General features: G+C 43.0%; 2 protein-coding genes across 2 annotated transcripts; both read right to left on the reverse strand.

The window, feature by feature from the left end:
* Positions 1–32,553: 32,553 nt before the first annotated feature.
* On the reverse strand, positions 32,554–34,428 carry LOC116356909 (histidine-rich glycoprotein-like). Its single transcript, XM_031803668.1, has 3 exons — positions 34,423–34,428; positions 33,542–33,548; positions 32,554–33,374 (listed from the first exon to the last, which is right to left on the reverse strand). Exons 1-3 carry the CDS (start codon positions 34,426–34,428, stop codon positions 32,554–32,556), a joined length of 834 nt encoding a protein of 277 aa, XP_031659528.1.
* Positions 34,429–42,900: 8,472 nt separating this feature from the next.
* On the reverse strand, positions 42,901–115,468 carry LOC109869862 (neurotensin receptor type 1-like). Its single transcript, XM_020460145.2, has 4 exons — positions 114,669–115,468; positions 67,957–68,158; positions 48,756–48,837; positions 42,901–45,086 (listed from the first exon to the last, which is right to left on the reverse strand). The coding sequence occupies exons 1-4, from the start codon at positions 115,359–115,361 to the stop codon at positions 44,837–44,839; spliced, it is 1,227 nt and encodes a 408-aa protein (XP_020315734.1). The 5' UTR covers positions 115,362–115,468; the 3' UTR covers positions 42,901–44,836.
* Positions 115,469–144,179: the final 28,711 nt, after the last annotated feature.

Below are 144,179 nucleotides of genomic sequence, written 5' to 3' on the forward strand. Positions count from 1 at the left end.
AATGAGAAAGACTAGTTCTGGTGGAGCTATTGTGACCAGGAGGGTGTCTCTCTATTTCTCTCAATTCAATTCAATTCAATTCAAGGGCTTTATTGGGAATCATGTTAACATTGCCAGAGCAAGTGAGGTAGATAATATACAAAAGTGAGATAAACAATACAAATGAACAGTAAACATTACACTCACAGGAGTTCCAAAAGAATAAAGACATTTCAAATATCTTTCATATTATACTGTATCTACACACAGTGTTGTAACGATGTGCAAATAGTTAAAAGTACAAAAGAGAAAATAAATAAATATGGGTTGTATTTACAATGGTGTTTGTTCTTCACTGGTTGCCCTTTTCTTGTGGCAACAGGTCACAAATTCTCTCTCTCTCTCTCTCATATGTTAACAGTGCCAAAGCAAGTGAAGTAGATAATATAGAAAAGTGAAATAAACAATACAAATGAACACTCCTAATATTTTCCTTGAGCTGGAAAAGGTCAGAATACTCTCTGAGGTACAGCAGCACTCTGTCTTGATATAGAAACAAATCAATCGCAGACAATACGGTGGAGCATGACAGGGCTCACAATCACAGACAATACGGTGGAGCATGACTGGGCTCACAATCACAGACAATACGGTGGAGCATGACTGGGCTCACAAGCACTTTGGGATGTAGTAGTTGAGGTAATAGAACAGTGTTTTATGGTCTCGGGTTGTAATGAGGTAATAGAACAGTGTTTTATGGTCTCGGGTTGTAATGAGGTAATAGGGTTGTAATGAGGCAATAGAACAATATTTTATGGTCTCGGGTTGTAATGAGGTAATAGAACAACCTTTTATGGTCCTGGGTTGTAATGAGGTAATAGAACAATATTTTATGGTCCTGGGTTGTAATGAGGTAATAGGGTTGTAATGAGGTAATAGAACAATATTTTATGGTCCCGGGTTGTAATGAGGTAATAGAGGTAATAGAACAACCTTTTATGGTCCTGGGTTGTATTGTCACATGCGTCAAAACATTATTCCACTCCCTTAGACATCTAAACCAGCTATGATAAAACATCAGAGCAAATCCCGGAATTGCACAACACACTTTCACGTAATAGTATATGAACTGCTAAGTCAAAGAATATCTAAAAAAACATATCCTAAACCTCCTTCCCAGATGTTTCCGGTGAGGATATAGCGTGCAGTGAGTCAGCCCAGAACATCATGGTCTGAAGACACAGTGTTTGTTTGCTTAGGTGTTAACAGCAGTTGTCACAACAAGGTAACCAGAGTGACATGCCTTATGCTGTGTGGGGACACTGTCTCTTCCTCTGTCTCTTCAAGGCCTTACGTTGTTGGTTGGGGACTGAAATGTACAGCTAGCTGGGCCCTGGTTTAGTCCTGTCATCTCATATCTGTGCAACACACTGCCTGTCTCTCCGTGGCACTTCCTGCTTCGCCCTACAGTACCAGAGGAGTACACTGTTGCTCCTCAAGGACTCTGTGAGCTTAGTGTACCTGACTCCAGCTTCTCTCAGAGAGTTGTGTCTCAGCCAGAAGGACACACATAAGGCCAGCAGTTCAGAACATAAAACAAACACAGGCTACAGGCCTAATCCTGTGTCAGTACCTTCGATCACGCCAGGCTTGGTTTCTTAATACTGGGCTGGGTGGTACACCATCCCTCCTGAGTGCATAGCGCTGTGCCACTGTGTGTCCTTGACTTTTACATACATTCCACCATGGTCTCCAACAGCTAATATTGTCCAGTTACACCGGAGGGAGAACATATACAAGTACTGATTACTACATATGTAGTCGCGTGAGAGAGAGCTAATGATTTGACAGATAATATTCATTTAATTATAGAGGTGGTCCACAGTGAGGTTACTGTATAATTATCATCGCTCTGAAGATGTTGTTTTCCCAAAAGTGAGGTCCAGAGCAATACGAAGAAACAGAGTGGTTTATCAATCAATCAATCAATCAATCAATTAATCAATCACATACATATATTTTTTATATTTTTCATAAAGCCCTTTGTTAGCAGTTTTCACAAAGTGTTTAACAGATACCCAGCCTGAAACTCCAACAAGCACTCAATGGATAGGCCTCACGTGGCCTGATTTAGACTGGCCAGAGTAGTAACATATCTTTTGGGAACGCCTTACTGTATATTTATTTTTATTTCACCTTTATTTACCCAGGTAGCCTAGTTAAGAACACCTTTATTTACCCAGGTAGCCTAGTTAAGAACACCTTTATTTACCCAGGTAGCCTAGTTAAGAACACCTTTATTTACCCAGGTAGCCTAGTTGAGAACACCTTTATTTACCCAGGTAGCCTAGTTAAGAACACCTTTATTTACCCAGGTAGCCTAGTTAAGAACACCTTTATTTACCCAGGTAGCCTAGTTAAGAACACCTTTATTTACCCAGGTAGCCTAGTTGAGAACACCTTTATTTACCCAGGTAGCCTAGTTGAGAACACCTTTATTTACCCAGGTAGCCTAGTTGAGAACACCTTTATTTACCCAGGTAGCCTAGTTGAGAACACCTTTATTTACCCAGGTAGCCTAGTTGAGAACACCTTTATTTACCCAGGTAGCCTAGTTGAGAACACCTTTATTTACCCAGGTAGCCTAGTTGAGAACACCTTTATTTACCCAGGTAGCCTAGTTGAGAACACCTTTATTTACCCAGGTAGCCTAGTTGAGAACACCTTTATTTACCCAGGTAGCCTAGTTGAGAACACCTTTATTTACCCAGGTAGCCTAGTTGAGAACACCTTTATTTACCCAGGTAGCCTAGTTGAGAACACCTTTATTTACCCAGGTAGCCTAGTTGAGAACACCTTTATTTACCCAGGTAGCCTAGTTGAGAACACCTTTATTTACCCAGGTAGCCTAGTTGAGAACATCTTTATTTACCCAGGTAGCCTAGTTGAGAACACCTTTATTTACCCAGGTAGCCTAGTTGAGAACACCTTTATTTAACCAGGTAGCCTAGTTGAGAACAAGTTCTCATTTACAACTGCGACCTGTCAAAGATAAAGCATAGCAGTGTGAACAGACAGCAACACAGAGTTACACGTAAACAAATTCAAATGTATTTTATTGTAATGTAATTTTAATGAACAGAGATGAGGTAATCATTTTAAAAAAAGCGAGTTCATGTATCATGTCTACTCCCGCTCCTCTTCTCTGGCGCTCGTCGTTGCCAGGTTACTTATTATGACGCACACCTGTCACCATCGTTACGCCCACCTGCGCCTCACGAGACTCACCTGGACTCCATCACTTCTATGATTACCTCCCACATATCTGTCTCTCCCTTTGTTTCAGACCCCAGGCAGTATTAAGTTGTGTGTCTCATGTCCAGATGCTACTGTTGTTTTGGGCCATGTATTTTTTGCATGATTAAATTCACCCCCCTGTACTTTGCTTCCCGACTCCCAGCGTCTGTGTTACACCATGCAACCTTATTATGGGACTTATGAAGCACATTTTTACTCCTGTACTTATTTGGGCCATAAGAAAGGGATTGAATACTTATCCAGGTGTGGATAGCGCTAAGAGACTTAGCCAGAAAGACTCACAGCTGTCATCACTGCCAAAAGGTATTTCTAAAAAGTATTGACTCACGGGTGGGAATACTTACTGTATGTGAAGATTTTTCTGTTTTAGATTTTCAATCAATTTTGAAAAACATTTCTAAAAACATATTTTTACTTTGTCATTAAGGGTTTGTTTGTAGATGGGTGAGAAAGCTACTCCATCTTGAATTCAGGCTGCAACACAACAACATGTACTATAAGTGAAGGGGTATGAATCCTTTCTGAAAGCACTAAATATAAAACAATGAAGAAGGTGACATGTCTAGCAGCCCATGGGCCTGTTAAGATGTATTTTTGTTTTACAAATTTTTTTGGTGTGCAATTTCTCTGTCATACTAATCTATAATGAACCTTTGGCTGTTCAGTGGGCAACGTCCAGTCCCCCTTACGGTCACGTTCTGACCTTAGTTCTTGTGTGTTTTCCTTGTTTTAGTGTTGGTCAGGACGTGAGCATTCTATGTTGTGTGTCTAGTTTGTCTGTTTCTATGCTTGGCCTGATATGGTTCTCAATCAGAGGCAGGTGTTGGTCATTATCTCTGATTGCGAACCATATTTAGGTAGCCTGTTTTGTGTTGGGTTTTGTGGGTGGTTGTTTCCTGTCTTTGTGTTTTCTGCACCAGTTAGGACGGTTTTGCCACGTTTATTGTTTTGTATTCTGTTCATGTGAAGTTTCTCCTATTAAAGAACCATGAACTTTAACTACGTTGCATTTTGGTCCTCCTCTCCTTCCCAGGAAGAAAGCCGTTACACTTACTAACATGGGCCGGCCCGGTGTTCACACAAACTCACATTCAAAGTCAAACACAGAATCAAAAAGACCTGCTCTGTCATCTGTAAGACTGCCAACATCATGGATCGGAAAAAAAACTGAAAGGGTGACTATAAATGTCGAAGTTGTATATTGTCACCTCACTCAAAGCTTCCTATGTACAACTTTTACTCCACTACATTCGTAAAGAATATAATGTACTTTTTACTCCATACATTTTCCCTGACACCCAAAAAGTACTTCTTACATTTTGACAGGAAAATGCTCTAAGTCAGATACACTTATCACCAGAACATCCCTACTGCTTCTGATTTGGCGGACTCACCAAACACAAATGCTTCGTTTGCAAATTAATGTCAGAGTGTGGTCGTGTGCCCCTGGCTATCTGTAAATAAATAAATAAGCAATACATTCTGTTGTCTGGTATGCACAATATAAGGAATTTGAAATTATTAAGACTTTTACTTTTGATACTTTAGTACATTTTAGCAATTCCATTTACTTTATATACCTAAGTATATTTAAAACCAAATACTTCTAGAGTTTTGCTCAAGTAGTATTTTACTGGGTGACTTTCACTTTTACTTGAATAATTGTCAAAAAAAAAGCATCTATACTTTTACTACAGTATGACTTTTGACTCCTACTAAAGAGCGAGGTTTAAACCTCTAAATATTACACGGGACGAGACCCGAAAGAACAAGTGCACAATTACACGGAGCACGAAAGCCAAAACAACAACGTACAGGTACTCAAAGACCAGTGGACATGGGAACAATAACCGACAAGGATAATGGGGAACAATAACCGACAAGGATAATGGGGAACAATAACCGATGAGGATAATGTGGAACAATAACCGACAAGGATAATGGGGAGCAATACCCGACAAGGATAATGGGGAACACAGGACACATTATCCCCTCTGTACTAACAGTTGAAGTCGGACGTTTACATACACTTAGGTTGGAGTCATAAAACTCGTTTTTTAACCACTCCACAAATTTCTTGTTAACAAACTATAGTTTTGGCAAGTCGGTTAGGACATCTACTTGGTGCATGACACAAGTCATTTTTTCCAAAAAATGTTTACAGACAGATTATTTCACTTATAATTCCCTGTATCACAATTCCAGTGGGTCTGAAGTTAAGTTGACTGTGCCTTTAAACAGCTTGGAAAATTCCAGAAAATGATGCCTTGGCTTTAGACGCTTCTGATAGGCTAATTGACATAATTTGAGTCAATTGGAGGTGTGTACCTGTGGATGTATTTCAAGGCCTACCTTCCAACTCAGGGCCTCTTTGCTTGACATCATGAGAAAATGAAAATAAATCAGCCAAGACCTCAGAAAATTGTTTTTAGACCTCCACAAGTCTGGTTCATCCTTGGGAGCAATTTCCAAACGCCTGAAGGTGCCACGTTCATCCGTACAAACAATAGTACTCAAGTATAAACACCATGGGGCCACGCAGCCGTCATACTGCTCAGGAAGGAGACACGTTCTGTCTCCTAGAGATGAATGTACTTTGGTGCAAAAAGTGCAAATCAATCCCAGAACAACAGCAAAGAAACTTGTGAAGATGCTGGAGGAAACAGGTACAAAAGTATCTATAGCCACAGTAAAACGAGTCCTATATCGACATAACCTGAAAGGCCGCTCAGCAAGGAAGAAGCTACTCCTCCAAAAACACCATACAAAAGCCAGACTACCATGTTAGTCTGGAGCCCTGTAATAGTAATGAACACTTAGGGTAGGTGATGATTCAGGGGAACATGTTAGTCTGGAGCCCTGTAATAGTAATGAACACTTAGGGTAGGTGATGATTCAGGGGAACATGTTAGTCTGGAGCCCTGTAATAGTAATGAACACTTGGGGTAGGTGATGATTCAGGGGAACATGTTAGTCTGGAGCCCTGTAATAGTAATGAACACTTAGGGTAGGTGATGATTCAGGGGAACATGTTAGTCTGGAGCCCTGTAATAGTAATGAACACTTAGGGTAGGTGATGATTCAGGGGAACATGTTAGTCTGGAGCCCTATAATAGTAATGAACACTTGGGGTAGGTGATGATTCAGGGGAACATGTTAGTCTGGGGCCCTGTAATAGTAATGAACACTTAGGGTAGGTGATGATTCAGGGGAACATGTTAGTCTGGGGCCCTGTAATAGTAATGAACACTAAGGGTAGGTGATGATTCAGGGGAACATGTTAGTCTAGAGCCTGTAATAGTAATGAACACTTAGGGTAGGTGATGATTCCGGGGAAGACGTGCGACAGGTACTAATTTGCAATATAGCCTAAGTCGTTAGCTTGGCTTTTATAGAGGGCAATAGAAATGGCATATTTTTTATAGTCACTAACTCCACCGTGGCTTGTTGGCTAAAGCCTATGGGGAAATTAATGCTTTTTTTGCACTGATGTAAAGTACTTAATTAAGTAAAAAATACTTTAAAGTACTACTTAAGTGGTTTTTGGGAGTATCTTTACTTTACTATTTATATTTTGGACAACATTTACTTTGACTTAACTACATTCCTCCATTCATTGCTCCATACATTTTACCTGACACCCAAAAGTACTTGTTACATTTTGAATGCTAGGCAGAACATAAAAATAGTCAATTTCACGTGCTTATCAAGAGAACATGCCTGGTCATTCCTACTGCCTCTGATCTGGCAGACTGCCTCAACACAAATGAAAGCTTTGCTTGTAAATGATGTGTGAAGGGTGCCCCCTGGCTATCTGAACATTTGATTAACAAGAAAATGGTGCCGTGTGGTTTATAAGGAATTTTAAATTATTCATACTTTTACTTTTGATACTTAAGTAGATTTAAAACCAAATACTTTTAGACTTTTACTCAAGTAGTATTTTACTGGGTAAATTTCACTTTTACTTGAGTAATTTTTTATTAAGGTATATTTACTTTTACTCAAGTATGACAATTGGGTACTTTTTCCACCACTGTTTTTTGCAAGGTTTTGGGATAAACGCCGAAAATACTGTCTGTGGTAAAACAGGCTTAGGATATCTTATACGTTCTGTTCTATGAGATAATCTTCATCAGCTAATGTCATTTTTTTTTGTGAATTTTGAAGCATTTAAACAAGCACCTAAAGGCTTCATAATTCATAAAGGCCAGACTATCAGTAACATTTCAACTAACTATCGACTAACCCTAACCCTTAACCTTTATTCTAAACCTAAACCTAACCCTAACCCTAACCCTAGCTCTAACCCTAACCCTTAACCTTTATTCTAAACCTAACCCTAGCTCTAACCCTAACCCTTAACCTTTATTCTAAACCTAACCCTAACCCTTAACCTTTATTCTAAACCTAACCCTAACCCTTAACCTTTATTCTAAACCTAACCCTAACCCTTAACCTTTATTCTAAACCTAACCCTAACCCTAACCTTTATTCTAAACCTAACCCTAACGCTAGCTCTAACCATAACCCTTAACCTTTATTCTAAACCTAACCCTAACCGTAACCTTAGCAAGCAGTTGTTTATCAACAGATAGTTTGTCGATAGTATGACCATGTGTAGAGCATCTACTAATGGAAAATCCGGACTATCTAAATTAAGTGTGACCGTATTATCTCATAGAACAAAACCTATGAGATCTCCTAAATCTGTGTTCATCTCAGACCTTATATTCAGCATTCATCCAAAAAAAACATTCTTCCCCATTCATTTCCCTGATAGGAATGGCTGAACGAACCAGAGGATTTTAGGACTACAAGCTGGCGAGCTCTATAACGTATAAGACTTAATCAGACAGGCAGATCGACAGGCAGATCAACAGACAGGCGTACAGGCAGTCGGGCAGACAGACAGACAGACAGACCGACAGACAGGCGTACAGGCAGTCGGGCAGACAGACAGACAGACAGAGATACAGACAGACAGAGATACAGGCAGGCAGACAGACAGACAGACAGGCGTACAGGCAGTCGGGCAAACAGACAGACAGAGATACAGGCAGACAGGCATGCAGGCAGACAGACAAAGATCAAGAAGAAGCACAGAGCAGTGCTAATTTTGTACAAAACATTAGGAATAGCTTTGTAATATTTAATTAAGCTTATCACTGAAAAGCTCCCAATCTCTCCAACAACTCTTGTCAAGTCCACTTAGTACTCAGAGTAAAATATTGAGTTAATCTCCCTTTTACCCTCAAAACAGCCTCAATTCGTCGAGGCATGGATGCTACAAGGGTTCGAAAGTGTTCCACAGGGATGAAGGCACATGTTGACTCCAATGCTTCCCACAGTTGTGTCAAGTTGGCTGGATGTCCTTTGGGTGGTGGACCATTCTTGATACACACAGGAAACTGTTGAGCATGAAAAAACAGCAGCGTTGCAGTTCTTGACACAGTCAAACCGGTGTGCCTGGCACCTACTACCATACCCTGTTCAACGGCACTTCAATATGTTGTCTTGCCCATTCACCCTCTGAATGGAACACATACAAAATCCTTGTCTTAATTGTCTCAAGGCTTAAAAATGCTTCTTTAACTGGTCTTCTCCCCTTCATCTACACTGATTTGAAGTGGATTTAACAGGTGACATAAACATGGGATTATAGCTTTCAGCTGGATTCACCTGGTTAGTCTATGTCAAGGAAAGAGCAGGTGTTCCTAATGTTTTGTACACTCAGTGTAGTGTAGTGGCAAGAGGGATTTTGTGAATCACTTTGTTTTCTACACATTTTCCTTTCTTTCTGTGGCACCAAATGTTTACATATATGCTACTGGGAATGTTACCAGGGCCACGTTCATTCGCAGATATAAATTATGTCAATAGAGCCGACGTTAATCCTTATTCTACATGTCAGAGAGGCATGTTTGTTCTACATAGCATATTTCTATCTGAACGTTCCAAAACGTTGCGTCCTGCTGAATGCACCCCCAGGTTGGTATATTTAGCTAGCTAATAAAGATACCAACCTGGGGGTGCATTCAGCAGGACGCAACGTTTCAGTGTAGATGAAGGGGAGAAGACCAGTAACATAACTGAACAAGTTGTAGCCTAAACAAATGATTAACAGTCCGGTCCTCAAGTAGCCTAGTTTTAGAACGTTCCGCTATAATCTTTATGAATGTAAAATGCGGCCCGCCAATGCACGACAGAAAGAACAAAACGTAGCGCCGGTATTATGGGTCATATCTTTTGAATGGTAATGGCTACAATCAAGAGGTAGACTTGGGTAGTCCCTTGGCTACAGAACCTGGCTATGAAATGCAGATGGGAAAATGCGAGGGTTGAGCGAAACTACAAATTCTAAAACGTTTATTTAATCAATGGATAGAAAAGCATAGCTAGACTGTTGTTTTACTATGACACTTAATACTGCTATTGTTTTCAATTTCATAAAGGATCTTGTGTTTCTTAACCAGCCAAAGGGTATCTAACTAGAAGGCTGGTGGAGATGGGAAAGCAAGAGAGTCACCTGCGTAATGTGTATAATCCGAGTCTGATCCGGGGCTGAGCCTGTCTGCCAACGCTCAGCGCTTGCTTCTGTGCAGCTCACAAACTGATGTAAACTAGGCTGTGTGTTTCAGGTGTTGCGTGTCCTTCCCACTGCTGAACAGAACTGCGCTGTGCATATGTGCTGCTAATATTAATTCAGCTTTCCACTGAAAAGCTCTCAATCTCTCCCCAAAAATTGTGTCCAGTCCATTTAGTACTCAGATTTTAATCATAGAGATAATTTCGTCTCGTTTTAGTCACCTGAAATGAAAAAGAATTTCCATTTAGTTATAGTTTTTTTCTGGATCTATTTAGTCAGTTATAGTCTTGTCAACTGAAAAATAGGTGTTTGACGAATATTGTAGTCACTATTTATGTTGACATAATGAACACTGGCACAGAGGGACAGCAGAGAAGATGCTGAGACAGACAGACAGACAGACAGTACAGGTTGTGGGCTGATGTGGATAAAATGCCAGGGCCGAATCCTTGTCTCAGTCCGCCCCACAGTTTCCCCCTTCATCAATACAGACGTTGGTCCCTTTCATCTCCCCCACACTCGTTCCCTTCCACAGGAAATGTGAAATGTAAAAAAGGTGAATTTATCTTCAGAATACTTTCATTTATCTTTAGATTACTAATCCGTTGCCATTCAGATCCTATCATTTGGAATTTAACACCTTTCAGCTCCCTTGTCGCTAAATAATTTAGAAGCGGAATGTTTATCCCTTCATCAATACTTATTTCTTTGCCAGACTTTCATCTCCCAAACCATTTCCCTTCCACAGGAAATGTGGAAAGCACAAAAGGGAAGACGTTGCCGCGCTCTCCATGTCAGAAATGAATGGAGAACACCACTTACATTTGTGAGCCATAAAGACTCCAATTCAAACAGAATGTTCAGAACCGGAGGATCAGAAACCTTTTGTTTGTACTCTCACAGATTACAGACTTTAGATGGGTGAGGAACGTTGTTACTGTCTGTTGGTTGAAAAGGTTTGTACTCTCACAGATTACAGACTTTAGATGGGTGAGGAACGTTGTTACTGTCTGTTGGTTGAAAAGGTTTGTACTCTCACAGATTACAGACTTTAGATGGGTGAGGAACGTTGTTACTGTCTGTTGGTTGAAAAGGTTTGTACTCTCACAGATTACAGACTTTAGATGGGTGAGGAAAGTTGTTACTGTCTGTTGGTTGAAAAGGTTTGTACTCTCACAGATTACAGACTTTAGATGGGTGAGGAACGTTGTTACTGTCTGTTGGTTGAAAAGGTTTGTACTCTCACAGATTATAGACTTTAGATGGGTGAGGAAGGTTGTTACTGTCTGTTGGTTGAAAAGGTTTGTACTCTCACAGATTACAGACTTTAGATGGGTGAGGAAAGTTGTTACTGTCTGTTGGTTGAAAAGGTTTGTACTCTCACAGATTACAGACTTTAGATGGGTGAGGAACGTTGTTACTGTCTGTTGGTTGAAAAGGTTTGTACTCTCACAGATTACAGACTTTAGATGGGTGAGGAAAGTTGTTACTGTCTGTTGGTTGAAAAGGTTTGTACTCTCACAGATTATAGACTTTAGATGGGTGAGGAACGTTGTTACTGTCGGTTGGTTGAAAAGGTTTGTACTCTCACAGATTATAGACTTTAGATGGGTGAGGAAGGTTGTTACTGTCTGTTGGTTGAAAAGGTTTGTACTCTCACAGATTACAGACTTTAGATGGGTGAGGAACGTTGTTACTGTCTGTTGGTTGAAAAGGTTTGTACTCTCACAGATTACAGACTTTAGATGGGTGAGGAAAGTTGTTACTGTCTGTTGGTTGAAAAGGTTTGTACTCTCACAGATTATAGACTTTAGATGGGTGAGGAACGTTGTTACTGTCTGTTGGTTGAAAAGGTTTGTACTCTCACAGATTACAGACTTTAGATGGGTGAGGAAAGTTGTTACTGTCTGTTGGTTGAAAAGGTTTGTACTCTCACAGATTATATACTTTAGATGGGTGAGGAAGGTTGTTACTGTCTGTTGGTTGAAAAGGTTTGTACTCTCACAGATTACAGACTTTAGATGGGTGAGGAACGTTGTTACTGTCTGTTGGTTGAAAAGGTTTGTACTCTCACAGATTACAGACTTTAGATGGGTGAGGAAGGTTGTTACTGTCTGTTGGTTGAAAAGGTTTGTACTCTCACAGATTACAGACTTTAGATGGGTGAGGAACGTTGTTACTGTCTGTTGGTTGAAAAGGTTTGTACTCTCACAGATTACAGACTTTAGATGGGTGAGGAACGTTGTTACTGTCTGTTGGTTGAAAAGGTTTGTACTCTCACAGATTACAGACTTTAGATGGGTGAGGAACGTTGTTACTGTCTGTTGGTTGAAAAGGTTTGTACTCTCACAGATTATAGACTTTAGATGGGTGAGGAAGGTTGTTACTGTCTGTTGGTTGAAAAGGTTTGTACTCTCACAGATTACAGACTTTAGATGGGTGAGGAAAATTGTTACTGTCTGTTGGTTGAAAAGGTTTGTACTCTCACAGATTACAGACTTTAGATGGGTGAGGAAGGTTGTTACTGTCTGTTGGTTGAAAAGGTTTGTACTCTCACAGATTACAGACTTTAGATGGGTGAGGAACATTGTTACTGTCTGTTGGTTGAAAAGGTTTGTACTCTCACAGATTACAGACTTTAGATGGGTGAGGAACGTTGTTACTGTCTGTTGGTTGAAAAGGTTTGTACTCTCACAGATTATATACTTTAGATGGGTGAGGAAGGTTGTTACTGTCTGTTGGTTGAAAAGGTTTGTACTCTCACAGATTACAGACTTTAGATGGGTGAGGAACGTTGTTACTGTCTGTTGGTTGAAAAGGTTTGTACTCTCACAGATTACAGACTTTAGATGGGTGAGGAAGGTTGTTACTGTCTGTTGGTTGAAAAGGTTTGTACTCTCACAGATTACAGATTTTAGATGGGTGAGGAACGTTGTTACTGTCTGTTGGTTGAAAAGGTTTGTACTCTCACAGATTACAGACTTTAGATGGGTGAGGAACGTTGTTACTGTCTGTTGGTTGAAAAGGTTTGTACTCTCACAGAATACAGACTTTAGATGGGTGAGGAAAGTTGTTACTGTCTGTTGGTTGAAAAGGTTTGTACTCTCACAGATTATAGACTTTAGATGGGTGAGGAACGTTGTTACTGTCTGTTGGTTGAAAAGGTTTGTACTCTCACAGATTATAGACTTTAGATGGGTGAGGAAGGTTGTTACTGTCTGTTGGTTGAAAAGGTTTGTACTCTCACAGATTACAGACTTTAGATGGGTGAGGAACGTTGTTACGGTCTGTTGGTTGAAAAGGTTTGTACTCTCACAGATTACAGACTTTAGATGGGTGAGGAAAGTTGTTACTGTCTGTTGGTTGAAAAGGTTTGTACTCTCACAGATTATAGACTTTAGATGGGTGAGGAACGTTGTTACTGTCTGTTGGTTGAAAAGGTTTGTACTCTCACAGATTATATACTTTAGATGGGTGAGGAAGGTTGTTACTGTCTGTTGGTTGAAAAGGTTTGTACTCTCACAGATTACAGACTTTAGATGGGTGAGGAACGTTGTTACTGTCTGTTGGTTGAAAAGGTTTGTACTCTCACAGATTACAGACTTTAGATGGGTGAGGAACGTTGTTACTGTCTGTTGGTTGAAAAGGTTTGTACTCTCACAGATTACAGACTTTAGATGGGTGAGGAACGTTGTTACTGTCTGTTGGTTGAAAAGGTTTGTACTCTCACAGATTACAGACTTTAGATGGGTGAGGAAAGTTGTTACTGTCTGTTGGTTGAAAAGGTTTGTACTCTCACAGATTATATACTTTAGATGGGTGAGGAAGGTTGTTACTGTCTGTTGGTTGAAAAGGTTTGTACTCTCACAGATTACAGACTTTAGATGGGTGAGGAACGTTGTTACTGTCTGTTGGTTGAAAAGGTTTGTACTCTCACAGATTACAGACTTTAGATGGGTGAGGAAGGTTGTTACTGTCTGTTGGTTGAAAAGGTTTGTACTCTCACAGATTACAGACTTTAGATGGGTGAGGAACGTTGTTACTGTCTGTTGGTTGAAAAGGTTTGTACTCTCACAGATTATAGACTTTAGATGGGTGAGGAAGGTTGTTACTGTCTGTTGGTTGAAAAGGTTTGTACTCTCACAGATTACAGACTTTAGATGGGTGAGGAACGTTGTTACTGTCTGTTGGTTGAAAAGGTTTGTACTCTCACAGATTATAGACTTTAGATGGGTGAGGAAGGTTGTTACTGTCTGTTGGTTGAAAAGGTTTGTACTCTCACAGATTACAGACTTTAGATGGGTGAGGAAAATTGTTACTGTCTGTTGGTTGAAAAGGTTTGTACTCTCACAGATTACAGACTTTAGATGGGTGAGGAAGGTTGTTACTGTCTGTTGGTTGAAAAGGTTTGTACTCTCACAGATTACAGACTTTAGATGGGTGAGGAACATTGTTACTGTCTGTTGGTTGAAAAGGTTTGTACTCTCACAGATTACAGACTTTAGATGGGTGAGGAACGTTGTTACTGTCTGTTGGTTGAAAAGGTTTGTACTCTCACAGATTATATACTTTAGATGGGTGAGGAAGGTTGTTACTGTCTGTTGGTTGAAAAGGTTTGTACTCTCACAGATTACAGAGTTTAGATGGGTGAGGAACGTTGTTACTGTCTGTTGGTTGAAAAGGTTTGTACTCTCACAGATTACAGACTTTAGATGGGTGAGGAAGGTTGTTACTGTCTGTTGGTTGAAAAGGTTTGTACTCTCACAGATTACAGATTTTAGATGGGTGAGGAACGTTGTTACTGTCTGTTGGTTGAAAAGGTTTGTACTCTCACAGATTACAGACTTTAGATGGGTGAGGAACGTTGTTACTGTCTGTTGGTTGAAAAGGTTTGTACTCTCACAGAATACAGACTTTAGATGGGTGAGGAAAGTTGTTACTGTCTGTTGGTTGAAAAGGTTTGTACTCTCACAGATTATAGACTTTAGATGGGTGAGGAACGTTGTTACTGTCTGTTGGTTGAAAAGGTTTGTACTCTCACAGATTATAGACTTTAGATGGGTGAGGAAGGTTGTTACTGTCTGTTGGTTGAAAAGGTTTGTACTCTCACAGATTACAGACTTTAGATGGGTGAGGAACGTTGTTACGGTCTGTTGGTTGAAAAGGTTTGTACTCTCACAGATTACAGACTTTAGATGGGTGAGGAAAGTTGTTACTGTCTGTTGGTTGAAAAGGTTTGTACTCTCACAGATTATAGACTTTAGATGGGTGAGGAACGTTGTTACTGTCTGTTGGTTGAAAAGGTTTGTACTCTCACAGATTATATACTTTAGATGGGTGAGGAAGGTTGTTACTGTCTGTTGGTTGAAAAGGTTTGTACTCTCACAGATTACAGACTTTAGATGGGTGAGGAACGTTGTTACTGTCTGTTGGTTGAAAAGGTTTGTACTCTCACAGATTACAGACTTTAGATGGGTGAGGAAGGTTGTTACTGTCTGTTGGTTGAAAAGGTTTGTACTCTCACAGATTACAGACTTTAGATGGGTGAGGAACGTTGTTACTGTCTGTTGGTTGAAAAGGTTTGTACTCTCACAGATTACAGACTTTAGATGGGTGAGGAACGTTGTTACTGTCTGTTGGTTGAAAAGGTTTGTACTCTCACAGATTACAGACTTTAGATGGGTGAGGAACGTTGTTACTGTCTGTTGGTTGAAAAGGTTTGTACTCTCACAGATTATAGACTTTAGATGGGTGAGGAAGGTTGTTACTGTCTGTTGGTTGAAAAGGTTTGTACTCTCACAGATTACAGACTTTAGATGGGTGAGGAAAATTGTTACTGTCTGTTGGTTGAAAAGGTTTGTACTCTCACAGATTACAGACTTTAGATGGGTGAGGAAGGTTGTTACTGTCTGTTGGTTGAAAAGGTTTGTACTCTCACAGATTACAGACTTTAGATGGGTGAGGAACATTGTTACTGTCTGTTGGTTGAAAAGGTTTGTACTCTCACAGATTACAGACTTTAGATGGGTGAGGAACGTTGTTACTGTCTGTTGGTTGAAAAGGTTTGTACTCTCACAGATTACAGACTTTAGATGGGTGAGGAACGTTGTTACTGTCTGTTGGTTGAAAAGGTTTGTACTCTCACAGATTACAGACTTTAGATGGGTGAGGAAAGTTGTTACTGTCTGTTGGTTGAAAAGGTTTGTACTCTCACAGATTATATACTTTAGATGGGTGAGGAAGGTTGTTACTGTCTGTTGGTTGAAAAGGTTTGTACTCTCACAGATTACAGACTTTAGATGGGTGAGGAACGTTGTTACTGTCTGTTGGTTGAAAAGGTTTGTACTCTCACAGATTACAGACTTTAGATGGGTGAGGAAGGTTGTTACTGTCTGTTGGTTGAAAAGGTTTGTACTCTCACAGATTACAGACTTTAGATGGGTGAGGAACGTTGTTACTGTCTGTTGGTTGAAAAGGTTTGTACTCTCACAGATTACAGACTTTAGATGGGTGAGGAAAATTGTTACTGTCTGTTGGTTGAAAAGGTTTGTACTCTCACAGATTACAGACTTTAGATGGGTGAGGAAGGTTGTTACTGTCTGTTGGTTGAAAAGGTTTGTACTCTCACAGATTACAGACTTTAGATGGGTGAGGAACATTGTTACTGTCTGTTGGTTGAAAAGGTTTGTACTCTCACAGATTACAGACTTTAGATGGGTGAGGAACGTTGTTACTGTCTGTTGGTTGAAAAGGTTTGTACTCTCACAGATTACAGAGTTTAGATGGGTGAGGAACGTTGTTACTGTCTGTTGGTTGAAAAGGTTTGTACTCTCACAGATTACAGACTTTAGATGGGTGAGGAAGGTTGTTACTGTCTGTTGGTTGAAAAGGTTTGTACTCTCACAGATTACAGATTTTAGATGGGTGAGGAACGTTGTTACTGTCTGTTGGTTGAAAAGGTTTGTACTCTCACAGATTACAGACTTTAGATGGGTGAGGAACGTTGTTACTGTCTGTTGGTTGAAAAGGTTTGTACTCTCACAGAATACAGACTTTAGATGGGTGAGGAAAGTTGTTACTGTCTGTTGGTTGAAAAGGTTTGTACTCTCACAGATTATAGACTTTAGATGGGTGAGGAACGTTGTTACTGTCTGTTGGTTGAAAAGGTTTGTACTCTCACAGATTATAGACTTTAGATGGGTGAGGAAGGTTGTTACTGTCTGTTGGTTGAAAAGGTTTGTACTCTCACAGATTACAGACTTTAGATGGGTGAGGAACGTTGTTACGGTCTGTTGGTTGAAAAGGTTTGTACTCTCACAGATTACAGACTTTAGATGGGTGAGGAAAGTTGTTACTGTCTGTTGGTTGAAAAGGTTTGTACTCTCACAGATTATAGACTTTAGATGGGTGAGGAACGTTGTTACTGTCTGTTGGTTGAAAAGGTTTGTACTCTCACAGATTATATACTTTAGATGGGTGAGGAAGGTTGTTACTGTCTGTTGGTTGAAAAGGTTTGTACTCTCACAGATTACAGACTTTAGATGGGTGAGGAACGTTGTTACTGTCTGTTGGTTGAAAAGGTTTGTACTCTCACAGATTACAGACTTTAGATGGGTGAGGAAGGTTGTTACTGTCTGTTGGTTGAAAAGGTTTGTACTCTCACAGATTACAGACTTTAGATGGGTGAGGAACGTTGTTACTGTCTGTTGGTTGAAAAGGTTTGTACTCTCACAGATTACAGACTTTAGATGGGTGAGGAACGTTGTTACTGTCTGTTGGTTGAAAAGGTTTGTACTCTCACAGATTACAGACTTTAGATGGGTGAGGAACGTTGTTACTGTCTGTTGGTTGAAAAGGTTTGTACTCTCACAGATTATAGACTTTAGATGGGTGAGGAAGGTTGTTACTGTCTGTTGGTTGAAAAGGTTTGTACTCTCACAGATTACAGACTTTAGATGGGTGAGGAAAATTGTTACTGTCTGTTGGTTGAAAAGGTTTGTACTCTCACAGATTACAGACTTTAGATGGGTGAGGAAGGTTGTTACTGTCTGTTGGTTGAAAAGGTTTGTACTCTCACAGATTACAGACTTTAGATGGGTGAGGAACATTGTTACTGTCTGTTGGTTGAAAAGGTTTGTACTCTCACAGATTACAGACTTTAGATGGGTGAGGAACGTTGTTACTGTCTGTTGGTTGAAAAGGTTTGTACTCTCACAGATTACAGACTTTAGATGGGTGAGGAACGTTGTTACTGTCTGTTGGTTGAAAAGGTTTGTACTCTCACAGATTACAGACTTTAGATGGGTGAGGAAAGTTGTTACTGTCTGTTGGTTGAAAAGGTTTGTACTCTCACAGATTATATACTTTAGATGGGTGAGGAAGGTTGTTACTGTCTGTTGGTTGAAAAGGTTTGTACTCTCACAGATTACAGACTTTAGATGGGTGAGGAACGTTGTTACTGTCTGTTGGTTGAAAAGGTTTGTACTCTCACAGATTACAGACTTTAGATGGGTGAGGAAGGTTGTTACTGTCTGTTGGTTGAAAAGGTTTGTACTCTCACAGATTACAGACTTTAGATGGGTGAGGAACGTTGTTACTGTCTGTTGGTTGAAAAGGTTTGTACTCTCACAGATTACAGACTTTAGATGGGTGAGGAACGTTGTTACTGTCTGTTGGTTGAAAAGGTTTGTACTCTCACAGATTACAGACTTTAGATGGGTGAGGAACGTTGTTACTGACTGTTGGTTGAAAAGGTTTGTACTCTCACAGATTACAGACTTTAGATGGGTGAGGAACGTTGTTACTGTCTGTTGGTTGAAAAGGTTTGTACTCTCACAGATTATAGACTTTAGATGGGTGAGGAAGGTTGTTACTGTCTGTTGGTTGAAAAGGTAACATCTGCCTCAACACATGTGCCTCTCCATCACAACTAGGTAACCTTCATCACCTCATCCACTATCATTATCTCCATCCCTCTCTTTGGTTCTCTCTGTTCTCTGTGTTCTCTCCATCACAACTAGTTAACCTTCATCACCTCATCCACTATCATTATCTCCATCCCTCTGTTTGGTTCTCTCTGTTCTCTCTGTTCTCTCCATCACATCTAGTTAACTTTCATCACCTCATCCACTATCATTATCTCCATCCCTCTGTTTGGTTCTCTCTGTTCTCTCTGTTCTCTCCATCACATCTAGTTAACTTTCATCACCTCATCCACTATCATTATCTCCATCCCTCTGTTTGGTTCTCTCTGTTTTCTCTGTTCTCTCCATCACATCTAGTTAACTTTCATCACCTCATCCACTATCATTATCTCCATCCCTCTGTTTGGTTCTCTCTGTTCTCTCTGTTTTCTCTGTTCTCTCCATCACAACTAGTTAACCTTCATCACCTCATCCACTATCATTATCTCCATCCCTCTGTTTGGTTCTCTCTGTTCTCTCTGTTTTCTCTGTTCTCTCCATCACAACTAGTTAACCTTCATCACCTCATCCACTATCATTATCTCCATCCCTCTGTTTGGTTCTCTCTGTTCTCTCTGTTCTCTCTGTTCTCTGTTCTCTCTGTTTCTCTTGCTTGCTCTCCCTCGCTCATTTCTGTTGGCTCTCTCTCTGAATCTCAAAAAGGAATCAGGATTATTACATCCATTTACTGAGCAGGTGTTCAGGCCCCGGTAATCGATACACGGGTGCAGTGTTGTGTCCTTCTTCTCCACAGAGAAGAACCCTGTGCCAGCGGGGGAGGCAGGATGGATACACCCTGTGCCAGCGGGGGAGGCAGGAGGATGGATACACCCTGCACCAGCAGGGGAGGCAGGAGGATGGATACACCCTGCACCAGCAGGGGAGGCAGGAGGATGGATACACCCTGCGCCAGCAGGGGAGGCAGGAGGATGGATACACCCTGCACCAGCAGGGGAGGCAGGAGGATGGATACACCCTGCGCCAGCGGGGGAGGCAGGATGGATACACCCTGCGCCAGCGGGGGAGGCAGGATGGATACACCCTGCGCCAGCGGGGGAGGCAGGATGGATACACTCTGCGCCAGTGGGGGAGGCAGGAGGATGGATACACCCTGCGCCAGCGGGGGAGGCAGGAGGATGGATACACCCTGCGCCAGCGCGGGAGGCAGGAGGATGGATACACCCTGCGCCAGAGGGGGAGGCAGGAGGATGGATACACCCTGCGCCAGCGGGGGAGGCAGGATGGATACACCCTGCGCCAGCGGGGGAGGCAGGAGGATGGATACACCCTGCGCCAGCGGGGGAGGCAGGATGGATACACCCTGCGCCAGCGGGGGAGGCAGGATGGATACACCCTGCGCCAGCGGGGGAGGCAGGATGGATACACCCTGTGCCAGCGGGGGAGGCAGGAGGATGGATACACCCTGCGCCAGCGGGGGAGGCAGGAGGATGGATACACCCTGCGCCAGTGGGGGAGGCAGGAGGATGGATACACCCTGCGCCAGCGGGGGAGGCAGGAGGATGGATACACCCTGCGCCAGCGGGGGAGGCAGGATGGATACACCCTGCGCCAGCGGGGGAGGCAGGAGGATGGATACACCCTGCGCCAGCGGGGGAGGCAGGAGGATGGATACACCCTGCGCCAGCGGGGGAGGCAGGAGGATGGATACACCCTGCACCAGCGGGGGAGGCAGGAGGATGGATACACCCTGCGCCAGCAGGGGAGGCAGGAGGATGGATACACCCTGCAGCCAGGGAGTCGTCAATGTACCTTTCCATCGCCTTGGTCTCCGGACCCGACAGGGAATAAAGCTGCCCCCGATGTGGTGTAGTGCCCGGGAGAAGGTCGTTAACGCAGTCATAGGGCCGATGCAGAGGAAGTGATGTGGAACGGGCCTTGTTGAAAACCACCTGGAGGTCATGGTAGTCAGTGGGAATGGCGGAGAGGTCCGAGGCTTTTCCCAAGCCCGCAGGATGATGTCCCAGGGCAGGCTGCTCCGACTTCAGGCAATGAGTGTGGCAGAACGGGCTCCAACCCTTGATAGAACCAACTTCGAGAGGTCCGAGGGAAAAGAAGAGGGCTGCAGCTCAAAGATGAGGGAGCACTGGGAGAGAAATGCCCGACAAGTTCCTGAATCCCCAGCCTAGTGCTACGGAGGAGGTAAGCAGGGGTCTCGGGAAGCCGGGTTGGGCTGGGGAGATGCGCTGATGATAGCGGGGTTACTAAGAGGCTGGCTGGTTACTGTTGTGGCTGCCTAATAGACAATCCAAGGAATTGCTCCGGCAATGTATTGAAAGTGAGGTCATGGCGTTCCTCCAAGGTCTGGAATCCTTCCATAAGATTTTGAAGCAACTCATCGTGTCTTTCAATGGTGGCTCCGTGGGAGGAGCCGGGCGTTACGGAGCTGGTCCGAGTCAGCTGGGTCAGTTATGGCCAGTTTGTACTAACACGACTCAGGATAAGACCCAGATGCAGACACAGGAGGCAGACAGTTTGAATTTCAGATGTTTGTACAAAACAAGGGGCAGGCAAATGGCAGGTCAAGGGCAGGCCGAGGTCAGTAATTCAATGCAGCGTCAATCGGGGACAGAACGGCAGACTCACGGCAGGCAGAATGGTCAGAACCAGGAGGATGAGAAAACAGAAACTATTGGAAAACGGGAAAACACTCTGTTAAGACTTGACAAGACAAGACGAACTGGCAGCAGACCAACAGAAAACGCAGGTATGCAGTTGAAGTCAGAAGTTTACCTTAGCCAGATACATTTAAACTCAGATTGTCACAATTCCTGACATTTAATCCTAGTAAAAATTATGTTTTAGGTTAGTTAGGATCACTACTTTATTTTAAGAATGTGAAATGTCAGAATAATAGTAGAGAGAATGAGTTATTTCAGCTTGTATTTCTTTCATCACATTCCCAGTGGGTCAGAAGTTTACATACACTCAATTAGTATTTGGTAGCATTGCCTTTAAATTGTTTAACTTGGGCCTTCCACAAGCTTCCACAATAATTTGGGTGAATTTTGGCCCATTACTCTTGACAGAGCTGGTGTAACTGAGTCAGGTTTGTAGGCCTCCTTGCTCACACATGCTTTTTCAGTTCTTCCCACACATTTTCTACAGGATTGAAGTCAGGGCTTTGTGATGGCCACTCCAATACCTTGACTTTGTTGTCCTTAATTAAGCCATTTTGCCACAACTTTGGAAGTATGCTTGGGGTCATTGTCCATTTGGAAGACCCATTTGCGACCAAGCTTTCACTTCCTGACTGATGTCTTGCTTCAATGTAGCCACATCATTTTCTCTCCTCATGAAGCCATCTATTTTGTGAATTTCACCAGTCCCTCTTGCAGCAAAGCACCCCAACAACATGATGCTGCCACCCCGGTGCATCACGGTTGGGATGGTGTTCTTCGGCTTGCACGCCTCCCCCTTTGTCCTCCTAATATAACGATGGTCATTATGGCTAAACAGTTCTACTTTTGTTTCATCAGACCAGAGGACATTTCTCCAAAAAGTACGATCGTTGTCCCCATGTGCAGTTGCAAAACGTAGTCTGGCTTTTTTATGGCGGTTTTGGAGCAGTAGCTTCTTCCTTGCTGAGCGGCCTTTCAGGTTATGTCGATATAGGACTCGTCTTACTGTGGAAATAGATACTTTTGTTCCTGTTTCCTCCAGCATCTTCACAAGGTCCTTTGCTGCTGTTCTGTTTGCACTTTTTCCAGCAAAGTACGTTCATCTCTAGGAGACAGAACGCGTCTCCTTCCTGAGCGGTATGACGGCTGCGGGGTCCCATGGTGTTTATACTTGCGTACTATTGTTTGTACAGATGAACGCGGTGCCTTCAGGCATTTGGAAATTGCTCCCAAGGATGAACCAGACTCATGGAGGTCTACAGTTCTAAAGACCTTTCTGAGGTCTTGGCTGATTTCTTTTGATTTTCCCATGATGTCAAGCGAAGAGGCACTGAGTTTGAAGATAGGCCTTGAAATACATCCACAGGTACACCTCCAATTGACTCTAATGATGTCAATTAGCCTATCAGAAGCGTCTAAAGCCATGACATCATTTTCTGGAATCTTCCAATCTGTTTAAAGGCACAGTCAACTTTGTGTATGTAAAACTTCTGACCCACTGGAATTGTGATAGAGTGAATTATAAGTGAAATAATCTGTCTGCAAACAATTGTTGGAAAAATGTATTGTGTCATGCACAAAGTATTACACTGTATATCCTAACCGGCTATAGTTGACTATACAAACTATAGTTTGTTAACAAGAAATTTGTGAAGTGGTTGAAAAACGAGTTTTAATGACTCCAACCTAAGTGTACGTGAACTTCCGACTTTAACTGTTAGTACAGAGGGGATAATGGGGGAAAATGGGAGACACCTGGTGGGGGATGGAGACAATCACAAGACCTGGTGAAACTGATCAGGGTGTGACACACATTTTAAACTTAAAGTAATACGTTTGTGCTATAGTAAATAATTTTCCACTCAAAGTAATCATTCCTTCTTGTGTAGGTGGGGGATGTATAAAGAGATCCATCGCAGCCAACGACAGAATTCATAAACAAGCCCTCGACCCCTCTTCTTCCCATCCCCTCACAAAGGGAATAAATACTGCCTTTCAAGTAATCATTTTTATATTAAAAAAATCTTTATTCATCCAGGTACTCATTGAGATAAAAAAAAAAAAATTCAAGAGAGACCTGGTTAATTCTATGACATGCTTGGAGCGTTCGATTCTGGAGGCGCTGTCTCTTTACTCAGACAGACCAAATGCATGTCCGTATCAGCAGTGTTTGTCAAGGTTTCCTTTGATTAGTGTATGAAGCTCTTTTCAGAGAGGGATGGTGACTCAGACGGTACTCAGAGAAGTGAAGATGTAGTCCTGCGCCCCCTCGCCCTCCTGCGCCCCCTCGCCCTCCTTGCTCCCCCTCGTTCTCCTACTCTCCTTCGCTCTCCTCCTTGTCGCATGGACCCAGCGAGATTTTCACAAACTCATAGCTGTGATCACAGCTCCATCGAAGTCTATATGTTTTATACTATGTGTATAAAGAGGGGCATTAGGCTGTATGAGAGTAATGAGTCATTCATTCAGTCCACCTCCATGCACTGTTATGTGTCCAGCAGCTTACTGAAAGTGCTGTTTATGAGAGTGTTGCTGCTGTCCTGTGTGAGTACTGAAAGTGTTGTTTATGAGAGTGTTGCTGCTGTCCTATGTGAGTACTGAAAGTGCTGTTTATGAGAGTGTTGCTGCTGTCCTGTGTGAGTACTGAAAGTGCTGTTTATGAGAGTGTGCTGCTGTCCTATGTGAGTACTGAAAGTGCTGTTTATGAGAGTGTTGCTGCTGTCCTGTGTGAGTACTGAAAGTGCTGTTTATGAGAGTGTGCTGCCGTCCTATGTGAATTTGCAAGGCGTGGAGAACGTACCTGAGAGAGAGGCGAGTTGTTTACAGGTTCCCAGCTGAATTTTCCATTTAATCTGCTGGCCATGATTTAATCAGGATAAGCCTCCACTACAGGTCTCCTATTCACTCTGACAGGCCCGTCTCTGTCTGGAGTTGGAGTTCTACAACGTTCCTTGAACCAATACTTTACACCCATGCAGATGTCATAGAAAAAAGAGACATGTCACTAGGCTCATTCCAACAACTGCGTACCTACTATTATTCACATAGACAGAGCGTGCAAAAAATGTGTTTTAATTAATAACCCTAGCGTTAATTTGCCAAGGAATGCTGCCCAGAGAGAAGCTGTGTGTGAGAACGTAAATTGAAAATTAACAACGGCGTCCTTAGGTGAAGTGAATACTCCTTTGATATCAGAATCATGATGAATGGGATCTCCAAAACTCCCTTATTTAAAATTCTTCCAATATAATTGATTTCCTCATCGATTTAATGTGTATTTGCTCTAATCATGTATTGAAATGGTATTTCCTCTCTGTTGAAGATGGAAACATTCTCGGTCTCAAATTAGAATTATATCTCTTCAGATTTTTGTTTTATTTTTTTTAACCATTAAATGTAGATTAATTAAATATGGAGTAATTAAATATGGAGTAATTAAATATGGAGTAATTAAATATGGAGTAATTAAATATGGAGTAATTAAATATGGAGTAATTAAATATGGAGTAATTACACATGGAGTAATTACACATGGAGTAATTGATTTTCATGTTACTCGTCATCAGAATGAACTCCTCTGCAGTGATTTGTTATGTAAATAGTTTTTGTTAACAGACAGGACTTTGATCTTTTCCATTCATTCCATTTAAACGTGCTCTTTCTCCGTTCAATTATTGTCTCTTTCATGTCTTATGAATCTGTAACAGATCGCCACGCTGAAAGTCAATATATTTGATGGTGGGGGGGTTGGGCAAGCTGGGTAATGCATTTGGCTCTGTGACTGGTTGATGGGTCCTTGGGGGTCGCTGGTTTGTTGCGTGTTCTTATGTGTTCCAATATACACCTGCATTAGTGTCACATAATGAGCATATGTACAGTATTTATTAATATGTACAGTATTTATTAATATGTACAGTATTTATTAATATGTACAGTATTTATTAATTGTATATTTCATAGAATGTGATTGCCTTCCTTCCATACCCACTCTGTTGCAGCTTCTGATCCTAACTCCATATCAACTTTATTTATCTGATCCTAACTCCATATCAACAGTATTTCTCTGATCCTAACTCTATATCAACTTTATTTATCTGATTCTGACTCCATATCAACTGTTTCTCTTATTCTGACTCCATATCAACAGTATTTCTCTGATCCTAACTCTATATCAACTTTATTTATCTGATTCTGACTCCATATCAACTGTTTCTCTTATTCTGACTCCATATCAACAGTATTTCTCTGATTCTGACTCCATATCAACAGTATTTCTCTGATTCTGACTCCATATCAACAGTACTTCTCTGATTCTGACTCCATATCAACTGTATTTCTCTTATTCTGACTCCATATCAATAGTATTTCTCTGATTCTGACTCCATATCAACAGTATTTCTCTGATTCTGACTCCATATCAACTGTATTTCTCTTATTCTGACTCCATATCAATAGTATTTATCTGATTCTGACTCCATATCAACAGTATTTCTCTGATTCTGACTCCATAACAACTTTGTTTATCTTATTTTGACTCCATATCAACAGTATTTCTCTCGCTCTTTCTCTCAGAGAAGTTTCAGAGTTCTATTTAATTTCAGGGTGAGTGGGAGGGAGCGTGTGGGGAGTGATGATGACAGAGACAAGGGAGATAACGAAGTGTGTTGTGTCAGCTATCAGTGTCATAAGTTATTCTCCCACTGCTTCGCACCGCTCTGCCCTGCCTCAGAGAAAAGAGGATCATCGCAGTGACAATAATCTGACAACTACCCTCTGCCTGAGCTTCCTAATGCACACTACATTCTTCTCTGCTGTGGGGAATGAACTGAGTGAGAGAGAGACAGAGAGAGAGAATGAGAGAGAGAGAGAGAGAGAGAGAGACATGAGACAGAGAGAGAGAGAGAGAGAGAGAGAGAGAGAGAGAGAGAGAGAGAGAGAGAGAGAGAGAGAGAGAGAGAGAGAGAGAGAGAGAGAGAGAGAGAGAGAGAGAGAGAGAGAGAGAGAGAGAGAGAGAGAGAGAGAGAGAGAGAGAGAGAGAGAGAGAGAGAGAGAGAGAGAGAGAGAGAGAGAAAGAAAGGGATGAGTAACATAGAGAAATAGGGAACAGGAAAGAGAGCAGTATGTCTACCTTCATCTACAGTGACGATTCCTCCTCCTTCAGAGGAAGCGTGATTAATGATCTCTGGCTCAATAGTCTGAGGTATCCTATACCCCCCTCCTCTGTTCAGCGCTTCCAGAACTCACCTGTGAATTTAGATCATATATCAGCCAATATTTAAACGTGAGATAGAGAGGGAAACAAGAGCTTATTGTATGACCTCTCCTCTACCATACTATGTCAATCCTCTGGAGAGCACAACACTAACTTGAAATCTCCATATTCGCACGACATTTTGTGCGAATATCCCATTGACTATAATGCCTGATTTATGTGAAAATCTGAGTTAAACACACACAGGATTTGTCCCTAAGTACATTGATTAACAGGCAGTTAAGTTTGAGTACGTACAATCTTGGTACCCCAGAAACAAATCTTGCATGAATTCTGGTGTCACCAGCATTATCTTAGGCAGAATAAAGAACAAGTGGCACGTAGAAGACTGATACCACCTGAGAGAGAGACTAGAGCAGGACCATTCTATTCCCTTCCCGGAGGGCAGGGAGTTTTTTTGTTTCTACATGTTAGTTAATTACCCTCATCTGGTGTCCCGGGTCTGAATTGGTCCCTGATTAGAAGGAGAGGATGAAAATCTGAAGTGTTTTGGCCCTTCAGGATAAGATTTGAACAGCCTTGGACTAGAGTACATAGGCCTACATAGAGTCTGTGTACATTCAAAAAGAATGGATTGGAATGGATTTATCCACGCTTTTGATCAGATTAACAGGTCCTTATACGGTCCCTTAAAAAAATGTAGGAGAGCTGCACACTCTAGGAGCTCAGATGCAAAGATGTAATGTTCAACGTTTCGACAGACAAGCTGTCTTCATCAGGGTATAATGACAGACACTGCGGGATGACTCGTTTATATAGTGTCAAAAGACACACAGGTGTCTGTAATCATGGCCGGGTGTGGCCTGATATCATTGGTTAATTCTCATATATTAAAATAGCATACAAAAACCTAAATGGATAGCGTACGATCATAGATACAATTTGTCTACGTAAGTTTGTCACAATACGTTTCCTGTCACAACACACACAACATCAAGTCCGGTAGCTTAATAATCATCTTCCTCTATAGGCCGAAGGTTTATACAAGGACGGGCTATTTTTTTGATTGATTATCACAATTCAGAAATATCCAGTGAGAAAAAGGACAGAGCAATATCGCAATCGTGTTTTTATAAATGTTAAGTGTATTACAATAGCTTTTTGCTGTTTCTTCGCAGTCGAAAAGAGCCGTCCTATTGATAACAGCCTTCCTATTGATAACAGCCTTCCTACTGAAAACAGCCTTCCTACTGAAAACAGCCTTCCTACTGAAAACAGCCTTCCTACTGAAAACAGCCTTCCTATTGAAAACAGCCTTCCTATTGAAAACAGCCTTCCTACTGAAAACAACCTTCCTACTGAAAACAGCCTTCCTACTGAAAACAGCCTTCCTACTGAAAACAGCCTTCCTACTGAAAACAGCCTTCCTAATGAAATCAGCCTTCCTACTGAAAACAGCCTTCCTACTGAAAACAGCCTTCCTACTGAAAACAGCCTTCCTATTGAAAACAGCCTTCCTACTGAAAACAGCCTTCCTACTGAAAACAGCCTTCCTACTGAAAACAGCCTTCCTACTGAAATCAGCCTTCCTACTGAAAACAGCCTTCCTACTGAAAACAGCCTTCCTATTGAAAACAGCCTTCCTATTGAAAACAGCCTTCCTACTGAAAACAGCCTTCCTATTGAAAACAGCCTTCCTATTGAAAACAGCCTTCCTACTGAAAACAGCCTTCCTACTGAAAACCACATTTGTTCCATTAGTTTTAACTGTCTTGAGTATGTAGACTTGTGCCGTGTGTTTTGTGCGACACCGCGGTAGGAAATCCAATGAAAGAGATAAACGAAGCTGAAGTTCAATCATGGAGAGGTGACACCTTGAAGAAGATTCATTCTCAACTGCTTTCTCTCATCACTTCCTTTGAGTTTCTCTCATCACGATTCTTTCTCATTTTTTGACGTTCCCCTCATTCATTTAGATAAACGTAATCACCTCACGTTTATATATTCCGGATGCACACACACACACAAACACACACACAAACACACACACAAACACACACACACACACACACACACACACACACACACACACACACACACACACACACACACACACACACACACACACACACACACACACACACACACACACACACACACACACACACACACACACACACACACACACACACACACACACACACACACACAGAGGTTGGCTGCTATTGACAGGGTGACAAGGTGCCAACAGTAAGAAATAAGCCTTGTTGAAATAAACATTGTTCAAAAAGCATTTCCACAACAGAACAGAACAATAAGCCAAAGCCAATTGATACAACCTATGAAACACTTATGGACAGCAGGGTGCACTGGCTCAGCTATGGCTCAGCTATGGCTCAGCTATGGCTCAGCTATGGCTCAGCTTTGGCTCAGCACTGGCTCAGCTTTGGCTCAGCACTGGCTCAGCTTTGGCTCAGCACTGGCTCAGCTTTGGCTCAGCACTGGCTCAGCTTTGGCTCAGCTATGGCTCAGCACTGGCTCAGCTATGGCTCAGCTATGGCTCAGCACTGGCTCAGCACTGGCTCAGCACTGTCTCAGCTATGGTTCAGCTATGGCTCAGCACTGTCTCAGCCCGGGTTCAGCACTGTCTCATCTATGGCTCAGCTTTGGCTCAGCTATGGCTCAGTTATGGCTCAGCTTTGGCTCAGCTATGGCTCAGCATTGGCTCAGCTATGGCTCAGCATTGGCTCAGCTATGGCTCAGCTTTGGCTCAGCTATGGCTCAGCTTTGGCTCAGCTATGGCTCAGCTATAGCTCAGCTTTGGCTCAGCTATGGCTCAGCTATGGCTCAGCTATGGCTCAGCACTGTCTCAGCCCGGGTTCAGCACTGTCTCAGCTTTGGCTCAGCTATGGCTCAGCTTTGGCTCAGCTATGGCTCAGCATTGGCTCAGCTATGGCTCAGCATTGGCTCAGCTATGGCTCAGCTTTGGCTCAGCTATGGCTCAGCTATAGCTCAGCTTTGGCTCAGCTATGGCTCAGCTATGGCTCAGCACTGTCTCAGCCCGGGTTCAGCACTGTCTCAGCTTTGGCTCAGCTATGGCTCAGCTATGGCTCAGCTTTGGCTCAGCTATGGCTCAGCATTGGCTCAGCATTGGCTCAGCTATGGCTCAGCTTTGGCTCAGCTATGGCTCAGCTTTGGCTCAGCTTTGGCTCAGCTATGGCTCAGCTATAGCTCAGCTTTGGCTCAGCTATGGCTCAGCTATGGCTCAGCACTGTCTCAGCTATGGCTCAGCACTGTCTCATCTATGGCTCAGCTTTGCCTCAGCTATGGCTCAGTTATGGCTCAGCTTTGGCTCAGCTATGGCTCAGCACTGGCTCAGCACCGATCTGAACGTTAGCAGTCTATCACGTACAGAACCATTAAAACTAAGTGTTATCATATTCCACTTGGTCTCTGTCAACAGGGTCAGGTTGTTATTTTGACCAAAAGGAGGCTCTCCCAGCTGAGTGCTGGAGATCAGTGTTTCAGAGTCTATTCAGTGCATGAAACCAGCAAATGTAACACTTTCAGCCACACTGTGAAAATATCCATCTAAAATGTTTTGGGAACCCAGCTTGTGTAACCAACAACACAACCTCTTTTAAAATGCCTGCTCTGTATTGGATGATAACTTGCTTGGTTGAGTTGTGTTGGAAAGCTTATGAGGCTCCTGTGGTTTTTCCTGTACTGTCTCTTTCTGATTACCATGGGAGTTTTCACAGGTTTAGCACTGTGTCTTCATCATCACACGAGGCACCTGTCAACCACTGGGAGCTAGCTGCCCTATAACTACAAATAATCTCAATTGGCATCGAGGGATTTTGAATTAGAATGAACGCATTAGCATAATGTAAACGTTAGTCAGTGTGAGATGAAAGGAGAAACCCTTTAAACAAACAAGGGGACAGGGAACAATGTTTAGAGACTGGCTGATTATCAGATCAACAATATACAATAATTAATCAGCATAGTGTAAGAGACGGGTTCTATTGTTTGATGAAGTGTTTCGGTGTGTGTGTCGTGTGGAGATTTTTACCTGCTTGATTACGTGACTCATTATTATTCGACTGTATTAATAAAAGCGGTATCTAAGATGCTGCGACAAATAAGTAAGCAGAGACATCGGTTGGTCTGGATAGATGGGTTGCTTGTCTCACCTATCTTCAGACGTCTCCAGGGATATCTGAGCTCTTTTATGTGGCTTTTCACTAAGCCCCCGCCATTAAACCCCCCAGTGGAAGAAAAGAGAAGAAAGTAAGGAATGCCCTCCTTGGCTTGGCAACTTGACTCTTCCAGTCCACTGCCTGGGCATGCCTCTGTTGTTTTGCCAAAGTCTGGAATAATGAGGATGACAGGAGCTCCGTACAAAAATCTGTGGGAAAGCTGGTTTGAGCTCCAATGTTTCTTTTAAAAACAATTTTGCAGAGCAAATTCCCTAGAGCTGAAACTAGTTGCCCCTGTGTTAGTTTGACAGCCTCGAGTGATTGGATAATAACATGGGGTTTATACGCTTCATATCACTCAGTACTTTATTTCTCTTTTCCTTCTGTGTGTTGAGAGCATTTTCTGCCTGGCTGCTCCGGGTTCTCGGCACCAGAGAAAGTCTGGTCCAGAGGAAGAGGAGGCTCACTCAGCAACCATGAATCCAGTCCACTTTAAAAAAACACACGCAAAAAAAACAACCATTGACGACAGAGAGAGCAATGGGGAGAGAAAAGCATAGAACAAAACCAATGGTGCCATTTTGTAGAGTAAGTAAATGGAAAACACTATTGCTTTTAGTACTGTCATTGGGGAAACAAACATGACCTGGCTGTGACCTTTTATCTCTGGACTGTGGGACAAGATGAAAGACATACTTAACTGTGATATAACAAGATGAGCTTGCCTTTCAATCTGATTGGTTAGCATCCACATGCTATATCCTTTTAGTTTTACACATGAATTCCTTTATATGCTTTCCGCCCGGTGAAAAGAGAATTGCAATACCTATCAGTACATTGTGCTCCCTACTGTGACAAGTGTACATTACCATCAACGCTAAACATAGCACCTACCTTTCTATGGGTGATATCTATGATCTTCTACACATGTTTTATTTATTATTGTACCTTTATTTAACTAGGCAAGTCAGTTAAGAACAAATTCTTATTTTCAATGACGGCCTAGGAACAGTGGGTTAACTGCCTGTTCAGGGGCAGAACAACAGATTTGTACCTTGTCAGCTCGGGGGTTTGAACTTGCAACCTTCCGGTTACTAGTCCAACGCTCTAACCACTTGGCTACCCTGCCGCCCACAAGTGTCTTAGCGAGATGAAGCAAGTCTTCGATACTTTTCTATATTTATATTTTATATTCATTCCTTAACTCTTGCAGTCATCTGATAGCTATTCACTGCATCAGTCATCGCTAGAGAGCGTCAGGGAGATGTTGGCCTTACAGGAATAGACATTCCGTTGGATTTCAGCTTTAGAGAAACATTACCGTAACCTGGCTGTAGTGAATCTTTATGTCTGCCTTGTAGACTACAAGTTATTTCTTCTGGATTTGGCTCGCCAGGCAGGAATCCTGTAAGCTCCTCTCCCTCCCTCAACAGGAGTAGCCAAGCGAGTGACAGAGCAGAAATGAGAGGAGATTATGATTCCTGTTGCATGATTTCATGAGAAGAGAAGGCTGTTCATGGAGGTGACCTCTACCCACTGGGCACAGATCTAGTTTTCAACATCTAGATTTTGATTTACATTTGGTTTGAGTTGTCAACTAATGTGAATTCAATATGAAATCAACCAAACAAATGTCACCATATCATTGGATCTAGGTTGTGGTGTGGTGTGACTGTGGTACGGCTGTGGTGTGGCTGTGGTGTGGTGTGGTGTGGCTGTGGTGTGACTGTGGTACGGCTGTGGTGTGACTGTGGTGTGGCTGTGGTACGGCTCTGATGTGGCTGTGGTGTGACTGTGGTGTGACTGTGGTGTGACTGTGGTGTGGCTGTGGTGTGACTGTGGTGTGGCTGTGGTGTGACTGTGGTGTGGCTGTGGTGTGACTGTGGTGTGGCTGTGGTGTGACTGTGGTGTGGCTGTGGTGTGACTGTGGTGTGGCTGTGGTGTGGCTGTGGTGTGACTGTGGTGTGACTGTGGTGTGGCTGTGGTGTGGCTGTGGTGTGGCTGTGGTGTGACTGTGGTACGGCTCTGGTGTGACTGTGGTGTGGCTGTGGTACGGCTCTGGTGTGACTGTGGTGTGACTGTGGTGTGGCTGTGGTGTGACTGTGGTGTGACTGGTGTGGCTGTGGTGTGACTGTGGTGTGGCTGTGGTACGGCTCTGGTGTGACTGTGGTGTGACTGTGGTGTGGCTGTGGTGTGACTGTGGTGTGGCTGTGGTGTGACTGTGGTGTGGCTGTGGTGTGACTGTGGTGTGGCTGTGGTGTGGCTGTGGTGTGACTGTGGTACGGCTCTGATGTGACTGTGGTGTGGCTGTGGTACGGCTCTGGTGTGACTGTGGTGTGGCTGTGGTGTGACTGTGGTGTGACTGTGGTGTGACTGTGGTGTGGCTGTGGTACGGCTCTGGTGTGACTGTGGTGTGGCTGTGGTGTGACTGTGGTGTGACTGTGGTGTGACTGTGGTGTGACTGTGGTGTGGCTGTGGTGTGACTGTGGTGTTACTGTGGTGTGACTGTGGTGTGGCTGTGGTGTGGCTGTGGTACGGCTGTGGTGTTTGCAGATTCCTCTGTAGTGCAGATGCACAGCAAACAGAATACATCAGAACCCTCTTGGTAAAGAGAGAATGGCAGAGCATTAACTGGTTACTTGAGCCCTGCGGGAGGGAGCAGAGAGGGGACAGGCAGAGAGAGGACAGGCAGAGAGAGGACAGGCAGAGAGAGGACAGGTAGAGAGAGAGAGAGAGAGAGAGAGAGAGAGAGAGAGAGAGAGAGAGAGAGAGAGAGAGGGAGAGGGAGAGAGAGAGAGAGAGAGAGAGAGAGAGAGAGAGAGAGAGAGAGAAATGGTATGGTCATTAAGCTGCATCATGATTGGACCCTCAGAAAGTTATCTTAAGTTGGGATTCTGTGCAAATTGCAGTTGCCGTTGGAAAAAGGCCATACAAGCTGTCCCTTGGCTTCTGCAGTGGGAATGTCTTAGATTTATAGTGGGAGTTGCCCTATAGGTACAAAAGTATGTGGACATCCCTTCAAAATGTGTAGATTCGGCTATTTCAGCCACACCAGTCGCTGACAGGTGTATAAAACCGAGCATACCGCCATGCAATCTCCATAGACAAACACCGCCAGTAGAATGGCCTTACTGAAGAGCTCAGTGACTTTCAACGTGTCACCGTCATAGGATGCCACTTTTCTAACAAGTCAGTTCCTCAAATTCACAGAACGGGACCGCCGGGGGCTGAAGGGGCGTAAAAATCGTCTGTCCTCGGTTGCAACACTCCCTACCGAGTTCCGAACTGCCTGTGGAAGCAACGCCAGCACAAGAATGGTTTGTCGGGCGCCTCATGAAATGGGTTTCCACGGCCGAGCAGCAGCACACAAGCCTAAGATCACAACCTGGAGTGGTGTAAAGCTTGCTGCCATTGGACTCTGGAGCAGTGGAAACACGTTCTCTGGAGTGATGAATCACGCTTCACAATCTGGCAGTCTGACGGACGAATCTGGGTTTGTCGGATGCCAGGAGAACGCTACCTGCATAACGCCAAGGAATAATGGTCTGTGGCTGTTTTTCGTGGTTCGGGCTAGACCCCTTGGTTCCAGTGCAGGGAAATCTTAACACTACAGCATACATTCTAGACAATTCTATGCTTCCAAATTTGTGGCAAAAGTTTGGGGAAGGCCCTTTCCTGTTTCAGCATGACAGTGCCCCTGTGCACAAAGCGAGGTCCTACAGAAATGGTTTGTCGAGATCGGTGTGGAAGAACTTGACTGGCCTGCACACTCGACCTCACCAATATTCTTGTGGCTGAATGGAAGCATGTTATAGCAGCAAAGGGGGGACCAACTCCATATTAATGCCCGTGATTTTTGAATGAGATGTTCGACGAGCAGGTGTTCACATGCTTTTTGTCATGTAGCGTACCGTGACTGACAGTATATTGACTCAGACAGAATGGTATAGGATAGACTAGCGAAACAAGGAAAACACTTTTTCCAATGCTTGAGAGAAAATTCAAATTTAAGCTCAAGGCAGCTTGCTGACTGCATGTACAATGCTTTTTAAAAGGCAGCTTTTTGTGCGAATCTTCATGATCTCAATCATTTTAATTTTTTAAAATTTTATTTCACCTTTATGTGACCAGGTAGGCAAGTTGAGAACAAGTTCTCATTTACAATTGCGACCTGGCCAAGATAAAGCAAAGCAGTTCAACACATACAACGACACAGAGTTACACATGGAGTAAAACAAACATACAGTCAATAATACAGTATAAACAAGTCTATATACAATGTGAGCAAATGAGGTGAGATAAGGGAGGTAAAGGCAAAAAAAGGCCATGGTGGCAAAGTAAATACAATATAGCAAGTAAAACACTGGAATGGTAGATTTGCAATGGAAGAACGTGCAAAGTAGAAATAAAAATAATGGGGTGCAAAGGAGCAAAATAAATAAATAAATAAAATACAGTAGGGAGGTAGCTGTTTGGGCTAAATTATAGGTGGGCTATGTACAGGTGCAGTAATCTTTGAGCTGCTCTGAAAGTTGGTGCTTAAAGCTAGTGAGGGAGATAAGTGTTTCCAGTTTCAGAGATTTTTGTAGTTCGTTCCAGTCATTGGCAGCAGAGAACTGGAAGGAGAGGCGGCCCAAGAAATAATTGGTTTTGGGGGTGACTAGAGAGATATACCTGCTGGAGCGTGTGCTACAGGTGGGAGATGCTATGGTGACCAGCGAGCTGAGATAAGGGGGGACTTTACCTAGCAGGGTCTTGTAGATGACATGGAGCCAGTGGGTTTGTGACGAGTATGAAGCGAGGGCCAGCCAACGAGAGCGTATAGGTCACAATGGTTGGTAGTATATGGGGCTTTGGAGGTTAGTTAACACAGTGTCCAAATCATAAGCCGAGTACTGCTTCTTTCTTCCCCACACAGAGGTAGTTATGACAAAGTTGAGGACTTTCGACAACACACACCATACTGTACAATGGGCTAGGTGGATGAAGGTCAGACTGGGCTAGGTGGATGAAGGTCAGACTGGGCTAGGTGGATGAAGGTCAGACTGGGCTAGGTGGATGAAGGTCAGACTGGGCTAGGTGGATGAAGGACAGACTGGGCTAGGTGGATGAAGGACAGACTGGGCTAGGTGGATGAAGGTCAGACTGGGCTAGGTGGATGAAGGTCAGACTGGGCTAGGTGGATGAAGGACAGACTGGGCTAGGTGGATGAAGGTCAGACTGGGCTAGGTGGATGAAGGTCAGACTGGGCTAGGTGGATGAAGAACAGACTGGGCTAGGTGGATGAAGGTCAGACTGGGCTAGGTGGATGAAGGTCAGACTGGGCTAGGTGGATGAAGGAAAGACTGGGCTAGGTGGATGAAGAACAGACTGGGCTAGGTGGATGAAGGACAGACTGGGCTAGGTGGATGAAGGTCAGACTGGGCTAGGTGGATGAAGGTCACACTGGGCTAGGTGGATGAAGGTCAGACTGGGCTAGGTGGATGAAGTTCAGACTGGGCTAGGTGGATGAAGGTCACACTGGGCTAGGTGGATGAAGGTCACACTGGGCTAGGTGGATGAAAGACAGACTGGGCTAGGTGGATGAAGGTCAGACTGGGCTAGGTGGATGAAGGTCACACTGGGCTAGGTGGATGAAGGTCACACTGGGCTAGGTGGATGAAGGACAGACTGGGCTAGGTGGATGAAGGTCACACTGGGCTAGGTGGATGAAAGACAGACTGGGCTAGGTGGATGAAGGTCACACTGGGCTAGGTGGATGAAGGACAGACTGGGCTAGGTGGATGAAGGTCACACTGGGCTAGGTGGATGAAGGACAGACTGGGCTAGGTGGATGAAGGTCACACTGGGCTAGGTGGATGAAGGTCAGACTGGGCTAGGTGGATGAAGGTCAGAATGGGCTAGGTGGATGAAGGTCAGACTGGGCTAGGTTGATGAAGGACAGACTGGGCTAGGTGGATGAAGGACAGACTGGGCTAGGTGGATGAAGGACAGACTGGGCTAGGTGGATGAAGAACAGACTGGGCTAGGTGGATGAAGGTCACACTGGGCTAGGTGGATGAAAGACAGACTGGGCTAGGTGGATGAAGGTCACACTGGGCTAGGTGGATGAAGGTCAGACTGGGCTAGGTGGATGAAGGTCAGACTGGGCTAGGTGGATGAAGGTCAGACTGGGCTAGGTGGATGAAGGACAGACTGGGCTAGGTGGATGAAGGACAGACTGGGCTAGGTGGATGAAGGACAGACTGGGCTAGGTGGATGAAAGACACACTATTATCTCAGCTTGTCCCATGACCCCAGTGATTGACAGCTCCTTTATAAGGCAGAGGTAATAATCCCCAAGGGTACACCTTAGAAAGGTCAGACACATCTGTGGTAAATGGAGTGTGTGCTTGGTGTGTCTTTGTGTGTGTGTGTGTGTGTGTGTATATGTGTCAGTATGTGTGTGTGTGTATATGTGTCTGTATGTGTGTGTGTATATTTGTGTGTCTGTATGTGTGTGTGTGTATATTTGTCTTTGTGTGTGTGTGTATGTTTGTCTTTGTGTGTGTGTGTCTGTATGTGTGTGCGTGTGTGTGTATGTTTGTCTTTGTGTGTGTGTGTATTTAAGTGTCTGTATGTGTGTGTGTGTATATTTATGTGTCTGTATGTGTGTGTGTGTATATTTATGTGTCTGTATGTGTGTGTGTGTATATTTGTGTGTCTGTATGTGTGTGTGTGTATATTTGTCTTTGTGTGTGTGTGTATGTTTGTCTTTGTGTGTGTGTGTCTGTATGTGTGTGCGTGTGTGTGTATGTTTGTCTTTGTGTGTGTGTGTATTTAAGTGTCTGTATGTGTGTATGTTTGTGTCTGTATATGTGTGTGTGTGTATTAATGTGTCTGTATATGTGTGTGCGTGTGTGTGTATGTTTGTGTCTGTATATGTGTGTGTGTGTATTAATGTGTCTGTATATGTGTGTGCGTGTGTGTGTATGTTTGTGTCTGTATATGTGTGTGTGTGTATTAATGTGTCTGTATATGTGTGTGCGTGTGTGTGTATGTTTGTCTTTGTGTGTTTGTATGTTTGTGTCTGGAAGATCATGGACCACAGATCGAGCCAAATGTAATCACGACATTCACTCTTTTATTCACATATAGAACCATCTATACAGTAGAGAACTGACATATAGCAGAACCATCTATACAGTATAGAACTGACATATAGCAGAACCATCTATACAGTAGAGAACTGATAGCAGAACCATCTATACAGTATAGGACTGACATATAGCAGAACCATCTATACAGTACAGAACTGACATATAGCAGAACCATCTATACAGTATAGGACTGACATATAGCAGAACCATCTATACAGTATAGGACTGATATAAAGCAGAACCATCTATACAATGTAGATCTGACGTAGAGCAGAACCATCTATACAGTATAGAACTGACATATAGCAGAACCATCTATACAGTATAGAACTGACATATAGTAGAACCATCTATACAGTATAGAACTGACATATAGCAGAACCATCTATACAGTATAGAACTGACATATAGCAGAACCATCTATACAGTATAGAACTGACATATAGCAGAACCATCTATACAGTATAGAACTGACATATAGCAGAACCATCTATACAGTATAGAACTGACATATAGCAGAACCATCTATACAGTATAGAACTGACATATAGCAGAACCATCTATACAGTATAGAACTGACATATAGCAGAACCATCTATACAGTATAGAACTGACATATAGTAGAACCATCTATACAGTATAGAACTGACATATAGCAGAACCATCTATACAGTATAGAACTGACATATAGCAGAACCATCTATACAGTATAGAACTGACATATAGCAGAACCATCTATACAGTATAGAACTGACATATAGCAGAACCATCTATACAGTAGAGAACTGATAGCAGAACCATCTATACAGTATAGGACTGACATAGAGCAGAACCATCTATACAGTAGAGAACTGATAGCAGAACCATCTATACAGTATAGAACTGACATATAGCAGAACCATCTATACAGTATAGAACTGACATATAGCAGAACCATCTATACAGTATAGGACTGACATATAGCAGAACCATCTATACAGTATAGAACTGACATATAGCAGAACCATCTATACAGTATAGAACTGACATATAGCAGAACCATCTATACAGTATAGAACTGACATATAGTAGAACCATCTATACAGTATAGAACTGACATATAGCAGAACCATCTATACAGTAGAGAACTGATAGCAGAACCATCTATACAGTATAGAACTGACATATAGCAGAACCATCTATACAGTACAGAACTGACATATAGCAGAACCATCTATACAGTAGGGAACTGATAGCAGAACCATCTATACAGTATAGGACTGACATAGAGCAGAACCATCTATACAGTATAGGACTGATATAAAGCAGAACCATCTATACAATGTAGATCTGACGTAGAGCAGAACCATCTATACAGTATAGGACTGACATAGAGCAGAACCATCTATACAGTACAGAACTGACATAGAGCAGAACCATCTATACAGTATAGGACTGACATAGAGCAGAACCATCTATACAGTATAGGACTGACATAGAGCAGAACCATCTATACAGTATAGGACTGATATAAAGCAGAACCATCTATACAATGTAGATCTGACGTAGAGCAGAACCATCTATACAGTATAGGACTGACATAGAGCAGAACCATCTATACAGTACAGAACTGACATAGAGCAGAACCATCTATACAGTATAGGACTGACATAGAGCAGAACCATCTATACAGTATAGGACTGACATAGAGCAGAACCATCTATACAGTATAGGACTGACATATAGCAGAACCATCTATACAGTAGAGAACTGATAGCAGAACCATCTATACAGTATAGAACTGACATAGAGCAGAACCATCTATACAGTAGAGAACTGACATAGAGCAGAACCATCTATACAGTATAGGACTGACATATAGCAGAACCATCTATACAGTATAGAACTGACATATAGCAGAACCATCTATACAGTATAGAACTGACATAGAGCAGAACCATCTATACAGTATAGAACTGACATATAGCAGAACCATCTATACAGTATAGAACTGATAGCAGAACCATCTATACAGTATAGAACTGACATATAGCAGAACCATCTATACAGTATAGGACTGACATATAGCAGAACCATCTATACAGTATAGGACTGATATAAAGCAGAACCATCTATACAATGTAGATCTGACGTAGAGCAGAACCATCTATACAGTATAGAACTGACATATAGCAGAACCATCTATACAGTATAGAACTGACATATAGCAGAACCATCTATACAGTAGAGAACTGATAGCAGAACCATCTATACAGTATAGGACTGACATAGAGCAGAACCATCTATACAGTAGAGAACTGATAGCAGAACCATCTATACAGTATAGAACTGACATATAGCAGAACCATCTATACAGTATAGAACTGACATATAGCAGAACCATCTATACAGTATAGGACTGACATATAGCAGAACCATCTATACAGTATAGGACTGACATATAGCAGAACCATCTATACAGTATAGGACTGACATATAGCAGAACCATCTATACAGTATAGAACTGACATATAGCAGAACCATCTATACAGTATAGAACTGACATATAGTAGAACCATCTATACAGTATAGAACTGACATATAGCAGAACCATCTATACAGTAGAGAACTGATAGCAGAACCATCTATACAGTATAGAACTGACATATAGCAGAACCATCTATACAGTATAGAACTGATAGCAGAACCATCTATACAGTACAGAACTGACATATAGCAGAACCATCTATACAGTATAGGACTGATATAAAGCAGAACCATCTATACAATGTAGATCTGACGTAGAGCAGAACTATCTATACAGTACAGAACTGACATAGAGCAGAACCATCTATACAGTACAGAACTGACATAGAGCAGAACCATCTATACAGTATAGGACTGACATAGAGCAGAACCATCTATACAGTATAGGACTGACATATAGCAGAACCATCTATACAGTAGAGAACTGATAGCAGAACCATCTATACAGTATAGAACTGACATAGAGCAGAACCATCTATACAGTAGAGAACTGACATAGAGCAGAACCATCTATACAGTATAGGACTGACATAGAGCAGAACCATCTATACAGTATAGGACTGACATATACCATAAATATGCCTCCATTGTCCCTAACAAAAATATCACAAGTTACAAACAATAACAAAGTCATCACTGTCGGCATAGAGCACATGACTTACAGTAAGCAGCAGGGGGTGTATGCAGCAGGGGGTGTATGCAGCAGGGGGTGTATGCAGCAGGGGGTGTATGCAGTAGGGGGTGTATGCAGCAGGGGGGTGTATGCAGCAGGGGGTGTATGCAGCAGGGGGTGTATGTAACAGGGGTGTATGCAGCAGGGGGTGTATGCAGCAGGGGGTGTATGCAGCAGGGGGTGTATGCAGTAGGGGGTGTATGCAGCAGGGGGTGTATGCAGCAGGGGGTGTATGCAGCAGGGGGTGTATGCAGCAGGGGGTGTATGTAACAGGGGGTGTATGCAGCAGGGGGTGTATGCAGCAGGGGGTGTATGCAGCAGGGGGTGTATGTAACAGGGGTGTATGCAGCAGGGGGTGTATGTAACAGGGGGTGTATGCAGCAGGGGGTGTATGCAGCAGGGGGTGTATGCAGCAGGGGGTGTACACCATGAGCAACTGCTCTGATAAACGTCATGATTACGTACAACATCAGCATCTGTCAGAAGCAGTTTGAGCTAGATGTCCTGAGCATAACCTTGCACAACACTGTCATCAAAGCACTACATATATGTCATGTCTTTGACTATATTTGTGGGCCTCTACAATCTACATCCATGTCTATATACAACCGTGTATTGGGGTTCCTTATGAGTACATTGCATTGTATTGTTCATAAAACCCTTTGTAGTCAAGAGATAAAATACAATTATAGTAGGCAAATGCAGCTGCAATATTGCCAATGTATATTTTTCATCAAAGCAAAGGAAATGGAAACATTTACACACTTATTGACACACCCGGGCACCAGGCAGGCACCAGGCAGGCACCAGGCAGGCACCAGGCAGGCACCAGGCAGACACCAGGCAGGCAGCAGGCACGCACACGCACTCAGTTCTTATTATAATGTTGTATATTAAAATGTCCAGTGTTGTTGGAGGTGCTCCGTCAAACTAAAAGCTGTTGAGGTGGAATATCAGTGCTCTGTGAGACAGCAGTCAGTGACTGTGACGCTGTGTGACGCTGTCATAACAGACCATCCTTTGGCCTGCCTTTCTCAGTGCTTTTCTTGTCTCCATCAGAGCCTGCAGATGTGACACACCATAGCCTGCTCCTCTCCTCTCTCCTCTCCTCTCCTCTCCTCTCCTCTCCTCTCCTCTCCTCTCCTCTCCTCTCCTCTCCTCTCCTCTCCTCTCCTCTCCTCTCCTCTCCTCTCCTCTCCTCTCCTCTCCTCTCCTCTCCTCTCCTCTCCTCTCCCCTCCCCTCCCCTCCTCTCCTCTCCTCTCCTCTCCTCTCCTCTCCTCTCCTCTCCTCTCCTCTCCTCTCCTCTCCTCTCCTCTCCTCTCCTCTCCTCTCCTCTCCTCTCCTCTCCTCTCCTCTCCTCTCCTCTCCTCTCCTCTCCCCTCCCCTCCTCTCCTCTCAGCATGAGGAGCACCATAAAGATGCTCTTCCCTCTCAGATTCAGGACAGGTACCCTTACTCGCGAATGGATTCCTATCCCTCTTACGTAGCCTACAATAACTCATTGAATTCCAAGAGCGTTGGTTCGTTGTATTCAGTTTCTCTCTCATCCTTGAAGTGGATGCTGACGTATGGTCTCTTCAGAGTGGCACTTCCCTCCCTCCCTCCCTCCCTCCCTCCCTCCCTCCCTCCCTCCCTCCCTCCCTCCCTCCAGGAGAATGTACTTATTTCAACTCTTTCGTCCCCACAAATCTTATCCATTTCCTGCATCCGCGCTAATCAACCTTGGTTCTTTCAGCGTGTTTTATTCATTGTAAGCGTGTGTTCAGAGTCTGAAACACTGTATCCATTATTCTATCTCGTTTTATCATTGTCCATGTGACACAATGTATTGTACAGACACTCAGTGGTCATGACAGGGTGCTGTGGACTACATTCAGGTCAGCTACAGAGCTCTCTCCTCTCCAGGCTTCAAAGACCAGAGTCCATATCGTGTCCCATTGAGTGCTCTGTCTTGTAACACCATCTTGGATGTTGCTCATGCCATCCACTCTCATTCTCTGCTGGCTCTGTTACAGCATTACTCTCAAGATCAGATCTTTAAAAAATTATTTGTTATGGGTTCAAAGTTCATAGCCTAAGTACAGAAGACAATGTAGAGTTAATATTATACAAGCCTCAAACGGTCTCATCTCAAATAAAACACTGTTATTAAATATATGTTGAATCACAGTGGGTTTACAAGCCTCAGTAGGAAAAATGTTTGTTACTTGACCTATTGTGCAGTGGTGTGGTACATCTTAAATATTCCAACACCAGTGTCTCAAAAGCTGTAAAGTGTCAGAAGTTGGCATTCTAGAACAACTTACAGGGCTCAACACCACAGCCGATCACCCATTAGCTGTGAATGCCATCTGATTTTCCTCTTCATGAAATAGTACATCTTCTCTCGGTATTTTAGTTACCATTCACAGTCCGAGCAGACAATAGCAAGGCCAAGTTTTTTGTTGTTGTTGCAAGGCCAGAGATTTTGTTATGATCAATACTCTTTCCTGGCGTTACATCCGCAGCAGATCATTTTTGACAATCGTTCTCCGTCTCTTTTAAAAATAGACCCATTTACTGTGAGTCTGAGCGAAATGATAATACCCTGTGCCCTTTCCACTTTACTTTAGTATCATGTGTCCTACCTTTTGAATGGGCTTCACGATTATGTCATAACATTTGTGAAAATGCATTTAAGATAAAAAATATATTAGTGTTTTTGGATAAATGTACTAAGTTTTTGCGCTTGAAGACATTGCGCAACATTTTTGCCCATTGAAGGTCATTCATAAAGCCTACAAAGTCCAGAAATGACCAGGCTGAGGGGCAGTCACTTCCTGGTAAATTTCACAGAATATATTTTTTTGCCTCATATTTCAAAGATCCAGACATATGTTGATGAGTGCAGATTGTTCTCACCATCATCATATCATTTTGTAAAGTACTGTATGTGAATAAACAGTTCTATAAAAAATCTGACTGTACATACATGTTTACAATATTTACAATGCTAAAGACTACTATGTCCAACACTTCAAGGAATGGTTTACCCAAATGACAAAATAACCTGTTGTTTTGATTACCCTGTAAGTAGCATATGGACAAGATATGACATAAAGTCATGCTTTTGCCCTGGCTCTGTTTCCGTAGTAATCAGACCGATATTAGCATTTTTTTGCACATCATGTTCAAAAGTGCCCAAAATTGATTGTATATCTCAACAAAGTCAGACATACGATTTGAACACGATGCGCGACAAATGCTAATATCGGTCCCATGAATTGAATGTGCTAACAAATGCTAAATTGTTAGCATGTGAAAACTAAGCCAAAGCATGGATTGCTGTCATACCTCGTCCATTGACTGCTTACAGGAAACCAATGTAATTTTGTAATTTGAGTGAACTACGCCCTTATTCTTTCTATCTTTCAGATGATTGCACCAATATATCAAATTGCGGATATTTTTTTGTGTGTTTATGTGGCACAATGTGTCAGTGATTCACAGTACCAGGCTCCCCATCAAACATACATGGAGTCCAACTGAGTAATAGATTCCATACACTGCAGTTCTAAATGGAATGTTATCAGGGGAGTGTTTTTTTGGGGGGTGTTCAGTAGACGGTCTCCTTGATGATGTTGGAGGAGAAGGTGTGGTTACTGGAGATGCTGGTGGAGTGTCTGATCAGAACACGTCTCTGTTTCTTGCGACAACACGGCACGCAGAAGCAGCGGAGCGTGTTGAAGAAGATCTCCCGGTAGTTGGCTGAGACCAGGTTGTAGAGGACTGGGTTGACAGCTGAGCTCACGTAGAAGAGGACGTTGGTCACCATGAAGAAGTAGTGGTAGTAATCATATCCTTCCCTGTCGGGGAGGTGGGGGGAGGAGGGTGGTGGGGGGAGGGTAGCGCAGGGAGGTGGGAGTAGATAGGGGGAGGTGGGAGTAGGGGGATGTAGGAGTAGGTGGGTGGAGGGTTGCACAGGGAGGTGGGAGTCGGTAGGAGGAGGTGGGAGTCGGTGGGTGGAGGTGGGAGTCGGTAGGGGGAGGAGGGAGTCGGTAGGGGGAGGTGGGAGTCGGTAGGAGGAGGTGGGAGTCGGTGGGTGGAGGTGGGAGTCGGTGGGTGGAGGTGGGAGTCGGTAGGTGGAGGTGGGAGTCGGTAGGGGGAGGTGGGAGTCGGTAGGGGGAGGTGGGAGTCGGTAGGGGGAGGTGGGAGTCGGTAGGAGGAGGTGGGAGTCGGTGGGTGGAGGTGGGAGTCGGTGGGTGGAGGTGGGAGTCGGTAGGTGGAGGTGGGAGTCGGTAGGGGGAGGTTGGAGTCGGTAGGGGGAGGTTGGAGTCGGTAGGGGGAGGTGGGAGTCGGTAGGGGGAGGTGGGAGTCGGTAGGGGGAGGTGGGAGTCGGGAGGGGGAGGTGGGTGTCGGTAGGGGGAGATGGGAGTTGGTAGGGGGAGGTGGGAGTCGGGAGGGGGAGGTGGGAGTCGGTAGGGGGAGGTGGGAGTCGGCAGGGGGAGGTGGGAGTCGGTGGGTGGAGGGTTGCACAGGGAGGTGGGAGTCGGTAGGGGGAGGTGGGAGTCGGTGGGTGGAGGGTTGCACAGGGAGGTGGGAGTCGGTAGGGGGAGGTGGGAGTCGGTGGGTGGAGGTGGGAGTCGGTGGGTGGAGGGTTGCACAGGGAGGTGGGAGTCGGTAGGGGGAGGTGGGAGTCGGTGGGTGGAGGGTTGCACAGGGAGGTGGGAGTCGGTAGGGGGAGGTGGGAGTCGGTGGGGGGAGGTGGGAGTCGGTAGGGGGAGGTGGGAGTCGGTGGGTGGAGGGTTGCACAGGGAGGTGGGAGTCGGTAGGGGGAGGTGGGAGTCGGTGGGTGGAGGTGGGAGTCGGTGGGTGGAGGGTAGCACAGGGAGGTGCAGGGAGGTGGGAGGAATGGCACACAGGGAGGTGGGAGTAGGTGGGGGGGGAGGTGGGAGGAGGGTAGTACGAGGAGGTGGGAAGAGGGGAGCACAGGGAGGTGGGAGGAGGGGAGCACAGGGAGGTGGGAGGAGGGGAGCACAGGGAGGTGGGAGGAGGGGAGCACAGGGAGGTGGGAGGAGGGGAACACAGGGAGGTGGGAGGAGGGGAGCACAGGGAGGTGGGAGGAGGGGAGCCCAGGGAGGTGGGAGGAGGGGAGCACAGGGAGGTGGAAGGAGGGGAGCACAGGGAGGTGGGAGGAGGGGAACACAGGGAGGTTGGGGGAGGTGGGAGGAGGGGAGCACAGGGAGGTGGGAGGAGGGGGAACACAGGGAGGTGGGAGGAGGGGAGCACAGGGAGGTGGGAGGAGGGGAGCACAGGGAGGTGGGAGGAGGGGAACACAGGGAGGTGGGAGGTGGGGAACACAGGGAGGTGGGAGGAGGGGAACACAGGGAGGTGGGAGGTGGGGGCGAGGAGGGAGGAGGTGGGGGGGGAGGAGGGGAGCACAGGGAGGCGAGGGGGAGGCGGGGGGAGGGGGGAGGAGGGGAGCACAGGGATAAAGAATCAATGTGTTTTATTGACACATACAATGCTAAACATGTCATCTAATTTGTCATTGTAAATTAAGGGAAATGTTTGCTCATAGTTTTCCACATTATAAACCACATTATTGTTGACCAAATGTTTTCCTACCGTCCTTTCCAAGACAGATGTGTTTAAATTGACCACTAGGTCTCAGATGATAAAGGAGTGGAGTACACCTGTGAAGCATATCAGGTTAGGAACCGGAACCCTACTCCTAACCTGAACCTGAACCCTAACCCTAACCTGAACCTGAACCCTAACCTGAACCCTAACCCGAACCCTAACCCTAACCTGAACCCTAACCTGAACCTGAACCCTAACCTGAACCCTAACCTGAACATGAACTTCAACCCTAACCTGATCCCTAACCTGAACCTAAACCCTAACCTTAACCCTAACCTGAACCCTAACATGAACCCTAACCTGAACCCTAACCCTAACCTGAACCCTAACCTGAACCCTAACCTGAACCCTAACCCTAACCTGAACCCTAACCCTAACCTGAACCCTAACCTTAACCCCAACCTGAACCCTAACCTGAACCTGAACCCTAACCTGAACCCTAACCCTAACCTGAACCCTAACCTGAACCTGAACCCTAACCTGAACCCTAACCTGAACCCTAACCCTAACCTGAACCCTAACCTGAACCTGAACCCTAACCTGAACCCTAACCCTAACCTGAACCCTAACCCTAACCTGAACCTTAACCTGAACCCTAACCCTGAACCCTAACCTGAACCCTAACCCTGAACCCTAACCTGAACCTGAACCCTAACCTGAACCCTAACCCTAACCTGAACCCTAACCCTGAACCCTAACCTGAACCCTAACCCTAACCTGAACCCTAACCTTAACCCTAACCCTAACCTGAACCTGAACCCTAACCTGAACCCTAACCCTGAACCCTATGTGAAAATGTGTTCGTATTATAAATTGTATTTGAATGTTTAAGGACTCTTGGAAGATTAGTCCTAATGGGTACTAAAAGAGATCCAAATCAAATCAAATCAAACCTAAAGTTAAAACAGACACTTCCATGAGCTGAGCAGGGTGGTTCAGCTAGTCTCACTTATCATACTGACATCTACTGAATGTAGGCCACAACTCTCTACAGAGATGTTATACTGTACTCTACGCTCGTATGCAGCAGTGAAATTGCTGCGCTTACCTCTCCAGGCTCTGACGTAGACAAAGCTGGAGAGGTAGGTAGAAGTCTCTCACAGCAGGGTGAGTGTACACCACTTAAAATGGCAGTGCAGTCCAAAACTTGATTTCCTGTTTTTTTTCAATTGTATTTTCAAACTATGATGTTGAAATAATACTCTGAAATGGTAAAAATGATGACAAAGTCCTTTATTACTGACAGCATAACTTCACAATCTAATTATAAAGTTTTGTTTTAATTGTATCTCGGATGTGCCTCCTTAGCTTTGGAATCATTTAATCAATGGTGTGCGTTTGGTTCAATTAAGGAAACTATATATTGTGAGTGTCGTCAGACAATCGAGCGAGACAGAGAGAGAGAGAGAGAGAGAGAGAGAGAGAGAGAGAGAGAGAGAGAGAGAGAGGGACATAGCTAAAACTCTCGCTCTGATTAATCAGACAAATTATGCTAATTTGATCAGGAAGATCTATGTATTCGGAATGGGTAATGCTAATTTAAACAGGGAGATCTATGTATTCTGGGTGGCTGATCTCCCCTCTGACTGGATGGCTGATCTCCCCTCTGACTGGATGGCTGATCTCCCCTCTGACTGGACGGCTGATCTCCCCTCTGACTGGACGGCTGATCTCCCCTCTGACTGGACGGCTGAGCTCCCCTCTGACTGGACGGCTGAGCTCCCCTCTGACTGGACGGCTGAGCTCCCCTCTGACTGGACGGCTGAGCTTCCCTCTGTGTCACCCTGCTCTGATGGATGACCCTCTGACCATGCCTCTTGTTAGTGGATGTACACCTATTGTCTGGTAAAGTACGTGATGTCTGGTGGATACATGGACTGTGTGTTACTCACTCTGTAAACTCTGCATAGCAGTACATGAGGCGCCGGATGTAGTAGGGTAGATAGCAAACCACAAAGGCAACAACCACAGCCCCTGAGAGAGAGAGAGAGAGAGAGAGAGACAGTGAGAGAGACAGTGAGAGAGACAGTGGAGAGACAGAGAGAGAGACAGAGAGAGAGAGAGAGAGAGAGAGAGAGACACACACAGAGATAAGAGAGAGAGAGCAGAGCAGAGGTCAGGAGCTCCTGCATTTTTCAGCATTTTCTTTAAAAAAGATAGATTAGGAGTTAGATAAACATGGATTTTTTGTCAAGAACACATACTGGATTCTACCCTCTACAACATAACCCCTACTTCAAATCAAAACTTAAAACCTACAACCTGATTTTGGACGGAATTACGGAATCACCTGGAAGGTTCACAACTACCAAGGATTTATTACCCTATACAGCAAATTCTCTGGAAAACAACAGAAACCTGAAAACACCATCCAACCTGGAACTGAGTGAGTAATGTTTAGTCTGAAACTATATTTTATTTCCAAAAGCCAAGAAGAAAAATACACAACATTAATTTATAAGGACTGAATTCTAACATAATTCTGCCAAGCTTGATACAGCTTCAACTAGCACTGAAGTGTCAAGTGAGAGGTGTCAAAGCCCATTAGCCCAACAATGACAGGAGAGTCACACAGTCTACCCCAACCAAATGGAGAGGCCTTAGAAGCTCCCTCCCGCTGTTCAGAGGTAATTAAAATACAGTACCCTGTGCATGTAAAGAATGATAAGGCAAGAAAAGATTACAAAATGAAGCTCCTTATGGAAAATCAAGAGACACTTTTTGCTGACTATTACAAAAATGGGAACATCAGCAACTTTATCTTCCACACAAACCATCCCCTGGCATGGCACAGTGCTATATTAGCACACTACCCCTTTGTTAAGAGAGGGGAGTTTTAGTTTAGTTAACGAGGGGTGGAAACTCAGAATACTTGATAACGAGGACTCTGAGTCAGGTAATATAAATATCTATAAGTCCGGAACAGTAATGGTACAGGGTAACCCCAAACAGTTTCAGCCGTTCAAAGAATTAGCCCAGCAGGAGAAGCTCTCCCTTGATAAAGATACCCCCACCCCGAGCAGGTCAGACCAGACCTCTTCATTATGTAACCCCACAGACGAGCAACCCCCAGCGGAGAGTCAACCTCCCAGCACAGACCTCAACCTCCTCTCCCCCAGCTGGAGGTAAGACAGGTGGAGCTGGAACAGCAGGTGATTACACTTCAGTCAGCACAGACCCAGACAACAGTCCAGCACAACAACACCCCCTTAACCAGACCCGGAGAGCAACCATGCCCACACCCCATTTAGACCCCCTCAGATCAGACCTATGCCACTCCTGCCCACCCCATGCACCCCACCCCCGCAAAGAGGGCCTCAACATGGAAGCCACACATACGCCCAGGTAGTGAGCGGGCAAACAGTCCCAACCCCCACTCTCACACTCGCCCAAGCCAATGGCATGTACCAGATGCTCAGCAGGTTCTGCTCACACTTACTGGCCTGAGGACAAACCACGACCAACAACATTGGACACTCTAAAAATCCTTCACTATATCATCCTGGAATATCCAAGGCCTGAGGTCATCTGCCTTTGGCCTAAAGAGCAGAAACCCGGACTTCACCAAAGAAATCGGTAATACAGACATTGTCATCCTGCAAGAAACCTGGTATAGAGGAGACGGACCCACTGGTTGCCCTCTAGGTTACAGAGAGCTGGTAGTCCCATCCACCAAACTACCAGGTGTGAAAATGGGAAGGGACTCAGGGGGTATGCTAATTTGGTATAGAGCAGACCTAACTCACTCCATTAAATTAATCAAAACAGGAACATTCTACATTTGGCTAGAAATTCAAAAGGAAATGATCCTAACAGAGAAAAATGTCCTCCTGTGTGCTACCTATATCCCCCCACTAGAATCCCCATATTTTAATGAAGACAGCTTCTCCATCCTGGAGGGGGAAATCAATCATTTCCAGGCCCAGGGACATGTACTAGTCTGTGGCGACCTAAATGCCAGAACCGGACAAGAACCTGACACCCTCAGCACACAGGGGGACAAACACCTGCCTGGAGGTGACAGCATTCCCTCCCACATATGCCCCCCCTAGGCACAACTATGACAACATAACCAACAAAAACGGGTCACAACTCCTGCAGCTCTGTCGCACGCTGGGTATGTACATAGTCAACGGTAGGCTTCGAGGGGACTCCTATGGTAGGTACACCTATAGCTCATCTCTTGGCAGTAGTACTGTAGACTACTTAATCACTGACCTCAACCCAGAGTCTCTCAGAGCGTTCACAGTCAGCCCACTGACACCCCTATCAGACCACAGCAAAATCACAGTCTACTTAAACAGAGCAATACTCAATCATGAGGCATCAAAGCCAAAGGAACTGAGTAACATTAAGAAATGCTATAGATGGAAGGAATGCAGTTTGGAAACCTACCAAAAAACTATTAGGCAACAACAAATTCAATCCCTTTTAGACAATTTCCTGGGTAAAACGTTCCACTGTAATAGTGAAGGTGTAAACTTGGCAGTAGAAAATCTTAACAGTATATTTGACCTCTCAGCTTCCCTATCAAATCTAAAAATCTCAAATAGAAAACCGAAGAAAATGAACAAAAATGACAAATGGTTTGATGAAGAATGCAAAAATCTAAGAAAGAAATTGAGAAACCTGTCCAACCAAAAACATAGAGACCCGGAAAACCTGAGTCTACGCCTTCACTATGGTGAATCACTAAAACAATACAGAAATACACTACGGAAAAAGAAGGAACAGCATGTCAGAAATCAGCTCAATGCAATTGAAGAATCCATAGACTAAATTGGAAAACACTAAACAAACAACAACACGAAGAATTATCTATCCAAAATGGAGATGTATGGGTAAACCACTTCTCCAATCTGATTGGCTCTATAACAAAGAATATAGAGCAAACACATATACATGATCAAATACAGATCTTAGAATCAACTATTAAAGACTACCAGAACCCACTGGATTCTCCAATTGGCTATACTAAAACTCTTTAACATCATACTTAGCTCTGGCATCTTCCCCAATATTTGGAACCAAGGACTGATCACCCCAATCCACAAAAGTGGAGACAAATTTGACCCCAATAACTACCGTGGAATATGTGTCAACAGTAACCTTGGGAAAATCCTCTGCATTATCATTAACAGCAGACTCGTACATTTCCTCAATGACAACAATGTACTGAGCAAATGTCAAATTGGCTTTTTACCAAATTACCATACAACAGCCATGTATTCACCCTGCACACCCTAATTGACAACCAAACAAACCAAAACAAAGGCAAAGTCTTCTCATGCTTTGTTGATTTAAAAAAAGCCTTTGACTCAATTTGGCATGAGGGTCTGCTATACAAACTGATGGAAAGTGGTGTTGGTGGTAAAACATACGACATTATATAATCCATGTACACAAACAACAAGTGTGCAGTTAAAATTGGCAAAAAACACACACATTTCTTCACACAGGGTCATCTTGACCAGGGCCCTCTGGGTCCTCGTCTTGACCAGAGCCCTCTGGGTCCTCATCTTGACCAGAGCCCTCTGGGTCCTCATCTTGACCATAGCCCTCTGGGTCCTCATCTTGACCATAGCCCTCTGGGTCCTCATCTTGACCATAGCCCTCTGGGTCCTCATTTTGACCAGAGCCCTCTGGGTCCTCATCTTGACCAGAGCCCTCTGGGTCCTCATCTTGACCATAGCCTTCTGGGTCCTCATCTTGACCATAGCCCTCTGGGTCCTCATCTTGACCAGAGCCCTCTGGATCCTCATCTTGACCATAGCCCTCTGGGTCCTCATCTTGACCATAGCCCTCTGGGTCCTCATCTTGACTAGAGCCCTCTGGGTCCTCATCTTGACCAGAGCCCTCTGGGTCCTCATCTTGACCATAGCCCTCTGGGTCCTCATCTTGACCATAGCCCTCTGGGTCCTCATCTTGACCAGAGCCCTCTGGGTCCTCATCTTGACCAGAGCCCTCTGGGTCCTCATCTTGACCAGAGCCCTCTGGGTCCTCATCTTGACCAGAGCCCTCTGGGTCCTCATCTTGACCATAGCCCTCTGGGTCCTCATCTTGACCATAGACCTCTGGGTCTCATCTTGACCATAGCCCTCTGGGTCCTCATCTTGACCAGAGCCCTCTGGGTCCTCATCTTGACCAGAGCCCTCTGGGTCCTCATCTTGACCAGAGCCCTCTGGGTCCTCATCTTGACCATAGCCCTCTGGGTCCTCATCTTGACCATAGACCTCTGGGTCTCATCTTGACCATAGCCCTCTGGGTCCTCATCTTGACCAGAGCCCTCTGGATCCTCATCTTGACCATAGCCCTCTGGGTCCTCATCTTGACCATAGCCCTCTGGGTCCTCATCTTGACTAGAGCCCTCTGGGTCCTCATCTTGACCATAGCCCTCTGGGTCCTCATCTTGACCAGAGCCCTCTGGGTCCTCATCTTGACCAGAGCCCTCTGGGTCCTCATCTTGACCAGAGCCCTCTGGGTCCTCATCTTGACCAGAGCCCTCTGGGTCCTCATCTTGACCATAGCCCTCTGGGTCCTCATCTTGACCATAGACCTCTGGGTCTCATCTTGACCATAGCCCTCTGGGTCCTCATCTTGACCAGAGCCCTCTGGGTCCTCATCTTGACCAAAGCCCTCTGGGTCCTCATCTTGACTAGAACCCTCTGGGTCCTCATCTTGACCAGAGCCCTCTGGGTCCTCATCTTGACCAAAGCCCTCTGGGTCCTCATCTTGACCAGAACCCTCTGGGTCCTCATCTTGACCAGAGCCCTCTGGGTCCTCATCTTGACCAAAGCCCTCTGGGTCCTCGTCAAAATTGGTGCACTTGCAGTGATAGAATGCCATTTGGGAAGCAACAAGATCAAAGCCTGCACAGTTGAATTAGATGCAGCAGGTCTGAGACTAGCATTGCTTTCACAGTTAGAATAGCAGTACAGTATTATAATACCACTGCAGTATACTGTATGTAATTAACATTCTGCTAAATTAACCAAAGCGAAAAACAAATGAGTTTGATTGATTGAATTTATTTGATCATTAAAATCTAAAGGTTGTTCCAGCCAGAGACAGCATCACATACATAAACATTTTGAGGATAAAACACAATAAAGCCCAAAGTAAATATCCCAGTAATTGAAACCAGCAAAAAAAATAAAACGAATAAAATATGAAGACTATCTCATGCTCATTCATGGTAAACTAAGCATGCACTGGGATTGGCTTCCATCTATGATTCATGTGGTACTATTCAGTACTGTTCAGTTCTCTTTCATCTTCTCTTCGTGTTCCACTCCCAAGGTGATCTGGGCTCAGGGGTTATCCTCTTCTGTTGTTGTGGCTCCTGATCCTTGCCATCTATTCCATTTGTGCTCTATTGATTATGACGTCCAGACTGACATTATCCTATTACCTCATCTCTCCACTCCAAAGGAACACTGAACGACGCCTAGGCATTAGACCACACCCACAAAGCTCTAGTTCAGGCTGGACAGTCTGCTGCCCAAAGGTATTAAACAAGACTCACTGAGGTGGTGAGAGGTTACGACAGCTGAAAGGTCAGAGGTTAATTAAAGGGCAACCTTTTAATCCTCTGTGTGGAGTTTAAACTGAAAAAGAAAGCTCTCCTGAGGGTTCTAAAGGGACTCAATGATCTATGGGACCAGGAAATGTCTATGATGTGTCACAGACATGATCTCAGCCTCTCCTGTCCTAATCTAAATGAGGAAGACTCCTTCTACCTCATACCTGACATTCCCCTGTGATTAATGGGGATATGACCTTTTCAGGTAGCCTATCACTACTTTACTATTTATCACAAGGCACGGGGCATCGAGTCAAGCACCACTCTCAAATCCTCTTGACCCTAGAGATTAAATACCTAGAGAGCAAATAATGCACAGCAAACTATTATCAATGCAGCGGCAGCCACAATCACTAGGACTATTATTTTATAGTTGCTCTTTAATTATTTATTCTTTTTCTATTATCTTCTTATTTTTTTATTTATTTTTTACTTCAGTTTATTTTAGTAAATACTTTAACACTTTTTAAAAAAAATCTTAAAACTGCATTGTTGGTTAAGGGCTTGGAAGTAAGCATTTCACTGTAAGGTCTACTACACCTGTTGCATTCGGTGCATGTGACTAATACAATTTGATTCGATTTGATATCACTTGTATGCAATATAAGTAGATTGGTAAATTATAATAAAGTTATATTTGTAAATATTTTTGACTTCTTCTTCTATCCTAACACCAAAGGTTATACCATATTTTCTAAAATGTCAATGTTTAGCTCGTCAGGCTGCAGTCTCAATCTGTGTGGAACACACACACCCTGCGGTGACAGAAAAAAGCTCTGTGTGACTGGATTGCTCTTCGCTGGCAGCCAATCAGCTGTCAGCGTCAGATGGAATGCTCATTTGTCATGATAAATACATTCCAGGCTGGCGGTTTCACTTCCGCTCTCAGACCAAACCAATCGGTTTCCCTCAACCCACACTGGCCACCCTGACGTTCTCTAAAGTTCGGTATCTGAATTCTACTCATTGTGAAACGTTTGTCCTCTTTACGAAATGACTTTACATTTTCAAACCAACTTTGGTGTTTTGGCTAGTCTCTGAAATGTGGTTCTGGGTGCCAACATTATTTTTGGTAGGCACTGATCTAGGGGTCTAAATAGCAAAATAATGAAACCATTTTCATTGGATAATTGCGAAGGTTGAAATATTACCATAGATATGGATATCCATTAGGCTATGTATCATTGGCCCTGCAAGCTGTGTCTTAGTGGTTCAATCTGAGCCCATAAAGGACCATTAGAGATGCTCCCTGGAGACGTATTATTGTCAATCTTATTGTGTCCACAATTAACACGGCTGCTTTCCAATCCACTCTGATATATGTCTTCTATTTGGTCCTTGATAATCTGATAGAAGGAACAATGACAAAATGAATCTCGACGAAGGAATATAATTATAAATATAATTGTGATAGCTGTTATATGATGATCAGCTAGAAGTCAAATATTGAATCAAGTTCATGTGGAAACAGAACAGCATATGTACCCAGTCTGTGTTTCTGTATATGTGCACCTTTATCTTATAATTAAGGTAACAGAACTGTCTAATGAGTAAACTTCCATATCTGAATGAACGGCAACCTTTGCATTCACTATGGGAAATGAGTTCTTATAGGAACGATGCTGGTCTAGTATGGTAATTGAACCTTTATTTAACTAGGCAAGTCAGTTAAGAACAAATTCTTATTTACAATGACAGACTACCAGGGAACAGTGGGTTAACTGCCTTGTTCAGGGGCAGAACAACAGATTTGTAGCTTGTCAGGTCGGGGATTCGAGCCAGCAACCTTTGGGTTACTTGCCCAACGCTCTAACCACTAGGCTACAATGCACCATAACACCCAATAACAAGGGGATTGTATCCATTGGTCATTAGGTCAGAATTCTTAGCTAGCAAGATGCATTTCCATAGAATTTCTACAATATAGTGTATAGGGAAGAGTGGTTTTAGTCTTTGAAAGATGCAGGTTTCATTGTCTTGCCTTTACAAATGGCCTGTGTCTTTGTCATATTGGCTCTATAGCACATGGAAGAGATGGAAGAAAGGGGCTCTCGCTGGGGTTTTGTATCAGTGTCTGGTCTGGTCTGTTCTGTCTGTTCTGTCTGTCTGTCTGTCTGTCTGTCTGTCTGTCTGTCTGTCTGTCTGTCTGTCTGTCTGTCTGTCTGTCTGTCTGTCTGTCTGCCTGTCTGTCTGTCTGTCTGTCTGTCTGTCTGTCTGTCTGTCTGTCTGTCTGTCTGTCTGTCTGTCTGTCTGTCTGTCTGTCTGTCTGTCTGTCTGTCAGTCTGTCTGTCTGTCTGTCTGTCTGTCTGTCTGTCTGTCTGTCTGTCTGTCTGTCTGTCTGTCTGTCTGTCTGTCTGTCTGTCTGTCTGTCTGTCTGTCTGTCTGAACAGTGATAGCATGTGGAGCTCCACGGTGGCTCCCCACTGGTAACATACAGGCCATTTGTATGGTAACATACAACATACATCAAGTCAACGTCTAGTCCACCTTTATTCCAACTAGCTCTCCAACTAGCTGTCCAACTAGCTCTCCAACTAGCTCTCCAACTAGCTCTCCAACTAGCTGTCCAACTAGCTCTCCAACTAGCTCTCCAACTAGCTGTCCAACTAGCTCTCCAACTAGCTGTCCAACTAGCTGTCCAACTAGCTCTCCAACTAGCTCTCCAACTAGCTGTCCAACTAGCTCTCCAACTAGCTCTCCAACTAGCTGTCCAACTAGCTGTCCAACTAGCTCTCCAACTAGCTCTCACAATCTCATGTCAGAATGGTTGCAAATGTCACATTTCTAAGTGTTTAAGGTTAAGTTTAGTCATTAACTCTGAAATCTTAAGGTTAGTCATTAACTCCAAATGGTTAAGGTTTGGGACAGGCTTTAAAAAAACATTTTTAAAAACAACTTTTTATTACTGAGTTTGAACTTGCAACCTTTGGAATTGAGAGGCATCTGTCATCCCTGTCCACAACGACATAGCGAAACCGAAACCTACATGAATCTAACAGCGCTCACGGTTGCCCCCTAGTGGCCAGTTTCTACGTCATCTTCCAACATCCTCAGACAAGGATGGACGTCGAATACTGACTTGTATCAAGGGTGACCTGGCTGGTTTATTCAATGTCATTGAATTGAAATTACATGGAAACAATGTTGATTCAACCAGTGGATCTGATCAAAGACTATTTAACCCCACCATCCAGCCTGTTAGCAGGAAGCAGCAAGTGTATACAGATATACACACCCAACACATTAACACAGAGCAAACATGAAAGAGTAAAAATGTTTGTTTAACTTCTCATTGTCTAATTTTTAGAAAGACTGGATATAATCATACAGTGATTAAGCCCTCTGATATATTCCAGTGTTTAGTTAACTTCCAACTCTATCCATGCTGTAATACGTAGGGAAGTAACCTGAATACATTTACAGCACCCTAAACGTTTAGCTATGGACCCGAGTGTATGATTGACCTAAGTCGGCCAGAGAAATAGCTCGGCCCACTTTGACCTTTGCCCTGTCTTTTGGTGCAGAGGGGAAAGAAAAAAATGCAACAACATTATGAATGCGCACACACACTCTTACACACGCATTATCTCAAACTGTTGGTGTCCATAGAAGTGGCTTTTAGAATCGCCACAACACACAAATTAACTCACATTAAGTACACTGAGTTCCGCTCTGTGATTGCCATTAAGCATGGGGCCTTCCCCCTTCTCCTGTCATGCAATGTGACTGCAACTAGAGCCAAGAGTGACAGGCCAGAGCTAGAGTGTGCAATGTCTGCTACCAAGGTTAAGCGTCAACAGTTATGGCCTTGTTGTACTACTACACTCGCCTATGTATTTATTTGGACAGTGAAGTTTAAAACCAATTAAATGTAACTAAATGTAATCTAAAATGTAATCCCAAAAGTAATTAGTTATCATGATCGGGCCATAATACAATAAGTAGTAATGCTGCATACTCGGTTAAAGGTTAAAATCTCACCTTTCTGGTAAACTTTTTAAAACTTGCTGAGGTGTAGTCACTTTTGAGGACACAAGCTCAAGTACACAGTACAAATATGTGACTTGTTTCAAGAAATAAGGCGCATGTTGCGGTTTACGACTTCACCAGAGAGGTAATTTGAATGTAAACTTTTGATATTTATCACAATGCGTTTTTTTGGCAGAAATGCCTTCGGGAACATGTGAACTTTCATGTGCCTTAATAACATATGTAAATACAAATAAAATTGTTAAATTACAAGCCTAGTTGGTTTAGCCACAGAAAATGACAGGAACCTTTCCGCTAGCAATGATTGGCTGAGATAATGAGTGGGCTGGACATGCCGAGAGATGAGTTTGAATTGGTCTGCCATGAAGCACACTTCTGTCTATAACATGTGCTGGTCAGTATGTGTAGGTAATCATTCCTAATGTGGCTTTTTTGAAAGATATCACGTAGTTTAACTACAAAAGTGTTGCTCTCCACTTTCTCGAGGACCGAGTTTTGAAATCAGTGGAATGCCCGATGGAATTAGAGTATGATAGTTAAGGAGATGGAGAAAATTCTGGCATTTGATTGCAAATATGCAGAGGGAGACAAAAAGAGAACACACTGAAGGCTGTGGTATAAAACACCTGTCTCCGGATTCCATCTTCACCCTTGGCATCCATGACATATAGGGAGAAACATCCATCCATGTATATGGGTAAGATAGTCTAGCTAGCTACATTTTCAGATATTATACGTTTCAAATTTTGTCAGAAATATGTTTTTATTTCAAGTTAAAGTGTACTGTTAGCTAGCTAGATAACGCTAGCTGGCTGGCTAGCTAGCTAACGTTACGTGTATGATCTGTGTAGTAATATTATTTGCATCTCACAGCCATTGGCATTGCTAGTTATAGCCCAATGTTAGCTAACATTGCACCTGGTTTGTAGTACCAATCAAATTGATTTACAAAGCCCTTCATACATCAGCTGATGTCACAAAGTGCTGTAGTAACATTATGAGTTGGGATTATTAAATGTTCATTATTTGAACTGGTTAGCCAGCTATCTTAACATTAGCTAGCTAGCTAACAAGCTAGAAATGAACTATAACATTGCTAGGAAAGCTGCTTTTAGTTGCCTGGTTTTCTAGACTGATATTTACTAAATTCATTTTTAAACGGGGATGGGGGGTTAAAAATAGCCGCGTCTTTAGAGCAGGCACAGACCAGCTGGCTCAATCTCTCCCTATCCCAGTCTGCTGCCCTCACATGCTTCATGTAGCCACCATTGTTCGTGTTCCCAAGAAAGCAAAGGTAACTGAACTAAATTACTATCACCCCGTAGCACTCACTTCTGTTATCATGAAGTGCTTTGAGAGGCTAGTTTAAGATTTTTTTTTTCTTAGAGTATTGTTATATTATAAATGAATTAACTATTACTTTTTAAAGAACCCAGCAGTGCTATTTGCAGAGTTAGCTCCAGGTAAATGTTGTAATTTGTCAACCATTCCTGAACCTGGACTTGGACTTCTCTCTTCCGGCGCCGACAGAGATGGCCGCCTCGCTTCGCGTTCCTAGGAAACTATGCAGTTTTTTGTTTTTTTACGTGTTATTTCTTACATTAGTACCCCAGGTCATCTTAGGTTTCATTACATACAGTCGAGAAGAACTACTGAATATAAGATCAGCGTCAACTCACCATCAGTACGAACAAGAATATGTTTTTCGCGACGCGGATCCTGTGTTCTGCCTTACAAACAGTACAACGGAGCGGATCCTATGCAGCGACCCAAAAAAACGACTCCGAAAGAGAGGGAAACGAGGCGGTCTTCTGGTCAGACTCCGGAGACGGGCACACCGTGCACCACTCCCTAGCATTCTTCTTGCCAATGTCCAGTCTCTTGACAACAAGGTTGATGAAATCCGAGCAAGGGTAGCATTCCAGAGGGACATCAGAGGCTGTAATGTTCTTTGCTTCACGGAAACGTGAGACGCTATCCGAAGTGGTGCAGCCAACGGGTTTCTCCACGCATCGCGCCGACAGAAACAAACATCTTTCTGGTAAGAAGAGGGGTGGGGGCGTATGCCTTATGGCCAACGTGACATGGTGTGATGAAAGAAACATACAGGAACTCAAATCCTTCTGTTCACCTGATTTAGAATTCCTCACAATCAAATGTAGACCGCATTATCTGCCAAGAGAATTCTCTTCGATTATAATCACAGCCGTATATATCCCCCCCCAAGCAGACACATCGATGGCTCTGAACGAACTTTATTTAACTCTCTGCAAACTGGAAACAATTTATCCGGAGGCTGCATTCATTGTAGCTGGGGATTTTAACAAGGCTAATCTGAAAACAAAACAATTTTATCAGCATATCGATTGCACAACTAGGGGTGGAAAGACCTTGGATCATTGTTACTCTAACTTCCGCGACGCATATAAGGCCCTGCCCCGCCCCCCTTTCGGAAAAGCTGACCACGACTCCATTTTGTTGATCCCTGCCTACAGACAGAAACTAAAACAAGAGGCTCCCACGCTGAGGTCTGTCCAACGCTGGTCCGACCAAGCTGACTCCACACTCCAAGACTGCTTCCATCACGTGGACTGGGAGATGTTTCGTATTGCGTCAGATAACAACATTGACGAATACGCTGATTCGGTGTGCGAGTTCATTAGAACGTGCGTTGAAGATGTCGTTCCCATAGCAACGATTAAAACATTCCCTAACCAGAAACCGTGGATTGATGGCAGCATTCGTGTGAAACTGAAAGCGCGAACCACTGCTTTTAATCAGGGCAAGGTGTCTGGTAACATGACCGAATACAAACAGTGCAGCTATTCCCTCCGCAAGGCTATCAAACAAGCTAAGCGCCAGTACAGAGACAAAGTAGAATCTCAATTCAACGGCTCAGACACAAGAGGCATGTGGCAGGGTCTACAGTCAATCACGGACTACAGGAAGAAATCGAGCCCAGTCACGGACCAGGATGTCTTGCTCCCAGGCAGACTAAATAACTTTTTTGCCCGCTTTGAGGACAATACTGTGCCACTGACACGGCCTGCAACGAAAACATGCGGTCTCTCCTTCACTGCAGCCGAGGTGAGTAAGACATTTAAACGTGTTAACCCTCGCAAGGCTGCAGGCCCAGACGGCATCCCCAGCCGCGCCCTCAGAGCATGCGCAGACCAGCTGGCCGGTGTGTTTACGGACATATTCAATCAATCCCTATACCAGTCTGCTGTTCCCACATGCTTCAAGAGGGCCACCATTGTTCCTGTTCCCAAGAAAGCTAAGGTAACTGAGCTAAACGACTACCGCCCCGTAGCACTCACATCCGTCATCATGAAGTGCTTTGAGAGACTAGTCAAGGACCATATCACCTCCACCCTACCTGACACCCTAGACCCACTCCAATTTGCTTACCGCCCAAATAGGTCCACAGACGATGCAATCTCAACCACACTGCACACTGCCCTAACCCATCTGGACAAGAGGAATACCTATGTGAGAATGCTGTTCATCGACTACAGCTCGGCATTCAACACCATAGTACCCTCCAAGCTCGTCATCAAGCTCGAGACCCTGGGTCTCGACCCCGCCCTGTGCAACTGGGTACTGGACTTCCTGACGGGCCGCCCCCATCTCCACCCCTCTGATCCTCAACACTGGGGGCCCCACAAGGGTGCGTTCTGAGCCCTCTCCTGTACTCCCTGTTTACCCACGACTGCGTGGCCACGCACGCCTCCAACTCAATCATCAAGTTTGCGGACGACACAACAGTGGTAGGCTTGATTACCAACAACGACGAGACGGCCTACAGGGAGGAGGTGAGGGCCCTCGGAGTGTGGTGTCAGGAAAATAACCTCACACTCAACGTCAACAAAACTAAGGAGATGATTGTGGACTTCAGGAAACAGCAGAGGGAACACCCCCCTATCCACATCGATGGAACAGTAGTGGAGAGGGTAGCAAGTTTTAAGTTCCTTGGCATACACATCACAGACAAACTGAATTGGTCCACTCACACAGACAGCATCGTGAAGAAGGCGCAGCAGCGCCTCTTCAACCTCAGGAGGCTGAAGAAATTTGGCTTGTCACCAAAAGCACTCACAAACTTCTACAGATGCACAATCGAGAGCATCCTGGCGGGGTGTATCACCGCCTGGTATGGCAACTGCACCGCCCTCAACCGTAAGGCTATCCAGAGGGTAGTGAGGTCTGCACAACGCATCACCGGGGGCAAACTACCTGCCCTCCAGGACACCTACACCACCCGATGCTACAGGAAGGCCATAAAGATCATCAAGGACATCAACCACCCGAGCCACTGCCTGTTCACCCCACTGTCATCCAGAAGGCGAGGTCAGTACAGGTGCATCAAAGCTGGGACCGAGAGACTGAAAAACAGCTTCTATCTCAAGGCCATCAGACTGTTAAACAGCCACCACTAACATTGAGTGGCTGCTGCCAACACACTGTCAATGACACTGACTCAACTCCAGCCACTTTAATAATGGGAATTGATGGGAAATTATGTAAATATATCACTAGCCACTTTAAACAATGCTACCTTATATAATGTTACTTACCCTACATTATTCATCTCATATGCATATGTATATACTGTACTCTATATCATCGACTGCATCCTTATGTAATACATGTATCACTATGCCACTTTGTTTACATACTCATCTCATATGTTATACTGTACTCGATATTATCTACTGTATCTTGCCTATGCTGCTTTGTACCATCACTCATTCATATATCCTTATGTACATATTCCTTATCCCCTTACACTGTGTATAAGAATTGGAATTGTTAGTTAGATTACTTGTTCGTTATTACTGCATTGTCGGAACTAGAAGCACAAGCATTTCGCTACACTCGCATTAACATCTGCTAACCATGTGTATGTGACAAATAACATTTGATTTGATTTGATTTGATTTGACCTGAACCTTTCAACCAAAAACACGGTACATGTGGACAGTACCAAAACAAATGATCTAATGACTCTGTATCTTCACAACAAAATCTGTTTGAGCTTTTGTTTGTAAACAGAAAGCAGAAAGATAGAGTCACGGTCTGATTTGCCGAAGGGATGGCGAGGGAAGGCCTTGTTTACATTTCTGTATAATAAAAGGTGTCTAGAGTTTTAGGGCCCCTAGAGGCACATGAGATGTGTTGGTAGAAGTGTGGTAGAATGGTTTTAACCTTTCTAGCGCAGGGGTTCCGCTAGCGGAACACCTCGACAACATTCCGCTGAAAGGGCAGTGCGTGAAATTCAAAAATATTTTTTTAGAAATATGTAACTTTCACACATTAACAAGTCCAATACAGAAAATGAAAGATAGACATCTTGTTAATCTACCCATTGTGTCCGATTTCAAAAATGCTTTACAGCTAAAGCACAACATATGATTATGTTAGATCACCACCAAGTCGAAAAAACAGCCATTTTACCAGCCAAAAATAGGAGTCACAAAAAGCAGAAATATAGATAAAATTAATCACTAACTTTTGATGATCTTCATCAGATGACACTCATTGGACATCATGTTACACAATACATGTATGTTTTGTTCGATAATGTGCATATTTATATCTAAAAATCTCAGTTTACAATGGCACCTTACGTGCAGTAATGTTTTGATTCCAAAACATCCGGTGATTTTGCAGAAATAATAATAATAAACATTGATAAAAGATACAGAATTAAAGATAGACTTCTCTTCTCCAACTGCTGTGTCAGATTTCAAAAAAACTTTATGGAAAAAGCATAATCTGAGAACACCGCCATTTTGGAATCAACAAAGTTAGAAACAACACCATAAATATTCACTTACCTTTGATGATCTTTATCAGAAGGCCCTCCCAGGAATCCCAGTTCGACAATAAATTACTGATTTGTTCCATAAAGTTCCATCATTTATGTCCAAATAGCCACTTGTTGTTAGCGTGTTCAGCCCAGCTTTTCATCCAGACAAAAACTCAAAAAGTTCCATTACAGTCCTTTAGAAACATGTCAAACAATGTATGGAATCAATCGTTAGGATGTTTTTAACATAAAACATCAATAATGTTCCAACCGGAGAATTCCTTTGTCTTCAGAAAAAGCACTGGAACGCGAGGTAACTCTGTCGGGAGCGCGCGTCATGAGACCAAGACTCTCTGCCAGACTACTGACTCAAAGAGGTCTCATGAGCCCCTCCTTTATAGTAGAATCCTCATTCAAGTTTCAAAAGACGGTTGACATCTAGTGGAAGCCCTAGGAAGTGCAACCTCATCCATATCTCAATGTGTACTCGGTAGGCCAAGCTTTGAAAAACTACAAACTTCAGATGTCCCACTTCCTGGTTGGATTTTTCTCAGGTTTTCGCCTGCCATATGAGTTATGTTATACTCACAGACATCATTCAAACAGTTTTAGAAACTCCAGAGTGTTTCCTATCCAATACTAATAATAATATGCATATATTAGTATCTGGGACAGAGTAGGAGGCAGTTCAATCTCAGCACGCTATTCATCCAAAAGTGAAAATGCTGCCCCCTATCCCAAAAAGGTCGTTAATCTCGAGATTTTCTTCACACTGGAAGCAGCGCACCAGCTGTTGTTCATGAAGAGGCACACCTCTCCCCTTTTGGACTTTCCCGAGGCTGCCGTCAACCGATTGTGCCACAGCATGGAAAAACCACAGTGTTCTGTGATCAAGTTTCTGCAAAGCATATAATGTTGCAGTTTTTCAAGTCTCTCTTGTAGGTGACTCTCAAACGAAGGTCATTCATCTTATTCTAGAGTGACTGGACATTTGCCAATAAAACGGAGGGGAGTGCCCAACGATTTTCTCTGCATCACAGTTTCACAAGGGTGCCAGCCCATCTAGCATGTCTACGCCAGCGGCGTTTTGGTAGCTCATAAAACATAGGAATAGCATCTGGAGTGAAAAAAGAAACAGTTGGAGTTGAAGTTGAATTTGAATTTGAAGTCAAAATCCATGTCCAAAAGTGCTTAGCGGTCAAAATGTGAAAATAGTACAAACACTAAAAAAGTTACGAAATATTAAAGTGGGGTTGGAACTTGTAAGATGTTGACCTTCTCCATCGGTGCTTATATCTTATATCTTATATCTTATATAAAACAGATGTATGTATGAAAATACCCTCAAATAAAATGTTACAAATGCTGTATATTTTCGCCTCATATAAAACATTTGATCTGAAATCCAAAATGCTAGAGTCTAGAGACAAATTAAAAGTTATAGCTTCACTGTCCAAATAAATACATATGGGAGTGTATATTGCCATTTTTCTAGAAATATTCTCTTTTTTATTAATTTATCAGCGGGCAGTGAATTCACTAAAAAGATTGTTGCCCACTACTGTTTCAAGTGCATGTAATCACTGAGTGGCTCCACTCCAGGAGGAAGAGGCATTGTGCAAATAATGCATGCAGCCTGACGCATGTCACAAAGAAACAACTCCAGACTGTTGTTATGGAAATCAGGAGTTGAAGGAGGTTAACTTGTCCTTTGAAGCTTTGGTCACGTGTGTAGCAAACTAGCCACGCACAGCAGATGGAGAAAGCTGTGAGATAATATTATCCTTTTTTTGCTGCATCGATGAAAATGATTTATTCAGCCGTAATAAGGTGTATAAAAAGCTGGCGGTGGGTTTTCTCTCTTTGATAGTGTGTCCTATAATGGAGTGCTAATGGAATGGGTTTGGCGATAGGGAGAGTGAGGCTGGCTCAGGCTGAATGGGTGCCATCTCACAGTAGTTGAGACCCCAACTTCTAATGTTTAATGGCACACAGTCAAGAGAGTGGACTTCTCTGCTGCATTTTGTAGTTCATACAAGCATACAAACAGACGTGTGTATGTATTTTTACCACTTGAAGGAATAGTTCAGTGTTGTGTGTGTATGTGCGTGCGTAGAAGTGGGCATTGTACAGTGGTTCGTCCTTTAAAAGTTGCAGCGTACTGCGGCGCAGCTTGCATGGTACCCGAAGAATTCTATTGCACATTATTTAGGTGTGAACCACTGGTGCCATTAATGCTAGTTAGTGCTAGTTGACCACCAGAGGGCATTTAATAGCCTTCAATAGCTGCAGTATGAAAGAATGCAGGCACACCGGAGACCGGGGTTCAATTCCCCGACAGGGAGGAAGGCGTAGGCTGTCCTAAATAAGAATTTTTCCTTAACTTAATCCATGTGTGCTATTTCATAGTTGTGATGTCTTCACTATTATTCTACAATGTATAATGAAACATGTAGAAAGATCCTTGAATGAGTAGCTGTGTCCAAACATTTCACTGGTACTTGCTTCATTAATTTGATGTGGCACTGTACAACGTCACGGTCAGGAACACAGCACTGGGCTATTTAGCTAAAGAATCCCCATGTTGTGCAGGCACGCTGGAGACTGGGGTTCAATTCCTGACAGGGAGGAAGGAGTAGGCTGTCCTTGGAAATATGAATTTGTTCTTAACTGACTTGTCTAGTTAAATAAAGGTTACATTAAGAGCATAATATTTCTACACCCTACTTTTCTAATTCTAGTCTAACCAATACCCAAACGGAGATTCAGTGAAAATAAAAATCGCAGGGTTAATAATATATCTGTGAGAATATCCAACAGGCTTGTATATAATTCTAAATTAATAATAATAATTGCTTGTTTAAAAATAACAATATTTTGGAGATGATTTTGTTTTCAAATAACGTAAAATGAGCGGGAAAAGGCCAATCCTGAACATGGGGTGAGCATTGTCACTAATTTGTAAATAAAGCCAGTTTGTTACTTAGATTTATTTATTTATGTTTTTAGAGGGAGAGAAACCAAAAACCTACAGTCATCTCATGAGTCTCCCAGTCAAGGACAGCACAGTTATTGAACCAGCATCTGTAGCAACACAGCTTGCACTGCTATGCAGTGTCTTAGACTATTGTGCCACTCAGGTGCTGTACAACATGACCGGTCGGGAGTAGTCTACAGTACTACATTAAGAGCAAAATAATCCTAACAAATACAAATTTTAAAACAGTTTTAGTAAGTAATACTGAAGTCATGTACAATTTCTATTTAGGTTTATGTCGCCCATTCATTGTCAGTTAGAGACACAGTAGGACTCAAAAGCATAATCCGTGGTCTAACGCCCCCTTGCGCTGCTCTGGAGCAATGAAGTGGTGACACAGGGTACAATTTCTATTTAGGTTTATGTCGCCCATTCATTGTCAGTTAGAGACACAGTAGGACTCAAAAGCATAATCCGTGGTCTAACGCCCCCTTGCGCTGCTCTGGAGCAATGAAGTGGTGACACAGGGTACAATTTTTATTTAGGTTTATGTCGCCCATTCATTGTCAGTTAGAGACACAGTAGGACTCAAAAGCATAATCCGTGGTCTAACGCCCCCTTGCGCTGTTCTGGAGCAATGAAGTGGTGACACAGGGTACTGTACTACAAATGACCTCTAAGTACCGCAGCATAATCACAAAACCTTTAGTGGAGCAACCACTGTATACTCACGTAGAACCATGACTCCATGACGCAGCGACTGTGTGCGGTTTGGCTCCACAGCAACACTCAGCATGGTAGGGTTACCCTCGACGATGCAGATGCGGTTGTCCTGCTGCTTCTCTCTGAACATATGCAGCAGCTGACTGGCGATGATCCCGTTCAGAACAGATATGGCTACCATGGGAACCACAAAGGACAGGAACACATTCACCTGTCCAGAGAAACGGAGGGGCATGGAGAGATAAAGTTAGTAAGACTGTACTTTCTGCCAATGACTCAGTGGGTCTTCCTTTAAAAATGTTGAGCTTATGCTGCAACCGTTTGTGTTAGATGGTGGCAGATTGTGGTAAATTGCGTCATTCTGGCAACAATGGCTGACACTTAAATAACGTGCCATAGAATTCTGCGGCACCCCGCAAGCTGTGCTGCAGTACGCCGCGACTCTTAAATGAAGAACTACTGTAGTTTTGGCCTCAAACAGTACTGGCGATGCAATCATAACAATTAACGATGAATTGTTTCTGGTCTGGGACAAAAATAATGCAACAGAGATATTGATTTCTTTGAAGTCTGTTCAAAAGTTGGTTTGCCATTCTGATGGGAACACAGTTGCTTGCATATTGACAGTTAATGAGAACATATTGACACAGTCTAGACTAACCAGAGGAGTTTCACAATCTCATTATACTCTGTAAAGTACCACCTGTAAAGGCACTCTGTAAAGTACCACATTTAAAGATACTCTGTAAAGTACCACCTGTAAATATACTCTGTACAGTACCACCTGTAAAGGCACTCTGTAAAGTACCACCTGTAAATATACTATGTACAGTACCACCTGTAAATATACTCTGTACAGTACCACCTGTAAAGGCACTCTGTAAAGTACCACCTGTAAATATACTATGTACAGTACCACCTGTAAATATACTATGTACAGTACCACCTGTAAATATACTCTGTACAGTACCACCTGTAAAGGCACTCTGTAAAGTACCACCTGTAAATATACTCTGTACAGTACCACCTCTAAAGATACTCTGTAAAGTACCACCTGTAAATATACTATGTACAGTACCACCTGTAAATATACTCTGTACAGTACCACCTGTAAAGATACTATGTACAGTACCACCTGTAAAGATACTCTGTACAGTACCACCTGTAAAGATACTCTGTACAGTACCACCTCTAAAGTTTGGAAAGACAGAGGAAGATTTTGTGGCACGCGCGAGAGAGAGAGAGAGAGAGAGAGAGAGAGAGAGAGAGAGAGAGAGAGAGAGAGAGAGAGAGAGAGAGAGAGAGAGAGAGAGAGAGAGAGAGAGAGAGAAAAACAGCAGAGGAGAGGACAATGTAGGAAATTGGCCCTGTACCTGTCTGGTTTTAATTAGTGATATACTGTATGTTGTCCAGACCAGAAGTGTCAATCTCTTTCCCCTCTCCAATTAGCTGCAGTCATGTCAAATCAGCAATGGAACATGAACAATCTGTTATTATTATAACTCCAGATTGATCACCATACAGTGTAATTAGAGTGTCTATAAACCACACCAGGTGTTAAATGGATACATACTTTTGTTAATTGGGTCAGTCAGTTGATTGCCAGCATACCTGACTATAAGTAGTCTCTGTCTCCTGATTCTGTAGCGTGAGGCAGTTTTATGTACAAGTACATCCCCGGTGGGCAGGATACTAGCCTGGCTATGCATAGTGCTATCTGACATGTCGAATGGCCAGAAATGTTCCTGTTTATACCGACTCATAAATGTGAGCTTAGTACAGGGTCCTGGAATAACATCGGACGTCGCACATTATATTATTTATAGAAATAATGTCAATAAGTGTTTTGAGCACAATGTATAAAAAACATGGTATGGATGACGGTTATAGAATTAGTTTCTTCGCCATTTATTTGCCTGTCTGACATTGTGAAGCACTTACACAGTTCACACTCAATCTTTTTACAGGTGAACTTTATGATCCAGCAGAGACTGGCCCATCTGTCTCTATCAGTGTCTCATGAGCTTCTCATTCGTCTGTGCCTCACTGCAGCAAAACACAGACAGAAAATCAAAGCAAAATATTCAAATGATTTCTCCCAAACACTAGCTCCTGTGGTATTTCCAAACATATTGAAATGTTTGTGGATTACATTAATTTCCCATTACAAACGGGCGAAGTGTTCCTGATGGTTTCCTGAATATCAAACTCGGCTCAGAGGAGCCTGGTCTTTACCATCACCATCGTTATCATTCGCCTGGCAGGTACTTTCAGGCTACAGCAGGCCAACCGAAACCAGTCCTACGGGGAGGGAGTGAAGGAACTCAATACATGCTATGGAAAGATACTTGCGTTTGTTTAAACTAAATGAGCCTTGGATAGACGTCCAGTCTCCACCCACCACTCCTTACCCTTATCCTCATAAGAGACATCCTTCAGAATTACAGCATTTACAGTATATGTCAAGAGATTTACAGTAAATGTCAAGAGATTTACAGTATATGTCAAGAGATTTACAGTATATGTCTTGAGAGTTACAGTAAATGTCAAGAGATTTTCAGTAAATGTCAAGAGATTTATAGTAAATGTCAAGAGATTTACAGTATATGTCAAAAGATGTACAGTATATGTCAAGAGATTTACAGTAAATGTCAAGAGATTTACAGTATATGTCAAGAGATTTACAGTATATGTCAAGAGATGTACAGTATATGTCAAGAGATTTACAGTAAATGTCAAGAGATTTACAGTATATGTCAAGAGATTTACAGTATATGTCAAGAGATTTACAGTATATGTCTTGAGAGTTACAGTAAATGTCAAGAGATTTTCAGTAAATGTCAAGAGATTTATAGTAAATGTCAAGAGATTTACAGTATATGTCAAAAGATGTACAGTATATGTCAAGAGATTTACAGTAAATGTCAAGAGATTTACAGTATATGTCAAGAGATTTACAGTATATGTCTTGAGATTTACAGTAAATGTCAAGAGATTTATAGTAAATGTCAAGAGATTTACAGTATATGTCAAGAGATTTACAGTATATGTCAAGAGATTTATAGTAAATGTCAAGAGATTTACAGTATATGTCAAGAGATTTACAGTAAATGTCAAGAGATTTACAGTATATGTCAAGAGATTTACAGTATATGTCAAGAGATTTACAGTATATGTCAAGAGATTTACAGTATATGTCAAGAGATTTATAGTAAATGTCAAGAGATTTACAGTATATGTCAAGAGATTTACAGTATATGTCAAGAGATTTACAGTAAATGTCAAGAGATTTACAGTATATGTCAAGAGATTTACAGTATATGTCAAGAGATTTACAGTAAATGTCAAGAGATTTATAGTAAATGTCAAGAGATTTACAGTATATGTCAAGAGATTTACAGTAAATGTCAAGAGATTTACAGTATATGTCAAGAGATTTACAGTAAATGTCAAGAGATTTACAGTATATGTCAAGAGATTTACAGTATATGTCAAGAGATTTACAGTATATGTCTTGAGAGTTACAGTAAATGTCAAGAGATTTTCAGTAAATGTCAAGAGATTTATAGTAAATGTCAAGAGATTTACAGTATATGTCAAAAGATGTACAGTATATGTCAAGAGATTTACAGTAAATGTCAAGAGATTTACAGTATATGTCAAGAGATTTACAGTATATGTCTTGAGATTTACAGTAAATGTCAGGAGATTTATAGTAAATGTCAAGAGATTTACAGTATATGTCAAGAGATTTACAGTATATGTCAAGAGATTTATAGTAAATGTCAAGAGATTTACAGTATATGTCAAGAGATTTACAGTAAATGTCAAGAGATTTACAGTATATGTCAAGAGATTTACAGTATATGTCAAGAGATTTACAGTATATGTCAAGAGATTTACAGTATATGTCAAGAGATTTATAGTAAATGTCAAGAGATTTACAGTATATGTCAAGAGATTTACAGTAAATGTCAAGAGATTTACAGTAAATGTCAAGAGATTTACAGTAAATGTCAAGAGATTTACAGTAAATGTCAAGAGATTTACAGTATATGTCAAGAGATTTACAGTATATGTCAAGAGATTTACAGTAAATGTCAAGAGATTTACAGTATATGTCAAGAGATTTACAGTAAATGTCAAGGAATAAATGGAACAGAGTCAAATATTTGTTTCATATATGTTTAATACTGTTACATTTATTCCATTCCAGCCATTACACTGAGCCTGTCCTCCTACAGCTCCCCCCCCACCAGCCTCCTCTGGATCGTATATGATGTTTATTTAACATGAATGGAAGTAGGATCAGCCAGTAGATTGGAGTGGAGGGGTAGAAAATGATATCTGATTCCTTGGCACTGGTCCCTAGGAGCTTGGGGTTTCTCTTTGCCCTGTTCTGCTCTCTTTCTCTTAGACAGATGACTGGAGATTAGGTGGTTGATCTGTCTGTCAGGAACATTTTTGGAACAGCTCCCCCCCTTTGAAAATCTGATGGGGGCAGGAAAATGCATTGGGAAAACGTGAGTCGTCTGATTGCATGGCCCTAACGAGGCTAAGCTGGAACAGGCAATTAGAGCAGACAAGCCCCTAACGAGCTGCAGCCAACCAGCCAGCCAACCAGCCAGCCAGCCAGCCAACCAGTCAGCCAGCCAGAGCCACTTTCAACCACAGCTTTCATTGATTAGAGCTTTTTAATTATATTTTTTTGCTCTGAACTTACACCATTTCTTGATGTAAGAGAGAGAGAGAGAAATATATATATAAGGCTTTTAAAATGTTGCCGGGGATGATCTGTTGCATGTATTGAGAATAGCATGTTATTAGTCCTCTGCGGTCTGTAGTGTTGGCAAACCTTTAAATTCTAGAACATATATCACTTGATAAAGGGAAAATCCACAACAACAACAAAAATATATATTTTGTTGTATTTTTACTGTTGATACAGTCCCAGAATGTTTTACAGTCAAGTTATTGAACCTTTAAGAAGCAAAGTTTCCGTATCCACATCTCTGCTTCCTCTCTGTTCCCATGAAGTTCAATGACATTTTTTTTATTTTTATGAACAACAAAAGGCTCTGTGTCTTTACGCGTACAGGGACTCCGCAGGACATATCAAACACCATTTTGCTCTGTTCAAAAGTACAATGTGGGGAAATAGCATGAAATAGTAGATATACTATTAAATTATGACAGACCAGCTAGATCTACTGTGTCTATTATATTATGACAGACCAGCTAGATCTACTGTCTCTATTATAAAATGACAGACCAGGTAGATCTACTGTTTCTATTATATTATGACAGACCAGCTAGATCTACTGTCTCTATTATATTATGACAGACCAGGTAGATCTACTGTCTCTATGTCTCTATTATATTATGACAGACCAGCTAGATCTACTGTCTCTATTGTATTATGACAGACCAACTAGATCTACTGTCTCTATTATATTATGACAGACGAGCTAGATTTACTGTCTCTATTATATTATGACAGACCAGGTAGATCTACTGTCTCTATGTCTCTATTATATTATGACAGACCAGCTAGATCTACTGTCTCTATTGTATTATGACAGACCAACTAGATCTACTGTCTATTATATTATGACAGACCAGGTAGATCTACTGTCTCTATGTCTCTATTATATTATGACAGACCAGCTAGATCTACTGTCTCTATTTTATTATGACAGACCAGCTAGATCTACTGTCTCTATTATATTATGACAGACCAGCTAGATCTACTGTCTCTATTGTATTATGACAGACCAACTAGATCTACTGTCTATTATATTATGACAGACCAGGTAGATCTACTGTCTCTATGTCTCTATTATATTATGACAGACCAGCTAGATCTACTGTCTCTATTTTATTATGACAGACCAGCTAGATCTACTGTCTCTATTATATTGTGACAGACCAGGTAGATCTACTGTCTCTATTATATTATGACAGACCAGGTAGATATTCTGTCTCTATTATATTATGACAGACCAGATAGATCTACTGTCTCTATTATATTATGACAGATCAGCTAGATCTACTGTCTCTATTATAAAATGACAGACCAGGTAGATCTACTGTCTCTTTTATATTATGACAGACCAGCTAGATCTACTGTCTCTATTATATTATGACAGACCAGCTAGATCTACTGTCTCTATTTTATTATGACAGACCAGCTAGATCTACTGTCTCTATTATATTGTGACAGACCAGGTAGATCTACTGTCTCTATTATATTATGACAGACCAGGTAGATATTCTGTCTCTATTATATTATGACAGACCAGATAGATCTACTGTCTCTATTATATTATGACAGATCAGCTAGATCTACTGTCTCTATTATAAAATGACAGACCAGGTAGATCTACTGTCTCTTTTATATTATGACAGACCAGCTAGATCTACTGTCTATTATATTATGACAGACCAGGTAGATCTACTGTCTCTATGTCTCTATTATATTATGACACACCAGCTAGATCTACTGTCTCTATTTTATTATGACAGACCAGCTAGATCTACTGTCTCTATTATAATATGACAGACCAGCTAGATCTACTGTCTCTATTATATTATGACAGACCAGCTAGATCTACTGTCTCTATTATAATATGACAGACCAGCTAGATCTACTGTCTCTATTATATTATGACAGACCAGCTAGATCTACTGTCTCTATTATATTATGATGTGACCAGCTAGATCTACTGTCTCTATTATATTATGACAGACCAGCTAGATCTACTGTCTCTATTATATTATGACAGTCCAGCTAGATCTACTGTCTCTATTATAATATGACAGACCAGCTAGATCTACTGTCTCTATTATAATATGACAGACCAGCTAGATCTACTGTCTCTATTATAATATGACAGACCAGCTAGATCTACTGTCTCTATTATAATATGACAGACCAGCTAGATCTACTGTCTCTCTTATATTATGACAGACCAGCTAGATCTACTGTCTCTATTATATTATGACAGACCAGCTGGATCTACTGTCTCTAATATATTATGACAGACCAGCTAGATCTACTGTCTCTATTATAAATGGCTCTGATGATGACTGGTCCTAGCAGTGGGTTTCTGCCCCTATGTATCAGCCCTCCTGCGTGAACCAAACACAGACACCGTTGAACATGTTTCTCTTTATTTAACAGGTTTTTTGTTGGTACGTCTCTTTTCATAATTTCTGCAGCCATTACATTTCACAGTCCTTTACCCTCTTGTTCTCCACCAATTCCCTTACTGTGGACACTGTGTGAGCCTTCCTCAGTTGGGCTGAGTCATTACAGTTGTCTGCTTCGACCATCCACCTAAGCCAATTTGAGTTTTTTCTGCCCACAGACCCCATCCAGACATCAGGATATGAAAACACTAGTAATGAATTCCCCTTGAAATTCCCACTCTTTATTTCTTAGCAATCTGAGTGAAATAATGTAATTATGATATGAAACCAAACTAAATCGTGTAGCTACAGTAGAGCATTATTACATAACCAAGTGTGTTTCCATGTTTTGGAAAGGCTAAGGGACATCGCATTAGACTCACAGTATGAGAGGAAATGGTCATTTAAATGTGCCTGACCCACCCTTACCAGAACAGTCCGCTATGACTAAGACTTCCAAATCTGATTATTCTGTAGAAAGCAAGGTGATGGGAGTTGGTTCTCCGGCAGAGTCATCCAGAGACTAACATAATGCCTCTTTGCTTGGAACTCAGCATTAAGGAGATGGATTAGGGGTAAAGCCCTTACAACAGACTAGCTAGCGGTCTGTACTTGTACATCGAGATGCCTGGCGCTACAGAAACAGGAGATCCTCCTGCCTGCCTTATGGGCCATTCTGGGTTTACAGTACACACTGTGACTCACTGGGACCACAGGTTGACGTGACCTGTCAGTAGGCTGTGACTCACTGTGACCACAGGTTGACGTGACCAGTCAAGAGGTTGTGACTCACTGGGACCACAGGTTGACGTGACTTGTCAGTAGGCTGTGACTCACTGGGACCACAGGTTGAAATGACCAGTCAAGAGGCTGTTGCAGATGTGATTCATCCATCTTAAACCAGCCGCAGTATCTGTACAAAAGAACTACCTGTATTAAATAACTATCGGTATAAAAAAATCTGTATGAAAGAACTACTGAAGGACAGCATTCTGGATGGCAAATCTCCATTTGGATTCAATTATGTGAGGCAATGCTTGCAAAGCATTCTCTGAATTGGATCCATGACAAGACGTTGAATATGAATAGGCACACTGCTTTGTATCTTTCATGAGGGGACCACGCTTTCAACAGAAGGGTATAGATGGGTGTATACCAGTACCCCATGAGACTACCGCTTAACATGGCAGGTTTAAAGTGTTCTCCTTAAATAATTTCATAAACAATTGAATGACCTTTTAGTTGCTAGTCTAATCTCTAGTTCAGCTACATTACACAACAGGCTCATTGTTAATAACAGTAGATGTTCTATGGCAGACAACAGTACTACTAATAGGAAGAGGAACACAGTAGTGGTGAAGTAGAAGTCAAGATATTTTTGCCATCCATCCATTGTGACATGAAAAATAGTTCTTATGTGAGCAATCTCCATGGTTACGTGATTTTTGGTCTCTGTTTCCTCACCTTCTCTCTCTCTCTCTCTCTCTCTCTCTCTCTCTCTCTCTCTCTCTCTCTCTCTCTCTCTCTCTCTCTCTCTCTATCGCTGCCTCCATCTCTTTCTTTCAGAGCACTTCATATCCCTCTGCAAGTAATACTGACAACCTGGTAGTGTACTTTTGAGGAACAGTACCAATCTGGAACCAATTTCACTGGAATGATAGAAAATAGGATTAAATTAAAAGTGAAAGTTCCATCATCATTCTCCCTCCACTCCTACCGTAAAGATGTTTCCCTCTTCTCTTTCTCAGATAATGACAAAATATCTTCAAACACAAAACTACCCTTCACCTTTTCATCTTCTGCCTCCTTAATTTTTCAGTGGCAAAATACATTTCAGGTCTGAAGCCTAAGACTTGTCTCTCTGAAGCACTTCCCTAGATCAGTGACGTTCGTCTGAAGAAGTGGACCAAGATGCAGCGTGGGGTAGGTTAATCATATTCTTTAATGATAACCAGAAAAACAAGAAAGAGAGACAGCCTTGTAGGGCTCAACAGCAACAATTCAAGGACAAGATCCCACAACATAGGTGGGGAAAAAAGGCTACCTAAGTATGATTCCCAATCAGAGACAACGATAGACAGCTGCCTCTGATTGGGAACCACACTCGGCCAAACACAAAGAAATACAAAACATAGAATGCCCACCCCACATCACAACCTGACCTAACAAAATAGAGAAATAAAATGTCTCTCTCAGGTCAGGGCGTGACAAGATCTTGATCTAGATGTTGATGGTCCTCTTTCATCTCTCAGGATCTCTCTCTCTCTCGGTCTCTTCCTGGTGGATGGACAGAGCAAAGGGAATCAACAGGACAGCGCTCTGAGCCATAATATATTGATGAGCCTCGAGATTTCCTTCTTTTAATCTAAAACAAATCACTAGCATTGTACCAGGATATATGTTATATTTATCCACTGTGGGATAGAACCAACAACAACAAAAATACCTCTTCCCGCTTGCCCTATAGATGGTCTAGGACAGTGCTTTCAGAAGGAATTCATACCTCTTCCCGTTTGCCCTTATAGATGGTCTAGGACAGTGCTTTCAGAAGGAATTCATACCTCTTCCCGTTTGCCCTATAGATGGTCTAGGTCAGTGCTTTCAGAAGGAATTCATACCTCTTCCCATTTGCCCTTATAGATGGTCTAGGTCAGTGCATTCAGAAGGAATTCATACCTCTTCCCGTTTGCCCTATAGATGGTCTAGGTCAGTGCTTTCAGAAGGAATTCATACCTCTTCCCATTTGCCCTGTAGATGGTCTAGGTCAGTGCTTTCAGAAGGAATTCATACCTCTTCCCGTTTGCCCTATAGATGGTCTAGGTCAGTGCTTTCAGAAGGGATTCATACCTCTTCCCGTTTGCCCTATAGATGGTCTAGGTCAGTGCTTTCAGAAGGGATTCATACCTCTTCCCGTTTGCCCTATAGATGGTCTAGGTCAGTGCTTTCAGAAGGGATTCATACCTCTTCCCATTTGCCCTGTAGATGGTCTAGGTCAGTGCTTTCAGAAGGGATTCATACCTCTTCCCGTTTGCCCTATAGATGGTCTAGGTCAGTGCATTCAGAAGGAATTCATACCTCTTCCCATTTGCCCTGTAGATGGTCTAGGCCAGTGCTTTCAGAAGGAATTCATACCTCTTCCCATTTGCCCTGTAGATGGTCTAGGCCAGTGCTTTCAGAAGGAATTCATACCTCTTCCCATTTGCCCTGTAGATGGTCTAGGCCAGTGCTTTCAGAAGGAATTCATACCTCTTCCCGTTTGCCCTTATAGATGGTCTAGGACAGTGCTTTCAGAAGGAATTCATACCTCTTCCCGTTTGCCCTATAGATGGTCTGGCGCCATATTTTAGATTCAAATTCTCAAAACATGAGAAATTCTCTTTCTTCTTTTTTCATCTTCCTGAGCTTGAATATTGGGTGAAGGGGGGGGGGGTGGATGGAGGAGTCATCTAACCACCAGCTAGCCAGCCTGGTGGGCTAGGAGCCAGTGTCCAGACCCCAGCACAGGCTCTCTCTCCGGGGGAGTGGAGCCAGGAGCGCATACCAACAGGCCAGAGAGCCAAAGAGGCATCTGTCTCCATCCTCCCTGTTTCTGTGCTATTTCTTAACAGGGGCTGTCCCCTGACATGCAGGGTTGACAGAAGCTCCTAGCCACAACCTCTCTCCTCTGTGACATATGTAAAGGGGTTCTAGGCATTGGCAAACACTTAATCTCTCGTGGATTTTTACATAAACATCCATTGTAATCAAGCGTCAAATAAAATTAAGGCAGATTTAAATTCTGGATTAACCTGAGATTAGCCAACCCTAATGCTAGGTTCTGAATGGAAGTGGGATTGTCATGGTAGAGGAATTGGCATGGAAGTGGGATTGGTATGGTATGGTAGTGGGATTGGCAAGGTATTGGGATTGGCATTGTAGTGGGATTGACATGGTTGTGGGATTGACATGGTAGTGGGATTGACATTGTAGTGGGATTGACATGGTTGTGGGATTGACATTGTAGTGGGATTGACATGGTTGTGGGATTGACATGGTTGTGGGATTATTATGGTCGTGGGATTGTGGGATTGACATGGTTGTGGGATTATTATGGTCGTGGGAGTGACATGATATGTTTGTGTATCTCATATGTTGGTGAAGAGACAGCTGGATTTCAACATGATGAATTGAAACCTAGAACCTTACCTCAATCATGATTTATTAAAAATATCTAATCTCTAGTGATAAAACGGGATGTTTGGCCAAGTCAATCTAATCTCTGGTGATGAAGCAGGATGTTTGGCCATGTCAATCTAATCTCTGGTGATAAAACAGGATGTTTGGCCATGTCAATCTAATCTCTGGTGATAAAACAGGATGTTTGGCCAAGTCAATCTAATCTCTGGTGATAAAACAGGATGTTTGGCCATGTCAATCTAATCTCTAGTGATAAAACAGGATGTTTGGCCATGTCAATCTAATCTCTAGTGATAAAGCAGGATGTTTGGCCAAGTCAATCTAATCTCTGGTGATAAAACAGGATGTTTGGCCAAGTCAATCTAATATTAGGTGATAACACAGGATGTTTGGCCAACTCACAGCAACAGTAACACTATAGACTGTGTTTAGCCAATTCTCACCTTTTCTTTTTCACTCATTTTGTCGTTTGACCAATCAGATCAGCTCTTTTGCCCATAATTGGGCAAAATATCAGAATTGGACTGCCACTTGTAAACACAGCGAGATACTTTCAGGGTTCAAGTCAAGCCTTGGCTGAGTGTGTGAGCGGTAACTGGTAGATGCATGCTGTGCCACCGTCCTGTCGTCAATCATGAGTGTTGTTTCCTGGTGGCTTCACAGGAAGTTGAGGTGGTCGGAACTATTTCACACAGCATGGAGTCTCCAGAAATACAACCAGAGTGTTCCCTGCTCTGCGGCACACCACTCAGCTTAATCCCAGAGTTCCCTGTTATTCTGTTGTGCTCTATGCCAAGTACTATGTAATACTGAGCACATCCCACACGCACGCCCACACACACACGCACGCATGCAGGCACACACACACACATATGCACGCATCCACGCGCCAACACAGACACACACATACACTCTACACCTATCGACGGCACTCTACACCAGGGGACGGCATACAATGTAGAGGGCTAAATTCCCATGTTTCCTGCACACTCAACAACATCAGTGGACTCTAGTAGAGAATCTCTCTCTCTCTCTCTCTCTCTCTCTCTGTAGTGGTCAAACTGGTGGGATGAAGTGTTACGAGACAGTGTGCTACGGAACAGCAGGAAGTCAAACTGAAAGGTAAACAGGTTTTAACAGTCCAGCTGCTTCTGAAATGGGAGTCTACTTATAAATCTCTGGCACAAGCACACACACACTAATACACCTACATATATTAACACACTACACACACTACACACACTAATACACCAACATACATTAACACACTACACACACTACACACACTAATACACCAACATACATTAACACACTACACACACTACACACACTAATACACCAACATACATTAACACACTACACACACTAATACACCAACATATATTAACACACTACACACACTAATACACCAACATACATTAACACACTACACACACTAATACACCTACATATATTAACACACTACACACACTACACACACTAATACACCAACATACATTAACACACTACACACACTAATACACCTACATATATTAACACACTACACACACTACACACACTAATACACCAACATACATTAACACACTACACACACTAATACACCAACATATATTAACACACTACACACACTAATACACCAACATACATTAACACACTACACACACTACACACACTAATACACCAACATACATTAACACACTACACACACTACACACACTAATACACCAACATACATTAACACACTACACACACTACACACACTAATACACCAACATACATTAACACACTACACACACTACACACACTAATACACCAACATACATTAACACACTACACACACTACACACACTACACACACTAATACACTAACATATATTAACACACCTCACACACTACACACACTAATACACCAACATACATTAACACACTACACACACTACACACACTACACACACTAATAGACCAACATTCATTAACACACTACACACACTAATACACCAACATACATTAACACACTACACACTAATACACCAACATACATTAACACACTACACACACTACACACACTAATACACCAACCTATATTAACACACTACACACATTACACACACTAATACACCAACATACATTAACACACTACACACACTAATACACTAACATATATTAACACACTACACACACTAATACACTAACATATATTAACACACTACACACACTACACACACTAATACACCAACATACATTAACACACTACACACACTACACACACTACACACACCAAGGAGGAAGAGAAGGAGGAGGAGGAGAAGGAGGAGGAGGGGGAGAAGGAGGAGGAGGAGGAGGGGAGGAGGAGGAGGAGGGGAGGAGGAGGAGGAGGGGAGGAGGAGGAGGAGGAGAATGACAAAGGAGAAGGAGAAGGAGGAGGAGGGGAGGAGGAGGGGGAGGAGATCGGAGGAGGGGGAGGAGGGTGATGATCAGGAGGAGGAGGGGCAGGAGGGAGAGAAGGAGGAGGAGGAGGAGATCAGAGGAGGGGGAGGAGGGGGAGTAGGAGGAGGGGAGGAGAAGGAGGAGGAGGAGGAAGAGGAGGAGAAGGAGAAGGAGGAGGAGAAGAGGAGGGGAATGTGGTGTAGAGGAGAGGAGGAGAGGTGGGGAGGAGGAGGAGGAGGAGGAGGAGGTAGTAGAGAGGAGGGGGAGGTGGAGAGGAGAGGAGGGGGAACATCTTCAGCCTTGGAATAAAATGATGTAAGAAATGGGCATGTTGTACTGTGGTGCTCTATGCCAAATACTATGTAATACTGCACACACACACACACACACACACACACACACACACACACACACACACACACACACACACACACACACACACACACACACACACACACACACACACACACACACACACACACAGCTAGTGTAGTAGTGGTGACCCCTCAAAATAAAATTAGCAAAGACACAGTATGTGGCTGCCTTCCATGTAAGAGGAGGGGGAGGAGAAGGAGGAGAAGGAGAGGAGGAGGAGGAGGATAAGGAGGAGGAGGAGGAGAAGGAGGAGGAGAAGGGGGAGGAGGTGGTGGAGGAGAAGGAGAGTAGGAGAGGAGGAGGAGGTGGTGGGGACGAGGAGAGGAGGAGGAGGAGGAGGAGGAGGAGGAGGAGAGGAGGAGGAGGAGGAGGTGGTGGATAGGAGGAGAGGAGGGGGCAGTGGAGGAGGGGGAGGTGGAGAGGAGAGGAGGGGGAACATCTTCAGCCTTGGAATTAAATGATGTAAGAAATGGGCATGTTGTACTGTGGTGCTCTATGCCAAATACTATGTAATACTGCACACACACACACACACACACACACACACACACACACACACACACACACACACACACACACACACACACACACACACACACACACACACACACACACACACACACACACACACACACACACACACACACACACACACACACAGCTGTGTGCAATTCTCAGAATGATGGTAAGATCTGTGGAAGTACATCCATCTAGATTACGTGGCAACACCAACAAGCTCTGAGCTCCACCTTGCTACACCGTTCATTCTGTGGAAATATGTGACTAAGAGCTACAACAGCAACAGCACCCCCATGAGACATGATTGTTGTCTGTATCAGTTTGATCTCAGCCTTCGTGTGTGACAGCGGTACGTGAGGATAGAAGTGGATGGGGTGGGGATTGTAAGGAGGGTCAAGATCAGATTTGCTTTATTGTCCATGAACTTAGACAGAACAGAAATGTGTCTTTATACACAACCCAACCCCCTGACACACAGAGAGAGAGAGAGAGAGAGAGAGTGGCGGGAAGCAACAGGTCAGCTGCAGTGCCGAGCACCTGGAGCAATTATACGTTGTTAATTGCCACAATGGCAGACATTGGGGATAATGCCAGCAACTTTCCACACCAGATTTTCTCGTCTGGGCTGGGATTCGAACCGTCAAAAATCCTGGTTGCTGGCCTGCTACCACAATATGTTTCCATATACAACTGCAACAGTTGAGTGGGGAAATCAAACAAAAATTTTCTCATTATTGGGTATTCATCTCTCAGTCTTAGTCTGTATTTCTCTCGTCCTCCTCTCTCGTCCCCCTCTCTCTCTCTCCCACTCTCTGCTTCTCTCTCTCCCCCTCTCTGCTTCTCTCTCTCTCACTCTCTGCTACTCTCTCTCCCCCCTCTCTGCTTCTCTCTCCCCCTCTCTGCTTCTCTCTCTTCCCCCCTCTCTCCCCTCTCTGCTTCTCTCTTCCCCCCTCTCTCCCACTCTCTGCTTCTCTCTCTTCCCCCTCTCTCTCCCCCTCTCTGCTTCTCTCTCTCCCCCTCTCTCTCCCCGTCTCTCCCCCTCTCTCCCCCTCTCCATACCCCTCTCAGCTTCTCTCTCTCCCCCTCTCTATCCTCCTCTCTCTCCCCATCTCTCCCCCTCTCTCACCCTCTCCATACCCCTCTCAGCTTCTCTCTCTCCCCTTCTCTACCCTCCTCTCTCTCTCTCTCCCCCTCTCTACCCTCCTCTCTCTCCCACTCTCTGCTTCTCTCTCTCCCCCTCTCTCTCTAGCAGAGCGGAAATCTTCAAAGAATTGTTTAATTCTTTGCAGCAAACAGTTCAATATAACAGGCAGGAATGAGCACATAATAGGTTTAATGGTTTAATGGTATAATGGTTTAATTGTTTAATGGTTTAATGGTTTAATGGTTCAATGGTTCAATGGTTTAATGGTTTAATGGTTTAATGGTTTAATGGTTTAATGGTTTAATGGTTCAATGGTTCAATGGTTTAATGGTTTAATGGTTCAATGGTTTAATGGTTCAATGGTTTAATGGTTTAATGGTTCAATGGTTTAATGGTTTAATGGTTTAATGGTTCAATGGTTCAATGGTTCAATGGTTCAATAGTTTAATGGTTTAATGGTTCAATGGTTTAATGGTTCAATGGTTTAATGGTTTAATGGTTCAATGGTTTAATGGTTCAATGGTTTAATGGTTTAATGGTTTAATGGTTCAATGGTTTAATAGTTTAATGGTTCAATGGTTCAATAGTTTAATAGTTTAATGGTTTAATGGTTCAATGGTTTAATAGTTTAATGGTTTAATGGTTCAATGGTTTAATGGTTCAATGGTTCAATGGTTCAATGGTTCAATGGTTTAATGGTTTAATGGTTCAATGGTTTAATAGTTTAATGGTTTAATGGTTCAATGGTTTAATGGTTCAATGGTTCAATGGTTCAATGGTTTAATGGTTTAATGGTTCAATGGTTTAATGGTTTAATGGTTCAATGGTTTAATGGTTTAATGGTTTAATGGTTCAATGGTTTAATGGTTTAATAGTTTAATGGTTTAATGGTTCAATGGTTCAATGGTTTAATGGTTCAATGGTTTAATGGTTCAATGGTTTAATGGTTTAATGGTTCAATGTTTTAATGGTTCAATGGTTTAATGGTTTAATGGTTCAATGGTTTAATGGTTTAATGGTTTAATGGTTTAATGGTTTAATGGTTTAATGGTTCAATGGTTCAATGGTATAATTGTATTGGGTGTATCTACTCACTGCCTGTATACAGTATGTATGTAGGTCCAGAAAGATATATCCGTTGTTTTTGTTATTTTAGTTTTACTCTGCCTACAAACACGCTGGGTGATTCAGAATCCAATGAAGAGCTTGAATTGATTCATTGACGTAGAGAGATATGAGCTCAAAGAAACATGGCACAGGTTTCAGAGGATTCAAGCACTGTTTAGGACAACAAACACAGTCAACAAAACAAACCCAAAGCCAAGTCGGCCAAGCGGTGTCAACGATGGCACCAAAAACCATCACCAAGCCCCAAGAGGGCACACGTAGAGCGTGGGGAGAGGTTCACGGATATAGATGTGGACTGGTTGAAATCCATCAATGAAAGGCTTGCCAAACTTGGTATCTTGGATATACTACGAGAGGACATCAATGCATTACGTGCCAGTCTACAATTCAGCCAATATCAGATTGATGATCTGAGGAAAGACAAACACGGAGCTGAAAGGTGCTGTAGACTCTATTTGCTGGCAAAGTGGTTCAAAGGGAGAACAAAAAACTTAAAGAAAACTTGCTTGGATGTGCAGTGTTGATCAATGCGGGACAATCTCATCTTTTCAGAGATACCGGAGAATGACAACAATAGAGGCTGTGAGGACACTGTCCAATCTCATCTTTTCAGAGATACCGGAGGATGACAACAATAGAGGCTGTGAGGAAACTGTCCAATCTCATCTTTTCAGAGATACCGGAGAATGACAACAATAGAGGCTGTGAGGACACTGTCCAATCTCATCTTTTCAGAGATACCGGAGGATGACAACAATAGAGGCTGTGAGGAAACTGTCCAATCTCATCTTTTCAGAGATACCGGAGGATGACAACAATAGAGGCTGTGAGGACACTGTCCAATCTCATCTTTTCAGAGATACCGGAGGATGACAACAATAGAGGCTGTGAGGAAACTGTCCAATCTCATCTTTTCAGAGATACCGGAGGATGACAACAATAGAGGCTGTGAGGACACTGTCCAATCTCATCTTTTCAGAGATACCGGAGGATGACAACAATAGAGGCTGTGAGGAAACTGTCCAATCTCATCTTTTCAGAGATACCGGAGGATGACAACAGCAGAGGCTGTGAGGACACTGTCCAATCTCATCTTTTCAGAGATACCGGAGGATGACAACAATAGAGGCTGTGAGGACACTGTCCAATCTAATATGTTCAGAGATACCGGAGGATGACAACAGCAGAGGCTGTGAGGACACTGTCCAATCTCATCTTTTCAGAGATACCGGAGGATGACAACAATAGAGGCTGTGAGGACACTGTCCAATCTCATCTTTTCAGAGATACCGGAGAATGACAACAATAGAGGCTGTGAGGACACTGGCCAATCTAATATGTTCAGAGATACCGGAGGATGACAACAGCAGAGGCTGTGAGGACACTGTCCAATCTCATCTTTTCAGAGATACCGGAGAATGACAACAATAGAGGCTGTGAGGACACTGTCCAATCTAATATGTTCAGAGATACCGGAGGATGACAACAGCAGAGGCTGTGAGGACACTGTCCAATCTAATATGTTCAGAGATACCGGAGGATGACAACAGCAGAGGCTGTGAGGACACTGTCCAATCTCATATTTTCAGAGATACCGGAGAATGACAACAATAGAGGCTGTGAGGACACTGTCCAATCTAATATGTTCAGAGATACCGGAGGATGACAACAGCAGAGGCTGTGAGGACACTGTCCAATCTCATCTTTTCAGAGATACCGGAGAATGACAACAATAGAGGCTGTGAGGACACTGTCCAATCTCATCTTTTCAGAGATACCGGAGAATGACAACAATAGAGGCTGTGAGGACACTGTCCAATGTTGCTAGAAGCATGTGTTTCAGACATAAGGAAGTGGATGGCTGCAAACTTTCTACTTTTAAACTCGGACAAAACAGAGATGCTTGTTCTAGGTCCCAAGAAACAAAGAGATCTTCTGTTGAATCTGACAATTAATCTTAATGGTTGTACAGTCGTCTCAAATAAAACTGTGAAGGACCTCGGCATAACTCTGGACCCTGATCTCTCTTTTGAAGAACATATCAAGACCATTTCAAGGAGAGCTTTTTTCCATCTACGTAACATTGCAAAAATCAGAAACCTTCTGTCCAAAAATGATGCAGAAAAATTAATCCATGCTTTTTGTCATTTCTAGGTTAGACTACTGCAATGCTCTACTTTCCGGCTACCCGGATAAAGCACTAAATAAACTTCAGTTGGTGCTAAATACGGCTGCTAGAATCCTGACTAGAACCAAAAAATTTGATCATATTACTCCAGTGCTAGCCTCTCTACACTGGCTTCCTGTCAAAGCAAGGGCTGATTTCGAGGTTTTACTGCTAACCTACAAAGCATTACATGGGCTTGCTCCTACCTATCTCTCTGATTTGGTCCTGCCGTACATACCTACACGTACGCTACGGTCACAAGACGCAGACCTCCTAATTGTCCCTAGAATTTCTAAGCAAACAGCTGGAGGCAGGGCTTTCTCCTATAGAGCTCCATTTTTATGGAACGGTCTGCCTACCCATGTCAGAGACGCAAACTCTGTCTCAACCTTTAAGTCTTTACTGAAGACTCATCTGTTCAGTGGGTCATATGATTGAGTGTAGTCTGGCCCAGGAGTGTGAAGGTGAACGGAAAGGCTCTGGAGCAACGAACCACCCTTGCTGTCTCTGCCTGGCCGGTTCCCCTCTTTCCACTGGGATTCTCTGCCTCTAACCCTATTACAGGGGCTGAGTCACTGGCTTACTGAGGCTCTCTCATGCCGTCCCTGGAAGGGGTGCGTCACCTGAGTGGGTTGATTCACTGTTGTGGTCATCCTGTCTGGGTTGGCGCCCCCCTTAGGTTGTGCCGTGGCGGAGATCTTTGTGGGCTATACTCAGCCTTGTCTCAGGATGGTAAGTTGGTGGTTGAAGATATCCCTCTAGTGGTGTGGGGGCTGTGCTTTGGCAAAGTGGGTGGGGTTATATCCTTCCTGTTTGGCCCTGTCCGGGGGTGTCATCGGATGGGGCCACAGTGTCTCCTGACCCCTCCTGTCTAAGCCTCCAGTATTTATGCTGCAGTAGTTTATGTGTCGGGGGGCTAGGGTCAGTTTGTTATATCTGGAGTACTTCTCCTGTCCTATTCGGTGTCCTGTGTGAATCTAAGTGTGCGTTCTCTAATTCTCTGTTTCTCTCTCTCGGAGGACCTGAGCCCTAGGACCATGCCCCAGGACTACCTGACATGATGACTCCTTGCTGTCCCCAGTCCACCTGGCCGTGCTGCTGCTCCAGTTTCAACTGTTCTGCCTTATTATTATTCGACCATGCTGGTCATTTATGAACATTTGAACATCTTGGCCATGTTCTGTTATAATCTCCACCCGGCACAGCCAGAAGAGGACTGGCCACCCCACATATGCTCTCTCTAATTCTCTCTTTCTTTCTCTCTCTCGGAGGACCTGAGCCCTAGGACCATGCCCCAGGACTACCTGACATGATGACTCCTTGCTGTCCCCAGTCCACCTGACCGTGCTGCTGCTCCAGTTTCAACTGTTCTGCCTTATTATTATACGACCATGCTGGTCATTTATGAACATTTGAACATCTTGGCCATGTTCTGTTATAATCTCCACCCGGCACAGCCAGAAGAGGACTGGCCACCCCACATAGCGTGGTACCTCTCTAGGTTTCTTCCTAGGTTTTGGCCTTTCTAGGGAGTTTTTCCTAGCCACCGTGCTTCTACACCTGCATTGCTTGCTGTTTGTGGTTTTAGGCTGGGTTTCTGTACAGCACTTTGAGATATCAGCTGATGTACGAAGGGCTATATAAATACATTTGATTTGATTTGATTTGATATGTTCAGGGATACCGGAGGATGACAACAGCAGAGGCTGTGAGGACACTGTCCAATCTAATATGTTCAGGGATACCGGAGGATGACAACAGCAGAGGCTGTGAGGACACAGTCCAATCTCGTCTTTTCAGGGATACCGGAGGATGACAACAGCAGAGGCTGTGAGGACACTGTCCAATCTAATATGTTCAGGGATACCGGAGGATGACAACAGCAGAGGCTGTGAGGACACAGTCCGAGACTTTAGGTAAACTCAGAGGAAACTGCCCACAGATGTCGTGAGTAATGTCACTTTCTCCAGAGTCTATAGAATGGGTAAGGCCTCTGGGAATAGGACACAGGGCTGTTATTGCATGTTTTGAACATTTTAAGCAAAAGGGAATGGCGAAGAGCAGGGACAGAGAACTCTGAGACACTACTTCCCCACGGAGATCAATGATAGGAGACAAAAAAACTGTATACCATCATGAAAGAGAAGCGTTGCCTGAACCAACAAGGCTCTTTGGTTATGAATAAACTTTACATCAACTGGCAACTGTATCAGGACTCTAGAGTAACTCCCTGGCTATTTGAAATCAACTGTATCAGTACTCTAGAGTAACTCCCTGGCTATTTGAAACCAACTGTATCGGGACTCTAGAGTAACTCCCTGGCTATTTGAAACCAACTGTATCAGGACTCTAGAGTAACTCCCTGGCTATGTGAAATCAACTGTATCAGGACTCTAGAGTAACTCCCTGGCTATTTGAAATCAACTGTATCAGGACTCTAGAGTAACTCCCTGGCTATTTGAAACCAACTGTATCAGGACTCTAGAGTAACTCCCTGGCTATTTGAAATCAACTGTATCAGGACTCTAGAGTAACTCCCTGGCTATTTGAAACCAACTGTATCAGGACTCTAGAGTAACTCCCTGGCTATTTGAAATCAACTGTATCAGGACTCTAGAGTAACTCCCTGGCTATTTGAAACCAACTGTATCAGGACTCTATAGTAACTCCCTGGCTATTTGAAATCAACTGTATCAGGACTCTAGAGTAACTCCCTGGCTATTTGAAATTAACTGTATCAGGACTCTAGAGTAACTCCCTGGCTATTTGAAACCAACTGTTTCAGGACTCTAGAGTAACTCCCTAGCTATTTGAAATCAACTGTATCAGGACTCTAGAGTAACTCCCTGGCTATTTGAAATCAACTGTATCAGGACTCTAGAGTAACTCCCTGGCTATTTGAAACCAACTGTATCAGGACTCTAGAGTAACTCCCTGGCTATTTGAAACCAACTGTATCAGGACTCTAGGGGAACTCTGTACCAGGACTCTAGGGGAACTCCCTGGCTATTTGAAACCAACTGTATCAGGACTCTAGAGTAACTCCCTGGCTATTTTAAATCAACTGTATCAGGACTCTAGAGTAACTCCCTGGCTATTTGAAATCAACTGTATCAGGACTCTAGAGTAACTCCCTGGCTATTTGAAACCAACTGTATCAGGACTCTAGAGTAACTCCCTGGCTATTTGAAATCAACTGTTTCAGGACTCTAGAGTAACTCCCTGGCTATTTGAAATCAACTGTATCAGGACTCTAGAGTAACTCCCTGGCTATTTGAAACCAACTGTATCAGGACTCTAGAGTAACTCCCTGGCTATTTGAAACCAACTGTATCAGGACTCTAGAGTAACTCCCTGGCTATGTGAAATCAACTGTATCAGGACTCTAGAGTAACTCCCTGGCTATTTGAAACCAACTGTATCAGGACTCTAGAGTAACTCCCTGGCTATTTGAAACCAACTGTATCAGGACTCTAGAGTAACTCCCTGGCTATTTGAAACCAACTGTATCAGGACTCTATAGTAACTCCCTGGCTATTTGAAATCAACTGTATCAGGACTCTAGAGTAACTCCCTGGCTATTTGAAATCAACTGTATCAGGACTCTAGAGTAACTCCCTGGCTATTTGAAACCAACTGTATCAGGACTCTATAGTAACTCCCTGGCTATTTGAAACCAACTGTTTCAGGACTCTAGAGTAACTCCCTGGCTATTTGAAATCAACTGTATCAGGACTCTAGAGTAACTCCCTGGCTATTTGAAATTAACTGTATCAGGGCTCTAGAGTAACTCCCTGGCTATTTGAAACCAACTGTTTCAGGACTCTAGAGTAACTCCCTGGCTATTTGAAATCAACTGTATCAGGACTCTAGAGTAACTCCCTGGCTATTTGAAACCAACTGTATCAGGACTCTATAGTAACTCCCTGGCTATTTGAAATCAACTGTATCAGGACTCTAGAGTAACTCCCTGGCTATTTGAAATTAACTGTATCAGGACTCTAGAGTAACTCCCTGGCTATTTGAAACCAACTGTTTCAGGACTCTAGAGTAACTCCCTAGCTATTTGAAATCAACTGTATCAGGACTCTAGAGTAACTCCCTGGCTATTTGAAACCAACTGTATCAGGACTCTAGAGTAACTCCCTGGCTATTTGAAACCAACTGTATCAGGACTCTAGGGGAACTCTGTACCAGGACTCTAGGGGAACTCCCTGGCTATTTGAAACCAACTGTATCAGGACTCTAGAGTAACTCCCTGGCTATTTTAAATCAACTGTATCAGGACTCTAGAGTATCAGGACTCTAGAGTAACTCCCTGGCTATTTGAAACCAACTGTATCAGGACTCTATAGTAACTCCCTGGCTATTTGAAACCAACTGTTTCAGGACTCTAGAGTAACTCCCTGGCTATTTGAAATCAACTGTATCAGGACTCTAGAGTAACTCCCTGGCTATTTGAAATTAACTGTATCAGGGCTCAAGAGTAACTCCCTGGCTATTTGAAACCAACTGTTTCAGGACTCTAGAGTAACTCCCTAGCTATTTGAAATCCACTGTATCAGGACTCTAGAGTAACTCCCTGGCTATTTGAAATCAACTGTATCAGGACTCTAGAGTAACTCCCTGGCTATTTGAAACCAACTGTATCAGGACTCTAGAGTAACTCCCTGGCTATTTGAAACCAACTGTATCAGGACTCTAGAGTAACTCCCTGGCTATTTGAAACCAACTGTATCAGGACTCTAGGGGAACTCTGTACCAGGACTCTAGGGGAACTCCCTGGCTATTTGAAACCAACTGTATCAGGACTCTAGAGTAACTCCCTGGCTATTTGAAATCAACTGTATCAGGACTCTAGAGTAACTCCCTGGCTATTTGAAACCAACTGTATCAGGACTCTAGAGTAACTCCCTGGCTATTTGAAACCAACTGTATCAGGACTCTAGAGTAACTCCCTGGCTATTTGAAATCAACTGTATCAGGACTCTAGAGTAACTCCCTGGCTATTTGAAACCAACTGTATCAGGACTCTAGAGTAACTCCCTGGCTATTTGAAATCAACTGTATCAGGACTCTATAGTAACTCCCTGGCTATTTGAAATCAACTGTATCAGGACTCTAGAGTAACTCCCTGACTATTTGAAATCAACTGTATCAGGACTCTAGAGTAACTCCCTGGCTATTTGAAACCAACTGTATCAGGACTCTAGAGTAACTCCCTGGCTATTTGAAACCAACTGTATCAGGACTCTAGAGTAACTCCCTGGCTATTTGAAATCAACTGTATCAGGACTCTAGGGGAACTCTGTACCAGGACTCTAGGGGAACTCCCTGGCTATTTGAAACCAACTGTATCAGGACTCTAGAGTAACTCCCTGGCTATTTGAAATCAACTGTATCAGGACTCTAGAGTAACTCCCTGGCTATTTGAAACCAACTGTATCAGGACTCTAGAGTAACTCCCTGGCTATTTGAAACCAACTGTATCAGGACTCTAGAGTAACTCCCTGGCTATTTGAAATCAACTGTATCAGGACTCTAGAGTAACTCCCTGGCTATTTGAAATCAACTGTATCAGGACTCTAGAGTAACTCCCTGGCTATTTGAAACCAACTGTATCAGGACTCTAGAGTAACTCCCTGGCTATTTGAAATCAACTGTATCAGGACTCTATAGTAACTCCCTGGCTATTTGAAATCAACTGTATCAGGACTCTAGAGTAACTCCCTGGCTATTTGAAATCAACTGTATCAGGACTCTAGAGTAACTCCCTGGCTATTTGAAACCAACTGTATCAGGACTCTAGAGTAACTCCCTGGCTATTTGAAACCAACTGTATCAGGACTCTAGAGTAACTCCCTGGCTATTTGAAACCAACTGTATCAGGACTCTAGAGTAACTCCCTGGCTATTTGAAACCAACTGTATCAGGACTCTAGGGGAACTCTGTACCAGGACTCTAGGGGAACTCCCTGGCTATTTGAAACCAACTGTATCAGGACTCTAGAGTAACTCCCTGGCTATTTGAAATCAACTGTATCAGGACTCTAGAGTAACTCCCTGGCTATTTGAAATCAACTGTATCAGGACTCTAGAGTAACTCCCTGGCTATTTGAAACCAACTGTATCAGGACTCTAGAGTAACTCCCTGGCTATTTGAAACCAACTGTATCAGGACTCTAGAGTAACTCCCTGGCTATTTGAAATCAACTGTATCAGGACTCTAGAGTAACTCCCTGGCTATTTGAAATCAACTGTATCAGTACTCTAGAGTAACTCCCTGGCTATTTGAAATCAACTGTATCGGGACTCTAGAGTAACTCCCTGGCTATTTGAAACCAACTGTATCAGGACTCTAGAGTAACTCCCAGGCTATTTGAAATCAACTGTATCAGGACTCTAGAGTAACTCCCTGGCTATTTGAAATCAACTGTATCAGGACTCTAGAGTAACTCCCTGGCTATTTGAAATTAACTGTATCAGGGCTCTAGAGTAACTCCCTGGCTATTTGAAACCAACTGTTTCAGGACTCTAGAGTAACTCCCTAGCTATTTGAAATCCACTGTATCAGGACTCTAGGGGAACTCCCTGGCTATTTGAAACCAACTGTATCAGGACTCTAGAGTAACTCCCTGGCTATTTGAAATCAACTGTATCAGGACTCTAGAGTAACTCCCTGGCTATTTGAAACCAACTGTATCAGGACTCTAGAGTAACTCCCTGGCTATTTGAAACCAACTGTATCAGGACTCTAGAGTAACTCCCTGGCTATTTGAAATCAACTGTATCAGGACTCTAGAGTAACTCCCTGGCTATTTGAAATCAACTGTATCAGGACTCTAGAGTAACTCCCTGGCTATTTGAAACCAACTGTATCAGGACTCTAGAGTAACTCCCTGGCTATTTGAAATCAACTGTATCAGGACTCTATAGTAACTCCCTGGCTATTTGAAATCAACTGTATCAGGACTCTAGAGTAACTCCCTGGCTATTTGAAATCAACTGTATCAGGACTCTAGAGTAACTCCCTGGCTATTTGAAACCAACTGTATCAGGACTCTAGAGTAACTCCCTGGCTATTTGAAACCAACTGTATCAGGACTCTAGAGTAACTCCCTGGCTATTTGAAACCAACTGTATCAGGACTCTAGAGTAACTCCCTGGCTATTTGAAACCAACTGTATCAGGACTCTAGGGGAACTCTGTACCAGGACTCTAGGGGAACTCCCTGGCTATTTGAAACCAACTGTATCAGGACTCTAGAGTAACTCCCTGGCTATTTGAAATCAACTGTATCAGGACTCTAGAGTAACTCCCTGGCTATTTGAAATCAACTGTATCAGGACTCTAGAGTAACTCCCTGGCTATTTGAAACCAACTGTATCAGGACTCTAGAGTAACTCCCTGGCTATTTGAAACCAACTGTATCAGGACTCTAGAGTAACTCCCTGGCTATTTGAAATCAACTGTATCAGGACTCTAGAGTAACTCCCTGGCTATTTGAAATCAACTGTATCAGTACTCTAGAGTAACTCCCTGGCTATTTGAAATCAACTGTATCGGGACTCTAGAGTAACTCCCTGGCTATTTGAAACCAACTGTATCAGGACTCTAGAGTAACTCCCAGGCTATTTGAAATCAACTGTATCAGGACTCTAGAGTAACTCCCTGGCTATTTGAAATCAACTGTATCAGGACTCTAGAGTAACTCCCTGGCTATTTGAAACCAACTGTATCAGGACTCTATAGTAACTCCCTGCTATTTGAAACCAACTGTTTCAGGACTCTAGAGTAACTCCCTGGCTATTTGAAATCAACTGTATCAGGACTCTAGAGTAACTCCCTGGCTATTTGAAATTAACTGTATCAGGCTCTAGAGTAACTCCCTGGCTATTTGAAACCAACTGTTTCAGGACTCTAGAGTAACTCCCTAGCTATTTGAAATCCACTGTATCAGGACTCTAGAGTAACTCCCTGGCTATTTGAAATCAACTGTATCAGGACTCTAGAGTAACTCCCCTGGCTATTTGAAATCAACTGTATCGGGACCTAGAGTAACTCCCTGGCTATTTGAAACCAACTGTATCAGGACTCTAGAGTAACTCCCAGGCTATTTGAAATCAACTGTATCAGGACTCTAGAGTAACTCCCTGGCTATTTGAAATCAACTGTATCAGGACTCTAGAGTAACTCCCTGGCTATTTGAAATTAACTGTATCAGGGCTCTAGAGTAACTCCTGGCTATTTGAAACCAACTGTTTCAGGACTCTAGAGTAACTCCCTAGCTATTTGAAATCCACTGTATCAGGACTCTAGGGGAACTCCCTGGCTATTTGAAACCAACTGTATCAGGACTCTAGAGTAACTCCCTGGCTATTTGAAATCAACTGTATCAGGACTCTAGAGTAACTCCCTGGCTATTTGAAACCAACTGTATCAGGACTCTAGAGTAACTCCCTGGCTATTTGAAACCAACTGTATCAGGACTCTAGAGTAACTCCCTGGCTATTTGAAATCAACTGTATCAGGACTCTAGAGTAACTCCCTGGCTATTTGAAATCAACTGTATCAGGACTCTAGAGTAACTCCCTGTCTATTTGAAACCAACTGTATCAGGACTCTAGAGTAACTCCCTGGCTATTTGAAATCAACTGTATCAGGACTCTATAGTAACTCCCTGGCTATTTGAAATCAACTGTATCAGGACTCTAGAGTAACTCCCTGGCTATTTGAAATCAACTGTATCAGGACTCTAGAGTAACTCCCTGGCTATTTGAAACCAACTGTATCAGGACTCTAGAGTAACTCCCTGGCTATTTGAAACCAACTGTATCAGGACTCTAGAGTAACTCCCTGGCTATTTGAAACCAACTGTATCAGGACTCTAGAGTAACTCCCTGGCTATTTGAAACCAACTGTATCAGGACTCTAGGGGAACTCTGTACCAGGACTCTAGGGGAACTCCCTGGCTATTTGAAACCAACTGTATCAGGACTCTAGAGTAACTCCCTGGCTATTTGAAATCAACTGTATCAGGACTCTAGAGTAACTCCCTGGCTATTTGAAATCAACTGTATCAGGACTCTAGAGTAACTCCCTGGCTATTTGAAACCAACTGTATCAGGACTCTAGAGTAACTCCCTGGCTATTTGAAACCAACTGTATCAGGACTCTAGAGTAACTCCCTGGCTATTTGAAATCAACTGTATCAGGACTCTAGAGTAACTCCCTGGCTATTTGAAATCAACTGTATCAGTACTCTAGAGTAACTCCCTGGCTATTTGAAATCAACTGTATCGGGACTCTAGAGTAACTCCCTGGCTATTTGAAACCAACTGTATCAGGACTCTAGAGTAACTCCCAGGCTATTTGAAATCAACTGTATCAGGACTCTAGAGTAACTCCCTGGCTATTTGAAATCAACTGTATCAGGACTCTAGAGTAACTCCCTGGCTATTTGAAACCAACTGTATCAGGACTCTATAGTAACTCCCTGGCTATTTGAAACCAACTGTTTCAGGACTCTAGAGTAACTCCCTGGCTATTTGAAATCAACTGTATCAGGACTCTAGAGTAACTCCCTGGCTATTTGAAATTAACTGTATCAGGGCTCTAGAGTAACTCCCTGGCTATTTGAAACCAACTGTTTCAGGACTCTAGAGTAACTCCCTAGCTATTTGAAATCCACTGTATCAGGACTCTAGAGTAACTCCCTGGCTATTTGAAATCAACTGTATCAGGACTCTAGAGTAACTCCCTGGCTATTTGAAACCAACTGTATCAGGACTCTAGAGTAACTCCCTGGCTATTTGAAACCAACTGTATCAGGACTCTAGAGTAACTCCCTGGCTATTTGAAACCAACTGTATCAGGACTCTAGGGGAACTCTGTACCAGGACTCTAGGGGAACTCCCTGGCTATTTGAAACCAACTGTATCAGGACTCTAGAGTAACTCCCTGGCTATTTGAAATCAACTGTATCAGGACTCTAGAGTAACTCCCTGGCTATTTGAAACCAACTGTATCAGGACTCTAGAGTAACTCCCTGGCTATTTGAAACCAACTGTATCAGGACTCTAGAGTAACTCCCTGGCTATTTGAAATCAACTGTATCAGGACTCTAGAGTAACTCCCTGGCTATTTGAAATCAACTGTATCAGGACTCTAGAGTAACTCCCTGGCTATTTGAAACCAACTGTATCAGGACTCTAGAGTAACTCCCTGGCTATTTGAAATCAACTGTATCAGGACTCTATAGTAACTCCCTGGCTATTTGAAATCAACTGTATCAGGACTCTAGAGTAACTCCCTGGCTATTTGAAATCAACTGTATCAGGACTCTAGAGTAACTCCCTGGCTATTTGAAACCAACTGTATCAGGACTCTAGAGTAACTCCCTGGCTATTTGAAACCAACTGTATCAGGACTCTAGAGTAACTCCCTGGCTATTTGAAATCAACTGTATCAGGACTCTAGAGTAACTCCCTGGCTATTTGAAATCAACTGTATCAGGACTCTAGAGTAACTCCCTGGCTATTTGAAACCAACTGTATCAGGACTCTAGAGTAACTCCCTGGCTATTTGAAACCAACTGTTTCAGGACTCTAGAGTAACTCCCTGGCTATTTGAAATCAACTGTATCAGGACTCTAGAGTAACTCCCTGGCTATTTGAAATTAACTGTATCAGGGCTCTAGAGTAACTCCCTGGCTATTTGAAACCAACTGTATCAGGACTCTAGAGTAACTCCCTGGCTATTTGAAATCAACTGTATCAGGACTCTAGAGTAACTCCCTGGCTATTTGAAATCAACTGTATCAGGACTCTAGAGTAACTCCCTGGCTATTTGAAACCAACTGTATCAGGACTCTAGAGTAACTCCCTGGCTATTTGAAATCAACTGTATCAGGACTCTAGAGTAACTCCCTGGCTATTTGAAACCAACTGTATCAGGACTCTAGAGTAACTCCCTGGCTATTTGAAATCAACTGTATCAGGACTCTAGAGTAACTCCCTGGCTATTTGAAACCAACTGTATCAGGACTCTATAGTAACTCCCTGGCTATTTGAAACCAACTGTTTCAGGACTCTAGAGTAACTCCCTGGCTATTTGAAATCAACTGTATCAGGACTCTAGAGTAACTCCCTGGCTATTTGAAATTAACTGTATCAGGGCTCTAGAGTAACTCCCTGGCTATTTGAAACCAACTGTTTCAGGACTCTAGAGTAACTCCCTAGCTATTTGAAATCCACTGTATCAGGACTCTAGAGTAACTCCCTGGCTATTTGAAATCAACTGTATCAGGACTCTAGAGTAACTCCCTGGCTATTTGAAACCAACTGTATCAGGACTCTAGAGTAACTCCCTGGCTATTTGAAACCAACTGTATCAGGACTCTAGGGGAACTCTGTACCAGGACTCTAGGGGAACTCCCTGGCTATTTGAAACCAACTGTATCAGGACTCTAGAGTAACTCCCTGGCTATTTGAAATCAACTGTATCAGGACTCTAGAGTAACTCCCTGGCTATTTGAAACCAACTGTATCAGGACTCTAGAGTAACTCCCTGGCTATTTGAAACCAACTGTATCAGGACTCTAGGGGAACTCTGTACCAGGACTCTAGGGGAACTCCCTGGCTATTTGAAACCAACTGTATCAGGACTCTAGAGTAACTCCCTGGCTATTTGAAATCAACTGTATCAGGACTCTAGAGTAACTCCCTGGCTATTTGAAATCAACTGTATCAGGACTCTAGAGTAACTCCCTGGCTATTTGAAACCAACTGTATCAGGACTCTAGAGTAACTCCCTGGCTATTTGAAACCAACTGTATCAGGACTCTAGAGTAACTCCCTGGCTATTTGAAATCAACTGTATCAGGACTCTAGAGTAACTCCCTGGCTATTTGAAATCAACTGTATCAGTACTCTAGAGTAACTCCCTGGCTATTTGAAATCAACTGTATCGGGACTCTAGAGTAACTCCCTGGCTATTTGAAACCAACTGTATCAGGACTCTAGAGTAACTCCCAGGCTATTTGAAATCAACTGTATCAGGACTCTAGAGTAACTCCCTGGCTATTTGAAATCAACTGTATCAGGACTCTAGAGTAACTCCCTGGCTATTTGAAACCAACTGTATCAGGACTCTAGAGTAACTCCCTGGCTATTTGAAATCAACTGTATCAGGACTCTAGAGTAACTCCCTGGCTATTTGAAACCATCTTTATCAGGACTCTAGAGTAACTCCCTGGCTATTTGAAACCAACTGTATCAGGACTCTAGAGTAACTCCCTGGCTATTTGAAACCAACTGTTTCAGGACTCTAGAGTAACTCCCTAGCTATTTGAAATCCACTGTATCAGGACTCTAGAGTAACTCCCTGGCTATTTGAAATCAACTGTATCAGGACTCTAGAGTAACTCCCTGGCTATTTGAAACCAACTGTATCAGGACTCTAGAGTAACTCCCTGGCTATTTGAAACCAACTGTATCAGGACTCTAGGGGAACTCTGTACCAGGACTCTAGGGGAACTCCCTGGCTATTTGAAACCAACTGTATCAGGACTCTAGAGTAACTCCCTGGCTATTTGAAATCAACTGTATCAGGACTCTAGAGTAACTCCCTGGCTATTTGAAACCAACTGTATCAGGACTCTAGAGTAACTCCCTGGCTATTTGAAACCAACTGTATCAGGACTCTAGAGTAACTCCCTGGCTATTTGAAATCAACTGTATCAGGACTCTAGAGTAACTCCCTGGCTATTTGAAATCAACTGTATCAGGACTCTAGAGTAACTCCCTGGCTATTTGAAACCAACTGTATCAGGACTCTAGAGTAACTCCCTGGCTATTTGAAATCAACTGTATCAGGACTCTATAGTAACTCCCTGGCTATTTGAAATCAACTGTATCAGGACTCTAGAGTAACTCCCTGGCTATTTGAAATCAACTGTATCAGGACTCTAGAGTAACTCCCTGGCTATTTGAAACCAACTGTATCAGGACTCTAGAGTAACTCCCTGGCTATTTGAAACCAACTGTATCAGGACTCTAGAGTAACTCCCTGGCTATTTGAAATCAACTGTATCAGGACTCTAGAGTAACTCCCTGGCTATTTGAAATCAACTGTATCAGGACTCTAGAGTAACTCCCTGGCTATTTGAAACCAACTGTATCAGGACTCTATAGTAACTCCCTGGCTATTTGAAACCAACTGTTTCAGGACTCTAGAGTAACTCCCTGGCTATTTGAAATCAACTGTATCAGGACTCTAGAGTAACTCCCTGGCTATTTGAAATCAACTGTATCAGGACTCTAGAGTAACTCCCTGGCTATTTGAAACCAACTGTTTCAGGACTCTAGAGTAACTCCCTAGCTATTTGAAACCAACTGTATCAGGACTCTAGAGTAACTCCCTGGCTATTTGAAACCAACTGTATCAGGACTCTAGGGGAACTCTGTACCAGGACTCTAGGGGAACTCCCTGGCTATTTGAAACCAACTGTATCAGGACTCTAGAGTAACTCCCTGGCTATTTGAAATCAACTGTATCAGGACTCTAGAGTAACTCCCTGGCTATTTGAAACCAACTGTATCAGGACTCTAGAGTAACTCCCTGGCTATTTGAAACCAACTGTATCAGGACTCTAGAGTAACTCCCTGGCTATTTGAAATCAACTGTATCAGGACTCTAGAGTAACTCCCTGGCTATTTGAAACCAACTGTATCAGGACTCTAGAGTAACTCCCTGGCTATTTGAAACCAACTGTATCAGGACTCTAGAGTAACTCCCTGGCTATTTGAAATCAACTGTATCAGGACTCTAGAGTAACTCCCTGGCTATTTGAAATCAACTGTATCAGGACTCTAGAGTAACTCCCTGGCTATTTGAAACCAACTGTATCAGGACTCTAGAGTAACTCCCTGGCTATTTGAAATCAACTGTATCAGGACTCTATAGTAACTCCCTGGCTATTTGAAATCAACTGTATCAGGACTCTAGAGTAACTCCCTGGCTATTTGAAATCAACTGTATCAGGACTCTAGAGTAACTCCCTGGCTATTTGAAACCAACTGTATCAGGACTCTAGAGTAACTCCCTGGCTATTTGAAACCAACTGTATCAGGACTCTAGAGTAACTCCCTGGCTATTTGAAATCAACTGTATCAGGACTCTAGAGTAACTCCCTGGCTATTTGAAATCAACTGTATCAGGACTCTAGAGTAACTCCCTGGCTATTTGAAACCAACTGTATCAGGACTCTATAGTAACTCCCTGGCTATTTGAAACCAACTGTTTCAGGACTCTAGAGTAACTCCCTGGCTATTTGAAATCAACTGTATCAGGACTCTAGAGTAACTCCCTGGCTATTTGAAATTAACTGTATCAGGGCTCTAGAGTAACTCCCTGGCTATTTGAAACCAACTGTATCAGGACTCTAGAGTAACTCCCTGGCTATTTGAAATCAACTGTATCAGGACTCTAGAGTAACTCCCTGGCTATTTGAAACCAACTGTATCAGGACTCTATAGTAACTCCCTGGCTATTTGAAACCAACTGTTTCAGGACTCTAGAGTAACTCCCTGGCTATTTGAAATCAACTGTATCAGGACTCTAGAGTAACTCCCTGGCTATTTGAAATTAACTGTATCAGGGCTCTAGAGTAACTCCCTGGCTATTTGAAACCAACTGTTTCAGGACTCTAGAGTAACTCCCTAGCTATTTGAAATCCACTGTATCAGGACTCTAGAGTAACTCCCTGGCTATTTGAAATCAACTGTATCAGGACTCTAGAGTAACTCCCTGGCTATTTGAAACCAACTGTATCAGGACTCTAGAGTAACTCCCTGGCTATTTGAAACCAACTGTATCAGGACTCTAGGGGAACTCTGTACCAGGACTCTAGGGGAACTCCCTGGCTATTTGAAACCAACTGTATCAGGACTCTAGAGTAACTCCCTGGCTATTTGAAATCAACTGTATCAGGACTCTAGAGTAACTCCCTGGCTATTTGAAACCAACTGTATCAGGACTCTAGAGTAACTCCCTGGCTATTTGAAACCAACTGTATCAGGACTCTAGGGGAACTCTGTACCAGGACTCTAGGGGAACTCCCTGGCTATTTGAAACCAACTGTATCAGGACTCTAGAGTAACTCCCTGGCTATTTGAAATCAACTGTATCAGGACTCTAGAGTAACTCCCTGGCTATTTGAAATCAACTGTATCAGGACTCTAGAGTAACTCCCTGGCTATTTGAAACCAACTGTATCAGGACTCTAGAGTAACTCCCTGGCTATTTGAAACCAACTGTATCAGGACTCTAGAGTAACTCCCTGGCTATTTGAAATCAACTGTATCAGGACTCTAGAGTAACTCCCTGGCTATTTGAAATCAACTGTATCAGTACTCTAGAGTAACTCCCTGGCTATTTGAAATCAACTGTATCGGGACTCTAGAGTAACTCCCTGGCTATTTGAAACCAACTGTATCAGGACTCTAGAGTAACTCCCAGGCTATTTGAAATCAACTGTATCAGGACTCTAGAGTAACTCCCTGGCTATTTGAAACCAACTGTATCAGGACTCTAGAGTAACTCCCTGGCTATTTGAAATCAACTGTATCAGGACTCTAGAGTAACTCCCTGGCTATTTGAAACCAACTGTATCAGGACTCTAGAGTAACTCCCTGGCTATTTGAAACCAACTGTATCAGGACTCTAGGGGAACTCTGTACCAGGACTCTAGGGGAACTCCCTGGCTATTTGAAACCAACTGTATCAGGACTCTAGAGTAACTCCCTGGCTATTTGAAATCAACTGTATCAGGACTCTAGAGTAACTCCCTGGCTATTTGAAATCAACTGTATCAGGACTCTAGAGTAACTCCCTGGCTATTTGAAACCAACTGTATCAGGACTCTAGAGTAACTCCCTGGCTATTTGAAACCAACTGTATCAGGACTCTAGAGTAACTCCCTGGCTATTTGAAATCAACTGTATCAGGACTCTAGAGTAACTCCCTGGCTATTTGAAATCAACTGTATCAGTACTCTAGAGTAACTCCCTGGCTATTTGAAATCAACTGTATCGGGACTCTAGAGTAACTCCCTGGCTATTTGAAACCAACTGTATCAGGACTCTAGAGTAACTCCCAGGCTATTTGAAATCAACTGTATCAGGACTCTAGAGTAACTCCCTGGCTATTTGAAATCAACTGTATCAGGACTCTAGAGTAACTCCCTGGCTATTTGAAACCAACTGTATCAGGACTCTAGAGTAACTCCCTGGCTATTTGAAATCAACTGTATCAGGACTCTAGAGTAACTCCCTGGCTATTTGAAACCATCTTTATCAGGACTCTAGAGTAACTCCCTGGCTATTTGAAACCAACTGTATCAGGACTCTAGAGTAACTCCCTGGCTATTTGAAACCAACTGTTTCAGGACTCTAGAGTAACTCCCTAGCTATTTGAAATCCACTGTATCAGGACTCTAGAGTAACTCCCTGGCCATTTGAAATCAACTGTATCAGGACTCTAGAGTAACTCCCTGGCTATTTGAAACCAACTGTATCAGGACTCTAGAGTAACTCCCTGGCTATTTGAAACCAACTGTATCAGGACTCTAGGGGAACTCTGTACCAGGACTCTAGGGGAACTCCCTGGCTATTTGAAACCAACTGTATCAGGACTCTAGAGTAACTCCCTGGCTATTTGAAATCAACTGTATCAGGACTCTAGAGTAACTCCCTGGCTATTTGAAACCAACTGTATCAGGACTCTAGAGTAACTCCCTGGCTATTTGAAACCAACTGTATCAGGACTCTAGAGTAACTCCCTGGCTATTTGAAATCAACTGTATCAGGACTCTAGAGTAACTCCCTGGCTATTTGAAATCAACTGTATCAGGACTCTAGAGTAACTCCCTGGCTATTTGAAACCAACTGTATCAGGACTCTAGAGTAACTCCCTGGCTATTTGAAATCAACTGTATCAGGACTCTATAGTAACTCCCTGGCTATTTGAAATCAACTGTATCAGGACTCTAGAGTAACTCCCTGGCTATTTGAAATCAACTGTATCAGGACTCTAGAGTAACTCCCTGGCTATTTGAAACCAACTGTATCAGGACTCTAGAGTAACTCCCTGGCTATTTGAAACCAACTGTATCAGGACTCTAGAGTAACTCCCTGGCTATTTGAAATCAACTGTATCAGGACTCTAGAGTAACTCCCTGGCTATTTGAAATCAACTGTATCAGGACTCTAGAGTAACTCCCTGGCTATTTGAAACCAACTGTATCAGGACTCTATAGTAACTCCCTGGCTATTTGAAACCAACTGTTTCAGGACTCTAGAGTAACTCCCTGGCTATTTGAAATCAACTGTATCAGGACTCTAGAGTAACTCCCTGGCTATTTGAAATTAACTGTATCAGGGCTCTAGAGTAACTCCCTGGCTATTTGAAACCAACTGTATCAGGACTCTAGAGTAACTCCCTGGCTATTTGAAATCAACTGTATCAGGACTCTAGAGTAACTCCCTGGCTATTTGAAATCAACTGTATCAGGACTCTAGAGTAACTCCCTGGCTATTTGAAACCAACTGTATCAGGACTCTAGAGTAACTCCCTGGCTATTTGAAATCAACTGTATCAGGACTCTAGAGTAACTCCCTGGCTATTTGAAACCAACTGTATCAGGACTCTAGAGTAACTCCCTGGCTATTTGAAATCAACTGTATCAGGACTCTAGAGTAACTCCCTGGCTATTTGAAACCAACTGTATCAGGACTCTATAGTAACTCCCTGGCTATTTGAAACCAACTGTTTCAGGACTCTAGAGTAACTCCCTGGCTATTTGAAATCAACTGTATCAGGACTCTAGAGTAACTCCCTGGCTATTTGAAATTAACTGTATCAGGGCTCTAGAGTAACTCCCTGGCTATTTGAAACCAACTGTTTCAGGACTCTAGAGTAACTCCCTAGCTATTTGAAATCCACTGTATCAGGACTCTAGAGTAACTCCCTGGCTATTTGAAATCAACTGTATCAGGACTCTAGAGTAACTCCCTGGCTATTTGAAACCAACTGTATCAGGACTCTAGAGTAACTCCCTGGCTATTTGAAACCAACTGTATCAGGACTCTAGGGGAACTCTGTACCAGGACTCTAGGGGAACTCCCTGGCTATTTGAAACCAACTGTATCAGGACTCTAGAGTAACTCCCTGGCTATTTGAAATCAACTGTATCAGGACTCTAGAGTAACTCCCTGGCTATTTGAAACCAACTGTATCAGGACTCTAGAGTAACTCCCTGGCTATTTGAAACCAACTGTATCAGGACTCTAGGGGAACTCTGTACCAGGACTCTAGGGGAACTCCCTGGCTATTTGAAACCAACTGTATCAGGACTCTAGAGTAACTCCCTGGCTATTTGAAATCAACTGTATCAGGACTCTAGAGTAACTCCCTGGCTATTTGAAATCAACTGTATCAGGACTCTAGAGTAACTCCCTGGCTATTTGAAACCAACTGTATCAGGACTCTAGAGTAACTCCCTGGCTATTTGAAACCAACTGTATCAGGACTCTAGAGTAACTCCCTGGCTATTTGAAATCAACTGTATCAGGACTCTAGAGTAACTCCCTGGCTATTTGAAATCAACTGTATCAGTACTCTAGAGTAACTCCCTGGCTATTTGAAATCAACTGTATCGGGACTATAGAGTAACTCCCTGGCTATTTGAAACCAACTGTATCAGGACTCTAGAGTAACTCCCAGGCTATTTGAAATCAACTGTATCAGGACTCTAGAGTAACTCCCTGGCTATTTGAAATCAACTGTATCAGGACTCTAGAGTAACTCCCTGGCTATTTGAAACCAACTGTATCAGGACTCTAGAGTAACTCCCTGGCTATTTGAAATCAACTGTATCAGGACTCTAGAGTAACTCCCTGGCTATTTGAAACCATCTTTATCAGGACTCTAGAGTAACTCCCTGGCTATTTGAAACCAACTGTATCAGGACTCTAGAGTAACTCCCTGGCTATTTGAAACCAACTGTTTCAGGACTCTAGAGTAACTCCCTAGCTATTTGAAATCCACTGTATCAGGACTCTAGAGTAACTCCCTGGCTATTTGAAATCAACTGTATCAGGACTCTAGAGTAACTCCCTGGCTATTTGAAACCAACTGTATCAGGACTCTAGAGTAACTCCCTGGCTATTTGAAACCAACTGTATCAGGACTCTAGGGGAACTCTGTACCAGGACTCTAGGGGAACTCCCTGGCTATTTGAAACCAACTGTATCAGGACTCTAGAGTAACTCCCTGGCTATTTGAAATCAACTGTATCAGGACTCTAGAGTAACTCCCTGGCTATTTGAAATCAACTGTATCAGGACTCTAGAGTAACTCCCTGGCTATTTGAAACCAACTGTATCAGGACTCTAGAGTAACTCCCTGGCTATTTGAAACCAACTGTATCAGGACTCTAGAGTAACTCCCTGGCTATTTGAAATCAACTGTATCAGGACTCTAGAGTAACTCCCTGGCTATTTGAAATCAACTGTATCAGTACTCTAGAGTAACTCCCTGGTTATTTGAAATCAACTGTATCGGGACTCTAGAGTAACTCCCTGGCTATTTGAAACCAACTGTATCAGGACTCTAGAGTAACTCCCAGGCTATTTGAAATCAACTGTATCAGGACTCTAGAGTAACTCCCTGGCTATTTGAAATCAACTGTATCAGGACTCTAGAGTAACTCCCTGGCTATTTGAAACCAACTGTATCAGGACTCTAGAGTAACTCCCTGGCTATTTGAAATCAACTGTATCAGGACTCTAGAGTAACTCCCTGGCTATTTGAAACCATCTGTATCAGGACTCTAGAGTAACTCCCTGGCTATTGGAAACCAACTGTATCAGGACTCTAGAGTAACTCCCTGGCTATTTGAAATCAACTGTATCAGGACTCTAGAGTAACTCCCTGGCTATTTGAAATCAACTGTATCAGGACTCTATAGTAACTCCCTGGCTATTTGAAATCAACTGTATCAGGACTCTAGAGTAACTCCCTGGCTATTTGAAACCAACTGTATCAGGACTCTAGAGTAACTCCCTGGCTATGTGAAATCAACTGTATCAGGACTCTAGAGTAACTCCCTGGCTATTTGAAATCAACTGTATCAGGACTCTAGAGTAACTCCCTGGCTATTTGAAACCAACTGTATCAGGACTCTAGAGTAACTCCCTGGCTATTTGAAATCAACTGTATCAGGACTCTAGAGTAACTCCCTGGCTATTTGAAACCAACTGTATCAGGACTCTAGAGTAACTCCCTGGCTATTTGAAATCAACTGTATCAGGACTCTAGAGTAACTCCCTGGCTATTTGAAATCAACTGTATCAGGACTCTAGAGTAACTCCCTGGCTATTTGAAACCAACTGTATCAGGACTCTAGAGTAACTCCCTGGCTATTTGAAACCACCTGTATCAGGACTCTAGAGTAACTCCCTGGCTATTTGAAACCAACTGTATCAGGACTCTAGAGTAACTCCCTGGCTATGTGAAATCAACTGTATCAGGACTCTAGAGTAACTCCCTGGCTATTTGAAATCAACTGTATCAGGACTCTAGAGTAACTCCCTGGCTATTTGAAACCAACTGTATCAGGACTCTAGAGTAACTCCCTGGCTATTTGAAATCAACTGTATCAGGACTCTAGAGTAACTCCCTGGCTATTTGAAACCAACTGTATCAGGACTCTAGAGTAACTCCCTGGCTATTTGAAATCAACTGTATCAGGACTCTAGAGTAACTCCCTGGCTATTTGAAACCAACTGTATCAGGACTCTATAGTAACTCCCTGGCTATTTGAAACCAACTGTTTCAGGACTCTAGAGTAACTCCCTGGCTATTTGAAATCAACTGTATCAGGACTCTAGAGTAACTCCCTGGCTATTTGAAACCAACTGTATCAGGACTCTATAGTAACTCCCTGGCTATTTGAAACCAACTGTTTCAGGACTCTAGAGTAACTCCCTGGCTATTTGAAATTAACTGTATCAGGACTCTAGAGTAACTCCCTGGCTATTTGAAACCAACTGTTTCAGGACTCTAGAGTAACTCCCTAGCTATTTGAAATCCACTGTATCAGGACTCTAGAGTAACTCCCTGGCTATTTGAAATCAACTGTATCAGGACTCTAGAGTAACTCCCTGGCTATTTGAAACCAACTGTATCAGGACTCTAGAGTAACTCCCTGGCTATTTGAAACCAACTGTATCAGGACTCTAGAGTAACTCCCTGGCTATTTGAAACCACCTGTATCAGGACTCTAGAGTAACTCCCTGGCTATTTGAAACCAACTGTATCAGGACTCTAGAGTAACTCCCTGGCTATGTGAAATCAACTGTATCAGGACTCTAGAGTAACTCCCTGGCTATTTGAAATCAACTGTATCAGGACTCTAGAGTAACTCCCTGGCTATTTGAAACCAACTGTATCAGGACTCTAGAGTAACTCCCTGGCTATTTGAAATCAACTGTATCAGGACTCTAGAGTAACTCCCTGGCTATTTGAAACCAACTGTATCAGGACTCTAGAGTAACTCCCTGGCTATTTGAAATCAACTGTATCAGGACTCTAGAGTAACTCCCTGGCTATTTGAAACCAACTGTATCAGGACTCTAGAGTAACTCCCTGGCTATTTGAAATTAACTGTATCAGGACTCTAGAGTAACTCCCTGGCTATTTGAAACCAACTGTTTCAGGACTCTAGAGTAACTCCCTAGCTATTTGAAATCCACTGTATCAGGACTCTAGAGTAACTCCCTGGCTATTTGAAATCAACTGTATCAGGACTCTAGAGTAACTCCCTGGCTATTTGAAACCAACTGTATCAGGACTCTAGAGTAACTCCCTGGCTATTTGAAACCAACTGTATCAGGACTCTAGGGGAACTCTGTACCAGGACTCTAGGGGAACTCCCTGGCTATTTGAAACCAACTGTATCAGGACTCTAGAGTAACTCCCTGGCTATTTGAAATCAACTGTATCAGGACTCTAGAGTAACTCCCTGGCTATTTGAAATCAACTGTATCAGGACTCTAGAGTAACTCCCTGGCTATTTGAAACCAACTGTATCAGGACTCTAGAGTAACTCCCTGGCTATTTGAAACCAACTGTATCAGGACTCTAGAGTAACTCCCTGGCTATTTGAAATCAACTGTATCAGGACTCTAGAGTAACTCCCTGGCTATTTGAAATCAACTGTATCAGTACTCTAGAGTAACTCCCTGGCTATTTGAAATCAACTGTATCGGGACTCTAGAGTAACTCCCTGGCTATTTGAAACCAACTGTATCAGGACTCTAGAGTAACTCCCAGGCTATTTGAAATCAACTGTATCAGGACTCTAGAGTAACTCCCTGGCTATTTGAAATCAACTGTATCAGGACTCTAGAGTAACTCCCTGGCTATTTGAAACCAACTGTATCAGGACTCTAGAGTAACTCCCTGGCTATTTGAAATCAACTGTATCAGGACTCTAGAGTAACTCCCTGGCTATTTGAAACCAACTGTATCAGGACTCTAGAGTAACTCCCTGGCTATTTGAAACCAACTGTTTCAGGACTCTAGAGTAACTCCCTGGCTATTTGAAATCAACTGTATCAGGACTCTAGAGTAACTCCCTGGCTATTTGAAATTAACTGTATCAGGACTCTAGAGTAACTCCCTGGCTATTTGAAACCAACTGTTTCAGGACTCTAGAGTAACTCCCTGGCTATTTGAAATCAACTGTATCAGGACTCTAGAGTAACTCCCTGGCTATTTGAAATCAACTGTATCAGGACTCTAGAGTAACTCCCTGGCTATTTGAAACCAACTGTATCAGGACTCTAGGGGAACTCTGTACCAGGAGTCTAGGGGAACTCCCTGGCTATTTGAAATCAACTGTATCAGGACTCTAGAGTAACTCCCTGGCTATTTGAAACCAACTGTATCAGGACTCTAGAGTAACTCCCTGGCTATTTTAAACCAACTGTATCAGGACTCTAGGGGAACTCCCTGGCTATTTGAAATCAACTGTATCAGGACTCTAGAGTAACTCCCTGGCTATTTGAAACCAACTGTATCAGGACTCTATAGTAACTCCCTGGCTATTTGAAATCAACTGTATCAGGACTCTAGAGTAACTCCCTGGCTATTTGAAATCAACTGTATCAAGACTCTAGAGTAACTCCCTGGCTATTTTAATTTAATGTTCAAATCTGAGTTTGTGTTGTAGTGTATCATGACAACTTAAACTATAATGAATACATGTTCTATTGATCTCCACTATAATGAATACATACTCTATTGATCGCCACTATAATGAATACATGCTCTATTGATCTCCACTGTAATGAATACATACTCTTTTGATCTCCACTATAATGAATACATGCTCTATTGATCTCCACTATAATGAATACATGCTCTATTGATCTCCACTACAATGAATACATGCTCTATTGATCTCCACTACAATGAATACATGCTCTATTGATCTCCACTATAATGAATACATACTCTATTGATCTCCACTACAATGAATACATGCTCTATTGATCTCCACTATAATGAATACATGCTCTATTGATATCCTCTTGATAAGGAAAGGGTTGCATATAGCTCAGGTTAATGTATGTAGCCTTCCTAACAAAATGCATTGTAGTTTTTAACTTGGTCAATATAAATCATATTTATATTTTAGCTTTAACCGAAACACATTTGGATGCATCCGTTAATGATGGACAAATTAACATTCATGGATATAGTCTACTGAGAAGGGACAGGAATCATAGATATAGTCTACTGAGAAGGGACAGGAATCATAGATATAGTCTACTGAGAAGGGACAGGAATCATAGATATAGTCTACTGAGAAGGGACAGGAATCATAGATATAGTCTACTGAGAAGGGACAGGAATCATAGATATAGTCTACTGAGAAGGGACAGGAATCATAGATATAGTCTACTGAGAAGGGACAGGAATCATAGATATAGTCTACTGAGAAGGGACAGGAATCATAGATATAGTCTACTGAGAAGGGACAGGAATCATAGATATAGTCTACTGAGAAGGGACAGGAATCATAGATATAGTCTACTGAGAAGGGACAGGAATATGAATGGTGGGGGTGTAGCATTGTACATTCAGAATCACAAACCTTTTAAGCGGAGGGATGACATTAACTGTATGTCAAATAGAGGCACTATGGGCTCAAGTACATCTGCCTCACCAGTACATCGACCTCACCAGGCAGCCATATTGGTTGGATGTGTGTATAGACCTACTAGCTCTAAGGTGTCCTATCTGGATGACTTATGTACTGGGTTTGACCAGGCCACCGATATTAATATAGATGTATTTATCTTGAGTGATTTTAATACAAATTGGAAAGATCATAACAATTCAAATATAACTAAATTAATGAGATATGCCGAGAGCTGTGGTTTGAAACAAATGATTAATGACATTACTAGATCATCAACCTAGTTGGGTCACCGTTCAGACACGTGCATTGATCTGATCTTCTGTAATATACCATTGCAATGCTTAAAGGATATATCAATGAAAGTGGGCTGGACAGACCATAATATTGTAGCCATAACCATGAACACTAAGTTTCCAAATAAATCCAGAAGGATTGTGGTCAAGAGAAACGATAAAACATTTAGTCATGAGCAATTTCAAAATGATTTGTCTGCTGTACCCTGGGAGCTGATTTATCGAGAGGATTATTGAAATCACGATACAGAAGGTTTTATTGATTTGCTCACTGAGGTAATGGACCATCATGCCCCAGTGTAAAAGAATACAGTGGCAATAGTCTTAGCAGACAAATTTGAACAAGAAATTGATGAACAGAATTATAGAACACGACGTAAGTATGCCGTTAAAATACATCGCAAGAAAAAAAAAAGGTTTTGTAAAAACAAAGATTTTATTGATTGTAAAAATGATTGTAAAAATGTATTGAAGTGAAGGGCTGACTTGCTTAATCTATGTCACAATGCCCATCTAGTGTGGAGGTTGACGGAAGAACAATTACAAAACCAGCTGATATTGCCAATCATTGTGCATGAATTTTTTTTACAATGAAATTGAATTGATTGAGAGATAATGGAAACACCCATTCTTCCAAACAAGCTATTGTCCAATGGATTGATAGTCATGTAATGAGAGAGAGAAAAAAAACTTCTCACTTCTCTTTTAGTCTACCATTGGTGTCAGTACAGGAGGTGTTAAACCCATTGAAGTCATTATCCGATGGTAAATCTACAGGTTATGAGCTCATGGGAAAAAAAATGTACTTCGCTATGCTGCTTCCCCAGATTGCAGCTACACTGAAATACATATTTAATTGGTCACTGGAAAAGGGGAAATTCCAAATGTATGGAACCATGTGTCCAATCCTGAAAGACAGAAAATAACCCATTACTCCAGCCAATAGTTGACCAAGTAGTCTACTCCCTTCACCCAGTAATATATTGGAAGGTAATTGTGACTAGACAAATATGGTAGTATATGGAAAAGAATGACCTGATCACAGCCAATCAGCACGCTTATCACAAAAAACATTCCACTGTTTGATGACTGACCAGTGGCTCAATGCTATGGATAATGGCAGGTTCGCTGCATTGGTTGACATGACTGACCAGTGGCTCAATGCTATGGATAATGGCAGGTTTGTAAGGTGTAATATTTTTAGATTTCAGTACAGCATTTGATTAGGTGGATCATTAAATAATTTTGACAGAATTACTGCATTATGGGTTCATGGAGGCAGCATTGTATTGGGTACAGTCATATCTAACTGACAGGAAACAGTCCACCTATGTCATGGGTCGTTTTCTTCCCTTCATGTTTTAAACTGTGGAATACCGCAGGGCAGCTGCCTTGGGTCGCTTCTTTACTTAATATATACCAACGATCTTCCTTGCGCCTTTTTTGAATCTCAAGCTACTACATTCGCAGATGATACTACAATTTATACAGCAAGACAATCAGTTCCCCAAGCTTTACAAGTAGATCAGTGAGTGGAACAAATTTGTTTTGAACAGCAAGAAAACCAAGGTTATGTTGGTCTGTTCCACCAGGAAAAGACCAACACAACATGGGATGCGATTGAGTATGGGGGGAGTAAAAATGTATGAAGTTGCAGATACCAGACTACTAGGGGTGCAGCTAGACAACTGCTTATCATGGTCATCTCAAATAACTCATATATGTATATAAAAAAACATGCTCAGAAGGATAGCTAAATATTTACTGGGAAAGATTATTTAGCAAACAACCCAAGCATTAATTGTGAGTCAGGTCATCTATTGTTCTGTGGTCTGGGGAAATGCAACAGCAAGTTAAATTAAACTAGGAGGCTGCAGATTGAACCTTAACAAAGTAGCAAGTGCTGTTTTAAGGTGGAGATATGATTATTCTGTTGTAGTCATGCACAATGCTCTTGGGTGCTCATTGATCAACAAGATAATTGAAAAAACATTCTCAATTTATTTCACAATGTGCACCATTTAAAACGGCCAAACTCCATTCACAACAGTATTCAGTTGGTAAGAGACAGACATTCGGTCAACACTAGGAACAGATTGTCCACAATCTATGTGTTATCCAGACAGAAAAGAGAAACAGGCAAAATAACATTTTGATCCAGAGCAATAAAGAAATTGAATAATGTATCTGAGAAAACCAGAAACCTTTTAATATATACATCAAACAGTACTTTAGAACCATTTAAATATACTAAATTGAAATGTTTTGCAGAACTATGGCAGATGAAGGAACCACTCTATTTTATAAGACTGCCCGAATTATTTATCTGGTCAATATGTCAGTTGTTTGTAACAGTGTGTAATATGTGAAAATGTGTTCGTATTATAAATAGTATTTTTTATGTTTAAGGACTCTTGGAAGATTAGTCCTAATGAGGACTAAGAGAGATCCTAATCAAATTAAAAATAATCTCCTTCACCCCCCCTTCTCGCTCTGTGTGTGTGTGTGTGTGTGTGTGTGTGTGTGTGTGTGTGTGTGTGTGTGTGTGTGTGTGTGTGTGTGTGTGTGTGTGTGTGTGTGTGTGTGTGTGTGTGTGCAGTATTACATAGAGCTCCACAGTAGCCATACAACATGCCCATTTCTTGAATTACTAAATTCACAGTAAAAAATGCTGAAATGAAAAATGATTACTTAATTTAAATGAATAATAAATGTATTCTTGTTTTTCTTCTATTTTTCTTCTGATTTGGATTAGTTTTATTTATTCACAGAGGAAGCTAATTGTCAACAGGTAGTACAAGCATTTCGCTACACTCGCAATAACATCTGCTAACCATGTGTATGTGACAAATAAAATTGGATTTGATTTGATTTAGTGCTGGCACCTTCCCATACAAGAAAGACAAGTAAATATTTCAGAAGGCTGTTATTTAGAGCTGCATGTACTGCCCAAGCCGCTCTTGAAATATTGGTGCGTAAAAATACCACCATTACTGATTAATGCCGAAGTCAGGAGGACTTTCAAACCCACCTGAATCACTATCTTCAATACGACAGGAGGCACGATGGTGGTGCATATCTTCTCCCGGTGGGGTCCATGATACTTCTGTCCCATAGTGAAGAGCATCGGAGAGGCCAGGAGGAACGAAGCCACCCACATCCCGCTGATCAGCTTTTTGGTGCGGCTGCAGGACATGATGCTCTTCGCCTTGAAAGGGTGGCATATCGCCATATAACGCTCGACGCTGAGGCTGGCGATGTTGAACGCCGTGGCATACGAGCAGGCATCCCGAATGAAATAGTAGCCTTTACAAACAACTCCTCCGAACGCCCAAGGATGATGGACCCAGATGAAATTATATAGCTCGACGGGCATGCTGAGGACTAGTATTAGCAGGTCGGAGACGGCGAGACTGGACAGGTGGTAGTGGACAGTGCTTTGGATATTCTGGAGGGACTTCTTGGTCACCAGGGTGTATAGCGTAACAGAGTTCCCTAAGCAGCCGACGGCAAAGAGCGCGATATAGATCACAGTGACCAGAACCTTAGAGTAGATGTTGGTGTTGACGTCCAATGAGTCCTCCTGATCGAGCTCCGATCCGTTGTCAAACAGAGAGTAGTTCTCCAGTCGCAGAGAGTAGTTGTTCCCCCGAGTCAGAAGTTTCTGCGCCAGAGCGCGTAACTCTAGAAAGTCGCGCCCTCTCTGTGTAAAATTCAGCTCCATAGTGTGTAATGTCAATAACCAGTTTTTTTCTGCATCTGCAGAAACACCGCACTATATTAAAATCCCGTTGAGAAAACACATGTAGTGTTTTCACGTAAAAGCGGGAAGAGGAGAGTACCGGTTTGAGGCCAAGAGGAAAGTTCTGATGGTTTTATATCTGGCACAGGAGGAGGCGTGCTGGACTCGCAACCTTGAGCGATGACGGAGTGCCATTCAGTGATTGGTGTTTTCTCTTTGTTATAATCCATTGATATTTAACTTTGAATACCTAAAATAGACTCAATCTTCATAAACAGTGTCTTACCATTCCATGTAATAAAAGGTATACATGTATGTCTATAAATGATGACTGAAATATCTCGCTGGATGGATATATTTGAATGACTGAATGAAAATTAGAATGGTCGTTCCACGAAATGAGTGCCTTTTGCGTCTCTTTGATAAGTAGACATTGTGCATCATTATTGCATTTTTAAAGCCTGTTATATTAAATGAAGTTCCCTTTAATATAGACCACATGGAGAATTCAATAAATAAATGTTCTTTATATGAATAAAGGCTTGCTAATGCTCCAAAATTCAGCATTTTGATGTGCCCCTTCCGTCAAACCTTTAAAAATATATATATTTATTTAACTTGTCAAGTCAGTTAAGAACAAATTCTTATTTACAACGACTGCCTAGCACAGCCAAACCCAGACAACACTGAGCTGCCCTATGGTACTCACAATCACAGCTGGCTGTGATGCAGCCTGGGTTTGAACCAGACACCTCTTGCACTGAGATTTAGTGTCTTAGACCACTGTTCCACTCAGAAACTATGTGTCAATTCTAGCAATTCCCTTTGTCCAAAAAGGTCAAAAATGGTCACCATTGTTGTAAAGTCCTAGTTATTTTGTTGCTTTGACAAAGTCGTTTCTGAACATTATTATTTGTATCATGTGATTAGTGATTCATTTATGTCCGTCCCTCATTGTTTAGGTCACTCCTGTTATGTGAACTAAACACTTGTTTTAACATAGTGAAACTATTCCTTTAAAAAAGAATACAAATAATAAAACGCAACATTGAACATCTACTAGTCAAATCATAGTGTAAAAGCAGGTTAGCTGGTTCTAGTCTTTTGGACCATTTCTGGTGATCTGTGGTGGGAAACTGACTGTGTAGACTAGAGCATAACACACTGCATGTGCCAGATCCTCTCTCTCACTCTGGGGTGGCTCAAATACCCATTCTTATACACCACAAAGGTGCCCCTGGGAGCCACACACACACACACACACCCTTTCCCCATAGTGTGTATCGATGTTGAAAGTAAAAACTCTTCCAAAGCTGTAAACTGTAAACGACAGATTGAATTAAACATTGCACAGAGTGAGATGCCAGGTGCTAATGACCAAAACTCAATGGACAGAAAAGAATGTCGCCACAGGACAGCCTCTGAAAGGTAATGGGACTTTAATGTTCTATCTGTTGCTGCTCCTGCTGCTGCTGAGCCCACTGAGGCTGCCAAGTTTGACGTTGCACACAGTTAATCACCTCAGGATGTTACACACAGTTAATCACCTCAGGACGTTGCACACAGTTAATCACCTCAGGACGTTACACACAGTTAATCACCTCAGGACGTTGCACACAGTTAATCACCTCAGGACGTTACACACAGTTAATCACCTCAGGACGTTGCACACAGTTAATCACCTCAGGACGTTGCACACAGTTAATCACCTCAGGATGTTACACACAGTTAATCACCTCAGGACGTTGCACACAGTTAATCACCTCAGGACGTTACACACAGTTAATCACCTCAGGACGTTGCACACAGTTAATCACCTCAGGACGTTACACACAGTTAATCACCTCAGGACGTTGCACACAGTTAATCACCTCAGGACGTTGCACACAGTTAATCACCTCAGGACGTTACACACAGTTAATCACCTCAGGACGTTGCACACAGTTAATCACCTCAGGACGTTGCACACAGTTAATCACCTCAGGACGTTGCACACAGTTAATCACCTCAGGACGTTGCACACAGTTAATCACCTCAGGACGTTGCACACAGTTAATCACCTCAGGACGTTACACACAGTTAATCACCTCAGGACGTTGCACACAGTTAATCACCTCAGGACGTTACACACAGTTAATCACCTCAGGATGTTACACACAGTTAATCACCTCAGGACGTTGCACACAGTTAATCACCTCAGGATGTTACACACAGTTAATCACCTCAGGACGTTACACACAGTTAATCACCTCAGGACGTTACACACAGTTAATCACCTCAGGATGTTACACACAGTTAATCACCTCAGGACGTTACACACAGTTAATCACCTCAGGACGTTACACACAGTTAATCACCTCAGGATGTTACACACAGTTAATCACCTCAGGATGTTACACACAGTTAATCACCTCAGGATGTTACACACAGTTAATCACCTCAGGATGTTACACACAGTTAATCACCTCAGGATGTTACACACAGTTAATCACCTCAGGATGTTACACACAGTTAATCACCTCAGGATGTTACACACAGTTAATCACCTCAGGATGTTACACACAGTTAATCACCTCAGGACGTTACACACAGTTAATCACCTCAGGACGTTACACACAGTTAATCACCTCAGGATGTTACACACAGTTAATCACCTCAGGATGTTACACACAGTTAATCACCTCAGGATGTTACACACAGTTAATCACCTCAGGATGTTACACACAGTTAATCACCTCAGGATGTTACACACAGTTAATCACCTCAGGATGTTACACACAGTTAATCACCTCAGGATGTTACACACAGTTAATCACCTCAGGATGTTACACACAGTTAATCACCTCAGGACGTTACACACAGTTAATCACCTCAGGACGTTACACACAGTTAATCACCTCAGGATGTTACACACAGTTAATCACCTCAGGACGTTGCACACAGTTAATCACCTCAGGACGTTGCACACAGTTAATCACCTCAGGACGTTACACACAGTTAATCACCTCAGGACGTTACACACAGTTAATCACCTCAGGACGTTACACACAGTTAATCACCTAAGGGCCCTCTCAAGAACAATATGTAGAGAGGAATTGTCACAGTGAAACTTAACTTGGGTTGATAGAGACACATTTAGTTATTTCTCTCTGTTCATGTCGATGTAATGTTGATGGTTTGTATTTTTTATGCCGGAGCGGCTGGGTAGCCTAGTGGTTAGAGTGGAGGAGTGGCTGGGTAGCCTAGTGGTTAGAGTGTAGAGGCGGCTGGGTAGCCTAGTGGTTAGAGTGGAGGAGCGGCTGGGTAGCCTAGTGGTTAGAGTGGAGGAGTGGCTGGGTAGCCTAGTGGTTAGAGTGGAGGAGCGGCTGGGTAGCCTAGTGGTTAGAGTGGAGGAGCGGCTGGGTAGCCTAGTGGTTAGAGTGGAGGAGCGGCTGGGTAGCCTAGTGGTTAGAGTGGAGGAGCGGCTGGGTAGCCTAGTGGTTAGAATGGAGGAGCGGCTGGGTAGCCTAGTGGTTAGAGTGTAGAGGCGGCAGGGTAGCCTAGTGGTTAGAGTGGAGGAGCGGCTGGGTAGCCTAGTGGTTAGAGTGTAGAGGCGGCAGGGTAGCCTAGTGGTTAGAGTGTAGAGGCGGCAGGGTAGCCTAGTGGTTAGAGTGGAGGGGTGGCTGGGTAGCCTAGTGGTTAGAGTGGAGGAGCGGCTGGGTAGCCTATTGGTTAGAGTGGAGGAGCGGCTGGGTAGCCTAGTGGTTAGAGTGGAGGAGCGGCTGGGTAGCCTAGTGGTTAGAGTGGAGGAGCGGCTGGGTAGCCTAGTGGTTAGAGTGGAGGAGCGGCTGGGTAGCCTAGTGGTTAGAGTGTAGAGGCGGCAGGGTAGCCTAGTGGTTAGAGTATAGAGGCGGCAGGGTAGCCTAGTGGTTAGAGTGGAGGGGTGGCTGGTTAGCCTAGTGGTTAGAGTGGAGAGGTGGCTGGGTAGCCTAGTGGTTAGTGTAGAGGCGGCAGGTAGCCTAGTGGTTAGAGTGGAGGAGCGGCTGGGTAGCCTGTGGTTAGAGTGTAGAGACGGCAGGGTAGCCTAGTGGTTAGAGTGGAGAGGTAGCTGGGTAGCCTAGTGGTTAGAGTGGAGGGGTGGCTGGGTAGCCTAGTGGTTAGAGTGTAGAGGCGGCAGGGTAGCCTAGTGGTTAGAGTGTAGAGGCGGCTGGGTAGCCTAGTGGTTAGAGTGTAGAGGCGGCTGGGTAGCCTAGTGGTTAGAGTGTAGAGGCGGCTGGGTAGCCTAGTGGTTAGAGTGTAGAGGCGGCTGGGTAGCCTAGTGGTTAGAGTGTAGAGGCGGCAGGGTAGCCTAGTGGTTAGAGTGTAGAGGCGGCAGGGTAGCCTAGTGGTTAGAGTGTAGAGGCGGCAGGGTAGCCTAGTGGTTAGAGTGTAGAGGCGGCAGGGTAGCCTAGTGGTTAGAGTGTTGGACTAGTAACCGGAAGGTTGCAAGTTCAAACCCCTGAGCTGACAAGGTACAAATCTGTAGTTCTGCCCCTGAACAGGCAGTTAACCCACTGTTCCTAGGCTGTCATTGAAAATAAGAATTTGTTCTTAACTGACTTGCCTCGTTAAATAAAGGTAAAATAAAAATAAATCTCACTGGAAAACAAGAAGATTGAACCTCAGCTAGTGCTACCTTCCACTTGAAAGGTTTTCAGTTCACATCTGCCGCTCTTTTTATAAGCTGCAATTGAAAGTATGTTTCAGACACGTAGGACTGAGGCAAGGTGGATGAATGTTGACTCCCTACTGATGAGAAGACCGGGAGATGTGTGGAGGAGTGCCAACGGCTCTGGACTCCGGCTGGGACGTTAACACCATCTGCCTAGCCACAGAAATTCACTCTATATCTTAGACTCAGGAGTGGGGGAGGGTTTGTCTGGGGGGGGGGGGGGGGGGGCGAAGTGAGGATGATAAGGCGTGGGAACACCTTCTGTAACCTGCATGAGGAGGTGTGGACTCCAGCAGAACAGTATCACAAATAGAAATGTGCAAGAAGAGACGTTGAGAGAAACCAGACGCACGATTCCTCCAACTATAATGTTTCATAGTTTATAATCATATAATTCAAATACGTTGTTCTCTGTAGTTAAAAAAAAGGCATGATACATGATAACTCAAAATAACATGGACTGTGTTTTCATTTGTTTTGTATTTTGTTGTTGTTACAAAACGATATATTAAATATCCTTTCTTCCAGCTCCTGAAAGATAATGCAGATCCACTTTGCTTTGGTAAAACTGGAGTGGCGAAGTCTTCCTCAGGGAACTTGGCCAATAAATGTTGAAGGATGATTATTCTTCCTCATGTGTTCCCAAAGATCGTTCAGTAGAGACTGCTATCGCTATGTAAAACGGGCTGTTTCCCAGTGTGTACATGTCAGTGAGAATATCTTTAATGATACGAAGTAGAGGCTGTTTCCCAGTGTGTACATGTCAGTGAGAATATCTTCAATGATACGAAGTAGAGGCTGTTTCCCAGTGTGTACATGTCAGTGAGAATATCTTTAATGATATGAAGTAGAGGCTGTTTCCCAGTGTGTACATGTCAGTGAGAATATCTTTAATGATACGAAGTAGAGGCTGTTTCCCAGTGTGTACATGTCAGTGAGAATATCTTCAATGATACGAAGTAGAGGCTGTTTCCCAGTGTGTACATGTCAGTGAGAATATCTTCAATGATACGAAGTAGAGGCTGTTTCCCAGTGTGTACATGTCAGTGAGAATATCTTCAATGATACGAAGTAGAGGCTGTTTCCCAGTGTGTACATGTCAGTGAGAATATCTTTAATGATACGAAGTAGAGGCTGTTTCCCAGTGTGTACATGTCAGTGAGAATATCTTCAATGATACGAAGTAGAGGCTGTTTCCCAGTGTGTACATGTCAGTGAGAATATCTTTAATGATACGAAGTAGAGGCTCAGTATCGAGAAGTCAGAATATAAACAGAGCTTGACCAGTCTTGATTAGTCGGCTCTGGAAGGTCATGGATCTTTACACTAATAGCCCCTAACACTTAGTCTATTGTCTTCGTGTTTTTAATTATTCTTCACTGATTTTCAATAGGATGGAAAGAGAGGAGGGGAAAAAACAGTGTTATAGGAACAATGGTTGCAGAAGATTTTGTTTATGGTGACTAAAGATAAACATTCCTGTTTCCTGTTGTACCTGTTTTGCAAAATGTGACATTTAAAATATAACTCCGAATGAATATGGAAGTCTGTTCTGATTGACTTCTCAATGACTTTTAAATTCAACCCTGCCCGCTGTCTTTTTTGTTGTTGTTCTCTGTGATCGAGAATAACATTTTCTGGAGACCATTTCCGTGAGACAGGACATTTTAATAAGACAGTTCGCTTTTGTTATGATAATGATAATTCAGACTACAGTACATGCAATGATTATCAGACAACAACAGCTACAATTTTAACATGAATGGTACATGTAAAAAAATTTTTTTTAAATAAGGTATTTCAGAGATCATTTCGGTCATTGCTGACGTCGTCTGAATTTGTGAGTTTCTGTATTTATATAATCTTGTGTCTATATGTTACCAGGATTCCCTTGTGGCCTCTCCTTAGTGCAATGCCTTTCCAATTCAACCCTGCATATCCACAGCACCTGCAGCTATTCCATCCACTCCCAGAAAAGAAGGACACAGTATTGTTATCTGGTTGACATAAATATGCAATTACACATAACGTACCTTCAGAGGTACACATATGATGTCACCTTTTAGGGTACATGTGCGTATAATCCAGTATAACGGTAAAAGTTTGTACAAAGAGCAAAGAGGCACTGAGTTCGAAGGTAGGCCTTGAAATACATCGACAGGTACACCTCCAATTGACTCAAATGATGTCTTAGCCTATCAGAAGCTTGTAAAGCCATGACATAATTTTCTGGAATTTTCCAGGCTGTTTAAAGGCACAGTCAACTTAGTGTATGTAAACTTCTGACCCATTGGAATTGTGATACAGTGAATTATAAGTGAAATAATCCGTCTGTAAACAATTGTTGGAAAAATTACTTGTGTCATGCACAAAGTAGATGTCCTAACTGACTTGCCAAAACTATAGTTTGTTAACAAGAAATTTGTGGAGTGGTTGAAAAACAAGTTTTAAGACTCCAACCTAAGTGTATGTAAACTTCGGACATCAACTGTATCTGTCAGCAACAGGTGTGGCTGATATAGCTGAATCCTCTCATTTAAAGAGGAACCATCATCATCATCATCATCATCACCACTGGTAACGACAGACAAGCACCATGAACCATCATCATCATCATCACCACCACTGGTAACGACAGACAAGCACCATGAACCATCATCATCATCACCACTGGTAACAACATGAACCATCATCATTATCATCATCATCATCATCATCATCACCACTGGTAACGACAGACAAGCACCATGAACCATCATTATCATCACAACTGGTAACGACAGACAAGCACCATGAACCATCATCATCATCATCATCATCATCATCACCACTGGTAACGACAGACAAGCACCATGAACCATCATCATCACCACTGGTAACGACAGACAAGCACCATGAACCATCATCATCATCATCATCATCATCATCATCATCATCACCACTGGTAACGACAGACAAGCAACATGAACCATGTCCAACCTCTCACTTCTCTCCATTACATAGAGACTCATGTACGTCACAACTGTCCAAGAACGAGAAGAGTTTTCTACTTGGAGCCGCAATTTGAGAAGAATTATTTTTTTGAAAAAAGGTGGATGTCAAATTAGGGCAGATTGTAAATTCCCCTCATTACGTCTGTCTCTGTGTGAGTCTGTGATCGGACCAGTAGGGTCAGTACCAGTAAAACAGTACCAGTAAAACGTTTGAACACACCTATTCTTTCAAGGGCTTTTCTTTCTTTTTACTTTTACTTTTCCACATTGTAGAATAATAGTGAAGACATCAAAACTATGAAATAACAGATGGAATCATGTAGTAACCAAAAAAGTGTTTTTAACAAATCAAAATATAGTTTATATTATTCAAAGTAGCCACCCTTTTCCTTGATGACAGCTTTGTACACTTTTGGCATTATCTCAAACAGCTTCACCTGCAGTCCAACTCGTCCCAAAACATCTCAATTGGGTTGAGGTCAGGTGATTGTAGAGGCCAGGTCATCTGATGCAGTTCACTCTCTTTCTCTTTCAAATAGCCCTTAAACAGCCTGGAGTTGTGTCCCGTTGAAAAACAAATGATAATGGGACTAAACCAGATGGGTGTATCAAAGTTCAAGCCATCAGTAGAAGGACCAATCTACAGCAATGTGTGAAAAATTCCTTCTCTGCTCTCAAGAACGTGCACAGGAGGCTGGTAGCACCTTAATTAGGGAGGATGGGATCATGGTAACATCTGGAGCGGAATTAGTGGAATGACCATTCCAATTTGCTCCATTCCAGACATTATTATGAGTCGTCCTCCCCTCAGCAGCCTCGCGGATGGATTTAAAATTCCCCCTCGGGTATGTTATCCTGGAGCCGGGCCAGTTCGACCATCCTGGAGTCTCAATAAGTATCTAGTGCAGAAGGAAACCAACTGATTCTTTAGAGAAAGCCTTCCCAGTTCCCACAAATGATACTTCAAAGGAAAGTTGCCTACACAAACCCTATCCTTCCATTTTCTGATTGATTTTCCTTAGCCGTGGTGTGAGTTGGAATGAGGTCTTTCATATTTCAAATAGGCGGTATTGTGGATTCTCTAAGGTACTGTATGTAAGAGTTATCGATCCAGTAAGGCCTCTTATGTGAGGAACTAGTTTAAGGATGCACAGAGTTCGTCTGTCAGAGTCAGGGGGCGGTGTACATGCTGGAGATGACTCTTGACAGGACCTCAGTGCTCAGCATCAAGGTCAATGAAGGTTTGGAGTTTTTCAATGTTTTTCAATGACTGTACAATGCATTCGGAAAGTATTCAGACACCTTGACTTTTTCCACATTTTGTTACGTTAGTCTTATTCTAAAACATATTAAATTGTTTTTCCCCCTCAAGAATCTATACACAATAGCCCATAATGACAAAGCAAAAATGTTTGCAAAAAATTACATTTACATTTACCTTTTACTCAGTACTTTGCTGAAGCACCTTTGGCAGCGATTACAGCCTCGAGTCTCAGCCTCGAGTCTTCTTGAGTCTTCTTGGGTATGACGCTACAAGCTTGGCCACTCAAGGACATTTAGAGTCCCAAAGCCACTACTCCGTTGTCTTGGCTGTGTGCTTAGGGTTGTTTTCCTGTTGGAATGTGAACCTTCGCCCCAGTCTGAGGTCCTGAGCACTCTGGAGCAAGGTTTTTATCAAGGATCTCTCTGTACTTTGCTCCGTTCATCTTTCCCTTGATCCTGACTAGTTTCCCAGTCCCTGCTGCTGAAAAACATCCCCACAGCATGATTCTGCCACCACCATGCTTCAACGTAGGGATGGTGCCAGGTTTCCTTCAGACATAACTCTTGGCATTCAGAACAAAGCGTTTAATCTTGGTTTCATCTGAACAGAGAATCTTATTTCTCATGGTCTGAGAATCCTTTAGGTGCCTTTTGGCAAATTCCAAGCAGGCTGTCATGTGCCTCTTACTGAGGAGTGGCATCAGTCTTGCCACCTCTACCATAAAGGCCTGATTGGTGGAGTACTGCAGATATGGTTGTCCTTCTGGAAGGTTCTCCCATCTCCACATCGGAACTCTGGAGCTCTGTCAGAGATGACCATATGGCTCTTGGTCACCTCCCTGACCAAGGCCCTTCTCCCCTGATTGCTCAGGTTGGCCGGGCAGCCAGTTCTAGGAAGAGTCTTGGTGGTTCCAAACGTATTCCATTTAAGAATGATGGCGGTCACTGTGTTCTTGGGGACCTTCAATGCAGCAGGAATGTTTTGGTACCCTTCCCCAGATCTGTGCCTCGACCCAATCATGTCTCGGAGCTCTACGGACAATTATTTCGACCTCATGGCTTGGTTTTATCTCTGACATGCACTGTCAACTGTGGGACCTTATATAGACAGGTGTGTGCCTTTCCAAATCATATCCAATCAATTGAATTTACCGCTCGTGGATGTTTAATGTAAACAAGATGCACCTGAGCTCAATTTCGAGTCTCATAGCAAAGGGTCTGAATACTTATGTAAATAAGATATTTCTGTTTAAAAAATAACATTTCATTTGCAACAATTTCTAAAAACCTGTTTTCACTTTGTCATTGTGAGTTATTGTGTGTAGATTCATGAGGATTTGTATTTATTTAATCGATTTTACAATAACGCTGTAACGTAACAAAATGTTAAAAATGTCAAAGGGTCTGAATAATTTCTGAATGCACTGTATTTGTGCACGCTGGGTTTTCTCCAGCGCAAAGTAGATCTTCAGTAGGTGGTCAGTAGATCTTCAGTAGGTGGTCAGTAGATCTTGCAGTAGATGGTCAGTAGATCTTGTAGTAGATGGTCAGTAGATCTTCAGTAGATGGTCAGTAGATCTTCAGTAGATGGTCAGTAGATGGTCAGTAGGTGGTCAGTAGATCTTCAGTAGATGGTCAGTAGATCTTCAGTAGGTGGTCAGTAGATCTTCAGTAGATGGTCAGTAGATCTTGTAGTAGATGGTCAGTAGATCTTGTAGTAGATGGTCAGTAGATGGTCAGTAGATCTTCAGTAGATGGTCAGTAGATCTTGTAGTATATGGTCAGTAGATCTTCAGTAGATGGTCAGTAGATGGTCAGTAGATCTTCAGTAGATGGTCAGTAGATCTTCAGTAGATGGTCAGTAGATCTTCATTAGATGGTCAGTAGATCTTGTAGTAGATGGTCAGTAGATCTTCAGTAGATGGTCAGTAGATCTTCAGTAGATGGTCAGTATATCTTCAGTAGATGGTCAGTAGATGGTCAGTAGATCTTCATTAGATGGCCAGTAGATGGTCAGTAGATCTTCATTAGATGGCCAGTAGATCTTGCAGTAGATGGTCAGTAGATCTTGTAGTAGATGGTCAGTAGATCTTCAGTAGGTGGTCAGAAGATCTTGTAGTAGATGGTCAGTAGATCTTCAGTAAGTGGTTAATAGATGGTCAGTAGATGGTTAGTAGATGGTTAGTAGATGGTCCGTGTCTGATATCTGACACCATAATTAATCTGGTATTGAACCCTTTACTTTTCTCTACAGATTGACACTCATGCGTCTCTCCCTTGTCAAGCTCAGACATTTAAATATGAATATATTTCTCATGTTATTAATAGAGCTCGTGACTGCATTATTATTCTATATAAGCATAAGATCCACCCCAGAAGAAGCTATGCCACATCAGACTGAGTTAATGTTCGGCAGTGTAGGAAAACAACCCCTTCACCCTCCCACTCCTTCCGCAAACGTTACTGGTGAATCTCGCCCTGGTCATGCTCTGACATACAAGTTTCACGTTTTATTAGTCGTATGCATGGGATACACCTGCGATACACCGCCCAACGAATGCTTACTTGCAGGGTTCCTTCTCAACAATGCAACAACAATAATAAAAGATAAGATAGAAACATACATCAGCGTCTCTGTTAATGCAGCGTGAGCTGTGACGCTGTTCTTATTTTATATTAGCATAAAATTATAATATAACGGCATCACAGCGAATGATATAGAATAACCCCAGCTTCTGTGTTCCCAGCAGAAGCTACATTAGACCTGATTTAATGTTTCGTTAATGTAGGGGGGGGGGGGGGGGGGGAATCCCTGGTTCCTCTAACCTTTCTGGTGAATGATATCCCTGTCCTCTACCACCTGTGGACATGTTACCGTGTAACACCACATGATTTACCTGTGTGTCTCTCTCTCTCTCTCTCTCTCTCTCTCTCTCTCTCTCTTGTTTCCTGACAGCGTGTTAATAACATTTATGCTTAATTTCTTTTGCGCTGCGTTGGGATTGGTTAATGCCGTGCCTTAGTCACCATGTGACTTGTGGGTCGTGTGCAGGTGGTGGATGGGCGCTCCGCTGTAACACTCGACAAATTGTCACCCGTCTGCTGCATACTCATTAGCACAGCTTATCTATCATCAGGTGCCTATGGGAAGAGCGTGCCCTCAACGCTGCTGAAGGAGGAAGAGGTGGAGGCAGAGACACGAGAGACAAGAAAGAGAGAAATTGAACCTGTTTTTCATCTCCTGAAATGAGAAGGTTTGGGCTGTAATCAATGGAGTCAAGTTTGATGTGTTTTACTATTATTTATTGCGCGGATGGTCGGGGGGGGGGGGGGGGGGGCTGGAACATAATTACAAATCATTTGTAGACTGCAAATTGACTGCACAAACCCAAACAGACATAATGTTTGCCTGAAACAACCATTTCAAACCTTGCTTACATATATATATACGATCACGTCTCTCTCTATTTTGCGTGGGAATACTTGGGAACGTATTTCTTAAATTAAAATCATTTTGAGGTGATTTCCGAGAGTGTTTTTAACTGTCTTTTATGTCCAACAATGATCTTTTAAAAACGCTTTATTTATTTTACTCAAGAAAACTTGAGGGACCAAATAAAACCTGTTGGGAGCCATAGGGCTCACTATTCTATTACCCTGACAGTGTAGTTCTATAAAAAAAGGACAATGTTCTCTGAGTGTACAAAATATTAAGAACACCAGCTCTTTCCATGACATAGATTGAACAGGTGAAAGGTATGATCCGTGATTGATGTCATTTGTTAAGTCCACTTCAATCAGTGTAGATGAAAGGAAGGAGGACATAAATTGAGGCTGTTCTGAGGGCAAAAGGTGGGTGCAACACAATAGAAGGATATCCTTAACGTTTTGTACAGTCAGTGTATTTCAGTGCTCACACAGCCCCTGCTTCGCACCAATAACCATTGTTACTTCAAGCGCACTCCTCCCCTTCATCTACACTGATTGAAGTGGATTTAACAAGTGACATCGATAAGGGATCATGGATTTCACCTGGTCAGACTGTCACAGAAACAGCAGGTGTTCTTAATGTTTTGTCCACTCCATCGACTTTACTATTAAAGTCAAAGAAACATACCGAATGGAAACATTTGTGTTAGTAAATGTAAAGATGCAGACTGGCTTTTCTTTTAACCGTAGATCCATTTCATTGGAATATAGTTTGAGAGCAATCCTACAGGAGATCCCAGTAGTGGAAACATTAATATATTGGATCCGTTGGTTAAATAACCCCACAGAGAATGTAGCACTCAGGTCAAGGTGAAGCAGCTAGGTAACTCAAGATAATTCTACATGGATTTGTAAATTACAGGTAGATTGACAATGCAGACAATCCCTTCATAGTCTTTCAACCTCTAACATTCCACGGAACAATCACTATCATGTCTTGGACCGTTTCAACTGCCCACATTGCAAAATAACACTTAGCATACATATACAGTAATGTCGTCTGGTACACCGTCATTTATTATTTAGAGACACAGTCGTCTGGTACACCGTCATTTATTATTTAGAGACACAGTCGTCTGGTACACCGTCATTTATTATTTAGAGACACAGTCGTCTGGTACACCGTCATTTATTATTTAGAGAGACACAGTCGTCTGGTACACCGTCATTTATTATTTAGAGACACAGTCGTCTGGTACACCGTCATTTATTATTTAGAGACACAGTCGTCTGGTACACCGTCATTTATTATTTAGAGACACAGTCGTCTGGTACACCATCATTTATTATTTAGAGAGACACAGTCGTCTGGTACACCGTCATTTATTATTTAGAGACACAGTCGTCTGGGGCACCGTCATTTATTATTTAGAGACACAGTCGTCTGGTACACCGTCATTTATTATTTAGAGACACAGTCGTCTGGTACACCGTCATTTATTATTTAGAGACACAGTCGTCTGGTACACCGTCATTTATTATTTAGAGACACAGTCGTCTGGTACACCGTCATTTATTATTTAGAGACACAGTCGTCTGGTACACCGTCATTTATTATTTAGAGACACAGTCGTCTGGTGCACCGTCATTTATTATTTAGAGACACAGTCGTCTGGTGCACCGTCATTTATTATTTAGAGACACAGTCGTCTGGTACACCGTCATTTATTATTTAGAGACACAGTCGTCTGGTACACCGTCATTTATTATTTAGAGACACAGTCGTCTGGTGCACCGTCATTTATTATTTAGAGACACAGTCGTCTGGTACACCGTCATTTATTATTTAGAGACACAGTCGTCTGGTACACCGTCATTTATTATTTAGAGACACAGTCGTCTGGTACACCGTCATTTATTATTTGGAGACAGGGATATTTATTTATACACTAGTACTAGATCTAGTTTAGCTCACTAATAATCACTACATTCATACAGTTTATTGACTGGGTCCAGTACACTAATAATCACAACATTCATACAGTTTATTGACTGGGTCCAGTTCACTAATAATCACTACATTCATACAGTTTATTGACTGGGTCCAGTTCACTAATAATCACTACATTCATACAGTTTATTGACTGGGTCCAGTTCACTAATAATCACTACATTCATACAGTTTATTGACTGGGTCCAGTTCACTAATAATCACTACATTCATACAGTTTATTGACTGGGTCCAGTTCACTAATAATCACTACATTCATACAGTTTATTGACTGGGTCCAGCTCACTAATAATCACTACATTCATACAGTTTATTGACTGGGTCCAGCTCACTAATAATCACTACATTCATACAGTTTATTGACTGGGTCCAGTTCACTAATAATCACTACATTCATACAGTTTATTGACTGGGTCCAGCTCACTAATAATCACTACATTCATACAGTTTATTGACTGGGTCCAGCTCACTAATAATCACTACATTCATACAGTTTATTGACTGGGTCCAGCTCACTAATAATTACTGAAATTAACTCTAGACAGTCAGGGAGTATTGAAAATTGCAAAACAATGGATAGAGGATAAAGGACTAAATACCAAAACAATGGATAGGGGACTATTTTAAACACGTTCTGTTATAGCCACAGACATGATTTAACCAGTTTTAGAGACGTCAGAGTGTTTTCTATCCACACATACTAATCATATGCATTTACTATATTCCTTGCATGAGTAGCAGGACGTTGAAATCTTGCGCGATTTTTAACAAAAAGCTGCGAAAATTCGCAGCCTCCCTAATTAAGCAAGATTTGAGAGTGAGGAAATATAACACGTTTTCAATGTGGCCCTCCATACCTCGTTGAAGACCGAATGCAGCCCCGGGCCAAAATTTGTTTGACTCCACCGTTCTAGATGCTTCCAGAATCTCCATACTGCCATGTGCAAATCACAACAACAGTATGGAGGCTATAAACACTGTAGCGATAGCATACAACAATACACACTGCTAATACAATAAGAAGTAGGCCTATTAGCACTCTATAAACACACGTAGCAATGAACCACACTGATAGAAAGTATCATGCTCGAGGTTACATACACACATTCCTCTCTGAACTAAACAAACAGTAGAGCGAGCATTAATACTCATTGAGTGTATGTAAACTTCTGACACACTGGGAATGTGATGACAGAAATAAATAATTCTCTCTACTATTTTCACATTCTTAAAATAAAGTGGTGATCCTAACTGACCTAAGACAGGGAAATTGTACTATAATTAAATGCCAGGAATTGTGAAAAACTGAGTTTAAATGTATTTGACTAAGGTGTATGTAAACTTCCCACTTCCCTTTCAGCTGCTTGTACTGAAGATGTTTCTATTATACAATTCAATTATATAGTCTCTGCCTTCATCTTTGGATCTAATTGTCCACAACATTGTTTACCCAATTTCGGTTTGCGCAGTTGGTGTTTCTTTTGATTAAAAAAAAAAACGTTGTAGCAAGTAAGGTCACGTGCGACTAGGTAGCTGGACTCTGAGCTTACACCATGGGAAAAAACAACTGGAGACTAAGTTTGTTTGAGTACATACTGTATGTTCAACACATAGGCAGCAGACATGTGAGCCAACTAATCCATGAATCCATGATCAGCCCAAGAGTAGAAACACTGGGTGACACAAATTGCAGCCAATTTAACCCTGCTATTTTAGCTGCCTAGCCAGGACAGTTATGTAGCAGTCATTGTATAACGAGGTAGACAGTTTGCTTTCATTCCAGTCTGATATGACTCTGCTGTGGTCACTAGCTAGTGAGCTAGCAAGTGACAAAAACTTTAGTAGTCAGCCTGCATTGAAGCCATAGAATCACATAAATTGCCACTAATTTGCCCTGCTACTATTAGCTGGCTAGCCAAGTGGGTATAGCAGTCATGGCATTATATGGCATAGAAAAAAGGGTCCCAAAAGGGTTATTCGGCTGTTCCCACAGGATACCCCTATTCGGTTCCAGGTAGAACCATTTTTGGTTCTAGGTAGAACCCTTTTGGGTTCCATGTAGAAACCTCTGTAGAAAGCGTTCTACATTAAACCCAAAATGGTTCTGCCTGCAACCAAAAAAGGGTTCTTTAAGGTTGACGATAATATTTTTTTCTACTAGTCTGTCACGACTTCCGTCGAAGTTGGTCCCTCTCCGTTCGGGCGGTGTTCGGTGGTCGACATCGCCGACCTTCTAACCATCGCCGATCCACTTTTCATTTTCCTTTGGTTTTGTCTTGTCTTCCATCACACCTGGTTCCAATTCCATCAATTCCATGTTGTGTATTTAACCCTCTGTCCCCCCCCCATGTCCTTGTGGGTAATTGTTTCTTGTAGTGCTTATTCACGGTATGCTGGTGATTCCCGGGTTTTGTTTGACCCGTTTATTGTATTGTTCTGTTGACGGTGGTTTATGGATATTAAACGACACCGTTGTAAACCAGTTTTCGCGCCTGACTTCTCTGCCGCCAGAACGCGCCTCACTACATAGTCACCATACCTACCAGTACGCACCTCACTACATAGTCACCATACCTACCAGTACGCACCTCATTACATAGTCACCATACCTACCAGTACGCACCTCACTACATAGTCACCATACCTACCAGAACGCACCTCACTACATAGTCACCATACCTACCAGTACGCACCTCACTACATAGTCACCATACCTACCAGAACGCACCTCATTACATAGTCACCATACCTACCAGAACGCACCTCACTACATAGTCACCATACCTACCAGAACGCACCTCACTACATAGTCACCATACCTACCAGTACGCACCTCACTACATAGTCACCATACCTACCAGTACGCACCTCACTACATAGTCACCATACCTACCAGAACGCACCTCATTACATAGTCACCATACCTACCAGTACGCACCTCATTACATAGTCACCATACCTACCAGTACGCACCTCACTACATAGTCACCATACCTACCAGTACGCACCTCACTACATAGTCACCATACCTACCAGAACGCACCTCATTACATAGTCACCATACCTACCAGAACGCACCTCACTACATAGTCACCATACCTACCAGAACGCACCTCACTACATAGTCACCATACCTACCAGTACGCACCTCACTACATAGTCACCATACCTACCAGAACGCACCTCACTACATAGTCACCATACCTACCAGTATGCACCTCACTACATAGTCACCATACCTACCAGAACGCACCTCATTACATAGTCACCATACCTACCAGACATTATTTTAACAACATGCAGTTCATCTTTCTCCACTGCTGAATGCATGTGAGAAATGGATTCAGCAGCAGGAGAAGTAGTTATGGACAATACGGACCATGTGAACGCCTGAGTCAAAGTTTAGTGGTTTATCGACTGTGATGTCATCCATTGTCCGTGGCAGTAAGGCGCCACTCCACTTATGTCCAGTACAACAGGTCAGTTACAGGTGAAGCTTCACAGACTCACCAGCATCAATGCACATATACTGCGTCTGAAAGGGCACTCTAAGCATTACATTGTGCAAGTACTTTTGACCAAGGCCCAAATAACATATTACATTTTGAGCAAATGTGTGTGGGTGTTGTGACAGAAAGAATATGTGTGTAAGTGAGATGCAATGAATGGAGCTCTTTATAGCACAGGCACATACAAGCTTGGGATTTATTGTGTGCTGGCAGTGGCAATGTTGATAGTAACAACCCTCTCTCACCTTCCATATAAGACAACCATCCCCAACCAATGGTGATTAAGAGAGTAACCATATGGCAACCATCCCCAACCAATGCTGATTAAGATAGTAACCATATGACAACCATCCCCAACCAATGCTGATTAAGATAGTAACCATATGACAACCATCCCCAACCAATGCTGATTAAGATAGTAACCATATGGCAACCATCCCCAACCAATGGTGATTAAGATAGTAACCATGACAACCATCCCCAACCAATGCTGATTAAGATAGTAACCATATGGCAACCATCCCCAACCAATGCTGATTAAGATAGTAACCATATGACAACCATCCCCAACCAATGCTGATTAAGATAGTAACCATATGACAACCATCCCCAACCAATGCTAATTAAGATAGTAACCATATGGCAACCATCCCCAACCAATGCTAATTAAGATAGTAACCATATGGCAACCATCCCCAACCAATGCTAATTAAGATAGTAACCATATGGCAACCATCCCCAACCAATGCTAATTAAGATAGTAACCATATGGCAACCATCCCCAACCAATGGTGATTAAGATAGTAACTATACGGCAACCATCCCCAACCAATGCTGATTAAGATAGTAACCATATGGCAACCATCCCCAACCAATACTAATTAAGATAGGTTGCCATATGCTTACTAGGACCTCAGAAATTTGTTTGAAATATAGCTCTCTTTTTCCTTTTTTCAACAAATATTAATTGTTAATGAATACTCCCATAATTCAAACATTTACAAAGACAATACATTGATTTTTATAGATTTTTTTACTTTCACAAATTCACCTCACCTACCAAGATCATCATTTAAAAAATAACTTTCAGATAAACTCATAAATTCACCTCACATCAGTTATTTCAAAGAATTCACACATTTGAACGTTCAAATTATTACGAGGAGACATATAGATTGGGAGTAACTAGCACTGTGACAACTGACCCCATTCTCCCCTACCCTGAACCATTGGTTAGCCTCCAGGATAAAGGTGTTGCTCCTGTTGAGTGAACACTGTTGGATCGATCTAAACCCTGAATGTAATAACACATATTACAGATCAGTCAGTAAGGTGCATACTTCCATGGCAGACAGCCAGACCACTGTTACAGCAGCGTTTCAGGCTCGATCGATACCTATCTTACAAGACAGTGTAAGATAGGTATCCAGCTGAATAAGGCACTAAGCACATGGCTTCCATTAAGGCCAAGCAGGCAGTGGGATGGCCACAACAAACACACACACACACACACACACACACAGCGCGGGATCCGAAGACAGGTGAGTTTGAGCTTGAGCACCTTCCATTAGTTGCCGCCAGGGAGTGACTGTTCAGATTCATCGCATGGGTTGACTCTTTCTGCTGTCTGCAGCATAGCATGAGAAGACAGTCTTTCTGCTGTCTGCACCATAGCATGAGAAGACAGTCTTTCTGCTGTCTGCACCATAGCATGAGAAGACAGTCTTTCTGCTGTCTGCAGTATAGCATGAGAAGACAGTCTTTCTGCTGTCTGCACCATAGCACGAGAAGACAGCGAGTCTTTCTGCACCATAGCACGAGAAGACAGCGAGTCTTTCTGCACCACAGGAGGAGAAGACAGAGAGTCTTTCTGCGTTATAGGATGAGAAACAAGAGACATGCTCTTATGTAAAGCGCTTTAAGCAACATTAATACATTTTAACAGCCTATAGATTCTTCTACATTTTAACAGCCTATAGATTCTTCTACATTTTCACAGCCTTGTAACGGCTTTCTTCTGTGGACGAAGGATCGGACCAAAGCACAGCGTGGTTAGAGTTCAACATGTTTAATAAAGGCGATAACCGTGAACACTATAAAATAACAACTGTGAGAAAAAAAACGAAACAGTTCTGTCTGGTGCAGACACACGAAGACAGAAGACAACCACCCACAAAAACCCAACACAAAACAGGCTACCTAAATATGGTTCCCAATCAGAGACAATGACTAACACCTGCCTCTGACTGAGAACCATATCAGGCCAAACATAGAAATGGGAAAACTAGACACACAACATAGAATGCCCACTCAGCTCACGTCCTGACCAACACGAAAACAAAGAAAACACAAAAGAACGATGGTCAGAACGTGACACACCAACACCAGCCAGACAGCTCCAACCATACAGGTCAGAACGTGACACTTCTGCTTCCTGCCTCACCAACACCAGCCAGACAGCTCCAACCATACAGGTCAGAACGTGACAAGCCTATAGATTATTCTACATTTGAACAGCCTATAATTGATTCTACATTTTAACAGCCTATATATTCTTCTACTTAACAGCCTATACATTATGCAAATCAAATTTTATTTGTCACATACACTTGGTTAGCAGATGTTAAATGTGAGTGTAGCGAAATTCTTGTGCTTCTAGTTCCGAAAGTGCAGTAATATCTAACAAGTAATCTAACAATTCCCCCAACAGCTATATAATACACACAAATGGGGTAAATGAGAATATGTACATGTAAGTATATGGATGAGCGATGGAGGCGTGCGTGGCCACGCAGTCATGAGTGAACAGGAAGTACAGGAGGGGGCTGAGCACGCACCCTTGTGGGGCAACAATGTTGAGGGTCAGCGAAGTTGAGATGTTGTTTCCTACCTTCACCACCTGGGGGCGGCACGTCAGTAAGTCCAGGACACAGTTGCACAGGGCGGGGTTCAGACCCAGGGCCCCCAGCTTGATGATGAGCTTGGAGGGTACTATGGTGTTGAATGCTGAGCTGTAGTCAATGAACAGCATTCTTAAATAGGTATTCCTCCTGTCCAGGTGGGATAGGGCAGTGTGCAGTGTGATGGCGATTGCGTCATCTGTGGACCTGATGGGGCGGAATACAAACTGAAGTGGGTCTAGGGTGGCCGGTAAGGTGGCGGGGATATGATCCTTGACTAGTCTCTCAAAGCACTTCATGATGACAGAAGTGAGTGCTAAGGGGTGGTAGTCATTTAGTTCAGTTATCTTTGACTTCTTGGGTACAGGAACAATGGTATTCATCTTAAAGCAAGTGGGGACAACAGACTGGGATAGGGAGCGATTTAATATGTCTGTAAACACAACGGCCTATAAATTATTCTACATTTTAACAGCCTATAGGATTATTCTACATTTTAACAGCCTATAGAATATTCTACATTTTATCAGCCTATAGAATATTCTACATCTTAACAGCCTATATATTCTTCTTATTGTTAATGCTGTTACTTCACATGTATTCCTAGTCAAATCTGTCAGGAAGTATATGATAAATAATGATGTATAACCTACTTCCTGACCTACCTCTTTAGAAATGAATTTGAAAGTCACTGATTGTAGTCACTACACTACATCAAGTCCAGCTCTAACTAAAGCTCTTCATAATCAGACATCATTTGCACTGTTGTTTTAGAGCCATTGGTTGTTTTGTTGAGTGAAGGCTGCGTTAATTTGCCTGAGTGATTACACGAGTAGTTAGAGAAGGAGACGCGGGTCTATCTCAGGTCAGATACACAGTGAGTGCTGCTTCAAAAACTATTCAAATGCAAATCTACAGAGTATATTCAGACCAGAGTAGTAGACATATTCAGACCAGAGTAGTAGACATATTCAGACCAGAGTAGTAGACATATTCAGACCAGAGTAGTAGACATATTCAGACCAGACTGGTAGACATATTCAGACCAGAGTGGTAGACATATTCAGACCAGAGTAGTAGACATATTCAGACCAGACTGGTAGACATATTCAGACCAGAGTAGTAGACATATTCAGACCAGACTGGTAGACATATTCAGACCAGACTGGTAGACATATTCAGACCAGACTGGTAGACATATTCAGACCAGAGTAGTAGACATATTCAGACCAGAGTAGTAGACATATTCAGACCAGAGTAGTAGACATATTCAGACCAGACTGGTAGACATATTCAGACCAGAGTGGTAGACATATTCAGACCAGAGTAGTAGACATATTCAGACCAGAGTAGTAGACATATTCAGACCAGAGTAGTAGACATATTCAGACCAGAGTAGTAGACATATTCAGACCAGAGTAGTAGACATATTCAGACCAGAGTGGTAGACATATTCAGACCAGAGTAGTAGACATATTCAGACCAGAGTAGTAGACATATTCAGACCAGAGTGGTAGACATATTCAGACCAGAGTGGTAGACATATTCAGACCAGAGTAGTAGACATATTCAGACCAGACTGGTAGACATATTCAGACCAGAGTAGTAGACATATTCAGACCAGATTAGTAGACATATTCAGACCAGACTGGTAGACATATTCAGACCAGAGTGGTAGACATATTCAGACCAGAGTAGTAGACATATTCAGACCAGACTGGTAGACATATTCAGACCAGAGTAGTAGACATATTCAGACCAGAGTGGTAGACATATTCAGACCAGACTGGTAGACATATTCAGACCAGAGTAGTAGACATATTCAGACCAGAGTGGTAGACATATTCAGACCAGACTGGTAGACATATTCAGACCAGAGTGGTAGACATATTCAGACCAGAGTGGTAGACATATTCAGACCAGACTGGTAGACATATTCAGACCAGAGTGGTAGACATATTCAGACCAGTGTGTGTGTGTGTGTGTGTGTGTGTGTGTGTGTGTGTGTGTGTGTGTGTGTGTGTGTGTGTGTGTGTGTGTGTGTGTGTGTGTGTGTGTGTATGTGTGTGTGTTGCTCAGCAAAGATCACTTTCACACAGGCGTTGATTTACCCAGACAGGAACAAAAGAGATTGATTATCTGCTTGAAGGGATTTTGGGATTAAAGTCTACTGATCTAGTCAGACACCGTTCGAAAGTCCAGCAGCAGGTGTGGGGACAGAGGAGGAGGGTCAATGAGGTGACAGTAATGACGCATGAAAGGCATATTGTATTGGTGTGTGTAATGGATGTGTATGTACATTGCAGGCTGTGTATAAGTGTGTGTGAGTGTGTATACACATTGCAGGCTGTGTATAAGTGTGTGTGAGTGTGTATGCACATTGCAGGCTGTGTATAAGTGTGTGTGTGTGTGTATGTACATTGCAGGCTGTGTATAAGTGTGTGTGAGTGTGTATGTACATTACAGTGAGTGTGTATGTAGTAGTAGTTTTTCTCCGGAGGATGACAACAGCTCTTACTCCTCAGCAGTGCTGTCCATGTCTCACTGGCAGTGTCCCTGAAACAAGACGTACTGTCCACACAAAGCCCTGTGTGAAACCACAAAGCCCTGTGTGAAACCACAAAGCCCTGTGTGAAACCACAAAGCCCCTGTGAGAAACCACAAAGCCCTGTGCGGGATAACACACAGACAGTTGGTGAGTGATAACAGACAGTTGGTGAGGGATAACATACAGTTGGTGAGGGATAATAGACAGTTGGTGAGGGATAACAGACAGTTGGTGAGGGATAACACAAGAGACAGCTGGTGAGGGATAACAGACAGTTGGTGAGGGATAACCCAGAGACAGCTGCCTTATTATTATACGACCATGCTGGTCATTTATGAACATTTGAACATCTTGGCCATGTTCTGTTATAATCTCCACCCGGCACAGCCAGAAGAGGACTGGCCACCCCACATAACCTGGTTCCTCTCTAGGTTTCTTCCTAGGTTTTGGCCTTTCTAGGGAGTTTTTCCTAGCCACCGTGCTTCTACACCTGCATTGCTTGCTGTTTGGGGTTTTAGGATGGGTTTCTGTACAGCACTTTGAGATATCAGCTGGGCTATATAAATTTGATTTGATTTGATTTGATAACAGACAGTTGGTGAGGGATAACAGACAGTTGGTGAGGGATACTAGACAGTTGGTGAGGGATAATAGACAGTTGGTGAGGGTTAACACAGAGACAGCTGGTGAGGGATAACAGACAGTTGGTGAGGGATAACAGGCAATTGGTGAGGGATAATAGACAGTTGGTGAGGGATAACACAGAGACAGCTGGTGAGGGATAACACAGAAACAGCTGGTGAGTGATAACAGACAGTGACAGTTGGTGAGGAATAACGCAGAGAGAGTTGGTGAGGGATAACGCAGAGATAGTTTGTGAGGGATAACAGACAGTGACAGTTTGTGAGGGATAACACAGAAAGAGTTGGTGAGGGATAACAGACAGTGACAGTTGGTGAGGGATAACAGACAGTGACAGTTTGTGAGGGATAACAGACAGTGACAGTTGGTGATGGATAACAGACAGTGACAGTTTGTGAGGGATAACAGACAGTGACAGTTGGTGATGGATAACAGACAGTGACAGTTGGTGATGGATAACGCAGAAAGAGTTGGTGAGGGATAACACAGAGACAGCTGGTGAGAGATAATGCAAGGACAGCTGGTGAGGGATACCGGAGACAGCTGGTGAGGGATAACGCAGAGACAGCTGGTGAGGGATAACACAGAGACAGCTGGTGAGGGATACGCAGAGACAGCTGGTGAGGGATAACGTAAAGACAGCTGGTGAGGGGTAACGCATTGACAGCTGGTGAGAGATAATGCAGGGACAGCAGGTGAGGGATAATGCAGGGGTAGTTGGTGAGGGATAACGCAGCGACAGCTGGTGAGGGATAACGCAGAGACAGCTGGTGAGGGATAACGCAGAGACAGTTGGTGAGGAATAACGCAGAGACAGCCGGTGAGAGATAATGCAGGGACAGCTGGTGAGGGATAACGTAAAGACAGCTGGTGAGGGATAACGCAGAGACAGCTGGTGAGAGATAATGCAGGGACAGCTGGCGAGAGATAATGCAGGGACAGCTGGTGAGAGATAATGCAGGGACAGCCGGTGAGGGATAACGCAGAGACAGTTGGTGAGGGATAACGCAGAGACAGTTGGTGAGGGATAACGCAGAGACAGCGGGTGAGGGATAACGCAGAGACAGCTGGTGAGGGATAATGCAGAGACAGCTGGTGTGGGATAACGCAGAGACAGGTGGTGAGGGATAACGCAGAGACAGTTGGCGAGGAATAACGCAGAGACAGCTGGTGAGGGATAATGCAGTGACAGCTGGTGAGGGATAATGCAGCGACAGCTGGTGAGAGATAATGCGGCTACAGCTGGTGAGGGATACCGTAGAGACAGCTGGTGAGGGATAATGCAGAGACAGCTGGTGAAGGATACCGTAGAGACAGCAGGTGAGGGATAACGCAGAGACAGCTTTTGAGAGATAATGTAGACACAGCTGGTGAGGGATAATGCAGGGACAGCTGGTGCGGGATACTGCAGACACAGCTGGTGAGGGATAATGCAGAGACAGCTGGTGCGGGATACCGCAGAGACAGCTGGTGCGGGATACCGTAGAGACAGCTGGTGAGGGATAACGCAGAGACAGCTGGTGAGGGATAATGCAGTGACAGTTGGTGAGAGATAACAAGGACATGGCTCCTTTTGTATCACATTCAGGGTGGTTCAGTGTTGGACTGGGAATGAAATTAGGCTCTGGCCACACAGGCCCAATACAGCTGTACCACACAGGCCCAGTGCGGCTGTACCACACAGGTCCAGTGCGGCTGTACCACACAGGTCCAGTGCGGCTGTACCACACAGGTCCAGTGCGGCTGTACCACACAGGCCCAGTGCGGCTGTACCACACAGGCCCAGTGCGGCTGTACCACACAGGCCCAGTGCGGCTGTACCACACAGGCCCAGTGCGGCTGTACCACACAGGCCCAGTGCGGCTGTACCACACAGGCCCAGTGCGGCTGTACCACAAAGGCCCAGTGCGGCTGTACCACACAGGCCCAGTGCGGCTGTACCACAAAGGCCCAGTGCGGCTGTACCACACAGGCCCAGTGCGGCTGTACCACACAGGCCCAGTGCGGCTGTACCACACAGGCCCAGTGCGGCTGTACCACACAGGCCCAGTGCGGCTGTACCACACAGGCCCAATGCTGCTGTACCACACAGGCTGTACCGCACATTACCCCCCCCCCCCTCTTTCCTCCTATCTCACTATTATCCCTTTATTTCTTCCCTCTAATCTCTGTTTGCACATAAATGCTCCGTAACCTCTAATGTGTCAATCATCTCCACTGTCTATCAGAATCAGTGACATCTGTTGCATAGTGATCCGAGTTATTAATATTGAGTTGCTGAGGATGTTGATGACCCGTCTCGGAGCTGAACGGGCAGCAGCCTACGTGTGTTTACCGTCTTGGGGCCGACCACGCGCTCCGCTCAGTCACAAACCTGTCAGGATTATTTAATGGCCGACAGAAAGACAAGCACGGCCCGCTTGTCTTTGCTCCATCTCTAAATCTTTCTGGCTGGTTCTGACCCTATTGATTGGATAAAGGTCCTATTCTGCTGGGCTGTCTGACGAATGGTGATGCGTGGCGGTGCTTGGTGGTGATTGGCGGTGCGTGGCGGTGTGTGGCGGTGTGTGGCGGTGCTTGGCGGTGTGTGGCGGTGTGTGGCGGTGCTTGGCGGTGCTTGGCGGTGTGTGGCGGTGCTTGGCGGTGCTTGGCAGTGTATGGCGGAGTGTGGCGGTGCTTGGCGGTGTGTGGCGGTGCTTGGCGGTGCTTGGCAGTGTGTGGCGGTGCTTGGCGGTGCTTGGCGGTGTGTGGCGGTGCTTGGCGGTGTGTGGCGGTGTGTTGCGGTGCTTGGCACTGCGTGGCGGTGCTTGGCGGTGTGTGGCGGTGCTTGGCGGTGCTTGGCGGTGCGTGGTGGTGCTTGGTGGTGCTTGGCAGTGTGTGGCGGTGCTTGGCGGTGCGTGGCGGTGCTTGGTGGTGCTTGGCGGTGCGTGGCGGTGCTTGGTGGTGCTTGGTGGTGTGTGGCGGTGCTTGGCGGTGCTTGGTGGTGTGTGGTGGCCTGGTGGGGCAAAATGCTGATGTGATGACGAGCGAGGCTGGGGATGAATGTTGTCATGGGGGGGGGGGGAGAAACACACAATCATGGTTTTGAAGAGAGCCACACTGTCTAAGAGACTCACGGGTATTGTTGGTTGCCATCCAATCAGCATGTTCTGTGTCTGCTCTGTCACTGACTTGTTGCTGTAGCGGACGAGGAGAGGATGTCAATGCATGTGTTGCGATGAAGTATCGTCAGTTGAGGATCCTCAGACAAGGAAGGGAAGGACCATCTTCCTCAGTGTATTTAATACAATTAAAATAGTGAAACATTAAAAAGGCCATCATTTCTAGATAAAATTATACTAAATATATCCACATCACCAAATAATAGATTAAAACACAGTGTTTTGCAACGATGGTCTGCAGTAGCCTCAACAGCACCCTGTATGGTAGCACCATGGTGTAGCCGGAGGACAGCTAGTTTTCGTCCTCCTCTGGGTACATTGACTTCAATACAAAACCTAGGAGACTCACAGTTCTCACCCCCTTCCATAGACTTACACAGCAATTATGAGAACTTCGGGAGGAAGTAAATCCAACCTATCAGGGTTCTTGCTGCATGCACTGACCTTTTGTCCACCCAAATTAAAGGATCAGAGAATGAATCTAGTACTGAAAGCATAAGCTACAGCTAGCGAGCACAGCAGTGCGTAAAATGTAGTGAGTAGTTGACTCAAAGAGAAAGACAATAGTTGAACAGTTGTGAACAGATACATTTCTTCAAAAATGAAGGAGAAGCAAGAGAGCGAGGGAGAAAGAGAGAGCTAGCTACATTTCGTAGTATTTGTTTCACTTACTTAGCTATCTTGCCAGCTTGTTAAACCTACTCAAACACCCGGCGCAAACAGAGAGGGATGCTATGTTAGCTAGTTGGCTTTGGTTTTGTTAATTTATTGCCACCAGGGCCCGCCTGGTGTAACTGCTGACTCTACACTGTATTGCATGATTGTAGCGGTTTTACTAGCTAATGTGTTTGTTTTATTAGCTATGTTGATTTGATGTTCGATAATATGGTGACAACAATGTAGGCCGTGTGTAGTGGTTATCGGTTATGATATGATGGTTTTGCTTGGAAAGGATTTTTCACTTGGTCACAGAACTGATGTGTTGAGGAGAGAGGAGGAGTGCACGTAGATGTGAGAAGGAATTACAAAGTGATGTGGCTGCTATGACAGTGATCATGCAGTTTGTATGTGGCTGCTATGAAAGTAAACTGTGTTTGAATGTGATCAGAGGTGTATTCATTCCTCCGATTCTGTTGAAAAATGTTTCTTAAATGGAAGAGGGGATAAACATATCTGTCTTTGTCCAATACAAACTCTTGTTTGCAACTGTTGCACTAATTATTACACCCTAGATCCGTTAGACGCAGGCAAGAGTGTGCAAGGTTGGTAAAGAATGTGTCATTGTCTGTTACCTTGATCACACTAATGCTTCTCAACCTGTGCATCTACGTGATAAACTTTCATTCATAGGCTAGGTTGTAGACGCCTCATGATGGGTATAGGGAAATTCAATTCTAAATGATTTCTGAGTGTTGGTGTGCCCCTGGCTATCCTTAAATTAAAAAATAATAATAATCGGGCCTTCTGGTTAACATAAGGAATTTGAAAGTATATTTTATCAATTACATTTACTTTTGATACTTAAATATATTTCAAAACAAATACTTGTAGAGTTTTACTCAAATAGTATTTTACTGGGTGACTTTCACTTTTATTTTTGCCATTTTCTATTAAGGCATCTTTACTTTTACTACAGTATGACTTTTGGGTACGT

The sequence above is a fragment of the Oncorhynchus kisutch genome, linkage group LG24 (genome assembly GCF_002021735.2).
Source record: "Oncorhynchus kisutch isolate 150728-3 linkage group LG24, Okis_V2, whole genome shotgun sequence".
Classification (NCBI taxonomy): Eukaryota; Metazoa; Chordata; class Actinopteri; order Salmoniformes; family Salmonidae; genus Oncorhynchus; species Oncorhynchus kisutch.

Bases quoted from the DNA above. Each gene is read 5' to 3' on its own strand.
- LOC109869862 (XM_020460145.2), bottom strand. From the start codon at position 115,361: ATGGAGCTGAATTTTACACAGAGAGGGCGCGACTTTCTAGAGTTACGC. The intron at 68,159-114,668 runs GTGGGTTTGAAA...TTCTCTGGACAG, and splicing joins TATTGAAGATAGTGATTCAG to GTGAATGTGTTCCTGTCCTT. The intron at 48,838-67,956 runs GTGAGTATACAG...TCTCTCTCTCAG, and splicing joins TCATGGAGTCATGGTTCTAC to GGGCTGTGGTTGTTGCCTTT.